We start from the raw sequence: 144,179 nt of genomic DNA on the forward strand, positions 1-144,179 counted from the left end.
TTCATTTGCTTGTTCTGTACTACTTCATTGTATGAACGTGTCACTATATAGCTATGCATTTTACTGTTCGTATGCACATGCTCTCTGGTCAACAAATGCCCCCTTCTCAGGCAACAGGACTAGGGAAAATTTGTTAGGGTATAAAACAGACATATGTATTTGATGTAATAATTTCTATTTTTCTTCCTTCATCTGCTCCCTCAAGTCAGGAGAATACTACTACTCCAATAGTTCCAGATTAATTTATAATATGTGGGAGTTTATTTTCTCTTATTTAGAATCAATATCTACTGAAAAAACGACAAGAGTCTTCTCTTTGAAAAACTTTTATTAGTCATTGATTGTTAGATGACACTGTGGTGGGATTCCACACATATCATGTAGTAAATAGCACTCCACAGAAATCTACACTGTACACACAGTAACAACTGCAACCATTTGACTTCCATGAGATCTAATATCATAATTATTACCTTCCAATTTAAAACAACCAACCCAAAATAATGATCATTTAAAACAAACTACAACAAAAGGATATAGGGCCATTACTGGGAGCCTACAACTAGACTCTGTAAGATCTGTTCATCTTTTCAAGGCCTTGTTCCTATAATTTGTGTGATCTGATACTTGTTTTTATCAGTCACAAGTGAGATAGTATTTATTCAGAAGGAATATACTATTTATCCTTTAGTGGATATAATACATATCTACTAAAATTTCTTGAGGTAATGGATTTTTAAAATTCCATTGTTTAAAAGAAAATCTGTTCATTTCCAGGCCCTTCCAGCAGGGCCTATTTGTTGGCAAGAAGATCCTTTTTCTTCTGTCAAATATTTATACATTTCCATATACAATCCATATCTTTGTCTTGTCTTCACACCTGGTTTATTTTAACCATTTGTCATACATTCATCATGAAAACTCGAAATATATGTGGCATATATGTATGTGATATAATGCATATATACAGATATCAGCAAAACCATTATTTTGAATAGCACAAAATAAAAGGCACAGACCTTGAAGAGCAAATAATATACAGAATGACTTGAAGTTGCTACAGCCTACTGTGAATGAATAATGTGTAAATTTGACAACTACTGATCTTTTTTTGGTATCTATAAGAAAATTAATAATAAAATATTGTCAAAGACAAGTTGTAGAGAAATGGTCACATTTCTGAAGTATCACAGTTATGTTTATTTTTAATGCTCTTTGTAAAGTTTTGCAGTTTTACCCTAGCTGAATTCGCCGATAAGCTCGTCACAGTTCTCAATTTATTCAACCTTCTTTTTTTGTGGTTTAAAAATGAAAATTAATTCTGTTAGCCTCAATATCTGGCATTTAATATTTATTTTCTTGCTTTAGCTTAAAAACAAGCAACATACTTGAGAAAAATACAGCTAATTTATTATACGAGAGACAGTATAGTAGAGTCAGTAGCAAATGCAGACTAGATACATCCATAAAGACAAATGATTAGCATGCTTTAAATAGAGGGATCAAAGAACACTAACAGAAAATTAATTTATGGCTCTTTTGATAAGAAATAAAGTCATGTGAAAAAATAAGGCACTAGTAACATACACAAATGTTACATCATCACACAAGCACCATATGGAAGGGTTGGGACAGGACAATAATTAGTGCTACTGGAGAGTGGAAACAAAGCTGATTGCCCTGGCTTTCTTCACTAATTCTTTCAATAATCAGTGTAGTAACACCATAGTGGTGAGAGCAGACAGTGCACAAGCCATGGACCCAACAGTATAAAAAACTCAGCTGGAAGTCGATTCTTTTTGATACCTTTCTTTTTCAACCTTTTAATTTTGGTAGAATTTATTTTTCTTTTCCAATTGCTTTTCAGGGGTGAACTAAAAGTATCAATGACATCTATTTTGCTATTTCTACCTGCCCATTTTCTTAAAATGTATTTGAAATGGCTTCTTCCATGTTCTTTATGAAGATCAAAGTTAGCAGCGAAAGGACTGAAATGCAGAAACAGTTAAAAACTTTTAAAAATAAAATATTTAACAAGGTTCATTTTCAACATGAAAAACATTATGGCATATTATTTGGAAAGGGGCAGGAAAGTGACAAGACCTGGAACAAATCAGTGGTGCAAACTACTCACCTTAGATGAGGAAATGAATCATCAACTGCTATTGCTATTGAGAGCAGAATTAAAATAGGATAATAGTCTCATATTTAAACAGAAGATGGTATATTCATCAGAACACTAATTTCTGAATATGCAATAGTCACGGATTCAAACCCCAACTATTCTTTTTAGCACTTTAACACTGAAAAAAAGAAAAAAAAAGAAGACGTGGATAATGTAATTGTCCTTCAGGTTTCCCAGACAAGAAAATGGTATATTTGCTGCATGAAAACATCTTACTAATTGTGCTTAAAAGAGAAGCCAAACAACTATTACTCACTCATGGTTTTTTAACAAATGGTGGATTAATGTAAGGGCATTTTTATTCCATTGGTTTTGTTTTGTTTTGAAACAAGATCTCAAAATGTAGCTCTGGTTGTCTTGGAACTCACTCTGTAGACTAGGCTAGCCTGGAATTCACAGAGATCTGCCTACTTTTGCTTCCCAAGTGCTGAGATTAAAGGCATGTACCACTATGCCCAGCCATGCTGCTGTTTGGCTGGATTTTTGTAAGACTCAAAAATGTACTACTTATTTGTATATTAACAATTTTTTTTCAAAAGAAAATTGCCAAATACTTTTCTGCCCTAGGGATTAAAAGTGACTTTATTAGAAGGTGGCAGACGTTTATCTGTGAGGACAGCGGTTGCACAAACAAGGGTTTAAATTAAAGTCCCTAACTGTATTGTGTCAAGGGAGGCCAAGGCTGGAGAGGGACATAGGACGACAGAGCAGACACACGCGGCAGGCTGCCTGGTGCATGTCAGACACACTCAATATGCCTTCTGCTTTTCACCACGGAACCGATTTTCAAAGGGTAAATGGAGAAGGAAACAAAATGAAACAAAACTACAGTAGACCTGGACCTTTCAAAGACATCACTGTCGATTGAGAAGGAGCTGGAAGCAAATCCAGCTGACTCCAGATCTAAGGGTTCTGGCTGGGACACCTGCCAAATGCCCTATCTTGCTTGGTACCTTGTAATTTTCATAAAAATCTGTAAAAGATTGTTTTTGTCTTGGCAAATCGTGTCTAAATATGCATGTGTACACAAACCGATTACTATTCTGAAATTCATATGGAAATAGTTTTCAAAACACAATCTACAGGAATTTAATTGTGATAAAAGTGATTAATAATAAATATTGGCTATCGAGGAGCTACCATTTCAACTTTAAAAAAATGAGCATAAGAGAAATGATTTGTAGTCAACTGATAAAAGTAATTATATCTAGAATTCTATGTAAAGAAACATAAAGCATGTTGACTTTCTATAAGATAAAAGCTAGATATGTGTATCAGATATTTAGACACTATTTATTCGAAACAATATACAAAGGAAGTGATGCTAATGTAAAACTGGCATTTTAAAGAATTTAACTAGAATTTTAAGACTTGGCCTTCCCTACTTGGCCATGAGGTGAATCCTTGACTTTGAACGGAAGCAATGACTACAGTACAGCCTGCCAGCTATGAGGACAATTTGAAATGACAGTATTTCTGCAGTTCCGGGAACAATTTAATACACAAGTGTTACTCTCTGAACATTTTGTTATATAGCAAAACTATATTAAATACCTTTTGAATGTAGCTTATTTGTAAATCCAACTGATTAAAATATTTGACTGTTTTCAAATAACAAGCAAATCCAGGTTATAAACAAAGTGATTGTTTTAGATAATCAAAATGCCCAATAATAATGACAGAACAGGAATTGATAGTTGCATCTTACATACAATTGCTACTATACTTCAATCTACCCCAAAGTTGAAGCTAAAGAATGCTTTTATTTAAAGATCAATAATCAAAGCTATAACTTATTTTGAATGAAGGATGAAGGACTGGAGTCAGGTGGTATGAATGTCTACATGCTTTTTGTCCATTGATAACCATGAATTTCTGAAGTTTGATTCTGGAGTTTTATTAACCTTCTGGTCCAATTGGCATTTCATTTGTTTCACTTACTTGGCAGAGAGCTAGGAAGAGTTCCTTGCCTCCTGTCAAGAATCAGGGAAAAATGTCCCAGGCACTCTGGATCCATTTTAGCTAATAAACAGTAAGGATAAATGGCACTTAATACTAGAGTTTGGTCACAAAGACTGTTCAGGAGAGAATTTCATTGCATTACAGTAAAAGAAGCTAATGGTTAAGAAAAATCCTTCACTTGGGCAAAATGAGAAGGGAAGGGGACTGTTGAAGTAAAAAGCAAGATAATCTGGGAAACTAAGGAAAAAAAATATGTGCATGTTATTGATATGTAAGTATTGCTGTACAAACAAGAAGAACAGAGCGATATCATGACTCAAAACTGAAAAACAAAAATATTTTCTCTGTTAATGAGTCTACGTAATCTAATAAATGAATGAAATGTCTTTAAGAGACACAAAATATTGATCCTCAAAAGGGCATTAGTAATATTTCATGTATTTTTCAAAACAATTTTTTTACACTTTAAGTTATTATTTCCAAAACAGTTACTTCTTTATTTAAAAGAAAATATATATTTTCTAATATGCATGATTACATGCTTGCACAACCGGCAATATGTATAAAGACGCAGAAGAGATGTGACATATCAAGGCTTCAGTTAATCTCTAAATAGACAATTACAAGAGTGCCTCTGCTCATTGGGTCTGGATAACATCAACGAAAGCTGCAGACTCCGAGTGATAGATGCACAGAGGTCCCATACGGCACTTGGCTTTGAAATGTGTCTTAACTGTACACTCAAAGGAAGTTACAGTGGCGCTAGTTCCACTGACTTACATTCACAGTCTTAAATACCCTTTCAAGTTTGGAATTCTTGTTTTATTTAGATAATACTGTTTCTATACAGGTATCTCAGTTTAACTGATATGATCATTAGAGAGACACACTTTAATATGTGATCCTGGATGTTACTGTCTACAATTGTAGAAACGTACATAATTTATAATCTGAAAAACAAAATGTGCTCCAGCTATTTTTATTTATTACTATTTCTAGTCACAAAAATTTTCTTTTATAGAATTCACAAACTATGGAAATACAACTAAAACTTTTAGTAAGAATTAATATTTTAAATTCAAGTAATATTATTATGTAGTGTAATTATTTGCTATGAGTTTTACATGTAGCAAAATTGCTGCAAATAACTTCCAGGATGACCAAAATATTAGGAATAGTTCTATATATTTACGAACGCTTTACATAAAATTCTAAGCTTCCGATGTCTCACAAAGTTAAAGAATTCAAACATATTTTCTGACATGATTTTATTCTCGCCACTGAAAAACACAAGTCACTTTTGTTTTATCACTTAATTATTTAAATGGTACTCACTGGAAAGTCCATCGATTTTAAGGCTAACAATTATAGCAGACAAAACAAAACAAGAGTTGAGACAGACTTCAACTGCTAACATGGAAGAACTCACATTAAGGCTTTGTGTGCAACTTGTTTATAAAACTAACATCTAAAGTGGCTCATGCCATGGATCTTCTTAGTTTTGTCCTTGTATGCCATCTTATGTTATTTGGGCAACTGACTTTTTTTTTTTTTTTTATAATCATGGCATCCGGAATCATAAAAATCTGATGTTAAAACAGTCTCATGTGTTTGGTAGGGGAGATGTGGCAGATGCTTTGAAATCTGAGAAAAGCCAGAAAGAAACACTGAGGCTCCACACACCAGGGTGAGCTTTCCCCTCCCCCTACCTCCTTCTACTCTTCTCTGAGGGCAAAATTAGTAGAGGTGTGAACAAAAATGTGGTCAGAACGAACAAGGACAGGCAGTAATTGCAGCAGAGCAGAATATTCTGCAGGAACACTGGGCCACATGTCTGGGCAGTGAAATTAAAAGACACCTCAAACAGGATCTTGGGACTCAAGCGACGGTGCCAGAGTTAGGCATTTCCCAAGAGGTGCCACTGAATCTTGATCCCACAGCAGAAAAAGATATCACATTGTTTGTTTGTGGTTTTTTTTTTTTTTTTTTTTTTTTGGATTTTTCGAGACAGGGTTTCTCCGTAGCATTTGGTTCCTGTCCTGGAACTGGCTCTTGTAAACCAGGTTGGCCTCGAACTCACAGAGATCCGCCTGCCTCTGACTCCCGAGTGCTGGGATTAAAGGCGTGCGCCACCACCGCCCAGCAAGATATCACATTGTAACATGTCTGCTGTTTAACTATTTTTGATTGTTTTCCTGTCTGTTTTTGTAGGTGACAGTAAGTGGTTAACCGCTGGGCCATAAATGTGGGAAGAGGATGTTGCTTGTGTCACAGGTTTGACTTCTTTCCTTTCCCTCCCACCTTTCATAAATGACACAAACATATGAGTGTTTTAGAAAATGGACATACACTATCTATTTGGCTTGAGGACTAAGTTAAAAGTAAGCAATTCAAGAACTGACTCATCTTCCACACTGCCAGCAACGGCTGATCACATCTGAGCTTCATTTGAAACAGATTAATTTTCCTCTTTTAAATTTTGGCAAGGTATTTGGCTAATCTATAAAAATCATCTTTCAAAAGATGATCTGCTTTAAAATTAGGTACTCTCTACACTGTTATTTCAAATGGCCTCAAATATATCATTTCTATGTCTTGTTGCCTGACTATGCATTAAAAATCTTTATTAAAAATATTTCGTAAAAATAAAATTCAAAATCTGATGGAAACGGTCATAGTAGGTGACAAATATACGGATGCATAAAATGCTTCGTCTGTAATAAATGAAAACTATCTTGTTTCCCATTCAACAGAAGACCAAGTCAATTAAAATGTAGCTCTTCCGTAGATTAGACAGTCATTTTCAAATGGATGTAAACACTTATGGCAAGGTATTTTTCTAATATTTAAAAACTTGAAAAAGAGTCACAGCAAAGGATATTATTCTTTTTGTAGAAAACTAACACACAAGAGTGGGATACATGCACACATACACACACACGTATTTGTACACTTGAAGGAAGCATGTGGAAGGACAGGTACCAGATCACTGATAGTAGGCGCCCCTAGAAAAACAAGGGGTAGATAAGCAGAGGAACGTGAACTTTACAATTCTATATGGTTTGATTTTCTTCAGGAACAGACATACATTTACAATGGTGACATAAAAGGACAAGCCATGGGTAAAAGACACAACACATACACTTCACTTTGTAAAGGAGTTTTTAGAATTCACCATGAGGGTCACCACTGCTCTACATTCAACGTTGGCACTGATATATAAATACTTTTTTTTTTTTTATCTTTTAACTCTTTTAAAGATTTCAAGACTTACTAAAATAGTCACAAATACTTTTAAGTTACTACCATGGAAAGGACACATATACTTGTGTGTGTGTTGTCTTTAAAAAGAGAAAAACTCATACATTTCTTCTCTAAATCTAAGCACTTACAAACGAGATGCCCGTGCAGTACAATGTGCAATCGCCTAACCTCTGATGAAGCAATCTTTCCTCATAACAAATACCACTTTGTAACTTACATATTGGAATTGTTTTCAAATCAGATAAAAATACCTGTAAAAGATAAATTATTTAAAGAATAGAATAAAAATCCCTGAGTAGGCCAAAGACAACAGGCACAATAACTCAAGAATATAGACAATCTTAGACCCGAATGTCTCTGTTCACCCAGGTGGTGTGTATGAACATGACATGTTTACATATGACATACAGATATACATAGATCATACACAGACAGCTTCATCCTACTCACACATGGTCAAACTGATGCCCAAGTCCAGGAAAGATGAATTTCTAAAAATTAAGCGCTTTTGGGGTTAGAAACATGTATTTGGGCTAGAAGCTCTCATTCTTTTTGCAAACCAAAAGCAGAGAGTGAACAATTGCCAGATGGACGGCTGAAGGCACGGAAGATGAAACCTGCAAAACCAAGTCACGTTCCTTACCTCACACCATAGTGTAGTGGCTATTCCAGAGCCACAAGCACTGCACACTCTTCTTGCCAGAGACTCACCACTTAGCAGGACGCCGTCCAGCTCCTGTCTATGGCTCAGAGGGAATACAAGCATGCTAGCTGATACGTGGACCATCCTTCACGGACATGAGTGTTTCAGTCAAACACAAGGATACAAAGTTCTTACACTCTAGCATCCAACACCATGAAATAGCTACGCAAACGTGTGTGTTATTATATAGTCTACTTCAAGTCAAACGTCGTTACATTTACGGTAAGTAGAATAATGTATGGTGAAATTCTAACTCGGAGGATTTAAGTGCCTGGAGACCCCAGGCTTTTTAATACCTCTCCTTCATTTTGATCAATGTTCTGATGAAAGCAAGGAAATAGACCTCTTTAATCAAACTCCATTTTCTTATTCTCAAAGATTCCTCATCTTCTTGAAAATACTTTCTTCATTTGTTTCCTTCTCCAAAAGCAGTATGTATTTTAGATGAAACTATGTACATAGAAAGCTGTTTTCAAGTTATCTCTCTGTAAGGAGATATCAACAATTTATGCATCTCAGTGGTAAACACAGGCAAAATTCTTCAAAACTAAGATTTATTTTAGTAAAAAAAAATTGGGGACAAATAAAAAGAGGAAAGAGGGAAGGAGTAAAGCATCAAGTAATTTTTTTTTAAAAACTTAGACCTTAAGCAGAATTACCTAGGATTATGAGGAGGTAATTGAATAATGAGCAGAATGGGGCTTAAAAATTTAAGCAGTTTTCTTTAAAGCAAAAAAAAAAAAAATTTTTTTTAAATTAAGTTATCCCAGGAGGGCTTTATTGACAGGATAAGGTATGCCCAAATCCAAGGAATCCAAAAGAGATCAAGTGTCAGAAACATGGGGACTTTCTAAAACCACCCATTCAGTGTTGTCAGTTTACAAAGTTTGGTACATCTTGGAGTGACATCGCACAAGTCTCTGTGTGTGACCATAGGAAGAGCAAGAAACAGACAGGGCTACCATGGAAATAACCTGTTGTTGACATTGGCTTTAATTCAGTACACTACCAAGTTAGGCCCACAAAAGGAACCATCATAGCTGAATGTTTCTCTGAACATACACATGGAAAGGGACAAGCACACGGTTATGGGGCCTGGTTTAATACGTGTTTATATACACACATTCACATCCTTACACATACGCACCAGTAACTCATGGTTCTTCTCATTAATTTAGTTTCATTAAGTCCCTTCTGGGTACCGGGGTTTTTTTTTTAAGCAAATACAGTATCCAAAGAACGAAAGAATGGTACCACTTGGGTCACTGATGACAACAGGTGCACTTGGTGATTTATCTTCTGCAAAGTGGCTTTGTTTGTTGAGACAGACAGGACTTCAAGCTATGCAAACCAAGTCTCACAGACAGCCTGGAGGGAAGCACAGGGTTCAGACAGTCCAAATCACACTCCTGTGAGGTGCCCTCAAAACACAACTGAGGATACCCTGTTCTCAAAATATCTTCTTTCAAGAACCACAAAGGTCAGAGTTACTATACAAATGTTTATAATTAACAAAAGTGACCATTTTTTAAAAAGCAGCAATTTGTTTAGAGAAAGGACAGGATACCATGTTGGGAGTGCACCGTAGCTAGAGGCACTGTGGCCTGCTGAGAACCACAGGAGACGAGATGGCAGAATTCCTCTAGGTGTTTTCAAGGATCTGATTCACAGATGGTGGACCATCCTGCACAGCTCCCCCTGGTACCGGCTGATGTCATGTGAAATCCTCTGCGGATTACCAGTGCATACCTGTCCGTGATCGCTTTCTCTGTTTTTTACAAAGGCAATATATAGGAAATACAAATAAACCTAGGGATTAAAAAGGATAAAGGTAATTAGGGAGGAAATGCTGAGGGGCGTATGTGTGTATGTGTGGGGAGGTATATGTGAAATTTCCCAATTTTACTCACATGCAAGCTATTTACAACAGACATTATTAAAATTTCACAAACATAAAAATGCTGTAGGATGTGTTTTTATAAGGCTTCGTTCTATCTCTGTAGTTCTCTGTCCCCTTTGTCACCCTCAGTCATAGCAGTTCCAATAAGAAACGGTATTTCCTAGCAAGCCGTCCAGCTTCATGCTGATGTCTTTATTGTCACAGTCAGTCCTATCATTTGCACTGTGATAGTCACATTTCATCGTTGGTCAGTGTAACATTTTATTCAAGAACATACATGTGGTTCCCGTTCTAACAACTTTGAGATCCTAATGAGATTTGATTTCCTCTGCTTGAGATAGTGACACCTGGTGTATAAAGTCCTGACTGACTATGATGGCTGGAATGTGAGACACTTCATAATTCTATCTGTTCCACACATTCATTACCTATAAAAAAAGTTTACCCGTGGAAAACCACTTAGTGCAGCAAAGGCATTCCACTTTATACAGGGAATAATGATCAAAATAGCTTTCATCCAGAACATTTAAGTTGAAATTTCTAAGGCATTGCTACCCAAAGTGTAGCCTTTGGGCTAGCAGCATCAGCAGCATCTGAGAGCCTTTTAGAAACATAAATCCAGGGGCCTAGTCACAACACTGTGTTAGAAACTGAGGGTAGGATCTAGCAATGTGTGTTTTCATCAGCTCTCCAGGCTAGTCTATGTCATGCTGAGTCAGAGAACTACTCCTTTAACACGCATGTTCATCTATTAAAGATTCTGACAAACACGTCCTGTTGGAAACATGTCCCTCCCACCTTACACACCCCATGCTGCATGGCCGTTTAAAGCAAGGCAGAAAAGAAACGATGCTCACTCACAGACTCACACAATTATACACACACTCATATTGCCTCCACTGCCGCAGGAGAAGTCTAATCTCAGATATGTTGTGTGTTTCTTACCGATTACAACTGCTATGGCCCCTAGTGCCAATCCCAAAACCAGGATGAGAGGCGCAATGAAGAGCTTTCCAGCTGGAAAACAAAACCAAAATAACTTAAAGAGTCTTGAATCTCATTTCCCAAGCATTTACAGTAATTCTTTAAAGAAGTGCATTAGCAATTAATGACACACGTAATCCATCATTGAAGTTTAAATACACAGTGCTACAAAGCCTTGGGCATATGCCAAATATCTACAAGTCATTTAGTCTTTACAACCAAAAAGATTACAATCCTTTATACTGGCACACTTTTCCTTTAGATTTCTTCTACCTTCAATGTTCAAAATGTTGAAAGCTTAAGGAAGGAGTAGCATAGTCCAGTACACAGAGGACAACCTATTGAGCTCACAGTGTTGGAGAGCTGATAGGGACCAGAGATGGTGTCTGCCCGGGGCCCATGTCTAAGAAAGATGCTTTGTTTACTTGTTGAGTAAAAGTGGAAATCCTAAGTCCATCTAATAAAGTGACCTCCAAATGGGATACCTCCAGACAAGTGCTAGAGAAAACAACCATTGAATAAAAGCCTTGTTGGAAGTCTCTCAAGTGAATCATTGTAACGAATTCTGAAAGGAAGCACTTGTAAGGAGGCTGGGTGCTGGGAGGGAGGCCACACTTGGCAGCACCAGTGGACTGCTCTTTGGATCTGTGATAATCACCACTATTGTCACATGTCACTGCAGTCCAGAAGGCACCAGTGGAATCCCTCTGACTTTGAAAGGCGCTGAGATGGACAAAACCAGCATGGTTACTTATGTCTTGTCACCAGGCTGCAACCTTTGAACATGTGATACAACTCTACAGACTAACTGGCACAACGAGTGTGAGAGGAACGGAAGACTGCAGTAGAACCGCAGAGCTACTGGAGACTCACACAGCAGCGCCTTCTACAACTCATGTGTAGTGAGCAATCAGTACATAAGAAAAGATCAACTGTCACTTGTCAGGAGTTTGGCAAGAAAAAAATTAACTTTTTAACTCATTGAAAATAGTTTTTGGAATTAGATGAATAGATATGGGAAAACACAATTTTAAATATCAAATTTAAGAATATGCTTTACTGGGGCTGGAGAGATGGCTCAGAGGTTAAGAGCACTGAATGCTCTTCCAGAGGTCCTGAGTTCAATTCCCAGCAACCATATGGTGGCTCACAGCCATCTATAATGAGATCTGGTGCCCTCTTCTGGCATGCAAGCATACATAGGAGGAATGTTGTATACATAATAAATAAATAAATTTAAAAAAAAAAAGAATATGCTTTACTGAATACCGTTTACGATCTAGTAAATTTATATATAAATCTTGTGCCAGTTTAACACAATGCCCAGTCTGGAGCTTTTCTTTCACTCTGTACCAGGGACAAAGCTAGTTAAGCAGTACTAAATGTCACTGGCCAACTGCCTGTCCACCCGCAGGGCTGTGTCAAAGACTGTAGAATTCAGTATCCAGGTTACTTTAAGAGACTGCTTTTGTTCCCCAAACCCCTACACACGGCTCAGTCTTTTTAGTCGTAATTCTTCTTAAAGTAACCAAGACATTTTCATCTTAGCAACAGAGCCGACTCGACTGTCAAGTAACAGCAATGCCTTTTCCCTCCCAAACATGGCTGAATCCAAGCAAGCAGGCTGCACCTGCCCTTTAGGAGGAATAACTTGACAGTGTAGGACACAGTTAAGTTTGCATGTTAGCTTGCCTTGACTGGAGTAAGCACACTTTCTCTTATTCCAGGGTCAATGACAATTGTCTTAAAAACATGATTTTCAATAGTCAAATAAATTCTTTCACATCCATAATTATATTTTGTTTAAATATTTTTAATTTAAAACGTTATCAATCTTATGTTATCACAGTAACCATTGATTATCTACCTAGATTTACTGGTTTGTTTTTTTATTCTTTTGAGATAGGGTCTTTGAAATAGTAGTTTTTATTGTACTTGAACTTTCAATCTCTATGCTGTAACCTCCTGAGATCAGGCTTTACTACGCAGTTTTACCTGCTGTTTGGAAATGTCCACATCACTATCCTATTAACTTCCTTCCCTTCCTCTTTCACTCCTTACCACGCCCTCTCCCGTTTTTCAAGACAGGGTTTCTCTGTGTAGTTCTGGCTATTCTAGACCTCACTCTGTAGACCAGGATGGCCTCAAACTCACAGAAATCCACCTGCCTCTGCCTCTTGAGCGCTGGGATTAAAGATGTGTGCCACTACCGCCCAGTGGTCTACCCATTCTTTTCAAACAAGGTCTGGTTATATAGATCAGGTTGGTCTTGAACTCATGGTCCTCCTGCTTCAGCTTCCAGAATGCTAGATTTTTCTGAGTGCATTATCATTCCACGAGAGTTTTATATTTTTTTTTTTAAAAAAAAACTGTTGTAAATTTTCAATGTATTTTGTAGGCTACAAAAGTTCAACACTGAATATGAATGACAATTGTATACTAATCAATAATTCAAAGTAACTCATTTTATAATATCATTTTTCTGATAGTGAATTTTTTTAAAAAATTTATTTATTATGTATACAATGTTCTGTCTGCATGTATGCCTGCCCACCAGAAGAGGGCACCAGATCTCATAGATGGTTGTGAGCCACCACGTGGTTGCTGGGAATTGAACTCAGGACCTCTGGAAAAGCAGCCAGTGCTCTTAACCTCTGAGCCATCTCTCCAGCCCCAGACAGTAAATATTTTTAATGTGAATTCTTTACTCCTATTTTCAGTTTCTTTCTGTCTGCTTAAAAAATAATTGAGACAGTCTTGCTACATAGCTCACACTGGTCTCTAATTCTCTATGTAGTCCAATCAGGCCTTGAACTCTTGGTCATCCTGCATCTATCCCCACTGAGCTGGGATTACAGGTGTGCATCACCATGCCTGTTACTGTTTCTTTCCTTTAAAAGAAATAGGAGGCTTTGGAACTGGAATTACAGACAGTTCTCGTTCAACCCAGGTCTGTGGGTGCTGTGAGCTGAGGCCAGAGCCTCTGAAGGAGCTGTTAACTGCTGAGTCATCTATCTCTTTTTTAATTTAAACTGAGTACTTTTGGAGACAACTTCATTGTTCTTGCTCATACTAATTGTTTGCTTTGAGGAGATAAGTTAAAGAATTATTTTTAAAAATTATATAATTTAAAACTTCAAATTCTGGAGGCCCACAGGATGGATCAGGTGGTAAAGGTGCTTACTGCTACCATAACAACCTGCATTTGATCCCTGCAACCCTCATGGTAGAAAGAGAAAACTAATATGCACAAGGCTCCGCATGCCTTGGCATATACACATGAATGGCAGTGAATACATATACAGAGTAAATAAATACATGCAATTAAAAATTTTGAAAAGCACTCAATGTACCACTCCTTGAATAATCTGCTGTTTCCCAGACGCTGCTCATCATCCTAAAGAGCTCTAGCTGCATGTGATCACAGCAATGGAGACCAAGTTTTACATCCTCAGCTGGATGGACAAGCAGGCACTTGCTATGCCTCTGGCCAAGGGCACTTAAAGGCGCTAATACAGACTGGGTGATAGACGTGAGGGCTGAGCTATAATCCATATCGTGTCATCAGTAATTGTGAGCTGCTGAGTAACCTATTTTCCTGTTTTAGTTGGTAAGAGGGGAGGACCCCTCCAATGGGGTGTGGTGTCTGGCTTGTGTCAAGCTGACAACTGTACTAACCATTGTAACCAATTAGAGATAGCTGTGTTTGGTGGCTGGAAAGTGTGTGGGAGGGAAACTTATTTTAAGCCAGCTGCTCCTTATAGTGTCAGATTTATCTTGGCTTAATTGAATGCACATGTGTGATGTGTGGTTGTATGCATCTGAATACAAGATAGGCAACACACACACACCAAACCAAAACAACCCAAGATGGTGCTGAAACAGGAAAAGAAAAGGGCCACAGAAGAGATTAGCTTTCTGTCTGGGGTCATTCTCTGTGTATACAGATTTGCAGACACTATACAACTCCCAACTTTGTAGTTTTCTCTCACGGGACAGCTCTTCCAAAGCCTGTCTACATTTCTTAGCTATCTTCAAAGTCCACAGAAGCAGCAAGCAAATCCTAGTTTCACAATTGTTAGTTTTCACCTAACAAGCAAATAAAGGGACAGAAAATACTGGACACTATTAAAACCAGTGACTCTGAAAAACTGTGTTTAATTAAAATTTAGTTGAGAACTAAATTTGTTGTTGTTGTTTTACAGTGATCATGCATGGTTCTAGGAAGTGGTGACGCTGGGTTCCACATACTCAAGTATACTTAAAAATGAAGAGTCTGCAGCTATTATAATGACCAACTTTTCTTGAATCAGCAATCACAACTCCAGAGAGTGAGGTGAGTTACATGGTGAAGCGCCTGAGGAGAGTCACAGATACTTCTCATGAACTAGGCAAAGGAGGTAGCCAAGAAAGAAAATGTTGAGATGCTTAAAAAGTGCTGGGTACACACGAGAAAGCCTGTCAGAGAAAGAACCGCTAAGAACCATGCAGTCGGAAGAGGAAGAAATCTCACAGTGGACACGTGGCTCAGGGGTCGGGAGCTAATGCAAGAAGTCAGATGAGGACAGAACTGTATAAACCACGGCAGGGCATGGGGCCAGCTTGATTTGATACGAACAACATTTCTGCTTCTATTTGCATTGTGCATGTGTGTGAGCACAGGGCTGTGTGTTTAATGAAGAGAGGGTTAAATTTGGGCTTATGGGAGCCTTCATACTCATGCCATTATCTGATTAGTTGTTGATTACTAACAACAAAGATACATGACAATATCATTTCTATAGGTATTATACAATGCTGTTATCGGGCTCTGGGATGTGTGTATACTTTTTCATCATTGTTCCCTGTTTTGGGCTGTATTGTGCTCATTTAATGAATCAATTGAGCATCCATGTGTTTTAAGACACCTGTTAATGTCCATATAAAAATAAATATGACATTCTCCTTGTCACCAATTGGCTCTTATTCAGTGTTTCAGAAGTGCTGGTCACGAAAGTTAACAAACTTTTCAATTTTGATCACAAAAGGAGTGATTCTCTTCCTAGCTTTTGGTAAAGGCCCTACTAAAATCCTTGGCACACAGCAAGCACTGAGAATTCTCAAGGCTGGGACACTTCTACCCCCGCTCCTTATGTCCTAAGGAAGATACCCAAGAGCAAGCGTGTGTGATACTACTCACCACAGACTGACCCTCGAACTAATCTTCTTAAATGAGGTCTCTCTGGGAGGTAGCGATATTTGCATCCAAATATACTGAGGTTTGATGTGTGGTCTCCAAAAAACCGGAGCTGGCGGTATCTCTCTCCACATCGATAACAGAAATTAGTGTTACACTGTGAACAAGTCATATGGTCACATCCTTCCGTTCTCTGGATATGGATCTGGATAAAAGGATAAAGAGAAGAAAATGGAATTAATGTCTTTAATAAGTAAAATGTCAAATATTACGGAACCACTTGGACCAAATGAAAAGTCTTCTGTGGCATTCCTGAAGTCTTGCTTTGGGACTTGTGTGCTGGTGACTATTTTAACATACTTAGTCATAGTTAACATATAACTTAGTCACAGTTAACACAAGAGTCAAACCTGCCAGGATTGTTGTTTGACTCATTAGGTAAGTCATGACCACGGCCTACAGCTTTCAGTATTTCACTTGCTACTCCTTTTCCTTAGGTACACAGAGTTAGTACGCAGTCAAGGACACATTATATTTCAGGGTCACTACTAAATCACCAGAGCTGTTGATTACTGCTACTGGCCGCCCGACCCTTCTACAGCTAGCTGCTTATCTCTTTCCATAGGCTGCTCCATAGCAGTGGACACAGGCTTTGTGCACTCATCATTATCTGAGGGCTTTAAGAACAAATGCAAACTGTGAATAAAACTGGGATAAAAGGCCTAAGAAACGGCTGTGCTAATAACTCAGCCCCCGGTCCAGGAACCCTCTTTTGGGGCCTATTTGCCAGTACTTATGGGATCATAGCAATGTGGCCTGCAGGTGGCACTAAGAAATAACTCAGACCAGGGGTGGGAATACAGTACACAGCCTTAGATTCAGCACATAGGGCCTCATAAACTGAGTATCGTGGACTATGCCTGTAAAGCCAGCCATAAGAGGACAGGGAGGCAGGAGAATCAGAAGTTCAAGGCCATTCTCCATCACGTGAAGAGATTCCAAGGATAACTTGAACTACGAGAGACCTTGTCTCAAAAACAAAACGAAGTAAAAAACCAAAACAATAACATGCGCCAAAATACTCCTGAACCATCTCTGATCTTTCAAGTTGTCAAGACACTAGGAGAAAGCATATTTGAAATCAACTGCTAATCACTCAACATCTACTGGCAGCTCTTGGCCTCTAAGCTGCACAGAAATGGAGGTTAACAGTTCATGCTTTTTCAGAGAACACAGTGATGGCAGGGGTGACCCACAAAAGGAGAAGACTGGATTTCTTTACAACTGCTGTGCTCCAAGCACAGTACAAAGACTGCTTCTCCTAAGTCTTCTATCTGTCCTGTGGGACCATCACTCTTACTTCTGACCTGACCTCTGAAAGGTATTTCGACTACAGAATGTTGGGGGCGTGGAGCCTAGCTAGAGGAGGTAGGTCACTAAGGCAAGGCCTTTGATGGTTACACTCCAAACATTGGTTCCCATCCACTCTCTGCTTGCTGGCATGAATAGCACTGGTGTGAATAATCTTGGCCTCCTGCTTCTGCTGCTGTGGATGAAGCCACTCTGCCATCCTTCCCAAATACGACAAACTGAACTTTACAAGCATGAATGGAAACAAATTATGAAAGTTTCTATCAGCTATTTTGATCCCATTGACGTTAAAAAGTGACAAATGCAATCATATAAAACACATTTTATTATTTTGTAACTCTAGAAACAAGCACATTGCAGCCTTATGTCAGCAGGAGGCATTCATAATGAACATTTGCTAATAAGAAACTTGGAATTCTGAACTCCTCACATCCAAGGTAATACTAAACCAACATGCTAAGTAAAGTCCTGGAGAAAGTATATTTACATGGTATAGTTTGATAACAATGTTATTTTTATTTTAAAAACATAAAACTTTAAGACAGAGATTAGTATTATATTTACAGAAATATATATACTGCTATAGCTCTCCTAAAAACAAACTAGCCACTCAGATGGCTATAATTTATCATGAAAACCCGGTTGTATGCTGTAAATACCACTGGTTAATAAAGAATCTGCTTTGGGCCTATAGCAGGGCAAAATACAGTCAGGCAGACACCATGTAGCTGCCATAGGAGAAAGATGCCTGCGCCACTGGTACTGGTAAACCACAAGCCTCGTCTCGTGGTAAAATATAAAATAATAGAAACAGGTTAATTTAAGATATAACAATACGCTTAAATGATTGGCCAAGCAAGGTTTTAATACAGTTTCTGTGTGGTTATTTTGGGTCTGGGAGGCTAGGAAATGAACAAGAAGCCTCTGCCAACAGTTAGTGTAACAATACTGGCTACCTGGGCAATCAACCAAATTCTCATTTACAACGTTGGAGCAACCAACTTTGGCTAAGGCCTAGAGTAACTGACAGACCATTTTCAGAGTAAGGAAAATTTTCAGAACTGTCTTACCCTGTCTTGGCAAGGTTTGACAGTCTTTTGTCAGTGGTCGAGGCATGGGCAGTTCTTTGCCCAAAGGTCTGTTTTGCCAAGAAGAAAACATGCTACAAATAGAGTGTCTTCAGTGCCCAACATTCTCTCAGGAATAGATGGGTACTGCCAGGAGCAATTGTGTCTCATATCAACAGAAACCTAAGTTATTTAAATGCCATGTTCTAAAATTCTTTGAAGTGGTTTAAGATTACCTACCTATACAAAATACAATTTCTATGTATTTAAAGAACTTGATTAGTCTAACTATAAGTGTGACAAACATGTATGACTATTGACCTATAATTCTTACTACCTTATTACCTATATAGCTTAAAGAGGAAGACCTCATATTAGAATATTAAACAATCTTTAAACAACTGTGCAGCAAATGAGGACAATGACCTCAAAATGTAAACAATGTATAGGTATATTGATCAGAGGTATAAATGTATAGTGCAATATGATAAATATATCCTAAAATTGTATCAATATACAAAATTTCTTATGCAGAGGTAAAAGCTGCATGTATACAATGAAAAAATAACTTTGCCTGGGTGTACAAATATTGTAAACAGAAATAGGAGCATATTCAATATAATAAATATAATTTGAATTTGTAGCAATATAAGAATCTATATCAATGTAAATTGTTTATAAATAATAGCCCACAAGTGTTCACTCTATTATTCACTATTATTATTAATGTGAATATGCACACACTAATCTAAATATTATCTCATCCAACCCCCCCCCCTTTTTCAAAGATCTCTGAGCCTACATAATTTCCACCTCAGCTCCCAACCCTATACTAGTTATAATCAGTCCCTAATTGATGTCCCTAAACCTGAGGATAAACTTTGTTGGGAGAGGGGATGTCATCTTCTAGAATTGCTTCCAGCTGTCATGGGGGTGATGTTTTTACTATGGAATCCTGCAAAAACTAAATGATGGTTAAGTTTCAAGATTACTGTCTGGTATAATTGCAAATAGTTTCTGAATATTCGGTAGGGTTTAAGTTCTTATTTGAAATTCTGGCCAAAACGTTGTCAGAAGGTGCACCATTTCAGCTAACCAAGTTGGAATCGTTTTGAGCAGCTGGTAGCCAAAACCAATCTTAAAGTAGTGCTTCAGCATCATGATGTCATATCAACCACGTGGAATCATTGTTGTGGGGCCCCATCTTCTTCCTGGAAATTTCAAAGATTACTGCAGGAAAGTTTATTGTTCATTATGGAAAACTTAAACATTATTCATATAGACATATATTCAATAAAAGTTATCAAAGAGACAAACATAGGTATGGAGAAAAGTAAAATTTTTCCTAAATTCTTTCTTCTTTCTGTCCTATGCCAGATGGCTCCTGACATGAGACAGAAACTCTGAATTTTTCCTTAAATAACATCTTGGATTTAGAGAAGGATAGCCACTGTCCGACTTCAAAGCCAGCTTTGATTTTTAAGTAGTGATATATTCATGTTCAGGTAATGAAATTTTACCCTGCAGATGACCTGTCCTCATAAGTCATATTTCTCTTTGCTTCGTGATCCTTTCTGGATACTTATCTCTTCTTCTTTAGGCATCTAAATGATCAGGGTCTCTTGATTTTTTGAAGATGAGTATTTTCCTGCAAAGACAAGAAGAGATCCCTGTCCCAACCCTTATGAGATTTCCTTGCCACGTGTATGATTGTCATATCTGTGGATGAACTGCCAATTCTTTTTATCAATAGGTTTCTCTTTTTCAAATAAAATCTTTGTTAATTTTGATGGTATCCATACCTTTTCATCTCCTGTGGAAACAAGAGCAAAACCCCTTCACCAACATAGCACATCTCCCTAGCTTCCATTGTGAAGTCAACACATCTTCGATTCAGAAGTTTTCTTTATTATCCAATGTCTTTTTGCTGCTGTTATTCCTTTCTCATTAGCATTTAGAAAATTGAAGGTTAATAAAGCATTATACTATATATTTTGGGCGTTATTTTCCATCCCTTTCAGTTTGTTTAACATATCTTTTATAGTTAGGTTTGCTCTTTCTATAACTGCCTGACCTGTAGGATTATTTAGTATACCTGTAATATGTTATATATTATAATAAGCAAAAAACTGTTTTATTTTCTTACAGACATATGATGAATGATTATGTCTTTATTTGTGCAGATATATCCATGATGGCCATAACTTTTAATAAACGTGTGATTACTGAATCAGCCTTTTCTGAACTCAAAGCAGTTGCCACTGAAAACCTGAATAAGTGTCAATAGTGTGGTATACACTTTTAATTTTCAAATTCTGCAAAATTGAACACATACATCTGCCAGATTTTATTCCTTTGAGTGCCCTTTGGGTTACTCCCTGCAGGTAGTGGTATTTGGCTAAAGAAAAAGCAAGTAGGGCATCTCTTTGTAACCTCCTTAGTTTGTTGCCATGAAAGAGAAAACTCTTTAAACCTTTGCTACTGACATGATGTTCTTTATGGAATTCTGAGGTATTCAGCACATTTCCAGTAAATAATCAATTTCTGCATTACCATGTGCTAAAAGACCGGGTAGACCCGTATGAGATTGGATGTGTGTTATGTATATGGGACAAAGCCTATTCCTGATTATATATTGAACCTGAATGAATAATGAAGTCAATTCTATATTATCTGGTATAAATTCAGTGGTTTCAATATGCAAACAACTCTTTTGCATATTGCAAATCTGTAACTCTATTGAGAGGCTCTTTAAAATCCCTTCATAACAAAAGAATAGCATATAATGGGCTTTGTTCTACCTTACTTAGATCTTTTGATTTGTAACCTGCGTTTCCTGACTTATTTGCATCAGTATAGAATGTATGGCTTCAGTTATTCGTGTGCCATGTACAATGCAGAGAAGGATCCAAGTAGTTCTCTTTTTAAGGTTAATTCTATTGCTTTGGGGATAACTGTATTAATCTCTCCTCCTAAAAAATTAGCACAAGTTCTTTGCCAATGTTCATTGTCTTTCCATAATTTTTTAATTTCATTAATAGTAAAAGGCACTATAATATATAGACTCTGCTGGGTCTATTCCTGCTAGTTGACCAAGTTTTAATTTTCCTTTTATAGTTAATCCAGAGACATTTTCACATAAGTTTTTAATTTTTTACTTGGTTTATGAGGTAAAAAGATCCATTCTAAATATCTTCCCTCTGCATTAAAATTCCTGTAGGAGAAATTCTGGAAGGCATATGATTAGAATGCAATTAAGATTTTTATTCAGCATATCCACATGTATCTCCTGTAATTTTTCTTCAACCACAGTTAACTCTTTCTCACTAATCATGACCCATGTTCCAGAAACATCCAGTTGTCTTTTACTTATTCTTTTGTCTAATAGACAATAACTTGTTTGCTGATAAAGATCTTACATGGCTCCTGCTAGAAAGGAGTGTATAATGTAAAGTACAGACAGATGTTAATCAATTGTACAAAAATATATCTCCTAAACTGTAAAAAATTCTATGAAGTCCCAGTCCAGCTGGCCTTGGAGAGCTCCCAATAGATCAGTTCCACTGTCACTGTGGGTGGGTGCACGCCTCGTGGTCCTGATTTCCTTGCTCATGTTCTCCCTCCTTCTGCTCTTCATTTGGACCTTAAGAGCTCAGACGGTTGATCCAAATTGGGTCTCTGTCTCTCTCTCGATCCATCGCCAGATGAAAGTTCCTGTGCCATTCTCCTTGGCCTCTCGTCAGCTCTCATTGTCCGCCACATTCCGAGAGTCCGGTTTTATCCCATGTTTTTTTCAGTAGCAGTCCAGCTGACCTTGGTGAGCTCCCAATAGATCGGCCCCACTGTCTCAGTGGTTGGATGCACCCCTCATGGTCCTGACTTCCTTGTTGAAACTGGACTCTCTGAACATGGCGGACAATGAAGGCTGATGAGAAGCCAAGGACAATGGCTCTAGGTTTCGATCCTAATACATGAACTGGCTTTGTGGGAGCTTAGCCTGTTTTGATGCTCACCTTCCTGGGCCTGGATGGAAGTGGGAGGACCTTGGTCTTCCTGTAGGGCAGGGAATTTGGACTGCTCTTCAGTAGCGAGAGGGAGGGGGAATGGACTGGGGGGAGGAGAAGAGGAGTGGGGTTAGGGGAGGGGAGAGGGGGGAGGGGGCAATGTGTGGGAGGAGGGGAGGGAAATGGGAAACGGGGAGCAGTTGGAAATTTTAATTAAAAAAGAATAAAAAAAAATATATAATAAAAAAAAAAAAAAATTCTATGAAGCATGGATGGGAAGAACACTTAATGGAGGAGCTTGATCTGGTGGAAAGGGTAGGAAGAGGTGCGTGTGTGAAGTGACATTTAATCTAAGAAATGGAAGGCAGGCAGCAGTTTACTAGCTAAGTGGAGTTCCAGGGATGTGCAGAGCTCATAGCACTGGCTCTCTGAATGCGTCGGCACAGCACTGCTATTCTGTATCTGGGAACGGGAATTATCTGCACCTCTCTGCTTAGGCATGAGGTAATGATGTCTGCATTGGTTCAGATCATGTACATATTTCTACTTATCTATTTATTCATGTATTTATTGTGTTTGTATTGTGTCTGCAGGGCGTACATTTCTGTAAATGAGCCCAAAGGGCAGATCTGTGTCCTCTTCTATTGTCTACCAGTTCCTTGGAGTCACGGTCTCTGCCTGATTCCACAGCTTTCATTTTCATGGCTAAGCTGGAAGCCAGCTAGCTTCAGCAATCTGTAAGTCGAGTGCTGGAGTGACAGAAGTGTGTGGTATTGTTGAGATGTGAACTCTGGGCCTTGGGATTGCAAGCAAATGTTGAGCTGCCTCTACAGCTTTCTGTATAACTTTTCATTATTTTTATTAAAGGGCTTGTACATTTCCTCAAACATGTTCTCAACAAGGACTTGAAAAAGACAAATGGGTGTTATCCACGATCACTCAATTGTCAAGTCCAATGAACTTGTTTTAAAATAGCTTTCTTCTTGTATCACCTGAGTCATTCCACCAGTTGATCAGTACCTCCTCCCTGACCTTCGATGTACTCTTCTTTCTTTCAATGACCTCTAGTTTCCATTCTCCTCTGATCTCTCTTAGGTTGCTACTTCTTCAACTAGACCTAACTGTATTCGTACTTCCAATACCTCGTACATTTTCTTTGGGTGACTTCCTCCACATAAAGCATTGGTTTTAACTTTCTTCCACTATAATAGTTTCTTTATCTTATCTGTGGGCCTGGCCTTTAACCTTTAGATCCACACAACTATTCATCAGTAATACACATAAGCCTTTTAGTCATTTTCAAGCCAAATAAGCAGAACTCAAGTCACCGTCATCTTGTGTGCTTTATTCTAGCAATAATAAGATAAAACTGTATCTTGTCTCCAATATACAACTCAGTTTATAGCATCCTCATCTGGCTAGGCACACAGCTAAATGTCTACTGGGCAGCTTGGTTAGCCTCTTCCAAACTTCCTGCATGGAACTAATCATCAAGGTCATAGTGATATAGCTCCCGCTAATCAGTCTGATCTTGTGTTCTCAGCCTTTTGACAACTATCCTAAGCTTATACCACCATCTCTTTATAACTATTTACACCTCCTTTCAAAATGCCAACAGCAATCTAAAATATAAACCTGATACCACTTAAGTCTTGCTCAAATCCATTTAATGGCTCCTAGATGAGACAATAAGATTAAGTTCCTTAATGTGGTATGCAAAGTCTGAGTACTTGTTCACTTCCCCAGCACCATCTTGCCACCACTTTCAGAGGTTTACACTAAAGGAACCATCAAGTGTTTGTGGCTCCCACAGGGAACATCTTCTGTCTCTGCACTGAGGTCACACTCTCTCTTGGAAACCCTTCACACAGTAAAAGTTTGATGGAGGAGGGTCATTTGTCTATCTGTTGCTTTCATTGGTTAATTAATAAAGAAAACTGCTTGGCCTGATAGGTCAGAACATAGGTAGGCGGGAAAGACAGAACAGAATGCTGGGAAGAAGGCAGTGAGGCAGACGCTATAGCTCTCCTCTCCAAGATGGATGCAGGTTAAGATCCTTCACAGTAAGCTACTACCTCGTGGTGCTACACACATTAATAGAAATGGGTTAATCAAGATAAGAGTTAGCCAATAAGAGGCTAGAGCTAATGGGCCAAGCAGTGTTTAAAAGAATACAGTTTCCATGTAATTATTTTGGGGCACAAGCTAGTCAGTCAGCCAGTAGCTGGATGGCAGGAATGCGGCCCGCAGCTCTATCTACAAAAGTTCTCAGCTACTTTGCTTATGTTCCCCCAGGAGGTGTCTTCTCACCATGAACCCGGCTACAACATTCTGTAAAATCCTATTAAAGTACAAGTCACCCCCTCCCTCCTTTCTTCTAACTTAGCCTTCCCTCTCTTCTCTCTCTTTTGTCTTGGTGCTGGAGATGGAGCCTGGGGCTCACACATGTTGAGTACATGCTATCTCACTGAACTACATGTTCCATTTTATTTTAAATTCTGAGTTCAAGTTGCCACAGAAACAGAAAGAAAGGCTTAAAACTAAGCTATCTGAGAGCTCTAGATCCTTTAGGAAAAATGGCTGCATCAGTATTCAAATAAAGGTTGGGCCTCTAGCATTGTATTCCCACAGCTCTGCCTAAATGGATCACGAGACTCCACCCTTTCCAGAAGTGCCAAAATCTATACGTGACTCTCAATAGGCCCTTTCATCCCCTTTTAGAGAGTTTAGAATTCTTGTTTTATTTGGCGGGAGATTTCTGGCTATCACAAATGAGATTGATGCTGCCTTGGGCTCTCCTGAAAGAACTAGACTCTTGGCATATAATTTTCAAATGCATTAAATATTCACAGAAATGAAATCTATTCATAATATCTTAACCATTTTATGTAGGAACACAAAGACATTTATATAGTTTTTGTATAGCATATTTTTTTTTAACTTACACTACCATTGTGCAAGTGAAGTGATGTGGGAGAATTGTCTGTATTCTGTCAATCATGTTATAAATAAATGCTGATTGGCCAGGCAGGAAATATAGGTGGGAAAACCAGACAGGAAGTAGAAATGATGTAATGAGAACAGGAGAATTCTGGGAAGGAGGAAGTTGATTCCTCCCACTCCTGCCTAGATCACCAAAGCAGCAGGATGTGATCCGCTCCACTGAAAAAGGTACTGAGCCACATGGCTAACATAGATCAGAAAAATGGATTAATCAAGATGTGAGAGTTAGCCAGTGAGAGGCTAGAGGTAATGGGCCAATCAACTTTATAACTTACAGAGATCTTTGTGTGATTTTCTTTGGGGCTAAACAGCAGGGGGTACCGGGCAGAACAGAAACCCCAAACAAGCAGGCCTGGCCCTTCATGTTACAGAATGGCGCCCACATGGATAACTTCATCCACAAAAAGCCTGAGAAAGCTTGGGAAAGACTAGAGTAAAGCATTTTGATTTTCAGCTGTAGCTAAAACATGATTATACATGCACACGTATGCATTACACACATAAACATGTTTAGACATATTCAAACACTTTTTTTGCCTTCATTTAAAACTATTAAATATAAAGGACAGATATTGATGTTTTAATTTTAAACTTCATTAAATATTAATATATGTATATACATCTACTTATAATTCCTTTTAATGTTGTAATAAATATTTACATACTAAAGGTGTAAGTTATTACATTAAAAATAGTGTCACTTATTTCTATTTTATAATTAGAGCAACCTAACAATTAAGAAATAAATACGCGGTATAACTGCATTATATATTTAATCTCCAAAGTGTAACCATGTGTTTTTGTTTAGTTTTTTTTTTTTTTTTTTTTTGTCATAAAAAAACAGTCCTGGTTGGGTATGATGGCACATGCCCATAATCTCAGCACTTGACAGGCTGCTGTGGGACGACTGTGAGTTAACTACATCAGGGGCTGGTATGCAGCAGACAATGTCAGCATCTGTCAGACAGTACTGCTATGATCATTAATGCGGTTACAGCATAAAAGAAGAAGAAAAGACTGCATATAAGAATTTATCATGATCCATTAGTATTTTGGCTTATTTGTGCATGCCTGTGTGTGCTACAAGGAATCAATGAGACAAAGGTTGGTTCTTCAAGAAAAGCAACAAGACAGACAAACCTTTATCCAACTTAACTGATGTAGGAGGGTCTTCTGTCAATGTGTTAATTTTATTGGTTAATAAAGAAACTGCCTTGGCCTTTGATAGGCCAGCCCTTAGGTGGGTGGAGTAGTACAGAACAGAATGCTAGGAAGAAGGGCAGTGAGGTCAGATGCCATAGAGCCAGCCACCAGGCCAGACATGCTGAATCTTTCCCGATAAGCCACCACTTCATGGTGCTACACAGATTATTAGAAATGGGTTAAGCAAGATGTGAGAATTAGCCAAGAAAAGGCTAGAGCTAATGGGCCAGGCAGTGTTTAAAAGAATACAATTTGTGTGTTGTTATTTTGGGTAAAGCTAGCCGGTGGCCGGGAGCCGGGCAGCGGGAAGCGGCCTGCAGCTCCTTCTACACTTAACCAAAAGGCAGAGAGAGAATATCCAAGTTAACAAACTACTGGCGAAAAGGGGAACATAACAACAGACACTGAGGAAATCCAGAGAATCATCAGGTCATACTTCAAAAACCTGTACTCCACAAAATTGAAAAATTTAAAGGAAATGAACAACTTTCTAGATAAGTACCACATATCAAAATTAAACAAGACCAAATAAACAAATTGAATAGACATATAACACCGATGGAAATAGAAACAGTCATCAAAAGCCTCCCAATCAAAAAAAGTTCAGGGCCAGATGATTTCAGGGCAAAATTCTGCCAGAATTCAAAGAAGAGCTAATACCAATACTCCTCAAATTATCCCACACAATCAAAACAAAAAGAACATTGCCAAACTCTTTCTACAAGGCTACAGTTACCCTGACACCCAAACCAAAAAAAGCCACAACTAAGATAGAGAATTATAGATCAATCTCCCTCATGAACTTCGATGCAAAGTTATTGGCAAACCAAATCCAAAAAATATCAGAAAAATCATCCACCATGACCAAGTTGGATTCATCCCAGAGAAGGAAGGATGGCTCAGCATATGAAAATCTGTCAATGTTTATATACCATATAAACAGACTGAAAGAAAAAACAACACATGATCATCTCATTAGATGCTGAAAAAGCCTTTGACAGAATTGAACACTTCTTCATTATAAAGGTCTTGGAGAGACCAGGGATATAAGAAACACACCTTAACATAATAAAGGCAATATACAGTAAGCCAACAGCCAACATTAAACTAAATGGAGAAAAATGCAAAGTGATCCCACTGAAATCAGTAATAAGACAATACTGTTCCCTCTCTTCATGTCTATTCAATATAGTACTCAAAGTTCTAGCTAGAGTAATAAGACAACAAAAGGAAATTAAGGGGGTGCAAGTAGGAGAAGAAGTCAAACTTTCTCTATTTGCTGATAGTATACATAAGCGACTCCAAAAATTTTACCAGGGAACTCCTAAAACTCATAAGCATCTTTAGTATGTAGATACAATATTAACTTAAAAAAATCAGTAAGCTTTCTTATATACAAACGGTAAATGAGGTGAAAAAGAAATCAGAGAAACATCACCATTTATAATAGCCACAAATCACATAAAGTATTTTGAGGTAACTCTAATCAAAAAAGTGAAAGACCTATTTGACTCTGTGAACTCCTGTTTGTATTTGGTGTACATAAATTCATGAATGTATTCACATATATACATAAAAATAAATTAATCAAAAAGAGGCAATAATATTCATCAAATTGGCTAAACAAAATCCATCTTAATAAGGTGTTCTTATAGTTTCATAAAAATAACTCAATATCTGGAATTGTTTTTCTGTGTTTACTTCAATACAAAATAATTGCACTTATGAGTAAACATTGTGATCATAAATGATAGTAAAGAGCTTTAAACACTATTTTTAATACCTGTCAAATTCAATTATACTTTTTCTTATATTTTATTTATTTGTGTATGGCTATGTGTGTATGTATGCCATGTCTACATACATGCCATAGCACATTTACAGAGGCTGGACCACAATATGTGGGAGTCGGATTTTTCCTTCTACCATGTGTGTTTTAGACACTGAACTCAGGTTGTCAGTTTTGGCAGCCAGTTCATTTACTCACTGAGCCATCTTGCTGGCCCCAAAATTCAATTATAAATACTAATTTTCATTTGCTTACATAAGTCAGATTTTCTTATAGTACCATGTCATGTATAAAACTGCGCTTTCCTCATGAGGCAAAGGCATCTCACTGTGGAGAAGAGCCACTGGTAAATGAAGGAGAGGAAAGAGCTGTTTAGTTAAAATGCTAGTGCACACAAGGGTGACCACATGCTAATGCTGCCTGAATGATGCATTTTACTTAGGCACAACCATTTGAAACTCACCAGTTTTATTATAGAATTTTTCTAGCAACTTAAAACAAGATTGGAGACCCCAAGAAAGACCCTACTAAATATTATGATTTAACATTTGCTTAATAAGAATTACAAATTAATTGATAGGGCAGAATTATTAAATAAATAAAATTGAGCCAAGATGTTTGGAGAGAAAAGTGGGAGAGAAATCATTGTAAATATCTAATTCATAATAAACACTAAACAAATTATGGTTGGATTAAACTGAAAAGTTAAAATATTGATACATCAAAAAGTTCAAGGTAAGGAAGAAAACAGACATATTAAATTTTTACATCAAACTTCTGGATAGTAAGTGATGCTTTAAGCTTAGAAGCAAATGTGTCTGGAAAACAGTGAAACAGTAAACTAAACCAAACAGCAGCAGAAGGACATTTAAACAGAGATGACACCGTTAACAGAAATGTCAGAAAACAATTTAGTAACATCGGAGACATTTGAGTGGTTAAATAGAAAAACTAATGACATGAAATAGTCACGATACTACCCTTAAAACCTTTGTAAAAGTAATTTAAGAAGGGCACAGGCTTCAGAAAAACAGGGATATATTAACAGCGAATGTGGTAGTACTGTGGGATGCTGGGTCAGTGCTTTCCTGCTCTTCCCAAATTTCTATCAAGTCTTATGCACTTATAAACAAATATTTAAGGATACATAGTATACATAGTATAACTACGATTAATACTATGAAATTAACTTAAAACACAATGCAAAATATAAATAAGTTTGGTCAAAACAAAATTCCAATGTATTTTGTTACAAATATTTATAGTATTTACATGCAAATAAATTGACAATTGTGCACTTGGAAGCATTGTGTGTGGAAATCTTCAAAAATTTTGGAAACCTCAATCTTCCTTTTTCGTATCTGTAAATTTTCATGCATGATTTGTGAAAAGAGGTCTTAGCATGCAAAATATTAACTCACTGAATCTGCCTTCTCAGTTTCTTTGCAGGGGAAAGAGTAAGTTACTTCAAAGACAGAAAAAGATCAGAAAATGTAGAGCTTTAAAGTCATGCCTGAAAGAAAATGAATTCATGCAATTCAAACAAGCCATAACATATGACTTACATTTTATGGAAGTGGACTGCACCTGCAAATGATTGCTCCAATGCAGTCATGTGGACGGTTCTATGGCTCTTTCTTTTGGGCTACTCATAGGGTAACTCTTTTGAAAGACTCTTTACCTTCTACCTGCTACCCTAAATGGGCTGCCAGCACTTACACTTTCTCTTAGCTATTTATCTGTATTTGTAGAAACTACTGAAGCTGTTAGGACCCTCCATAAACACACTGGCTGCTTTTTCTTTCAACTTTCATTTAATGTTAGGTTAAGACACTGATGTCATAAAAGCGGGATTTTTCTGAATTGCTTATGTTCATCCAGAAATCCCCCACTACATAATATTGCATGGCCACTCATCCAGGGCATAGTTTTAGAACCAGACTAAATGGAAATTGTTTTTACAGCCATTTAGAGAGATGTGAAGTGTACTCTTCAGGACAGTGTTCTGAAGTTACAGTACTCTTCAGGACAGTAGAAAGAGTTAATAACACTCCTTAACTCTTGCTGGCCTGGATTGGGTTTGAAACTGAGAAGTAGCTCAGAATGAAGTGGCAGGTGGGAGAAAGGCCAAGTGCCTCATCATTTGCTTGCTCTACAGTGGGGCACAGACTACTGTGCACAGAGCAATCGGTGCAGCACAGAGGTAAAACTGCTCTGTTCTCCAGAACAGGGAAAAGTACGAATACCTTAACAAATCACCAAGGAGCACTTCCAAGAATTAAGTCAAGCTGACCTGTAGGTACAGCTACTGAGGAGATTGAGGCATGAGGATCTCTTGAGGCCAGGAGTTCCAGGCCAGCCTGAATACCACAGAAAGAAATTTTCTCACAACCTTCTTCTGGTCACTGAGAATTCAGCACCAATTTCGCACTATACTATTTACTTTCTTTATGCAGAAAATAAAATATGAATTTAGTACAGCAAAACATGACATTCTCACTAATACATAAACTTATAAAACACTTTTACTATAATTTGGGTTGACCATTACTAATTTTAAATTTTTTTCTAATAATTTAAACTTCATTTATCTAGTTCTAGGTCTCAAGGAAGCAACTGTAAAATTATTCTTTTTTTTTTTTTTTCGAGACAGGGTTTCTCGGTGGTTTTGGAGCCTGTCCTGGAACTAGCTCTTGTAGACCAGGCTGGACTCGAACCCACAGAGATCCGCCTGCCTCTGCCTCCTGAGTGCTGGGATTAAAGGTGTGTGCTACCACCGCCCGGCCCGTAAAATTATTCTTGAAAAAAAAAATTGGGCCCAATATAGTTGTCCAAAGTAAATTTGTTCAAATATATAAGCCAGACATGGCAGAAGTACAAACACTTACACACACACACACACAACTTTCTAAAGTAAACCTCAAAATAAAAATGTTAGATTCCAACAGATGTGAATCACGTAGCATAAAGTCTATTTTCAAATTAGAAAGATTTGCTGACCTCTCTAGAGGACAATCTTTCTTGATTACTGCAGAGCTGGTTTTCAACATCTAGGTCCCAGCTCAAAGGCATGCTAACTCTTGAAGGCATGAATGATTGTCAAGAAAAAATGGAAAAACAGGACTCAGAAATCACCAATTCCTGACATTTGTACTAGCTTTGTCCTTGCCAGATTTACAAAAAAGACAAAGAGGTCAACATAAAGTTAATGACAGGCATGTAAAGCAGTGACAGGCACAGCAGCAGGAGAAGCGCAGAGGACCAGGGTTCTCAGTCTGCACCCGGTACAGGGACTGCAGGTATGTCAGCAAGTGAAATAAACTTTTCTATTGTCTTCATAACGGCATCTACATGTGCATGCATTTTACCATAAAAGCGAAAAATAAGGGTCTCTGTGTTTTAGACCAATATTTGTTAGTAGCTTTCGTAAAATGCTAATGACAGTAACAGACATTATGTGCACACACATGTTCAGTTTGACATATAATATCATTAGTCTTGAAAAACGAAACAGCAAAGCCTTCTTTGTACCTGAGTAGGCAATTGTGAATACGCTACACTTTCATACCGTCAGTGTTGCTCAGCTACATGCAGGGTCAATTTCTTTTACTTTTCTGCTAAGGGTTATCTTACCTTGCACTTTGGACACTTCTGGGCATTTCTCTGCCCGTGCTCAATTTCGCTGGCCCAGTGACGCAATAACTTGTCTCCTTTTTTGTACTCCTTGCAGTTAACACCTTCATGCCAAGGAGCGTGGCACTTAAAACACCAGATGAATTGGCAAGTGGGACACTGGATCTGTGCAAGAAAAACAGCATTAGGCTATTATATTTTCTGTTGCTGTGATAAACACCATGACCAAAAAGGAAGGAGCCTGGGGAGGAAAGGAGTTACTTGGCTCACATAATCCAACCACAGTCCACCATAAAGGGAAATAAGGCCAAGGACTCAAGTAAGGAATCTGGCAGCAGACTTGACGCAGAGGCCACGTAGGAACACTGTTTACTGGCTTGCTTCTCATGGCTTGCTCAGCCTGCTCGCCTATACAGCCCAGGACCACCTGCCCAGGAGTAACACTGCCCACAGGAGGCTGGGCCCACTCACATCAATTCAAGACAACACTCTACAGTAAATCTGATGAGCAATTTTCTCTCCTGAGGTTCCTTCTCCACAGAAGACCTAAACCTGTGTCAAGATGACCAAAAAATTAACCAGCATAGTGTCTAAAAGGATAAGAATGTCAATGGTTTAGGAAACTAACTAAGGTTATTATTTGAAATACTTTCTCCAAGAACAAACAAGACCAGACCTCAGGAAAATATGAGTCTCTGAAAGAGAAGAGAACTGCTTAGCCAAGGACGGTGTGCTGTCTAGAGACTACTCAGGCATTCATAAACAAGTGGGACGTTTGAAAATCAATTTAGTTTTATGAAAATCCCCCATGTTGAAGCACAGAGTAAATCTCGACGGTGCTAAATCCAAACACTTTGACTGCTGTCGGTTCAGGCATCCCTTGAGCCAGCTTTCCAGTTCTTTGGTAAGAAAAACCATTTTCTTACCAAAGGCTAGCTTAACTTTACAATGCCTCCTCAAAGGGCAAGCGCACCTTCAATGCCACACTGCTGAATCAATATTCACCACTGAGGATCCTGTAAGAAAGGTATCAAGGTGTCGATCCCGCTGTTGATACCTAAGAAGCCACCAGAAAGGAGCCTTCTTTGTGACTATGAATTTATGGGATGCAGGCACTGAAATTGTCTAATGTGCGGGATATCTGTTTCGCCTTCCTTTGTTGTGAATGGCAGTGAAATGTTACGTTTACAGATAGTAGTGACCATTCAAGCCTTAAAGGTATATAGTCACAAATACATGGTCCCACATCCACGTGATTAAAATGAACTGAAATAAAATTCCTCACCACGAATGATCTTCTAAGATCTCTCCTACTCTTTGTGCTTCTGCACATTGCATCACAGCAGTCAGACTGAATTTACAGACATCCTGAAGAATAGGAACTGGACCTAATACTGTAGTTAACACTGCCACTTAGACCGTTGGCTACTGATGCTTTTCTGATAGTGAGGCTCCACTGGTACATTTACTAAGAAGCAGTTACAATCACGACTCTTTCTGACTCTAAGTCAGAAGACTCTAGTTCTCACTCTTGTCAAGAATTAAAAACACAGGCATGCTGGCGCACACATTCAGTTTGGACACTTGGGAAGAAGACTGGAGGCTACTGTGAACTATAGAGAGACTGGGTCTCAAAAAAGGAAAGCAGGGATAAGTAATATTCTTTCTATGCAAGTATGAAGTGATACAATTTTGATTTCAACTTTATATAAAAATTTTAGTTGTTATAACAAAATTCTTTAATTTCAAAATTCTATTTAAATGGGAACAATGTGTCTTATTTTTCTTATTATCAAAATAATGCTACAAAATACATATGGTTTTCGTAAGTGTATATTACAGATGATGACAGATATTAAGTAACCAACCCAAAGTAACATAGGTATTAAGAAGGTACTTGAGGTTGAGCTCCTAGAGTTCAGTTGAAGAGAGGGAGGAGGGATCATATGAGGTAGTCAGGATCATGATGGGAAAACTCACAGACAGTGCCCCCGAGCTGGTGGGAGATCACGGATTCTGGACTGACAGCTGGAGAGTCTGCATGGACTAGGACCTCTGAATGTGGGTGAAGGTTGTGTGACTTAGTCTGTTTGTGGGGCCTCTAGCAGTGGGACCAGGACTTATCTTGCATTCGTGAACTGGCTCTTTGGAGCCTATTCTCTTTGGAGGGATACCTTGGTCAGCTTTGATGCATGGGGCAGAGGCCTGCTCCTTCAACTTGGTATGCCAGAATTTGTTGACTCCCCAAGTGAGGCTTTGCCCCTCAAAGGAGTAGATGTCAGGTGGCACGGGGGGGGGGGGTGAAGGGGATGGAAGAAGGAGGGAGGAACTGGGGTTGGGATGTAAAATGAAAAAAAAAAATTTAAATTAACAAAATGAAGAAAGAAGAAGGAGGAGGATGATTTAAGGTGGTACTTGAACCTAAATTCCTGAATCAAAACACTTGATCACACTCAGTAGTGTTCCTTCCTTGATATGTGAAAACTTAAAACGATGCACTCAAAGGTCATGGTGGTTAAACTACTCAACTAGCCACTATTCTACAGGGTTCCCAATCCACTAATATAAAGAGGGAGACCCTTGGCTTGTGGGGGGAAGGTTATTACTATTCAGCATATATATGTACATATATATAAATATAGCATTTGCCTTTTCGGTATATTAAAATTAAAATTGCCCTTTTAAAATAATAAAAGGGAGTTCGCTAGATTGGCTTACAAATTATGGGCTAGATATACCAACAATAAGTGTCTATACACTCACATTATTTTGTCTTGTCTTGTTTTTTTTTTGTTTGTTTGCTTTCGAGACAGGGTTTCTCTGTAGCTTTTGGAGCCTGTCCTGTAGACCAGGCTGGCCTCGAACTTTGTTTTTTTAAAGAACGGGTTTCATGTAGTCAAGTTAGCTTCCAACTTACTATGTAGCAAAGGATGCTCTTTATCCCTTGATCCTTCCACCACCTCCATCTCTCAAAGTGTTGGAATTACCTTTGCTTCACTGGACTAAGTAAGTCATTTTTAAAGTAAAAATAAAGAGATGATATGGGTAAGCTTCAGAAATAAAGCAAGAGAAGCTATTTTTTTTTTCTCTTAGGTCATTCAACAATGCAGAATAGACTATAAACATATATACAACATTATAAATGGGGCCTTTCCCATTTATAATGGGAACTTCCATCACTCATCTTGCAGGTGTCAGAAAGCTTGAGCACTTAACTTAGTTGGCTCCTATTAGACTTGTGAATACTGAAAAATTGTAAGGCCCATTATGAAATAAATAAAAAAAGCCTGCAGATCTGAGTTCATTCCACAGAACTCACATTTAACAAAAGTCAGGCATGGAGGCTGTTCAAGTTTGTAACACAATGAAGGAGCCTGGTAGCTGGTGTGTGAACCAGAGAATGTGGTACTTGTCAAAAATAAGTTCTACTACTAATTCTCATCAACACAGATGTACAGACAAACTGAGATGGCCATTATAAAGCAAGATTTGAAGTAACTCACTAAACTGCTTACCATACTTTGGACTAAAATAATAAACAATAAAAGCAACTTTGGTACTCAGAGAGTATACCCAAATTGTCACAGTACCAGTTTTTGTCTGAAGATGCCACACCTTCCTTATTCATTATGACCTTAACCATGTTCAAAATTGGCCTTCTGCAAACATAGGTATCAACACTGTTGTCTTCCTCCATTCCCAGGTCAGTTACTGCCCTCAGGAAATGCTAGTACACAACCACAGGGCTGCCACACAGAGAGTCTGCCTTCTGAATAAACCAGTCTGCAGGCAGGAGACCATACTCCCTGCTTCCCACTTGGACTGAACTGTATGTGAAATGTGGCACCTGGTCTCCAGCTGGGGGCAGTGTTGGGGAAGGCTGTGGAACCTTTAGGAGCCAAGCCTTACAGGAGGGAAGTGGGTCACTGGGGCAATTGCTGAAGCCTTAGATCCCTGCCCCACTTCCTGTCTACTCTTCTGCTTTCTGACTCATGATACCATGTGGCCAGCTGCCCCCCTCTTCCTACCACACGCTCCCTAGCAGAATGGATGGCATCTTCCTGAATTGTAGACCCAAACGACTCACGTTCACTGCTTCTTGCTGGATATTTTGTCACAACGAGAAAGGCCACTTAGACACTATTCAAAGTTAAGTTGGAGAACAGCAGTAGCAGTAGCAGCAGCAGCAGCAGCAGCAGCTGGGAGCTTGTTGGCAACACAGGACTCATGAAAACCCATACACAAGGAATTAAGAGTTTACCTCTTTACCACATTGTCTTCAGATGGTTTGTAACCTACGCCTTCCAACTCCCTGTCTTTGACCACAGATTCTTCCAAATACACGTACACGTAGCTACCAGTTGACACAGCTGCCAAGCTGCCAAAGAAGTAGCAGATGAAAACACTAAGCAATAGAGGAGAGGGTGCCTGAACTGGCCTTGCCCTGTAGTCAGACTGATGACTATTTTAAATGTCACCACAGAACTTTCATCCAACAACTGATGGAAACAGAGGCAGAGACCTGCAGTGGAGCACTGAGCTGAGCTCCCAAGTCCAGCTGAAAAGTGGGAGGAGTGAGAATATGAGCAGAGAGGTCAAGACCATGATAGGGACATCCACTGAAACAGCTTATCTGAGCTATGGGAGCTCGCCAACTCCAGCTGGACAGAAAAGGAACCAGCATAGGTCCAAACTAGTCCCTCTGAATGTGGGTGACAGTTATATGGCTGGGGCAGACTGTGGGGCCACTAGCAGTGGCCCCAGGATTTATTCCTGCTGTTTATTCCTGCTGTTTGTACTGGCTTTTTGAAACCCATTCTCTTTGGATGGATACCTTGCTCAAGTCTAGATATAGTATAGTAGGGAGGGTCTTGGACCTTCCCCAAAGCAATGTGCCTTACCTGCTCTGAGGAGTGGATGAAGAGTGGTGGGGTAGGTGGAGGGAATGGGAGGAGGGGAGGGAGTGGGAACTGGGACTGATGTAAAATGAAAAAAAGTAATAGTTTTCTGTTTTTTAAAAAATAAAATAAAAAAGACTGACAAAAAATAGCTGATGTTTTGGTTTGGCAGCAGAAGCTACCCACTCTTCAGTGATGAGAAGCAAAAATCTGTCTTCTCTCCTCAGATGCAAAATGGGGATACACATAAATTCAGCCTTTACCTTGGAGGTAAAGACAAGAGCAGGTATAGCTCTCTGGAGAAGAGAACTGGTACGGACTTGTATTCTTATGTTACCAGAAGTGTCTGGTTCTCCCTGAGGCCTGCTTTATTCCTTCTCACTTCTGAGAGGAAGGGTGGGTAGAACGGGGCATACTTTGCAAACCTCATTGCGATGGGCTGAGAAAGATCACCTATCTGCTGTGGGACAATTCTATATTCTGTCAATTATGTTTTAAATAAATGCTGATGGGCCAGTGGCCAGGCAGGAAGTACAGGCAGGACAATGAGAACAGGAGAATTCTGGGAAGAGGGAAGCTCCCTCTGCAGTCCTGTCCAGACACTGAAGAAGGAAGATGTGACCTGCCCCACTGAAAAAGGTACCGAGCCATGTGGCTAACATATACTAGAATAATGGGCTAATATAAGTTATAAGAGTTAATAAGAAGCCTGAGCTAATGGGCCAATCAGTTTATGATTAATGTAGACCTCTGTGTGATTTCTTTGGGACTTGACTGCAGGAACCGGGCAGGACAGAAACCCTGACAACAAAAGGGTCTAATTAACACTGTCTGTTGGCATATCTTTAAAAGGCTCCTATCTTCAAAATGTCTTCCCTATACTTCCCAGCTGGATTTAGTACCTTTACCAGAAAATTTATGTTATGTATGCAGACATACAAGCTCTCCCAGAGTCTACAAATTCACTGAGGGCAAAGACTTCATCTGTCTCGTTCTTCCTGTATTCTCTAAACTGCTAAGTAGAAGAGTCAGTCATTCAGTTCTCTGAATTACTGTAGTCGGCATGGTACGACCACATCATCAGGTGATATTTACTATTTTGTCTTCATGACACTTTACTGGTCATCACGACTGAGGTGCAAATTCTTCTGCATGAAGGAAGACACAGACGAGAACCTTACGGCACATCTGACACTAAAGCACATTGGTTTTCGCCGGCACCATTGTCATCCTAACTCCTGGGTGGTAAGACTCAAACTCGGCTGCCTGCAAATTCACCATGCTAAGTAAACTCAAGACAATAAAGCCAAAACAAAGAAAACTGTAGGTAATTTTCACTCAATTTCCATATCCTATGCAAAGTTTTCCACTATTGCTCTTTCTCTTATTTTGAGACAGGGTTTCTCACTGAACTTGGAGCTCACCAATAGAACCAATGCCCAGCCCTGTCATTTAAAAAAAAAAAAAATCACAACATCATTACCTATTATGCTCAACGTGAGACAACATCCATGCATAACTGAAGCATTGTGACGACAAGAGCTCCCCCAGTTTTCTAAGAGGAATTTCCCTTATTAGAATATCAGGTTAAACAGATTTGCAATAATGAAACACAGTAATTCATTCATTCATAACAGAGATTTATACAGCACCTGACTGGCAGGTAATGACCATACTGTGTTTTGTTTTTCACACAGAAAAGAATGAAAATATCTTGTCTATAAGGAACTTATTAGGAGTACACAGACACAAAGCCAGGCAGCTATAAGATCGCGTAGTAACTGCCAGCCAGGGTAGAAGTTTGAACAAATCATTGTTCTAAGAAAGATGTTTCAGGGAAGGCTGGAAGGTAAATTCTCAGAGGGACTGTGGTCTTGCACCAAGACAGAATGTTGCTATAACATGTGGTAAGACCCTCTGTCAGGCAGAGACTACGGGAGTACTTGAGACGGCCCTGAGAGCACACAGAGAAACAAGGTACTCTAACAACATGAACTGAGACAGCACTTCAGCCAGCTCACCCTGAGCCGTGCTCACTTATCCACTAAACAGTCTATAAATCCCGACAACCCTGGGATATGCACCAAGATGTATAATCGTTCAGATACCTCTTACATGAATCATCTAATAAAGAATCTAACCAATATAATAAATTATCAGAATATGAGTGATAAGTGTTTTTTTCTTTAAGAACGGAAAATCCTTTTCTTTCTCTCTCTTCATTTATTTGTTTTGTAGAGAAGGAATGTGAAAGTGTGCGGGTGTTACAGAGAGGAGTAAAAGAACGTGCTATGCAGCTCCAAACACCTCCGAGAGGCACTATTTGATCCTTTTTACCATCCAGTCCTATAGCCAGAGTAGCAGCAGTAGCCAGACAGTCTCATGGTAGCCTTGCACAAGCCTATTCGTCAAGATTTCACTGTCTACTGGGGGCCCTTCTAGAAGTACTGGAACCCACAGGCTTCATGAGGCAAGGTCCCTTAACAGAGCCTGAATGTGGCCAAATGAGCCTTGCCTGCTGGTCAGCCAGCAGGGATGAAACCAGGCTAAAAAGAAAAGAGAAAGTCCACAAGACTGGGAACCAAAAGGACAGAAAACGTGAAGAGTCATGCAGGGCAGGAATAGGTGTATCCAGATATGAAGCTTCCAAAGATGTGACCCTACCAACTTCCCATACTACCAACTTTGTGGCTATTTTTACACATTTCATATGCAGTCATTATACAATAAATTCACCTCCAAACTTTAAAAAAGATTTTCACACTGGAGGCATGTTTTCCTCAGGCAGTGTGTCAGAAGCTGCAGAAGAGGACTGCTTTCAAAGAGATCCTCACCTGAGATCACCATTACATACTAGCCCACCTGGAAATTACTATAGACTGTCCCTCAAGGCCTAGAGTGTGTGAGTCTATTACAGCTTCTCTAGGGACCCACTTTTTCACTGATGTAAAAAGGGAAGGAACTGGGAAATTCTTCCTTGATCTTCCTCATCCCCAGGTCATTGTGGCACCTCCCTGGGTTTGGACAGATGAGGGAGAGTGAGAAAAGGCAGGTGTACCGAGGATGAAAGAGAAGAATACAGAATCCCAACTCTTCTTGTCCCTGGACATTTTCTGACGGCTGCTCACCAGCACCAGACTTGGCTCACTTCTACCATCTCCTGGCTGGTCAACACCAGAAATGATTCTTTGTTGTCTTTTGTTCTAAGGACTCAAGAAACAAAGTGATAAAGAAAAACAAACACCACTGCAAGGTCAATTTATGTTAACTACAGGTCAACATAATAATTATTATTTAGGGAATTGTTGGGGTAGATGTAAGGATAAAACATCAGTTGAATTTCAATAATTGGCTGTTAGAATTTGAAGGCAAGAAAAAAACTCTAAAAATATTATGGATATTTTATGAAATCAAGTAAGAAAAAAGCAGGCATCTTTGGCAAGGCACCCCATAAACAAACAAAGAAAGAAATGTATTCATAAAATCTAGGCTTGCACCATAGCTGAACATTCATAAACGCTTCAAGCCTAACATATGCAATACACCCTTTGTTTAGCTGGCTTCTTTAAATCTGGCTGGACGACTTCATTTTTATCTCTCTTGTGCAACGACATCTGAGGAACTACATTTGTTTTCTGTCGGCCGCTGACATGGATGATGATGCATCACTCCCATGAGAAATAGAGTGTGTTAGGAGCTAACCTGACTGTTGACTGGCAGCCCACTTCTCATTTGTAACCAGTCAGCTTGAAGTGATGGGGGCGGGTGTTGGGAGCAGGGGAGGGCATAGAAAGAAGAGCAAAGCATACTAATTTCACATTCATGGGGAAGGCTAAAGCAGTTTGTACATATAGAAAGAAATTCTCCTCTCTTTTTTGTCAGAAGGAAGGTTAAGTACATTTTGCAGCACCTACCGACTCCATAGCTTTCTGAAAGCACTAAAGAAACTACTTTGCCACACATAGAAACAGCATAATTGTAAGCTTTATAGAATATGATTACCCAGAGGGCTGCGATCATTCCAGAAGGTGCGAAAGCTGTAAGGCCGTTTCTCCAGGACATCTGTGTGGCTTTCCTTCTACCTGAAGTGAGTCACAGCAGCCTTGCGCAATCATCACAGTTCTGCCTAACACTTGCGAGCAGGAAAGGGCTGTTATTAGTTTTGCCTTCAGGAATCACAGAGGCGCTTTGGACAGGCTCGCTGTGTTGATATGTATACCGTTCAACTCTGAGTCAGAATGAAAAGGTGGCTCATTCTTAGTCTACACTTGGAAGGAGAGGGGACCTTAAAATCGAAGGACCTCAGTAAACGACAAGAAGCTACTATGTCTGACCCTCGGCCTTTTCTTTCTTCTTCTTCTTCTTCTTCTTCTTCTTCTTCTTCTTCTTCTTCTTCTTCTTCTTCTCCTTCTCCTTCTCCTTCTCCTTCTCCTTCTCCTCCTCCTCCTCCTCCTCCTCCTCCTCCTCCTCCTCCTCCTCCTCCTCCTCCTCCTCCTCCTCTTCTTCTTCTTCGTCTCCTCCTCCTCCTCCTCCTCCTCCTCCTCCTCCTCCTCCTCCTCCTCTTCTTCTTCTTCGTCTTCTCCTCCTCCTCCTCCTCCTCCTCCTCCTCCTCCTCCTCTTCTTCAAGTTTAGTTACTGTGATGGCTATTCTTGGTCGTCGACCTAACTACATCTGAAATTAATTAAAACCCAAGTGACTGGGTACAGCTGTAAGGGATTTTTCTTAATTAAATCATTTTAAGTGGGAAGACACACCTTTAATCTGGGCCACATCTTCTGGTGGCAGCTTATATAAATGTCATGGACAAAGAAAGCTCTTTGCTCTTTACCTGCTTGCCCTCACACCCAATTCACTGATATTAGAGTCTACTTCTTTGGGATTCTGGCTTATACTGATGAGCAGCTGAGACTTTCACCCTAGTAGGCTGAACAATTGCTGGATTCTTGGACTTTCTGTTGGGAGACAGCTACTGTGGGACTAGCTGGGCCATAATCTGCAAGCCACTCTAATAAATCTATTATCTATCTATCCATATCTGTCCATATAGACAAATAGATCTTATTCATCTCTCCCATCTCTCTACATATATACACTGATGGACAGATGACCTAGGCGATGGACAGCTATCTATCTGTAAGCCACCGTAATATATCTATCATCTATCAATATCTTTCTATATAGACAGAGATCTTATCCATCTCTCCCCCTTACACATATTGACTGATAGATGACACAGATGATAGACAGCTATCTATCAGTTCTGTTCCTCTAGAGTCTAGAGAACCCTCAATAAAGTTACAAATCTCTTCCCCAACCTCCTAATACTGATGACCTGTATAAATCACTTCTGACCCATTATTCATGGGCATCTCTCTGATGTTCCAAAGGGTCTTTGCACTTTGTACCATCAACATATTTCTAACTTAAGTGGTCTTCTATGGCCTAACAACCTCCCCTGTTTCTCTTTTTCAGACAGTCAATGTCATCCCTCCTCTGTTCCCACATCCATTTCCTGCCCTATCACTGACTCCATTGCTATTCTTTTTGACTCTGTGCCCTTTCTAAATACTCAGAGCTGTTGACTTTGCTCCCCCAGCCTAACAATAATGACCATTGAGGTTTCTGGTTTATGCTGAACATGTACTATGTGTTAGTCATGTTAGGCCTTTACATGAGTGATTTCATTCAATTCTCATCACCCTCTTAGGGCACAAATGCTATTACTACCCCGAGCTAGAGATGTGTAAACTACACTCGTGGTATTGGAGAAAGTGTGACTAGCTGAGAATATAATTCAAGCTTAAAGCCAGTGTTCTGACCTACTTTGGTAAACTCAACATTTAAAGGCTAAATATTCTTACTCTTTCAACTCTCCCAGCACTTTCCACCTGCGGCAGAGCATATTTATTATTATTTACATATCGATCCTTTGTTAGTTCCCTTAGCAAGTAGATTTCATAAGCATACTCTCAAGGTCATACGGCTGCTTATCAGCAGAGAATGAAGTCAGCCTGGATCAGCCTCCTAGAGACCAGGCTCTAACCAAACAACTACACAAATGTACCATAAAATCCTAAACGATAATCTCTATGGAGAAGAACTTCAGGAGTGGGTGATGCATTTGTCTCTAGGTGTCATGGGAGTACATATAAGCCACATTGATTTTCTCAGTGTGAACCTGTTTGCAACTTGATAGGCATTAAGTGTGACATCAAGACATTACAGGGACTATTTAGGCTAGAAATTGTATTTTCAATCAGAAATTGAAGTTAGTGTTATAGAAAAGGAATTGTACAAATTTTTAACATTATAGCATGATTACAAATAAGAAATGATGTAAGAATTTTGAAGGAAAAAAGTAAAACTGATTTGACAAGGTTGTCTCAGTGTAAGTTTCTCAACTCAAGAAGGCACTTATTCAATTTTATATGAATACGATGGTGTTGGGAACACAGCACACTTTACTCAAATTATACAAACTGTTAACTGGGGGCCTGGAAGGACAAATGAGCACCCAGACTTCTGATTACTGGTGCTATCTTCTACCTGTCCTGTTGCCGTCTGTTTAATTCAAATATTTAACAAATGGTCTTTACAAAAAACAAACAACTAAAACAAAACAAAACAAAAAAACCCTATCCAAATGAAAGGCTCAGATATGGCATTTTCAAGCTTAGCTTCATGTGAGAAACATTCATTCAGCTAGAAAATGACTGTGATATTTTAAATCAATTTTTAACCTGCTACCTTAAATGCTTCTGACCTGATAGCCAAAACCATAATAAATGCTCAAGAGTGACATCTTCGAATAAGATACTGCAACACAATGATTCAAAAACAGTACTACTGAAATAAACACAATAAAGGACCTGTTGATAGGTTAAAAAAAAAATCAGCCTAAGAATCTAAGTAATATCATAAAGATATTAAATTACACAGAGACATAATGTATTAGTCGTTAACTTATGTCATAGTTTAATTGAGTACTTCACTACATCAAATGGGAAATGAATTTGGTTATTGAGATACATGACTAAAATACATCAAAATGAAAGAAAAAAAAGTCCATTTGCTCACCTCACGCATCAAGACCTCAGTGCCATTTACAACGCTATCCTGCAAACATATGTTCCCTGGGTTTGCTGGAATGACTATGTCAATGCCCTCATAGCCTCAGTATGGAGATAATTTTGAGCATGCAAATCAGGTGGTGCTGATGAGAGATGCTATGTGACTATTACACTAAAGCAGTAAGAAGCACAGCTTCAGGAATTACTAGACTCATGCCTCAAACTATGGACAGCATGGAACTGAGAGATTCTATGTCTCTGGGCTGTTGTGATTTTTCTCCTCTAAAAGAAAAACCAGGGGCAACAAACCTGGCCATACCCACATTCAGTGGGAGCCTGGCTGCTGTTGAAATCTGCATAACAGCTCTACTTTCAGTAGTGCTGCAGTTTGGATCTGCTGAGCTTTGGGCTGCTACCTACAATGCTGCTGGTTGATAGGAACCCTTTAGGGGGCGGGGTTTAGGAGATGAAGTTAGGTCACTGTGGGTATGTCCCTAAAGATTAAGACCCAGCTCATCCCTCCTCTTCTGCCACTCTACATGCTCCTGCTACTCACCACAGGTTCAACACAATGAGGATAACCCGTCATGGACCGAAGCCAGAAGGCAATCTTTGTCCTTGTGAACTGAGTATCTACGGCATTTTTCACAGTGACATAAAGTCGGCTAACACATACTTACTTGGCTTTCCATCCTTTCTCAATCTCTAAAGATTTAAAGTACTTCATTCTGAGCAACATTTGTTCCCTACTAAATGTCTACTCTCCTCAAAGCAACTTTTCTTCTGGTCCATTTGTCCCTTGTTCCTTTGCTTAACTACAGCAGCTGACAGATACTGGCAGCTGCCTATTATCCAAATATCTTTTCTTTACTCAAACCAAACATAGCTAAACATATATGCAAGGTGATAAACTATGCTTATCCTAACACAGTTTTGATGAAACAAGACATAATATTTTATTCTTACAGTAATTGTACCTCAAATTATAGCACTTGTTGCCCATTTAGTAATGACATTATAGTTTAAATTACTCAAATTATTTTCACTTTGATTCAACTATGCATTCATGTTGAGTATCACAAATTCCAAAACAGTATATCAATTTATACATATATCTAATTTTAAAAATTATTTAGGAAAAAAATTAAATATTCTAAGTTAGGGAAAGACAAGTCTTTCTAAAACTAAACATTCCTTGATAACATTAATAGAAATGTAACTGAAGTAGCTCCTCCTAAGAATAAAAAGCATGGAATAAAAATAGTCTATTAAGATCCAGCCTCTCTGTAGAGCATTGTCTCAGTTACACAGTGTTATAATCTCAAGATGGCAGGCCTTAACAAAAGGGTTTTTTTTTTTTTTCTGACAGTTATGCTTTAAAGAAACCAGAGTGCCCAACAAAACCACAAATAAAATTCTCTAGCGATGAGAGCTGAGTAGCCCCAAAGGCCAATTAGTCATGAAGAGACTTTGACTAACCACACAGGACTCTAGCTCCCCACCGTCACAGTGGAGAGGAGGAAAATACTCGCTAAACCACAGTCTCCTTGAGGCTACAGGATGAATAATGGAGAGGCCACTGCTTCCAAAACACAACACACTGGCAGGAACTGTCCCTAAACAGAGAGGCTAGGATGGTGAAAAGGGCACTACTGCAGCAGCCTCCACTGAAAATTTCCACTCTGCTGCAGGTCAGCCTCCTAAGGAGGTGTGACACATTGCAAGATGTTTGTTCTGGGCAGGGGTGATGTACTCTTGTGTCTCAGCAGCTCTCTAGGCTGCATCCTACCTCTCAGCCTACAGTTCCTATCCTTGGTCTTGCCCTCTGCAGCAGTCTCTGAATGCTGCCAGTCTGATTTCTCTCTGATGCCTACAAGATTAAATTCCAGCTTGTGAACACACGGTACAAGACTCAGCTTGACCTGCACTTACCCATCTTCTCAGCTGCCTCTCCCTTCTTTCCCCACCTATTTCCAAATCACCCAGCCTCAGCCTCTGGGCCTAAGCACTGACTCATGCTTTCTCTGAAATGCTTTCCCCTGTGTCAGCCAGAACAATCCTTCTCCATGAAGCATTCTTACCATCCTAGCTAGCATTACCCAAGCACTGCACTTACATATGCGTGTTACATATGTCCCTCCTGCAACAGATTGTATCTGAAGCACCGCCCCTCAGATGTCTGCATGGTAAATAAAGGCTTCTTCCCAGGGTGGGACTAGTGAGAACAGTTCGAGCTTTAGCAGGCAAGGCCTAATGGCAAGTTTTGGATCACTGGGGCTATGCCTTTGAAGGGGACCCTGGAACGCCAACCCCCACTCTCTACCCCCGCCTCTTTTGCTGTACAACCACAAGATGAGTAAGTAGTCCTGCTCAGCTGGCTCTCCTACGTAGGCCCAAAATGACCACGCTAAATTCCCTGGACAAAAATGTCTCAAACAGACAGCACAAACCTTTCCCTCTATGAGTTGATCATCACAGGAATTGGTTACAGTAACAGAAAACTGGCCAACACACCTTTATGAGACTGATTTGAGGCAGGGAGGGTCCCATTTGTCACCTAATACAAGTGAATGCCAAGCACACAGCGACATTCTGTTTTTTGGTAAACAGTAAATGAATAATGTTTTATACAAGTTTTGCTCATGATGGAGAAAGGCCGGGGAAATGAAATTGAGACCACTGAAAAAGTCAAGCTCATTATTTAAAAATAAGGGAGAGAGGAGCGCTAGCATTTACTAGCACTTGGTAACAGTGATGACTGTCACTCTAAAGCTTAGCCTTCCATTGGGTTATTCAAAGGATTTTCAACATAATAGAGTCAAAGAGAAAACTTCGGCTAAATCCTTCAGAGTGATCTCTCAGCATTAGTCTTCCCAGACTACAGACTAGAATCCCAGGCTACGTCTGCTTACCTCGGGCTCTAGATAAGGGGGATAGGAGAAGAAACCCCAGGCCACGCACGCCCAGGCCACACACGCCCACCAGCAGTCGGCCCATCAGGCCTGCTCCCATCCTGTGACTATTAACCCACCGCTCTGGAGAGCGTGCTTACTTTATATCTGCTTTCTGATCTGGAAGGTGTGGGGATATGTCCTTTTTTCTTAAAGGTTGTGAAGTGTTTGCACTGAGGACATGGCTTGGTGCTGGAGTCAATTCGGCCAAGTTCCAAGAAGTACTTATACTTGATGGAGTCTTCATGGGTCAAGTTGTAGACGACAGTAGTTTCCTCCAAGAATTCGAAACACTCCGTGATTGGGCATTTGATTTCTACTTGGCCAAGCTGTACCTAAGGGAAAGGACAGAAGGAGAAGGAAAAGCCCACTGGTTACTAAGGTTCTCTGTTGCTTGCTTTTGCATACAGCGCTAATTATCTTATGCTTTCGAGAAAAAGTTATCAGCCATTTTTCCAGATCACATAACGAATGCTAGTCATTTTGAAACCTACATTGAGTACCAAAATCTAATCGTGATCTGTAGGATGCTTACATACGCTCTGATAATTATGTTTGTGAACTTATTTGATGATCCACAGGTTCATTAAGGAAGCAAATGACCATTCTACTTTTTTGGAAACTGCAGGGTGAGAGAGCACGCCAGCTCTCAGTCACCATATGAGTCAGCATTCTGGGACCCGCCAACCAAAGGCACTGCAAAGATTTCAACCTTAGTACATACACTGCTTTAGCACTCTGCTGTGGGAGCATCTTTAGAAAGCGAAATTTTATGAAGTTTTTATGTTTAGTAGCTACCAGTTTATAAAAATAATGACCCAAAGTTAATGTTTTCTTGGGTACTTCCCTGACAAGCACATAAACAGCTCTGATGTTATCACAACCTTAGAAGTAAGAAAAGAAAAACAAGAAAAGCCTGGGTTGCGGAGATGGCTCAGCAGGTATAGGCGCTTGCCAACTCAACCTAATGACATGAGTTCAACCCCCAGACCCACACAACAGAAGAGGACCAACTTCCAAAAGTTGTCCTCTGACTCCCTATGCACACTCTGGCAAAAGCTAGCCCCCTTCCCTACACATACATCAAATGAATAAATATAAAACATGTAAAAATACATTGATGGTATTATGTCATTCTAAGTACAATGGCAAAATGTGGTTGTAACTATGAGCACACTTATCAACAAATAAATATTATGAAGATATTTTTTAAAAAACTTGCTTGTTGACACATTTTATACAACTTTAATGTAAAATTTGAGGGTAATTTATACTTTATAATTTATACTTTAACACAGCAGTTAAGAGCACTCTGCCTGCTCTTCCAAAGGTCCTGAGTTCAATTCCCAGCAACCACATGATGTAATGAGATCTGGTGCCCTCTTGAGGAAGAGGCCTGGTCAGTCATCCTCATCAACTTAGACCATGAAACCCAATATAGACAAGTTCGGCAGAACTGCAAATACGGGCTCCTATGCATGCTTCAGCATTGCCAGGACATACGTTTCCTTCAAATTTCAATAGACTGGTAAGGGAATTATTAACGCCAGCCAGACTCTTGCACGTTATTGTCAGGCTAGCTCATGCCTTTTCCTGGCATTACCATGTCCTTCCCAGCTTCTTCCGCCTCTGACTTCTTACCTACTTTCTCTCAAGTTTGTATGTGATGCACAGCAAAGTCGAAAGGGGGTGTGAGTTTAAGACATTTATTTTTAGTTGTTCCTTTCTGCCGTGCTTTTTTTCTTCTCCAGACCATGTGGCTTTCTCCCATTCGTGCCCTAGTCTTCCTGCCTTCTTTTCCCTTGTGTGTGAGTGGCTGTGTCAAAGTAGCGGCATGTCAAAGTCAGAGAGTTGTAATTGTTTGTCATGCGAGTTTCCAGTGCCACCCTCTGTCACACCGTGGGGCTGGGGGCAAAAGAGAGTCTAGTGCTGTGGCTAGAGTCACCCTTCACTACTTTGGAAACCTTCCCAGTTCCTCTTTATTCAAGCTTTACTTTCTTCATCTCTTAAAGATGAGTTGTGTTGGAATTTTCTGTTTCAGCCATCTTCTGTCATATTTATTGTGAGCGGCATCTAGTTCCCATTCCAAATGCCAACAGTAACGTTCTTCTCTCCCGCTCTAGCTCAGTGGTCTTCTGGATAAACTAATATCGTACTGTCTCTGGAGTAAACCAGACGTTCAGACGTCTCCATTTATTGCCCAGGTTGGCCTCCAATTGCAGTCTTCCCTGCTCAGCCACCTGAGTGCTAGGTGTGCCTCTACATTCCGCTTCCCGTCTATGTTTTATAACAGATTACTTTAAGCTACACTTCATGCAAGAAGTCCTCATAAGCTTTTCATAGAGACAAAAATACCCGCGGAACAATAAGAGTTTGGGTTTATGAAGACTGCAACAGGTATTTTAAAATGATAAGATGTTCCTTCTTTTAATATCCTGTATTTATCTGTGAAGCTCTGCTGAGAATGGGGCCCTGACTTCAGTGCACCCAGACAGGTGCCTACCAGGAATGAGGCAGGCACAGTCGGGACCAGGGTGATGATGACAGTGTCAGCCTGACAGGGTGCTGCACAACGCCACCAGAAGATGGGCGTGGCTTGGTCTCTTCAGACCTGGGAACCGCAGACTAAGCTTCTTTGACCGAGTGAAGCCAGGTGAGAGCCTAAGATTCTTGGGACTTAGTCAGTAAGAACAAAGCAGCTCCCAGGAGCCAAAAGAACCAACAGGGTGGAAGGCCTGGCGCAAATGTGGAGATCTCTAGCGCAGGGGTGCTGTGTTCTATTCACCTCTATTGTACTGACCTACACAGCAAACATTAAAGTGAACTTAAGATTATACCCTTAAAAGGGGGTGGAAAAATAAGATTGGATCCCAAAATAATGAGTACACAAGAGGCTGTAAACATGAACTTGGGTCAGACCACAACGGCAGAGCATTAGTATATCTGAGGACCTTGGACTTTTTTCCCAATAAAAACAAATACTTAGTTCTTAGTACATTATTGGGGGGCAGCCCACTTTTGTGTTTAAGATCCCAGGCTACAGAATGCTCCCAGCTTGATGCTTGAATTTGACTTTTTTCTCTTTTTGTATTTTGTATTTTAACCATATAAGTGGTAGTGATGTGTTGTAATAGGAGCGGAGGCAGGGCTGCATCCCGCCAGCCGGCTAGCTTTACCCGAAATAATTACACGGAAACTGTATTCTTTTAATCACTGCCTGGCCCATTAGTTCCAGCCTCTTATTGGCTAGCTCCTACATATTGATCTAACCCATTTCTAATATTCTGTGCACCGCGAGCTGGCTTACCAGGAAAGATCTTAACATGCGTCTGTCTGGAGTGGGAGAATCATGGTGACTCACTGACTCGGCTTCTTTCTCCCAGCATTCTGTTGTTTACTCCGCCTATCTAAATTCTAGATCTAGGTCAAGCAGTTTCTTTATTAATTAACCAATGAAAACAACAGATAAAAAGATGACCCTCCTCCATCAGTGACGGATGCAGCACTTTTACAGCTAACAGGAACAGTCAGGTCTTATGGCAATGCCATACAGTTTGGAGAGTAGAACCATCCCAGGCATCCCAAGGACGAGGCTATCTGGTTTCTCTTGGAGTAGAGGGTGTTTATTACCTGACCACACTGGGATGCTGTCCAACATCCAGCCAGGCACCTGCTCTTCTATTTCAATGATTCTTGGCTTTTTCTGCAAAGCTATTCCATTTCCATGGATACCTTATTTCCTGTAGTTTTCATAGTCTCTATTTTTTCTCCAAGTTCTCAAATCCTTACCCCACAACACTGAGTCACTGACCTCATGCAGTATTTTATTGATCACAGGGAGACATGGTGCACCTATGATCCAATCGCCCACTAGCAATTTCATCAGTCTCTCTCCATCTGGCCCTCTCTTCTGGTTTCCTTTGGTATAAAACATAATTAACTTCTAGAACAACTGCACAAAAGATCCTGGAAAAATCTTTTGAGAGTTGAAGTTTCCTGGCCTACTCTAGACCTACAACATTCAGAATTTGAATTATATTCAGGAAGCCAGTAATTGGCAGTTGGAACAATGACTCAAGCCTTTCAATTACTCATGCTTCCTCCTAAGAACAACACCCCCTTCTCATGCACAGTGTGACCAATGACCTATCTGACTCTTGGCATGTGTATCGTTTTCAGAGTGGTTTTCTCAAAAGATTATTAGACAATCATCTTGACAAGTAAGCAATGTGTACTCATTTCTTTATCCAGCAATATACATTCTATTAATTAAAGGGGGAAAAACTCCTTTAACACCAAGAAAGTAAAAATTGTTGTTAAGCATTAAGTCTTGCTGGGTGGTACATGGCATAAGAGCATCTGTTGGATTGCAGCAAACTGTGGGCTTCATAGGGTAGACAACCTGACAGACTCCGAGAGAGACAGAAGGGGATGGCTATGTTGGCCTTGTTGGAGGAAAAAAAAATGCAGATTACAGTATTTGCCATGATGAAGAAGGGCAGCTTTTCTTTTGTGATACAGAGAAACTTTCCACAAACAAAAAAACCAAGGACCGTGGCTCCCAGACAGGAGGAACCTGATGTTCCTATGTTACAGAACACAGGCCAGCGGATAAAGTTTGCCAGACTAAGACAGAAATCAGGCTGGAATCTTAGGTGGGATATGATCATATAGGCCTTGTTGATCATATTAAGAATTCTAAATAGTAAATTCAATATGAATCATTTCCAGATTAGAAAAGAAGGAGTAATTTGTCACATTAAAAACAATCAGCTAGGTGGTGGTGCCGCACGCCTTTAATCCCAGCACTTTGGGAGGCAGAGTCAGGTGGATTTCTATGAATTTGAGGCCAGCATGATCTACAAAACAAGTTCCAGGATAGCTAGGACTATTACACAGAGAAATCCTGTCTCAAAAAAAAAAAAAAATCAAAACAAGCAAAGAAACAAACAAAAACCAAACATTCAAGGTCTTCTTAAAGAATGTACCATACAGAAGTCAAAATGCAAGCTTAGGCAATAACAGCCCTCAGCTGAAGCCTGGTTCTACCAGATGTCCATTGAGCAGGCAGCTGGTGACTGAATTTGGGTAACTAAGGGACAGCCAGTATGAATTACGGAAGTGAGACCAATGGGGTCTTTTTTAAATTGATAAAAATTATCTGTGTTTATGCTACACATGATGCTTTAAAATACAGATACACTGTAGACTGGCTACATCTGGTTCCAATATTTATTACGTTGGAGTGGGAACATTTAAATCCTATTTTCTTATCAACCTTCAAGCTTATCATTATTAATCATAGGCACCATACTGGACAATAGTTCCCTTGAATGTAGTCCTTCTAATTGAAATTTTGTATCCTTTGACCAACATTTGCCAAATAGCCCATATATCTTTCTTTTATTTAATTTTTAAATTCTTTTTTATTAAATCCTTCTCATTTTAATTGTTTGGATAGGAATGTGAAATACATTTTTACCCATTCCCTTTTTACCCTCCTCCCTCCCCCACTCTCGATGCTCCCAATTTACTTAGGAGATCTTTTTTCCCCTTGCTAGGCAGATCTATGTATGTCTCTCTTAGGGTCCACTTTGTTACCTAGATTCTCTGGGGTTGTGGCCTGTAGATTGGTTATCCTTTGCTTTATGTCTATCATCTACATATGAATGAGTACATATTATATTTGTCTTTCTGGGTCTAGGTTACCTCACCCAGGGTGGTTTTTACTAGTTCTATCCATTTGCCTGCAAATTTCAAGATGTCATTGTTTTTTACTGCTGAGTAGTACTCTAATGTGTAAATGTGCCACACTTTCTTTATCCATTCTTCAGTTGAGGGGCATCTACATTGTTTCCAGTTTCTGGCTATTACCAATAATGTTGCTATGAACAGAGATGAACAAACGTTCTTTGTGGTGTGAGTGTGCATCCTTTGGATATACATCCAAGAGTAGTACTTCTGGGTCTTGAGGTAGACTGACTCCTAATTTTCTGAGAAAACGCCATACTGCTTTCGAAAGTGTCTGTACAAGTTTGCACTTCCACCAGCAATGAAGGAGTGTTCGTTCACCTTTTCCCACATCCTCTCCAGCATAAGCTGTCATTAGGGTTTTTGATCTTAGCCATTCTGACAGGTGTGAGATGGTATCTCAGAGTTGTTTTGATTTGCATTTTTCTGATGGCAAAGGATGTTGAACATTTCCTTTAGTGTCTTTTGACCATTTGAGATTCCTCTGTTTAGATCTGTACTCCATTATTTGGTCTTTTGATGTCAATTTTCTTGAGTTCTTTGTATAATTTGGAGATCAATCCTCTGTCAGATGTGGGATTGGTCTTTTCCCATTCCATAGGCTGCTGTTTTCTTTTGTTGATCCTGTTCTTTGCTTTACAGTAGCTTCCCAGTTTCAGGAGATCCTATAATTGTTGCTGTCAGTGTCTGTGCTACTGGTGTTATATGTAGGAAGTGGTCTCCTGTGCCCATGCATTCAAGGCTACTTCCCATTTTCTCTTCTATGAGGGTCAGTGTGATTGGTTTTATGTTGAGGTCTTTGATACATTTGAACTTGAGTTTTGTGCATGGCAATAGGTATGGATCTATTTGCATTTCTCTACATGTCGAGATCCAGTTATGCCAGCACCACTTGTTAAAGATGCTTTCTTTTTTCCACTTTATAGTTTTAGTTTCTTTGTCAAAAAGCAAGTCTTCATAGGTGTGTGAATTTATATCAGGGTCTTCGATTCAATTCCATTGGTCCACCTGTCTTTTTTGTGCCGATACCAAGCTGTTTTCATGCCAAGCTTCATATACATGTTTTCATACCAAGCTCTACAGTAGAGCTTGAGGATATATATATATAATCTTTCCCACCGCTGCCACAAGCCAGCTCTGAATAACTGGAGCTATTTTAGCTTCTCTGAGTTCATCCTTTTCAGGTTCTAAATAAACTAAGATCATCTCGCATTTTTCTTTCCGTGTCTGCCTACTTCACTCAACATGTTACTCAAAATTTGTAATACTGCCACAAATGACAGGATTTCCTCTTTTTATAAACTAAAAAAATACTCTAATGTTTGGGTATGCACATTTATAAATATGACAATATAAAGCAGTGGTTCTCAAATCCTTTGGCAAACCTCTATCTTAAAAAAAACTTAAATTATGATTCATAACAGTAGTAAAATTACAGTTATGAAGTAGAAATGAAAATAATTTTATGGTTGGGGTCACCACAGCATGAACTGGATTAAAGGGTTACAGAATTAGGAAATTTGAGAGCCCCTTATATGAAGCTTATTGTCTTCATCTACTAATAGATACTTAGGTTGATTCTACATCTTAGCTCTTGTGAACAATGATGCAATAAGCATGGAAGTGGAGACATCTCTTTTACATTTATTTTGTGCGTATATATATTTAATTATTTTGCATATATGTATGAACAAAATATATGGACATATAGTTTGTGATAAGTGACTTCGTGAAGGTTAATTTGAGGGGAGCCATCCTTTCACTGTACAAAATGGCTGTGTAACTTATTTTATTTATTTTAAAATTAACTTTAGGGATCAGCACATGCAGCACATGTGGAGGTCAGAGGGCACTGTACAGGAGTCACTTCTCTCTCTCTGCCACATGGCTCCTGGGATTCAACTCAGATGTTCAAGCCTTCCAGCAAGCACTCTTACCCACTGAACATCCCACCAGCCTGGCGACAGAAACTTACATTCTCATCACTAGCACCCAAGAGCTCCCTTTCCCCCACATTCTCTTTTCTCCAGCATTTATCCTTTTTACATTTTGTAGTACTATTTTTATAGTGGTAGGAACAAAAATATCAGGCATATAAAGTAGATTAATTAGTGAAAACATCCCTCACGGCCTTGACAACATCAGTTAGTGCTGGCAGTCTTGGGTTTGATGGTACCACTTCATAAAATCTATCCAATGTTTTATAAAACTTTCATTAGGAATAATTACAAACATATGATGAAAATGGTAGATAGGCATGATGAATCCTCAGGGATTCATTCTCCCACTGAAACAGTTGTCAACTAATGACCAACCCTGTTTCTTTGACGATTTGATTCATTTAGTTCTTGCATCTTACTTTGAAGCAAATTATCGAATACCACGCTGTTTCTTTCATAAACATTTTCATATGTCTCCAAGAATTAAGAAGTTCCTTTGCAACTATAACCATGATTCCAACGTTTTCCCACATGTCTATTAAATACCAAATCAATGTTTTCAAAATGTCAGCTAACTTCTGTTTACAGTACATTAAAGTTCTGAATATACATAAACTTATTTTGCATTTTTGTTGTGCTCAATGCTAAAACCACTACTTACATCACTGAAAAATATGCTCTCTGTTTCTCCCGAACAAGTTCATTCTTGTAAGAAAAAAAAATTACTTAACTGTAAAACAATCTCAAAGGTGTCAGCAGGAAGCGTCATTATCCACTTAACACCTGAGCTAGACGGCTAATTTGCCACATGAGAGAACTCAAAAGTAATTTAGTGGCTAAGGTGAGAGGCGCCTCTGCAGTGGTGGATTAATTAATTAAAGTCTCCAAAGAAAAGGACAGAAAAAAGTACAATCTAGAGCCTCAAACTCAACTTGTCAAATGTTTAGTTTGATTTGGACCTTGGTTTTAAGTGTTAGACATGTGACTTTACAGGGTGTTTTACAGCCTTTTGCTCACTTGATACTGAAGGAGCTCGTATAATCGCTGTCCTGAGAAATCAAGAAGAGCAACAGGACACCTTCAGCAACAACTGCATGCATTGGTGCTGAGCACCACTGGGCCAGTGGTTTCCTGGCTCACTGCTTTCCAGCATCTGTAACCACAGGAAGGTAGATATTTGCTCTACTGGGGGACATGCTTTGGGGGTGGGAGCATATGTGTACACGTGTGTGGATGAGAATGCCTGTGTGAGGAGGCCAAAGATTAGGGACAGACGGGTGTTTTCACTCATTGATTTCTTTATGGACTGAGGCAGGGTCTCCTGCTGAACCCAAAGCTTGCTAGTTTGGTGTTCCAACATGGCACTGTGATCCCCTGTCTCTCCCTCCTGAGTGCCTGGAATACCTGCCGGGTTCCTATGGGAGTGCTGGGAATTAAAACTCCTGTCCTCATTCGTGTGCGAGTACTTATCTACTGAGCCATCTAAACCCGTTTCCCCCACACACACTTAGCAGGTTCCACAGTATCCTGTGATGGTAACTAAGAGTTTTTTCTTTTCATAATGAGAGAAATCATCAAGACAGAGTTCTCTCAGGTACAAGCAGGATCAGTGCAAAGAAAATCATATTTAGGGACCTGAAACAAAAACACCACACACACTACTATTACTACTACTATTAATAAAATTCAACTGTAGAAGGAGCTGCGGGCTGCTTCCCGCCTCCCAGCTCCCGACCACCAGCTAGCTTTATACCCGAAATAACAACACACAAATTGTATTCTTTTAAACACTGCTTGGTCCATTATATCTAGCCTCTTGGCTAACTCTCACATCTTGACTAATTCATTTATAATAATCTGTGTAGCACCACGAAGTGGTAGGTTACCGGAAAGGATTCTAGTGTACGTCCATCTTGGGTTGGAGCTTCATCGCATCTGACACAGAGAGGAGAGGCATAGCGATTGCCTCACTTCCTCCCAGCATTCTGTTCTGTCTATTCCACCTACCTAATTTTCTGACCTATCAGACCAAGCAGTTTTCTTTATTGATTAACCAATGAAACAAAAGATTAACAAATGACCTTCCCACATCATTCAACCAAATAAAAAAAGGCATATCACCAAATGGAAAAACTTCAGCCAAGTTTGAAAAAAGGGAAATTCACTAAGCATCCAAGGATAAAATAACATTAATAGTACACGGTAATTTTTGGAGAAAAGGGGAAAGAACGAGGAGAGAAGGAGATCATTGCAGTGACTGGTTTATGAAGTTAGCATAATCCTGAAAACCAAACCTGCAAATGAAGTTGCAAAAAAAAACCCCAATATTCAGCAATCTCTTCTATAAACGTTGATGCAAAAACCCTGACAAAGTATTAGCAAAGTAAACAGATCAATGCATGAGAGATAGCATGATAAGGTTGACTATATTTCAAAAATGCAAGACTGTCAGTTGAAGTAATTCATATGTGAATAGTACAAAGGAGCCTTTTTGGCTCTCTGAGCAGCACCATGATGTTTGTGAAGAACAAGTGACTGACAAAAATTGGTTGATGAGAGAGTCTACTCTGTGTGCTATACCATTGGTGAATAAAGAAATTGCTTTGGCCTGTTGATAGAGCAGATTAAAGCTAGGTGGGGAAGAGTAACTGAATGCTGGGAGAAAGAAGGCGGAGTCAGTGAGAAGCCAATGTATCCCTGTCAGAGACAGATGCCAGAACTTTACCCAGTAAGCAACAGCCACGTGGCAATACACAGATTAATGGAGATGGGATAATTTAAGAAATGAGTTAGCCAGAAATACGCTTAAGCTATTGGCCAAACAATATTGTAAATAATATGGTTTCTGTGTGATTATTTCAGGGCTGAACAGCCAGGAACAAACAAGTGGCCCTCCTACAATCACTGGTAAAGGGGAGCCAAGCACAAATTGGTTCAGCCATTTTCTAGTATCTGTCAGGTATAAAACCTCTAGATAGTTCAGTATTAGAAATGGTAGGAAACCAATGATCACAGACTCAAGAAACCAGAACCGTATCCCATGCATTGGGGGCTGTGTATGAAGTGAGGCGAGCTTAGCTGATCTGCAGGTCAATGAGGTTGACTTTGGAGCTTTGACCTAACTATTGACCATGCTTGAGGCAAGACTGATTAATTTCCATGGAAAGGATCTTACCTGGAACAAAATGTATTCTACGGTCAAAAAGTGGAGTTGGTCAGTAAACATCCTACAGACCACTCTTAAACATTACAGGCTGTTGTCATTGCTTTGGGACAGGAACATGACCAGTCTTACCCAGCTGTGAACCCTGGAAACTATTTTCAAATAATGAATAGCCTGACAAGATAGGCCCACTAATGCAACAGTGGCAGGAATGTTAGGTAATTAATCAGCCACTTTCTGATTGCGTTTAAGGCCCATTACATTAAGGTGAAATCATGTCTAGTATCACTAACTGTGCCAAAAACCTAAATGTGGTTATGGCATTGGCCCTTGGGAAGAACCTAATATTATTATTCTTCCAAATGGACACAGACCATGCATTTCTCAACCCTAATTAGAAAAGTGTCTTTTTGCAGTAGATGGAGGTTAATATAGACACCTACAAGTGGTCACCATGCAGAGCTTAAGAGACAATGGAGTGCTCTTAACTGGGACATCTATATCACACCCCTCCTCTCAAGGCTCAAGCATCGCCTCAGAAAAAGGGTTAGTGAGAATTTAAGAAGCAGAGGTAGTAACTGTTGGCAGTGAAATAATAGTTGCAGGCCATGACGGAGCCACTGCACATCTGAACTCATAGCAGCTGTGACTACATCCAAAAGACTTGTGTAAGACAAAGCTAGCCAAAACTACAGCACGGACGGGGAGAGCTCACTAAGTTACACCAATAACTAAGGACCTATCGGCAACTGATGACTTTTGCTGTGGTGCAGAGTCAGTTTCGTCGGGTCAAAGATGAGACCGCCTGAGAGGCTATGTTACAGTAGACAGTCCTACACCCTGGCACACAAAGGAACTCGGTAGGCTTTTAAAACAAGCATATGAAATTAGGAAGGAAAATGGTTGTGGGGAGAGGGATGGAATTGTAGAGGGTCATCCATATATGACTCTCTCAAACAACAACATAAGGGCAGACTGTTATTACAGATTATGGTAATGTTAAGCCTATTAACAGCTATTTGATTCCTCTCTTCACCATTTGTTTTGCAAAACACAACAACCAGTGGGCAAAATCTCCTAACCTCAGCACTAACACATCTGCCATACCCGGAAGATGATAACAGAAATCATGATCCAAGAATACACACAGATGTCTAAAAAGAACTGGTTAATACACTGATTCTGGCCAGCACTGGAGGAAACATGGGGCAGCTTGCCAGTCCATATACTTCTTCAGGGTGCTTTCCTTAGGAAAGCAGACATGCTGAAGAAGGTTAGGTTTGAACTGGGAAAGTTCCTGCAGCTTCATGGTGAAGGCAAGAGATCTGGACCAACTGCTGGTGGGGAAATGAGACAGGTGCTAACAAACATGAAGCAGCAGTCTGTTGAAAAGTTTTAAAAAATGATTGTCATTATTATATGTAACATATAAAAATTTAAATAATATATTATAAATATTTATATTATTATATTAAAATTTGTATATGTTATATATAATACAATAGTATAATAATGACAAATTTTTTAAAACCTACTTTTGAAAAATAAATTTAAAACACATAAAGGAGAAAAAAACATTTGATTGGCACACACGGGAAAACATATTTGATTCACTCAACATCCATTCAAGAGAAAATCTTAGCAAACTAGGGTTACATGGACATTTCCTTAATGTGATGAGGAATAGCTACAAGGAAACCCAGAGCAAACATCACAATGGTGAAATTTTCTTCTTGAAGTTAGGCATGGGGCAAATTATAGCCAATGCCACTGACTAGAACTCATGACCAAAGTAAGATAACAAAAAGAGGAAATGAGAGCGAAACCATTGGAAATGAAGAACTCAAATACCTCATGACTTGCAGATTTCATGACCATACATGCAGAAAATTTAAGTTCTAACAGAAAAACACCTAGAATTAAATGGGAATCTAAAAAGAGAAGCATCCTGCATGGCTTGGTCCTGGAAACTTGACCTAACAGGAGTTGACGAAAGGAAAAAATGACAGACACATAACATGTACAGAAAAGCTGGGGCCTGATGGAGATGCACCACCAATAGCAGCAACAGCAACCAGAAATTCAGCATGTTTATTTTCTGCATCGGGACCAGAGGAAGGTTTACTGTACACAGCTGAACACGGTTTGCGCAGGGCCACTGTCTTGGGCCGAAATCATCTGGAAGGAGGAAGCTGTGGTTGAGTTTCTGCACAGGCTGTCAACATTCACACTTGGACCAGAGGAAGGCTTTGTTGTTCCTCAGAGCCTCACCAAAGGCAGGCTTTGCAGTTCCCATGGGTATGAGGCACTAGGGTTATTGACATAGCTGTGCTCATGTCAACAAAACACATTCACTCAAGATTTCTCCCACTCCTTACACACACATTCATTTAAGACTCCCTCCGCTCCACATAAACAAGTATGCTGAATAGTTCAGTAATACAAATGTCGTGTACTTCTAGACTGGTTGTGAGAAATTAAAAATAATGCTCAAGAGCCAATGATATTTTAGATGATATAAATATTTCCAACAGAAATAAAAGTAGCAAAATACCTCCTCGCAGAAACATGTGAAGTATTTTGGAGTTAGAAAAGCAGTAAATGAATGGAAGGACATGCTGCATTCTTGAACTGGAAGATTCAACACTGTCAGATGTACAATCAACCCATAAGGAGTTCCAAATTCAAGTTCAGTGAAATTTATAGCAGTTTTCCTTTTTTATTTTGCAAGAAAAGTGGGCTCAAAAGTATAATTTGAAAACATATGTGTATAATCATGACACTTTCTCCTGTTTGTGCTCCCCAAAGTCCCTATATTGACATTTAATTATCAGCATAAATATCAGGACATAAGGTCTTTGGAAGGTGATTACGTCATGAAGTGAGAATAGTTCCCATACGAAACAGGTCCCAGAGATCTGCTTCTCTCCTTCCATGTTGAGAGGACACACTGCAAACAAGCTGTTTAGGAGGCGCACACAGGCAGTCTCGGGGCTCAATTTCAGAAGCCCCAATTCATGCTCCCTTTGGGCCTTCAGCGAGTGGTACAATGGTGCATGTGGCAGTAATGAGTGAGAGAAGTAATGAACAAAGGAAGGGAACATCCTCATATCTCCTTCAAGTACATGTCAACAGTGACCTACCTTTCTTTCTTCAGCCCCCACCTCCTAAAGGAACCTCCACTTTCCTATCGTGCCACAGTATAGCACCAGGATGCGAACCAGCCTCCCACACGTAAAGCCTTGAGCAGCTTTCACTGTCTAAAGCGCCCCAGCGTGTGGCATTTGGCTATAAAGGCATGAATGGACTAAGTAAACACTCCATCTAGAAAAACACAGCAGTAAAACTTGCTCTACAAGATTTTGAACTAATCAGAGTGCTGCAGGAGTTGCAACAGAGTGAGGCTGGCCTAAGGACGGTGATGGCAACATGGACCAGAGGGGACGGAGCACAGAACAAAAACCACCCTACAGGGAAGCTAGACGTATTGACACCACACAGCAGGGCAGCAGTCAGCGTTTTCAGTAACTCATCAGGATCCCCTGTAAACATTCACCAAAATTAGTCTCTGACACACGCTTTTCATGAAGTGAGTTATAGTTACATACATGAAAAGTTTTTTTTAAAAAGGGATACTTCTAAAGATGACCATGAACACTTTTGGAACTGAAAGGTTTCTGACATGTAACATGAAGACATTCATTATAAAAATGGGTCAGTTTTAAACTACACTCACCAATGGGAGAATGGAATCTCAAATTACGAGATGCTATTCACAAAAGAGAAATGACAAGTGTTACATATCCCGAAAATACAAGTTATAGAAAAATACAGACTACCAACCCAGTAAAAAATGGTCAAAGGATGTAGAAGGATTTCAGAAAAGATGATGCCCATGTGATCAATGAGGACATCAAAGTGTGCTCAGCTTAAGTTCTCAGAAAAGAGAGAGACACAGGGCAGGTGCTTGAGAATCAACAAATCTTTCAAAGCACTTGAAAATTGGATAGATGGCCTATGAGGGGAAGGGGTGGTTTAGTGGTAAAGAACTCGCCAGGCAAGCACATGGACTAGCCTTTGAATTCACCTGAGCAGTGGCACACATTGGGAACGCCAGTGCTCCTAGGCTCAGATAGGAGGCAGAAGGGAGAATCTCTGGAAGTTCATGGGCCAGGCAGCCTACTACACTCGCAAGGAAATGAGAGATTTGATCTCAAATAAGACAGAAGTTGAAGACCATCTCTGACTGTCCTCTGACACACTACGACAGCATATACTGACACAACACTCACACAATACAGCATGTACGCACTGGGGGAGGGGAATATTAAATAATTAAAGCAACTGGAGAATTAATGGGCTATTGGATTTTACAAAACCAGTAACCATCCTCCTGTATTATTTAAGTGCTTCCCCTTCACTCTCGGAATTTTGATAATCATTTACTTAAGTAAATTTAAACATTGAAGCTCATATGTTGTAAGGCTGTAAATCCTCATGGTTCTTGAACTATGAAGTGCAAGCAAACAAGTCTGCTTCCATTCATTCTCCCATTGCCTTCTAGAAGCTTGAAAGGACAAGGACGAGTGAGAAATGCAAAGATCCTCCCCAAACACAAATGTTAGGGAACAACACCAACAACAGTAATAATGTTCATCTTCCTCTCTTTACCAGGCAACACATCCTGGAGCTGTTTTTATATTGACATGAGTAGGTTTTCCTCCTAACTCCCTGAGAAATGCAAAGATCCTCCCCAAACACAAATGTTAGGGAACAACACCAACAACAGTAATAACGTTCATCTTCCTCTCTTGACCAGGCAACACATACTGGAGCTGTTTTTATATTGACATGAGTAGGTTTTCCTCCTAACTCCCTGCACTGCAACCAATTAAACTGTCCATATGGATGTTTATATTATTCTTAGTGCTTTGCTGTATTAAACAATGCTGGAATGCATACTATTTTACATATATTATTCAACTGTACACAATTACTTAAGTAGATAAATGCCCTAGGTGATAATTATTGGGTCTAAAGGAAATGCTTGCATTTAATAGATAGTTCTCCACTGGACAGCTGCAGCGAGAAGGTGTGGCAGCTCACACCTGGAACTCCAGTCCCCTGGAGGCACAGAAAGGAGGACCATTAAATCAGAGGCCAGCCACAGCAACACAATAAGACTGTATCTCAAAACAAACAAGATGGCAAAAGAAGAGAACACTTCATGACTAATTACAAAATAAAGTTTTGCCTAATAGATATGTAGAATGCTTAAGTTCAGGAATTTATAGGGCAATGCTTTTTCTTTAGTTATTGCAAAGAATCATAACTGTAATGCAATTTCCCTCTTTGCGAAGCACACTGGGATGTGATATGTGATACTAAGCAAGTTTTAGTAGTCAACAACGTATCCTGGTTCTCTGACAAGCTAGCTTCCTTCTTCTCATCAATGCCTAGATCATTACCGGAAAGGGCTTTTAAAATACAAATTAATGAGCAGGCATTTGGGCTTCAGGAAAACTGAGGTGTCACATATGTATTACTGTCCAATTTTTATAATTATGTATTTAGGAGAATTTAAATACTTACATTCCTTTGTTTTAAGGATGCCGTACCACCATCAGAACTGAAATCATCGGCGTCCATTGCATGTTCAGAGCATCCTTCTGTTTTATGGCTATTTCATTGCATGCATGTACATAACTTACCCACTCATCTACCAATGGACATTTGGGCTGTTTCCACATCATAGCTACAACCAAGGGGCTGGCAATGGACTACAATGGGAAGGCAACACAATGACTACATTTCCTTTGGGAAATATACACTAGTGGGGTCCCTGGGTTGCAGGATAGCTCTACTCTGTTTCCTAGAACAGCTGGGCTAACATCATCACCAATAGTGGTGATTTCTTTTTCCAAAGTGTTATTTCTTAAGATACAGTTCTGATCACCACATTTCATTAAATTAAAATATCTAATACTCTTACATTCAAATAAAATGAAAATCTCTCATTATGTAAACTCATAGGAAACAAAGCCCTAACTTGCTCCTAATTTGGCCACTTTAGAGGCTCCCTATTTCCCCCATCACAGGTCATGTCTCAATCATATTTGCTTTCCTCTGAACTGTTACACATGCCAGGGCACATTTTACATCATTCAGGACATATTTGATGAACATTTCTCATATAAATTCTTCAGATCTTAGTAAAGATATGAAATCCTACTGAATGACTTTTTTTTATTTTCATAAAACTGCATCTGGTGATCTTAAACAGTATGGCAAATGTTGTTTGTTCAAATAATTTTATTTACTCTATGTTAGAATAATTGCTTGTATGTCCTGTTATCTTATAAACTCCCTAAGGATAGGAACTATGTCTTGCTTATTCCTCTACCTCCTACACCCTACTGATTACCTAACAGAGTAGGTACCTATAACAGCATGTGTTGAAATTAAAAAAGAGGTTAATACAGCTTGCACAAGGCTTTTTATGTAATGATCAGGTAGGTATCATTAGTGATAAGATATAAGTGAGACAATGACCCTGTTATGGAATAAACAATGTATTCTGGACTATTTTAACGAGGGGGAGGAGGCATGCAAAATGGCCTCTGAATTCAGTGGTTATGAGGATAAAATGACCAGGCCTAAATACCAGGGCAGACTCATTCCGGCTGGAAGGCCGACTTTGTAAGAGATCACCCAGACTCCTGGCTTGCTATGGTCTCAGACAACAGTGCTGACAACAGGAGGAGGGATGTAAGCAAGGGAGATTCTGTCTGCCCATTCTTCACAGTCCAGCTTCCTGCAAATGTTCCTAGGCAGCTTAGAAGAAAAGGCAACCTTATGGTTTGGATATTAAGTGTCCCCAAAGAGTCTCAGATATAAAAGGCTTACTCTCTGATACAAGTGTTCATGAGTACTGTGTCTTCATCAATGTATTACTCCACTGATTCATTTAAAATCTCAATAGAAAATATTCAGGAAGTCAGGGCATGCTTGCAGGGTGTGTCCTGGAAAGGTGGACCTTGTACTTGGCCCCATCCTGCCAATTCTCCCAGCTTCCTGGAAACTATACAGTCAAACAACTTTCCATCACAATATCCACACATCTCATAGCCCAGAAACAACAGATCCAGCCAACCAGAGAATTCCCTGAAACTATGAGCCAAGAAGAACTCCACTGAGGTTTTCTCAGGTGTTTGTCTTAGGACCAAAAGCTAAATAACACAAACATTGTTGCTGCCATTTATTAATATGTTAGTTACCAAATTTTCACTGGCCGAGTAAGTTACTAAGTTGTTTAATTTTTATTAAGCGTAAGAGAACTCTACAAATAATTGTTAAATAATCTCATTATTTCAAAAGAGAATCTAAAATATCTAATTTTGCCCCCTAAACCAAGAGGCTATAATTTGGGTCTCACTGGGTAGAAGTATCAGGAAAACGGAATGTAATATTGGGTCAAAGTGTGGGATTACTGTAAGACTCTTAAGACATCCGTCAAACTGACTTGCAAAAGCTGTATTTATTTACTCGGTAGCTGTAGCCACTGTTCTTCCCTTTTCTCTGATGAAGCCATCCTGGGGGTTTGGAAAGCACCGGGAAATATCTGTGATAGCTTTGGCCACTGGATGGTCTTATTTACTGAAGGATATAATACCTGATTTTCCTATATATTGCTGGTATAGGGAAAATGAGATGACCTATATCTGCATAACTGATAAAGATTTCATAAAAGAGATATGGAAAATGGAAATGTAGAAAAATCAGGCTTTGGTTTATCATCTAAATATTACCATTTTAAGTTTTTTATTTCCTTGAAAATGTTCTCTCTATAAATATATATCCTATCAATAGACTATTTCTATATCATATTTAGACTATATGTGACTCAGTTTAGTATCTTACCTTTCCATACCCAGATACTGTGAGTGCTTTTCATGTTATTATTGTCTGTGATCAGTATCCGGCATCCAGGAAGCAGAGAACATTTCTGAACATTCTGTAACCCCTGAGTGAGAAGCCATAGTCAACCTCCATGTGGAGACTACATCCAGCTTAACACGCTTCATGAATGTGGGATGAAAACCTCAGTGCAAAAAGTGCTCTGTATTGAGGTTATTTGCTTAGACTAGACTCCCAGAATGGAAGTTACTAGGTCAAAGGGAATGATTATTCTAATAGTCCTAAAACATATTGCCAAACTTTGCCAGGGTTGTATTAATACTATATGATATCAACCATTTTACTACCGTTTTCTCTATGGAAGATGATCACCTTAAAAAAAGAAAAATAGGCGCACGCGTGTGCGCACACACACACACACACACACCACACTCCTCATAATCTTTTTTTTTTTTTTTTTTTTTGATTTTTCTCTGTGCTTTTGGAGCCTGTCTTGGAACTAGCTCTTGTAGACCAGGCTGGTCTCGAACCCCCAGAGATCCGCCTGCCTCTGCCTCCCGAGTGCTGGGATTAAAGGCGTGCGCCACCACCGCCCGCCTCATAATCTTTTCAATTTGGCAAGCAAAATAGCAATTTCATAGTGTTAATATATGTGTCTGTTGCTTACTGTAAGCTTTAATATATGTCAGTGCATTTTCCCCCTTTCTGTGGTTTCTAGCCAGGTACTGGCCTATCCCAGACTGTTCCTGCTCCCACACTATGCAGTATTCATGGAGATTATCTAATATTCTATGTGAAGCATGAATGGTTTCCAGCAAGCCCAGTCAAAGGGGAGCCTTTATCCAGAATCCAGTCCTGAGCAGATGTTTACTCGGCAGCCTAGCTGCAGTAATTAGCATCAGAAAGCAGAGCAATTTAAAAAATATACAATCAGATCTCAGGTCCATGAATCATGGTTCTGTAAAGGACCCCAACCATCTGGATGTTGAGTCCAGGCCTTTAGTTTGAGAAGGAGGCATATGACAGTACAGAAAGGCAAGGGCACTCTCAGCATAACGTCTGTGGGCTTTCAAACCACTCCCGTGCTCTCCCTAAAAGGTACTGATAAAAGTCTGGAGCTCTCTTTACAGGATTCTCCTTCTCACAGGCACATGCCGCGTTTTTTCTTTAAAATCTCAGTATCCGACATAGAACCGGGACCCGTCCCACACACAACCAGACATAAATTAAAACAGAATAATCAAAATCTTGTCAGACATGTCCACAAGTCAGAGACAGAGGATAAACATCTCTGTCCTGTTGTAGGGCACAAGTCACTCACTCCAGCCCCCTGCACCAGAGAAGCCATAAAGCAGGAGAGCAGGTGGGAACCTCGGGACATGGGAGGCTCTGACCCACATCTGCTGTGCCTCCCTCCACAAAGCCGGCCACCCAGAAGGCAAGCTGCTACTTTAATCTCATACGCAAAACTGGCAACATATGACTTCTGTAGACATAATTTTAGCACATTTTTTCATTTTCTCAAGAAACAGATGGTCACAGGTGATTTTTTAGAGGGAAAGTGCTTTTCACTTACATGGTCTCAAAATGATGTCATCCGTTATTTTCAAAACATTTCTCAGAGCTAACCCACATTTAGGAAAATACAATGTTGTCTTCTGCTCCAATCTCCCTTGCTTAAAAATTTAAAAATGCCAAATTCCTTTATTGCAAAAAATTAAGATATCTTCTTTTAAAAAACAAATATGCAAGACTATAATCTATCCAACAAATAATTTATTTCTAGTTTTCTATTTTGAAACATTTCATGTGTTTCACACACTGTTTTGAACCGGGTTTAGTCATTTGAAAACATTTATTTAGTCACAATGCAACCATGTGATGAGAAAACAGCACAGATATGGTATTTTTACCTAATATAAATGCCATATTCACATTTCCTCAACTTCCCCTCCAATGTTCTTTACAGCTGGTTTTTCAACATGAGTCAACATCGACCAAGGACCACAGAGTCCGTTCAGCTGTCCTAGTAGATCAGCTGTTTCAGCCCTTCATCTTAAGAAGCTACTGCCACTAAAATGTGAGAAATTCAGGTCAGTTATTTTGAAGACTGTCTCACAAAGCAAATGTGTAAATTACATCATCCTAAGAAAACCCAGGTGAACCTTTTCCCAAACACAGCGTCAGGAGGCACACAGTTCCAGCTTCCACTGATGCTGATGGTTTGCTTAGTGACAGTCTTATCTGCTGGAGCCCTCCATGGGGGTACTGCCTCTTCCTTTTGAGACTAACACAGAATATATATGCTGGTACTTAGACATGGAACTGTATTCCATCCCAAAGCGTCCCCAAGAAAGTTTCACGTGGTGGCTTTCCCATTTGTTGGTGATGTTCCCTGAATCAGATGCTGCACTAGGGGTTGCAAAATGCTTTCTCTAGTCTTTATATTCCTTTTACATCTATTATCTGGAATTCTTTGGAGTAAAACAGTACTGTCCATGCTCTTTTTTATTTCTTTCCTTTTTTAAAATAACATTGTATACTCAGCATTTCCTTTGAAAATTACCATGTTACAATCCATTACCATCTCTCCAACTGTCCCAAGTTTGGCCAGTGGAGACCTATTACATCAGCATCTTCTGGCAGGTCTGCATTAGTCTTGGATAACTCCTTGTCCTGGAGCTGGAATCAGCTGATTCTCCAGAGCTCTGCTTCTCTGAGTGCAGAGTTAATCCTGCTCTGGGCTTTAGAGATGCACTGTTTCCAAGCATCACCTCCTCCAGACCCTGCATCCCCTGTCCATCCCTTCCTTATTCTAAATAGGATTGCACATTAACGCCTCCAGTTCTATTCTCATTCTGGGTCTGTGGCTCTTTTCTGCATTGGGACAACTGGTGCTAACATTTTTTTCCCTCTACCCAGAGCATATTTCCGAGTAACCGTCACAGCAAGGTGCCTGTAACTATTCCGAGTTAATTCTTCAGTTTGATGGCAATCAATCCGCTAAACAATTAAGTTCCTTTGTTCATTTTTCATTCTAGTTTTAGGCTTGCTTTTTCCTCCTTCTTTTCTCTCTTTTTGTCTTTCTTGAGACAGGTTTTCTCTGTGTACCAGTCCTGGCTGCCCTAGAACTCACTCTGTAGCCCAGGCTGGCCTCGATCTGCCCACCTCTGCCTCCCTACTGCTGGCATTAAAGGTGTGCGCCACCATGGCTTAGTTTAGGCTTGCTTTTTAACATTTTCTTTTTTTATTTAATTTTGATTTTGGAAAGTAAAACAATGTTATTCAAGAATCAAAATCTCGTGGAAAATCCACGAGAATTTCCATGTAGGAGGGCAGAGGAGTTCGACTTGGAGACGGCTGCGGCACACCAGCTGCCCTCTCCAGGTCTTCCCTCTCTGGCTAGTTCACTGTTCCGAACATGTTTCTTTTTGACAGAAATAAACAAGATTTTATTTTTATTTTACTATGTTGCCCCAAAGCATTCTAAATCTACTTGAGTTAGGAAAATTCAACATAAAAACTTGACTGGCAAATAAAGGGCAGACCCCTAGTGACAGAAAAGATAGAGAAAACGCGTACGAGACTATTCCGTGTTCTGAAGGTCTTCACAGCAACGATGTAAGGGGCGTTCTGAGACAGATTTTGACAGGCAAATCAATCATGCACTAAATTCAAAAGCCACAATTATCTTAAGCTTCGCATTTCCAGTTGCGTATCGCAGTAAAAACATACTTTTTAAAAAACTAACTAAATGGGTTTTTAGTCAAGAACGCAAGTAGCAGACATGATGAACATCTGTAATTGTGCCACACACAGGACAACAGAGCAGTCATTACAACAGGATATGCCAGAATCAGAAAAATGCACTTCTGAAGTCAATGTGAGATATTCAGTGATGTCAGTAAGCCAAAAACTCAATTGGATATAGTGACTACACAAGGTAATGGTCTTCTGAAAGAAAACTTAAAGTGGAAATTTCTACAAAACAGTGATATATATATGTACACACACACACACACCGGAATACTGGGGATTGAACCAGGAGCTCTGTGCATGCTAGGCAAATGCTGCCCCATAGAGATACACCATCAGCCCTCTTTCTACTTCCTATTTTGAGGCATGGTCTAATTAAGTTACCCAGGCCAGCCTTGAACTCACAACAATCCTCCAGCCCCAGACCCCAATGGATTACAAGCTGGTATTGCAGGGTATTTGATCGTGCCATGTGAAAGTCACTTTCTGATTAGTTTCATAAAAAGCTGAATGGCCAACAGGTAGGCAGAGTCGGTTAGGAGGACTTCTGGGCAGAGAGAGAGAGAGACTCAGGAAGGATTAATCTAGTTGCTCAGGAGATGCAGCAAGACACTGAGAAAGTTGGGCCTACAGAATGGAGGAAAGGTAAAAAGCCATGTGGCAGAACATAGATAAATGGAAACAGGTTAATTTAAGTTATAAAGTTGGTTGAGAACACGCCAAAGCTAAAGGTCAAGCTTTCATAATTAATAACAAGTATCCATGCTGTTATTTGTGAGCTGGAGGTCCAAAGAAAGTCCAAGAAAAAAAGACAGGCTACAAGCTGGTATGCCTGGCCTAGTGCACACGTTCTGAAGCCTTGGCCAGGACCAGCACAGACAGGTGCCAGATCTGCTCTTTCCTCCTGGTTCCTTTATCGTTGAAGAAGATATTCAGAGATGGATCATCAAACCCGTAGTTAAGATTAAGTAGTAAAAAGTGAATCGCAATCACTGGCAAATCCGCCTTTTTGCTGGGAAATCAGCACCTGTCACGTTACCAGGTTTTGCTGCCTTGGGCTGTCCACTTTCTCCAAAGAATCTATTTACCTGGCGCTGCTGCTTGTGGGATTCGTGGCCAGAAGCTGCTGGGGAATGGGCACAGTTATGTGTACCTTCCATGTGTTCCTATTCTCAGTCCAGTGCTTCTACCACATCCACAGCATCAAGCCCACTGGTTGAGACTGCAGTCATTACCCTGGAAGGAGAGGAACTGTCTATCTGTTCAAGGTTGGCGAGCAGAGGCTGCGCAATCCTTGTCTTTATTCAGATTTGTAACGAATCCTACTACTTTCACAGCCATAACTTACCACATCTTCTAAATATTCAAATACCATCCACCCCAGTGGTCCTCAAACTTCCTAATGCTGAGGCCCTTTAATACAGTTCCTTATGTTGTGGTGACCCCCAACCACAAAATTAATGTCATCGCTACTTCATAATTATAATTTTGCTACTTTATATTACTATGAATCACAATGCACATATCTGTATTTTCTGATAGTCTTAGGTGACCCCTGTGAAAGTGTCCTTTGACATCCAAAGGGGTCTCAACCCACGGGTTAAGAACCATTGATGCACACCAAGGATTTTCTGAGATTCACTGGTACAGACTAACATGTTTCCTCCTGGTATTTCTTCCATAATCACCTAACCTCCAACGATCTCTCTTTTAAAAGTCAGTATGGATCTGGTCCCCTGTGGTCTTCCCCACTGTTCTCACTGTTCTAGTGAGCTAAAACTCAAGTTTTGTGAATGCTAATATGTTCGGAAAGTTCTTACAAAAACAAACAAATATGACGTTTTCAGCGAAAATTACTGTGCTGAAGGACACCTGTCCCTGAAATGACACAATGAGTTCATTCTGTGGCATAAAAACGAGATATGAGTTAAGTCAATTTTAAAAGAAAAGATTCTAAATAATTTATATTTCCTTAACTCTTAGGTCTCTGGATTTATAGCAAGTCATGTGACTTGATAAAAATAAAAGTTAATTTTAACTTTTCCCAATGTGATGCAGGAGGATTAACTAGAAATTATTAATACTATCTGCCACTGCTATACAAACCTAAGCATACATGGTTCTACACTATAGTCTGTGCTAATGCCAATGGGGCCCCACACTATGTCTCTATATGAACACAAAACCTTAATTAAATTGTTCCATGCTGTTTTCTCACAAGCTCTGAGTCAATATTACAAACCACCAGTGCTTGTCCTCAGGACAATTCTAATTCAACAAGTTACGCTGTTACAGGGGTAAGCAAAGTAATTTAAATGCTTCAAAAAATCTGGCTAATGAAATATACAGTAACCTCTTATGTAAACTGAATAAGATATGTACGTGGTAGCCTCTTGTATGAAGTGATCAGCTGCTTTCCAACCTCACTGCTGTGTAACTAACTATATGTCCTATCTCAATGTCTCACCACTGAATGAGTTAATTCATTATAATGCCGTGCTTGTGCCACAACAACCACTGAACACAATTTGAATAGAAGGATTAAAGGGATTGTTGCCCACACTAAAGGAAGTTACAATTCAGTGACTTCCCAGTAAAAACTCAGTGTTGTTTGACTATACACAATTAAGGATTCAATCTCCATTTTAAACATGGGGTTACATTCCCTTGGGCTTAAAAGCCTATACAACAAATAATCCTAGTACCAACAGAGATAGTAACATAGGCACCATTTGTAGTAACAGTACTTGAAAAGAAATTATTTTACCCGTGAAGCAAGTTATCTGTTTTGGGCATTCATGTGATACTTTATTTGTATGCCTAACTTATTCCACAAAAGAACCTTAAAACGTGTTGTCATTGAGAGGCCCCACTGTGAACAGAAGTAGGTGAACAACCTGCAGGTTCATCAAAGGACCTTAATTACACAACCTTACAGGGCAACTCCATTAATCTCCAACTTAACTGGAGACTTTCTAGTTGTGAGGGCAAATGGAAAACAATACACAGTGTATAAACATGAATATAGTATTGCCATAATGCGGTCATTAGCGCAGTGTAGCATATAGCTGTTTCTGTCCAACTAAAAAACTATGAATTCAAGGAGCAAGAAAAATGAAATTCTCAGAAAGTTACATGATTCTCCATATATTATATATTTATTAAATGTCAAAGTTCTGCATTATGTTTCACTTTATACAAAATTCTATTAGTTTATTATCTTATTGGTAGACTTAGAGGCTGTTTCCAAATGTTATCTCATTTTTAAAGGTAATATGGAAAGAATATCCCAAATCTCTATGCAGGCTGTGTATCTGTGTCTGAAAGAGAGAGCAAGGAGAGAATGAGAAAGGAAGAGAGACAGTGACAGAGAATCTGCATCTCTGAAGGAAAGAAGCAGCTTTGCATTTGATCAGGTCAACCAAGCACCTGACTGAGCCCCCAACAATACTATGACCAAGTACGCAGGAGATGGCCTTGGCATGAATTAACATTCATTTTCAACTTAAAAACTGATTTCTCTTTATTATGAAAATGGCTTCTTCAGAAAGTTGCACGCCAAATACATGAATGAGTCACTGGAAGAACGAAGTTTTTGGTAATGAAAAGTTTAGCTTTGATGTGTGATGTTCAACAGCTTCTGACTGTAATTGGCTAAAAGATCTTGTCATCCCCAGAGAATGAGTCTTCTGTCCTATTAGATTTAATCAGCACAGAAATGGATTCATACCCCATTTCCTGAATCAGAAAGATAGACATACTGCTTGACTGAATGGGGTACCAAATGATTAATCATTATATAAAATAATGAGGAAGCTGTAGTTTACATCAACTATCATTCAATTTTCTCTTTTATATATAATTTCCATATCTGTAGGTACCACACAGAGTTGCTTCAAGGATTAGTGAGCAGGGCACTTAGAGCACAATATGAAAAAGCAATACTACCTAATAATTGTCACTGCTATCCGCATTACTCAAAACTTCTCCCTGCCTACTCTACACAGATATATTTTGATAAAGGTAAAGAAAAGTTTTCTGTCAATTCTGGATCACTGATTTTAATTAGGACCAACTACTGAACCCAGATCCATGAGGAAAAAAAAGAACAAAGGGTGATACCTGGAGCTGTCCAGGAAGGCAGTGTCCTCTGCAGCTGTGTTCACACTAAACAAACAGAAAAGTCAAGTCTGACCTAAAACAAATGCTTTTGCCAACAGTGATGAACTGATAGTGACGTTTGTACACACAGCCAAGAAGACAACATATATAGGATTCATGATAACACATTTCACAAATTAATTCATAAGAACCTTTTATTTATAATACTGTTATATTTAATTTACTTGGTAAATATTATTCAGTAGCTAAATAGTGATCAAGTGGGGATTTGATGCTAGGTCTAAATCTATGACTCACTTCCTGGTTAACTCAGTCATGTAACACAGTGAATCATTAGAACATGGTGAATAAATATGGATTATTTTTCTATGTTTCTTTTGAAGGGCTTGGATGTTTTTCTTACTATCAGACATGTGAATAAGAACTACAAAATGGCTAAATCTGCATTTCAAAAACAACTAAAGCTCTCATCTTGTAAATCTATAAATTCGTCTACAATCATGCTTAAAAGCAGAGCATGGACATGGACCACCCCCACGTACACCTCAGCACCCACCTGTGTCTTCTTTAATCTGTCTGTATCCTGTTTCATGTTTAAATAAACTATATAATTTTGGTTAACTAGCATAGCTCTAGAACAATAAAAATTTGTGGCATACATAAATGTTCAATCAACATATGGTGACTCAATAAAAAAATAAATAAAATACCTAGTATTTCAAATATTTTAATACTTTTCACAAACCTTTAAGAAAAATGTAGTAGTTTTTAGTAAATATGATATTCTGTATTAAAAACCCTATTCATTAAAAAGATGTACTGTAGAAAAACATTTTATTCTAGTACTGAAAGAATACTTTCAATTTAAAGGCTACAATTATCAAACATAATGTTCATGAATGATGTGGGATTCCCTTTTGTATGCTGTGAATATCATTGGTGAATAAAGAAACTGCCCAGGTCTGTATATAGGGTAGAACTTAGGTAGGCAGGGAAAACTAAACTGAATGCCGGGAGAAAGAAGGGCGGAGTCAGGGAGAAGCCATGTGGGTCCCGCTAAAGACAGACACTGCCAGAACTTTAGCCGGTAAGCCACAGCCATGTGGTGATACACTGATTAACAGAAATAGGTTAAATAAATATGTAAGAGTTAGCCAATAAAAAGCTAGAGCTAATGGGCCAATCTGAGTTTTAAATAATATAGTTTCTGTGTGATTATTTTGGGGCTGAGCAGCCAGGAAACAACAAGCGGCCCTCCTTAGAGCAATGAATAAATATTTCAAAAATGATTATAGATTTGCCAATAAAATTAAAAGCAAATTAAGCGAAATCTTACATATTTTATTCCAACATTGGTGGATAATCATGTTATAAAAACGAAATTAAATTTATTTCAACAAGCTGTCTTCTACCATAGTATGCTATGGCACCAATGGAAAAGAGGAACAAATTCAAAAGAATTTGGAACAAAGCAAATTTCTGTAAGGCACAAAACTAATGCTCTCTTGGAATATGTATTATACCCTAGTTGTAAATCCCCCTTTATCAAAAGGACTTGAATAAAATGACAGTAATTATAAAAATGTTTTACACAGAATCCCAAAGGCATTATAAAAATTACTGGACCATTAACCATAATGGCTACAGGCAGCACTAATGTAACTGATATAAAACTACAGCAGAAATGATGGAGTACATTAAAATGTCACATTCACTTCAGTCTGCTCGTATTTGTCAATAAATGCTAATTTTCAATACTCTTCCTAAGTTCTATTCAGCAAAGTACTCAACTCAAAACTCATTCTGTCAAGCCAACCAAGAGAGCCGCTTGGCAATACTTTCCATTGTATTATATATGCTATATTTTAAATACTTTGAAAATTTAAACTGCCATGATGCTTTATTCCGTCATAATTTCTTGCTACTTTCTCCTAAGTGTATTTTTTTCTTTCAAATGAATAGATATCAAATCACTTCTGACTACCTTTTTTGATTACACTATTCAATCAAATTCAATACATACTCAGTGCCTCCTTAAAAAGTGCCTTGAGATATCCAAACGGTATTTGGCCAACCTCCTGATATAACCTCTTGAATTCACACTAAGGTGCTTATGAAGGCAAAGAAGTAGCGAAGAACTCAGAACCCAAAGGGAGACACTAGTTAATCTAGCCAAAAGAGATTGTTGTTGTGCACGGTGGCTCACTTCTGTAGTCCCAGAATTTGGGAGGCTTAAAAGAACAAGATCACTGTGAATTCAAGAACAGACTAGACTAAAAGACTCCATCTTAAAAATCAAAAGAGAAAACAAAAAACCCTCACACAGAACCACTAATGAAAAGTGTACAAAGAAAAGGAATAGGGAAAGGAAAAAAAATAAATTGCAATGGAAAGAACAAGTAGACTGAAACATCATTAAAGAAACAATACATTATTGTTTCTAGTCCACATTTTTAAGAGTCTGGAAAGATTGCTCAGTGGTTAAGGCCCTCTGCTCTTGCAGAGAACCTGAAGAGCCTAGAGCCTGACACCTGTGCCCCAGTTCCCCGGGATTCAAGGCCTTTTCCTGGTCTCTGCAGGCACAGACTTACATACAAATGAAAACACCTTGTTTTTAAAAGTCGTTTGCTAAAACTAAAGATGACTTTTTCAGAGCTCAACAATTCTTTGTTCTCCTTAAGGAAATGTGATTAATGATGCATTTACAGCCACGTTGGCACATATTTGAGACAAGCAGAGAGATTTCTGAGTTTATTTGTTAAAAACTACTGGCAAGAGTGAAATAGGAAACCAAGAAACTCAAAATCCTGAAGGAAGATGAATAAAAGCCAGGGCACTCAAATTAGACCATGGTAGGTCTAAAAACCAGTTATTACGGCTCAGAAAGTGATGGCTTAACCTGCACTAAAAGTAGAATGTGGGAGTGCTCATTGCTCTGCATGGCTCTGGGTAACAGCCCAGTTACCCTCAGCATTTTCTCTGTCCTGGGCCTTCTACTGTCCCTGGAAATTCAAATTTGTCTAGAGTTATTCCTAAACAAAACTTTAAAATAAAAGAACAACCATCTTTTGTGTTCTGCTTCCTTAACACGCTCTCGTTTCTGAAATTCTTTGTTCCCTCTAGCATGCCACCTTCAAAATTGCTGCCCTGTAAAGTGACTTAACAAATCTAAAGACGCTGGGCTAATTAATGTGTCAGTCACCCCCTCAAATGGCCTCCTGAGTAATGGCTTAATTTCACCTCTTGTCTATTTGGGAGCACATGTGAAGTGAAACCATGAGACACTGAATCTTTCAAGCCACGCAGACACGGAGGGCTGTAATCTGGAGCCAGGACTTCTCCATAAGTGCCAACTCTCTGGCCTGCTATGCACAGGCCCAGCAACCCCAAAGGGGCTAAGGCACTTCAACCTCAGAGGCCCTGTGAAGGGGCAGGTTCCTCCCCGGGAGGACTGTGAAGTAATGAGATGTTTAGGAACAAAGAAGTAAGGGGCCTTCCTGTGAATTCTGTCACTAGAATTAAGTAGCCTGAATCTAAGAAGCAATATATACTAAACCAAACCAGTTACACTGCATGTCTCAAATTATCAAGGTTCACTAATCTTATACCCAACACATTTTATTGATTATACATGACTGATGTACTTCTGATCAAATTTCCTAGAATGTGAATGAAAAAATTTATATCCCCAAGTCACACATTAGGAGCTAAAAGTATCCATGTAATTTTTCTTGACATCTTAGGAAGCAGTTTTCATCACATGAATAGAAATAATTGGAAAGACAGAGAAATTTTCAGAGTCAGCATTCCCACAAACTGCTCACTTTGGAGACAATTATAATAATGAAGATAATTTTTTCTCAGTATAACTTTTTGAGATTTGGCTTTTGCTTTACATGTGTGGGTGTTTTGCCCACATGTACCTCTGTGCACCGTGGGCATGCAGTGCCCACACAGGCCAGAAAGGTGGACTGGAGTTAGTCAGTTGTTGGCAGCTATGTAGGTAGTAAGCAAACTCAAATTCTTAATTGCTAAGCCATCTCTCTAAAGTTATAACATTTTTCCCTTCCTTCCTTCCTTTTAGATTTGTTGGACTTTTTTAAAGATGGTTAGACAGTTTCACTGTGTAGCTGAAGCTAGTCTTGATCGCGCTATTTCTCGACCTCAGTCTGCAGAATGCTGTAATTGCAGGCACACATTAGCACAGTGAGGAAGATGAACTGTGATGGTTAAGGTTTTGTCAACTTAGGAAAGGATAGATATGAGAAGAGGAAGGAAAAAAGACTTCCACAAGACTGGCCTGTAGGAGAGTCTGTGGGGTATTTTCTTGCTTACCAATTGCTGTGGGAGAGCCCAGCCCACAGTGGGCGGTGCCGTGACAGAGCCTGCTTTCCACCAGGTACCATTATGATGATAAGGGACTGAATCTGAACTGTAAGTGCACCAATCGAATGCTTTTCCTTTATAAAAGTTGCAATGGTCATGGAGTCTCTTCACAGCAATAGAAACCCTAACTAAGACAGATGGCAAATCATTGTGTCTGGCAGTCCTATCTGAGAAGTAACCATTTCTGGTCACAGTAAACACAGCCTCTACTAATTGATAACTCCCTCCTTACTGCTTTGAAACAAATACATTACAAACAGCTTAAGAAAATTCTGATTTCTATCCTGAGTGCAGAGGACAAAGCTGGTACCTGGATGTGGCCAATAACTGGCATCTCCTCCTTGTCTGGGAAAGCTGACCCTGCTGTTCTGAAAATCTGTCTGACCCTAGGATCTAGAAAAGGATGCAGAGCTCTCGTCATGACATTAATAACATGGGTGGAAGAGGACTAGGAGGAAGCCAAAACCTCCTAAAACTGGTCAAAAACAACTGGAGCCACATAGGAATCTAAACTGTTTTAAGGAGTCTAAGATATTACCACACGGGTAAGATTTACCTCAAGCAAAACTGCAAGAGGTAGCTTGTGCAGTTTCCCAGTCTTACACGGACACAGAATGTGGTTTCTCAGCAGAGTTTGGATCCACAGAACTGGGTATGATGTCACAGGCCTGTAGCCCCAGCAACGAGCAAGCAGACAGGCAGATCTCAGGGGCTTGCTGGCTAGTCAGCTGAGCCAATCAGTGAGCTGAAGGTCAGCAAGTGACCCTATTTAAAAAAAAAAAATAAGATAGTGACTGATCATGTCTACCCTATGTAGACATCTAGTCTCTAAATATGCACACATATGATCACCTAATACACAACACACATAGAGACACAAAAACTCTGGTATCCATGTTTTTCAGGACTGCATTAATAAAAGAGTGGAGGAGAGAGGGAATAGAGAAGAGGGAAAGCAAGCCATCAGCTAATCACCATGAAAGGAGAGTAACAGCTGCTGTGCCTCAAAGAACTGTTGGCACCAAGACACACTTTACTTTGGATATAACTTCCTAGCAAATACCCCTCCTCCCACCTCCCGCTTTCTCCCCTTTCTCTTATTCTGCTAACAGGAAGAGTCAGTATCAACTGATAGAAAACGAGTTCTTCTTCTTGGAAAACAAAAAGAAAAGAAAAAAGTTCTCCAAAAGTTCCAGTTCTTCAAACAGCTGTTCCAGAAACAGCTTGACGAGAAGTATTTGAAGAAATCTAAGGACTCCTAAGACATCGGTAAATGTGCCTCTCCTTGAAAGGGGAGATGAGACACAGTCTCACTAGAGTGACCAGGAAGGCCTGGGACCTCCTATGTAGCCAAGAGTGGTATCAAATCTGTGCTTCCCCTTGCTCTGCCTCCCAATACAGATGTGTACCACCAAGGCAGGACATTTTATTTTTCTCTTACAGTGCCTGGGATCTTGCAACCCCATGTACTCACAAATGCAGGCAAGCACTCTACGGCTATGCCACTGTGTCTTCCATATAATCCACCTTCATTGCTTTTGGGAACTGGCTCATGAATGCGGATGAGAAAGGAAACTACACAACAGGTCTGATATTCCTACTCTGAACCTCAGTCTAGATCCTGGCAAGAGACCCATGAATACGAAGGTAGGAAAACACAGCACAAGGTCAAAGAACAAATCCTTTATATTCACAGCTATATTGCCACATGTACTCAGGGAAGCGGATTCTGTCTAGATCTAACTAGTGATATAAAACTGAATGCCATAAGATATAAAAACATATAACAGGGTATCACTTTCAAACCGCTGAATAAATGGCAACACTCCATGCTAACATCAGGATAGAGAATAATGCTCACATATTGCTGGTTTTAGGACAAGTAATTTGGAAACTTTAGTTCAATACAGTAAATTGAACTTATAGGAAAAAAATCTCCTAAGTAAGTCATATGCACATTATGGTACCAAATAAAATGAAACAAAACAAATATTTCTGCTACCTAATTAATCAATTCAGCTTGGAACTAATGAAAGAAATGTCCAGGATCAGAAGTGGGGAGGGGTTAGAGACAGACACAACCACAGTTGGAGAAAGGAAGTCCTGTTGGAGACACAGAGGTAGGACTGATCCCCTTACAAGAATGCAGAACAAGCTGATTCTGGCTCATGGTTTCAGAAATTTTAATTCACAGTTGGTTAGCCCTGTTGCTTTGGGCATTGGTGTTACAATAGATCACCAGCTGAACTGATTTCCAATGGCCTAATTACCTCATGGCCACCAGGAAGCAGAGAGAAAGAGAGACTGTCATTCAAGGTCATATAATTAATTTCTACCTACTAGGCCAGCCTCTTTTAGGCCCCACCACCTCCTAACAATGCCACAGGAAGGAGATTAAGGCTATAATGTACTGGCTTTTGGATCTCACGATCCAAACTCCAGCGCCCAATGAAAGCAAAAGGTCATCGTCTCAGTGCTGAATGAGCATTAAAAGTCACTACAAGAGGCCATGCTGCAGGCCTCCAAGGGGCTGATGGGAGCACCACTCGGAACCAGTGCTTCAGGCCTCCAATGGGGTTTGATGAGAGTGTCACTCAGTACAAGTGCTAGAACCCCAGAGCAAAGACATGACCAGGTCAGACGAAGTAATTAATACTCATTGTCTCTATCCATATGGTTCTATAAGCCAGAGAATATGAGACATCTAGAGAAAACAGAAATGTTGTCATCTAGCAAACAAGACAACTGTAAAAAGGAGAAGGGAACGTTCACATACAAACCTATGCCCACATGTACCAAAAACACTACCATAGGACACCAGCACTTTTCAAGCACTGGGAACAAAAGAGACTTGAAAATATGTAGGACATAAAGGTTCAAACAATGAGAACAAAAGAAACTATTAGCAAAGAAAAGAAACTTCATGAAAAAAATAAAGTAAAATAAAACAAATTTCTTGATAAAAAGAGAATCATTGAAATAATTCAGTTGACAAACTGATTTATAGTCAGGCAAGAATTGAAGACAATTTAGTGAATTGAAATATTGGTTTCAGAAGACTATCTAGAACTCTATACTAAATCTTGACTAGAAATATATAAAATAAGCTAGTCATGATAATACACACTTTCAAACACAGTACTTGGGGACAGAGGCAGCCGGTTCTCTAAGTTCAAGGCCAGCCTTACCTACAAATTGAGTTTCAGGAGAGGCAAGGCTATACACAAAAACCCTGTCTCAACTCCCCACCCCCCAAATATATATAAAGTGAACATATATACAATAGTTACACTTATTATTTTAAAAAAACAAAATATTGACAAAACTACATGTGTAGAGATGTTCTTTTTGAGTCAATTTTAATGCTAAAATTTAAAACCAAAAATAATTGTAATAATTCAGAGTATTAGGCTGTTCCATATGCATTGGGTGGATCAGTATGCTTTGATTCAAATTAAAAACAAAGTTTGTTATGCCAGGCAGTAGGGGTGCATGCCTTTAATCCCAGCACTCAGGAGGCAGAGGCAGGCGGATCGCTATGAGTTCGAGGCCAGCCTTGTCTACAAGAGCGAGTTTTAGGACAGGTTCCAACACTACAAAGAAACCCTGTCTAAAAAAGAAAAAGAAAAAAGAAAAAAGAAAGGAAGGAAGAAAGAATGAGAAAAGAAAAAAGTATGTGAAACAATCAGAAGATGAAATGTAAAATCAAAGCAAATGGGAAAAAGCATGCTAAAATTTTCTGTTCAATAAATTTAACTACATACCATGCTATTGAAAAAATAACTATTGGTAAAATAACGACAGGAGAGACTGCTAGAAAGGTGGGGCTATTTTTTTTTTATCCTGCCTGTAAATTTGCAGCTAAGAACTGAAAATTATTAATTACCTGTTGTGGAGGTTTGGATGAGAATGGCCCCCATAGGCTCATATATTTGATTCTAGGTCATCAGGGAGTGGCACTACTTGAGAAGGAATAGAAAGTGTGGCCTTGTTGGAGTAGGTATGACTTTGGGGGTGGGCTTTGACGTTTCTAAAGCCCAAGTGTCCTTCTCATCCTGTTGCCTGCGGATACAGATGTAGAGCCATCAGCTACTTCTCCAGCAATGTGTCTGCCTGGTTGCCACCATGCTTTCCTGCCATGATAACAATGGACTAAACCTATGAAACTGTAAGCAAGCCCGAAGTAAATGTTTTCCTTTATAGCCAAGTGGTGGTAGCACACACCTTTAATCCCAGCACTCTGGAGGCAGAGGCAGGTGGATCTGTGAGTTTGAGGCCAGCCTGGTCTACAAGAGTGAGTTCCAGGACAACCAGAGCTACACAGAGAAACTCTATCTTGAAAAAACAAAACAAAACAAACAAAAAGCTGCTGTGGTCACGGTGTCTTTTCACAGCATAAAACACTGAGCAAGACACGTGAATCAGGTAACTCTTTCAAAGGGATGTCCTCAACCCTTTCTATTTTTAATTTTTATGTGGATAAATGTTTTCATGCAAGTATAGACATACTTGCACCACTTGTACGCCTACTGTCTAAGGAGGCCAGAAGAGGGCATTGATCCCCTGGAACTAGAGTTATAGACAGTTGTGAGATGCCACGTGGGTGCTGCAACTCAAACCCAGGTCCTCTGCAAGAGTAATCAGTGTTCTTAACCACTGAGTCATCTCTCCAGCCCTATTTCCCATAGTTCTTAATTATGACTGAATATTGCATATTCCACAGGAAACAAGTAATCTATATACTTAAACACCCCATACTGTATCATTTCTGCAAACAGAGTTACCATGTGCTTTCATATTTAGTAACACGGTAGATAAATTTCTAGTATTTTATCAAGAACTTTAAAAATTAAAAAGTTTTGCCGGGCGGTGGTGGCGCACGCCTTTAATCCCAGCACTTGGGAGGCAGAGGCAGGCGGATCTCTGTGAGTTCGAGACCAGCCTGGTCTACAAGAGCTAGTTCCAGGACAGGCTCCAAAACCACAGAGAAACCCTGTCTCAAAAAACCAAAAAAAAAAAAAATTAAAAAGTTTTAAATAGCCTTTCAAAAACTCAGACTTAAAAAATTATTGCAAAAGACCGTCCAAGGATCTTCAGAGCTGCTCCTCCTAAGGAAGCTTAGGCGATGAGCGCTGGATGGCCCAAAGCCCAACCCAGATAAATCTGCCTTTACTGTGGCTTTCCAGCTGACAGCAAGTTTATTCTGTTGTCTGAAAAAAACAGAATCTCTTTCTGCTTTCTCATCACCATGAAGTCGTTTCACCTTGAACCCGCATGTTACGCAAGACATGTCTGTCTTTAAACTGCAGAGTCAACATGTTCACATGGAGGCTTTTTATCGCATACTCTGATGTCCCAATATGCTGATAGCAGCATCAGATGATCTCCTGCATGGCCTGAGGAAGCCCCATGGCGGAGAGTGAGTTCACAGTATCTACTGCTTCTGCTGTGGTTATAAATCCCGTACAAGGACTTTTAGAAAGCAGCTTCCTATGACCTTAGGACATATTCGCAAACTTTAAATGAAGACTTTGTTTGGCAGTAGAGAAGGGTAGCTAGCTTTCTAAGAAACAGGAAGAATTCACATGAGTCCTGGACCTTGGTGTTTGTATATATCTATCCATTCATAATTTTGTTTCTCTCTTCCCACAAAGCTTTGCTAAGTTTAAAAAGTCCAGACCTCCAGAGAGCAGCTGAGAGTCTTGCCTTCTAAGAATGACATCATGACTTTGCATGCTTCTGAGCTTGCCCTTAAGGACTCAAGGCCACCGTCCTTAGTGCCTTGGATTTGGCACTCCCATGGCTAGGACTTCTCTACTCTGGTTAGCTCACTTCAGTTTCCATGCTGGCCTCTCTTAAGGATAAGATTCTGAGGGCAGGACAACTGGCCTGGCTGTAAATTGGCAGGAATGGCTGAAGGGGAAGGGCACAAGTAGGCTCCTAGACTCAGGCCTGGGGGGAAGAAGCAAGTGTCTGACAGCATTTCTGCAACAGCCCCAGGGCTCCATGTGACCTGTAGTAGACTGCTGCCCACATAAAGACACAAAAGAGGAAAGTGGCATGCTCCAGAGGGTGACTAACACTTTCTGACAGGATTCGGTTTTCCAAATCACATCTAAGAATAGTAACCTTGACTACTGATTTGGGTGGGTGGGGGTAACCTTATCTCATCGTATAAGAAAAGATCAAACTCAGAAAGCTAGCTTAAAAGCATGCATTTGAAGTACAATTGTTTTCAGGCTTTGACATTATTCAGCTGGTGGACAGTGGAGATCATAAATAAATGTTGACGTCAACTACTTTTGATTTCCATCACAGGCTTTTCCTACCTTACCTGAATCTAAAATTCTCTTCCAGAAACCATATGCCTCACCACATAAGTGGAACTGCACGGTTCGAGCTGCAATAACAGACACATGCAAATGCAAATATACTTGTCTTTTTTTTTGATGAAGATATCTTTATTTTCTAACGTTTAATATTTAATGTGTGTGTCTGTGTATGTGAATGTATGTGTGTGGTGTGTATATGTATGTGTGTGGTGGTGTGTCTGTGTGTGTAATACAGTAGTGTGCACTGATAGAGTACGACCTGAATGGTTGGTTTTTTTCTTCCTCTATACAGATCCTGGCACTGAACTTTACGGAAAGTGCTTTTACCTATTGAACCATTTTGCTGGCTTTACTTTTTAAAAATAACAATCATCTATATTATGAAGATCTGAGCATACATTCTAGAGTGAATAGATCAAGCTAATAACATATCCATCACCTCATCTGCTTATGTTTATTTGGTAGAATATTTTCAGTGTAAGTGATTTTGAAATATTTGACACATTGTCACACGGTGTGCAGTAAATCTCTATTCGTTTCGTATCTAGCATTTGTGTGTATGTGCTCATGACATGGAGCCCTCATGAACCCAGGAATCGGTTCTCTCATGCAGGGTCCCAGGGACGGAACTTGGTTCATAAGCACATTGCTTTGAGCTCAGGAAGGAGCAGTTTAACTCCTCAGCACCCAGGCAGGCTCCCTACCCCTCAGTGCCAGGCCTGAAAGAAAGGCCTTTAACCATCTACCAGCTGGAGAAAGGCACCCTGTGAGGACAGTCACAGTGGGGGCTATTAGTTTCTCCAGCGGTCTCTCTTCAATGCAGACCATCCATAGAAGCTTGGAGTTCATAAAAATTTCTAACTAAATCTTATTTCACACTGAGAATCTAACAGCAGCTCAAATCTACATGCAGAAAGGATTCTGGTGTTTGCCCCACCTCTCCCCACTTGGATGGAAACAGTAACTCTAGAGGCCTGCTCAGAACTTTCTCATCCCTGTCGGGATAACTGATGGGGCCACTCTTGCTTATGCTTCAGCGAATGGGCATTTTTTCACTTATCACTGCTTTGAATCATATCACTCAGCATTAAAAAAAATCATTTTGTTTCTCTCTCTCAGCACAAATCACACATAACCCATGCAGTGGGGCACTGAGTACTGCATCACAAATCACACATAACCCATGCAGTGGGGCACTGAGTACTGCATCACAAATCACACATAACCCATGCAGTGGGGCACTGAGTACTGCATCACAAATCACACATAACCCATGCAGTGGGGCACTGAGTACTCCATCACAACATAGTCCTTTTGCACACAGGAGACATCCTATCCTTGACGCAACATTGGGAACTTAGAAAACAAGGCGGAGTGTATGAAATTTGAACAGACAATGACTCCTGATTTCAACAATTATGATTCAAAATCAACTCTGTAATTTAAGAGAATGCACATCTAAGAATCATGAAAGGAATCAATGATTTTAATTTATTCCTATTGTCATATTTTAATTACTAGTTGACAAAACATATTATTACATCCTATCAGCCATGTTGCAGAATAGTAATAGCCGACAGTATTAGCATAGGATTCTTAATCCTATGCTAATCACTAGAGCCTTTAATACAGCATTTTCTGATGTAACCAAACAAACCGGAAAGCCAAATTCTCTTTAGACACTAAAGATACTTAGTAGCAAGGTTGAATAGGAAGGAGAATATGTTGTAAGGAACAGCGGGCCGCTTCCCGCCCACCCAGCTAGCTTTACACCTGAAATAATTACACGGAAACTGTATTCTTTTGAACACTGCCTGGCCCATTAGTTCAGCCTCTTATTGGCTAGCTCTTACATATTGATCTAACCCATTTCTAATATTCTGTGTAGCACCACGAGACACAGAAAAGAAAACAGATGACAAAGACATATGAAAAGCCCCCTCCTTCATATCTGCAATCTCAACACATAGGTGGCTGCAGCCAGCTTGGTCTATATGGTGAGAAACTTCCTAGCAGGCCCCTGGAGACTGAGTCCCTGTCTAAACATAATAATAATAATAATAATAATAATAATAATAATAATAATAATACTAGTAGTAGTAGTAGTAGTAGTAGTAGTAAACTGAAAAGAGGGGAACCTAAGATGACAAGAACGCTGACACAGACCTGCACAGCTCTAACAGCACCAACCCCTTAGGATGCTTTTGCCTCCTTTTGTTTCCTTGTGGGAAAAATCTTTAAATCAGCAGCTGGAGAATATTTAATCAATAAAAAAACTGACAATTTAAAAATTAATATTCTGCAAAATGCCAAATCAATAAGTAAGAAATGATCTCTGAGTTGATTAGAAAGTTGAAACTGCCCGCCAAGGTCACTTTTAAATGTTTTCATTTTATGTGATGGGAAGATATTTCTCTTACATCATACTGCTAATGAATATGAGTATTTTGAAAACTAATTTATGGAATAAAATATAAAAGAAAGGATGAAAGGTGCTAGAGATGAGCATGCTACTCTTGCAGTCTAGGGATTTAAGCTTATTCTATTTTATAAAAACATTTTTGCCAGAATAATTCATTCAGGACTAGTCATTCCATTAACGCTGCGGAACTATAACTACAATTCAAGCTAGAACATGAAGAACTTCCTTAGGATACAGGCATGCAAATACTCATGTATCTCAAGATTAAATATGTTTCATTGTGTCTATTTTTCCAGTATACAATCAAATCTTAAAGGCAAAATGTATTCCTAGAATACTTAATAACAGGACCAAACCTTCCTTAGAAATCCTTGAAATAGATATATAAGGATGAAGTATCGATATTTTTTTAAGTTTTCTTTACATAATTTTATATTCATATAAAAAGAAAAATAAGTCGCAACTGCCATCAGATTAACTATATACCCTTGCATTTATGCATTATTTAATCGATTATGATGTATTACATATGTGCCTTTTATTTTTAAGAAGACTCCTATATATATGGTAGGTCCAGATTTTTGTTTTTAGCTAATTTTAATTTACACTTAATTGTATGATGTGGGGAGGGACGTGAATATGGAGGCCAGCTCTCCATATTTATAGCCATCTCTCCAGCTCCAATTTTCAAAACAAATCTTCTTTTTAGGGGACTAGTTTACAGTCTCTTACATTACAACACTAACTTAACGACACAGTAATGGCAATCTGGGGAGATAGCTCAGAGGTTAAGAGTAAATGCAGGGTTTTGTGGTTCTAACTGCTGATCAACCAAGAGGAAGAGAGATCTCAATGTAAACTGTATATATTGAACAATGAAGCTCAGCACTGAAACCAAGGTTTCTCAATGCTTGGAGGAAATAAGGCCTGGGAGAAGGGAGTCATCATTTGACCAGCCGCCACAGTCAGTACAACAGCATCTGCACTGACTGTTTAAAAAGGTGCCAGAGTAGGGAGGGAAATCATAATTGCTCTACTGAATCAATTAAATTGAAGGTGTCACTAGTTTGATATGAGATACTGTGCTTTCCGTATTTGTTCCAGTTTCATTGCTGCACACTGTTAGGAGGGCCAAGCAGAGACTGTGTGGAGAGTACCAGTGGGTGTTCTGTGTCTACTGTTATGGCAATGCCAAGCTCTGTACATTTCCCAGTGTTAAGTAGCACTGCTGCAACCCTGCTTTCAAAGCAGTGTTCATCCTTCATTTGATGATACCCTATGGGGCTCAACCCCATCTTCAAGATTAGGCAAATATGGCACAGGTCAGTCACCTGGCCACAACTGCAGGCTATGAATCTATACAGAGTAAGACCATAATAAACAGAAAAGTGAATTTGAGCTATAATTTTAAAGCTTAAAAAAAGGATAAACATGACTATTTGTTTTCTTCTTTTAAATCTTTAAAGAAAGTTACTTATTTTTATTTATTTGTGTGTGTGTGTGTGTGTGAGAGAGAGAGAGAGAGAGAGAGAGAGAGAGAGAGAGAGAGAGAAAGAAAGAAAGAAAGAAAGAAAGAAAGAAAGAAAGAAAGAAAGAAAGAAAGAAAGAGAGAGAGACTGTCTGAGCTTGGGGGCCCCACATGTGTGCTTTATGCCTGGTGCTCACAGAAGCCAGAGGGCATCAGAGTTAGATGCCCTAGAACTGGAGTTACTGGTAGTTATGAGTCACCTGATGTGGATGCCCTGAACCAAATCAGGGTCCTCTGCAGGAACAGGAGCACTATTAACCACTGAGCCATCTCATTCTTCAGTCCCTCTATTTTAATATAAAAAGAGGCAGGTGACAGATGCAAACCAGTACAGAAAATCACAATCAACAAAAATGCAGAGTTATGAAGCGCAGTCCCAAATGATAAATCTGCAACCCAACTCCAGCGCCTAAGGCCTGGGAGCCATTTTGAAAGAGAGGGCAGAACCAGGGAATTTGCTGTGAGACACTCTCCGGGAAATGTCAGAAGCTACACTCAAAAATCTCACCAACAGGGATGCCTTAACATGTGCTGAGCATGGATGGCATGGACACATATGCTAACGTGTGCAGGGAAAGTTCATGTGGCTTCAACTCTAGACAAAGAACTCAGGCAACCAAGGAATGGTGAGATCTGGAGAACAGTCTTCCCCAAGGCAAACCACAACAGCTGGTTATCCAATACCAAACGGTCAGCCCTGAAAACATATACAAGCAACATTATGCAGACTGAGTAGGTTGTATTTATGAATTTAGGAATACACACACACACACACACACTATTAATGAAAATAGAAGCATGGCGGTGGTGGCGCATGCCTTTAATCCCAGCACTCGGGAGGCAGAGGCAGGCGGATCTCTGTGAGGTCGAGGCCAGCCTGGTCTACAAGAGCTAGTTCCAGGACAGGAACCAAAAGCTACGGAGAAACCCTGTCTCAAAAAAAAAAAAAAAAAAGAAAAAAGAAAAGAGAGCCCATGAATTCAAAAAAGAGCAAGGAGGGGTATATAAGAGGGTTTGGGGGAAGGAAGGAGATGTATCCATACTTTAATCTCAAAAAAAAAAAAAAAAAAAAAACTGTAAGTGTGAGAGAAAGGGGAAGAGATACACTTAGAGGCATTCACACAGCAGTAGGTATATCCAAGCTGAGAGGATGCCTGCTGGCTGTCGGGCAAGGGAGAAATGAATTCCTGCCAGCTGCAAGTGCCAAGTTCCTTGGCCACCTGCGGTTAGCCACTGATGTCACAAGCAGGCTAAAAGTGGAATGATGTTGCCACAAGAGGAAATTTAGAATAAAGTATCCCAAGACCAACCCCTCTAAGATCTCAACTAAGAGACTTAGAACCAGCGCTGACAAGTGCCGGCAGGCTTGGCTCATTCTCTTCACAATAGTTATGCTTTTTCATTATACATTTCTTAGTCAATCAAGGTCACCTTGGGGATGAAACTTTGCTTGACATCAAATACTGCCGTGAGGCAAGGGCAGATTCTAGGCTGTACGTAAAGATAGTTCCCTTTTCTGAAAGGGCGGAGGAGGACGTGGGTCTGATTTTGGAGTTTCCTGAGTGTTCGAATATTTGTCAAATATTTGCCCAGACTTTAAAGGTCGAGCACCCAATCAAAAATCTGAAACAGTCCAGAAACCATTTCAGCATCATAAGCCAGCCAGCACTCAAATGATCTTAACTTTGGAGCACTTTCACTCCGATGCTTTCCACCTATAGGAGGCGAGAAGTAGCACTAGCGTGGCCCTGAAGGAGTCTATTCAAAAAGGACCTCATCCAGTTTACATGCCATGTGCTTCTGACCAAAACCAGGACAGGGATTTCTTGTCCATTGTAAGTTCCTAATTTTATAGTCTTTAAAAAATTTGCTGCCAAATTTCTATAAAATTACGAGGAAAGCAAAATCAATGAGTACAGAAGCAGAGTGAAGATCTAGGTAAACTTGTCTGTTTCAGGAGCATTTAAAAAGAGAGACAGCTGAATAGGTCATGTACTTACTCCACAGCAGTTTGTGCTTCGACAGTGTAAAATGGGAGAGCGGAGCTGGGGGAGATGGCGCACGCAAGGCACAGAGAAAACAAGTCATGGAAAGGGAGACCCGGGACAGCAGTCGGGAAGCACGCAGTGGACGGGGAAGCTGTGAGAGTTAATGTTTACAGAAATGACAAGGGCTGGACCGAGCTTCTGAGGACGCTGAAACGAAAAGTCTAGAGGAAATGTTTTCCTAAACGTTCTGATGAAGTGATGCTGATGTCTGGGGAAAGGAGCCCGCTAAAGTGCCGAGTCAGGTACGGTAGCCACGTAAGAGCAGCAGAAAAAATGGAATCAATGAGGTCAGGAGATTCCACCAGGGAAGAAAGGGAAAGTAAAAAGATATATTAATTGAATTAATTAAATAGATTAATTAATTAATTGAGGAGAGTAGATCAGGAAATGCCAGTGATGGAGAGAGGGCGATAAGGCCAAGAAGGAAAAGCTTTTTGAAGGGGAGGAGGGACTAGTGTGGAGGGCCGGTCAGCAGGCTGAACAGCTGACCCGAGGACTAATGTCAAGGCTCTCACACAGACGTCCTCCCAGGACCCAGCAATGTGCTCATTTACGCTCCTGTTGTTACAGAAACATTTTAGCTGCACTCGGCCAGGACCCTAGTCTCTTTCCCCTCTGTTCTCCCTCCGTGCCTGTGTCTGTTGTCATCACGGCCCTAATGACATGGCCTTTCCTCAGGTTTACCTAAGGAGACTCTAAGTTGAGAACACGTTAACTTCAAATATGGAGGATGATTCTGTATGACTTCCAGTTACTGGGGGTATACAGTTAAGTAACTGGTCGAATACTGAGATGGGAACAACTCCCAGGAATATCTTACTGGGGCAGCACTGACTTGGCTGTGTTTGTTAAAAGTACACGAACACTGAGAGATAAACAAGGTATGAGACATAGAGCCATAAATTCATGTGTAGAAAACCCTTCCCCTGTCATCAAGCACAAAGCAATAAACAGTGTACCCTGTGTTTGGTCAGAACCAACGTTTTCTTGTTAGTCTAACAGTTAAAAAGAAATCACACCAAAAAAGAACATAAAACTCCCTTCTGTAAGCAATGGCTGAGAAAACAAAGCAAACCAGAATCTACAGCCATTCCCATTTGTGGAATGGAAACCTGTGCAGATGCTACATACAAGTCTTCATGAGAGTGTGTATATCTTATGAATATCTTATGAATCTCGACTGTTGACACTGAAGCTACTTTAACTCAAGGGCAGTGTGGACTGTTACAACCTGCTTTTTGAGACTAGCTTACACTTTGCTCTGGGAAGCAGGGTACTCTCAGCACTCCGAGTCCTGGGTGCAGGGAAGTCTAGCACCACGGAAACAAACACAGAAACAAACCAACCAAAAGACATGGAATGTTCAACTGAAAATGGAAAAGAAAACCATCAACTGGGAGGAGATTTTTGAGCACATTATAATAACAAAGGATTAATATTTTAGATACAACTGAACTCTTAAGTCGAGACAAATGACTCAAGCCATGACAAAATAAAACAAAGAAAACATAAATAACCTGTTATCTGCAAAAGCAAAAGGCAAGTTCAACCTCACTGTAAACCAGGGAAATACCTATATGAACCATGGTTCTTTTTCAAACACAGCACACTGGCCAAACTGAATACGATACGCAGATTACTACAGAGGTAACGTCAAAGCTGGAACTTTCACCGGCTATGTGAGCAAACATCATTTGGCACAATCTCTTTGGAAACACTTGGGCAATCCCAGCCAAATTAAAGACGCACGGGTTTGTAAAGCAGCTGTACCTTCCCTAGGTAAAATTCCCTGTCTGTAAAAGCAACACCAAACGAGAAAAATGGCCCAAATGTTTGACATTAGAATACATATGTCTAGGTGTGCATGCGACTGAGGCATGCGCATGTTTAGTGGCCGCTAGCAAGTGTCTCCCTCAGTCATTCACCTTACTTCTTAAGACAGGGTCTCTCACTGAACCGGAACTTGCCCATTTGGCCAAACTCCTTGCCATGGAAGGAAAGCTCTCACTCAGGGTTACTTTTCCCAAAACCCTTGCTTCTACGGAATCAATTTGAAGCCCTGATGGAGCTGCGAGCCATGCTGGCCTTTCACTACTCAGCCTGAGCCAGCTGTTTTCTCAACACTTTCTTTGCCTGGCTCACTCCTAAACTCCCCTCAGCTGTTACCTGAGGCGTTGAGGTCACAGCATCCTCCTGATAGCCCTCCTGTTCTACACTGCCCCAGCAGCCATTCCCAACCATAAGGCAGCACCTGCTGCACCCGAGACAAGCGTTCTGTGTAGGTCTCTGGCTGCCAAGCACAGAACTCTCTGATCTAAAGCATGAGAAGTTCATCACCACAATGCAGTTTTAACTTCCCTGGGCTTCCCTTCTCTAGATACCCATTTGTTCTCTTCCTGTAACTGCACAGTTGACCCCCTGCCCCTGCTATTCTCACTATTCCCTCTCGTTATACTCTCACTCTCCCACTGCCCCCTCCACGCTAGGCGCTGTTCTCTCACAGACAGCCCTGGCAATGTCCAGTCTGAAGGCCATGTCCAGTCTGAAGGCCATGTCCAGTCTGATGGCCATGTCAGTTTGTTTCCTTTCTCTCTGCTCTGGATATTTTCTCTGTGGCTTACAATAAGAAACGGAACCATACCAGGAGTGCTCCTATCTGCATGTGCTTTATTGCCCCGCCCCACACATACAAGGGCTATGTTAACCATGTTGACAAGAGTTCCAGAGCACTCACATGGGAAACACTACTTTGCAGTTTGCTTCGCCAGGGTTTTAGACTATGGTCTGCATAGCATCGAGGAATCCAACGGTGCAAGGCAGGAGAGTCCAATATCACTGTCTCTAATGACGGAAACGTTCTGTGCCTGTGCTGACAAATACTGTTGTCACTGTTCACAAGAGCAATTACAATGTCGCTGTTGAGATTGAAAAGCCATAATAATGATTTATTTTAATGTATAGATAAACAGCACCAAGTATCTATTAATAGATACGGGGGCTATACTATAAAATCCCAGCCAGGCACAGTGCTGGAGGCCTGTAGGCTCGGCTACCCAGGAAGCTGGGGGTGGGAGAATCAACTGAATTCACGCTTTGGAAACTTGTCTAGGCCATAACCCTAAGCCATAACCAAAACTCCATCTCAAAAACGGAATAGTTCAGGGTATAATGTTTGTCTAGCATTTGTGAGGCCCTGGAGTATGAACCAACTTTAATATCTCTCTCTCTCTCTCTCTCTCTCTCTCTCTCTCTCTCTCTCTCTCTCTCTCTCTCTCTCCTCTCTCTCCATAAGGTGTTGGCAACAAATGCCTTTAATCCCAGATCTCTGTGAGTTTGAAGCCAGCCTGGTCTATAGATCATGCCTGTCTCAAAAATATCAAAGGGGGAAAAAAATCACAAACACACAGACAGACAGACACACACACATGCACACACACACACACACACACAGATACACACACTCTTCTACCTGGCACGCATAGAGTTCAAGGCCAGCTTGAGCTTCAGAAAGCCTGTCTCAAAACCAAAACCAAAAATTTGAAAGAATAAGAGAAATAAAACTGCTTTATAAAACTGTATTCGCAAAAACATTTAAAACTAATTCTCAGGGTTGGAAAGGCGACTTGGAAGACTGGCTGTTCTTGTAGAGGACCCAGATTCAAGTCCCAGCATTCAGACAGTGGCCCAGTTCCAGGACTCCTCTTCTTGCTTCTGCAGGCTCCAGGCATGAATGTGGTATACAGACATACATTCAGTCAAAACACCTATCCAAAGAACTAGTAGTAGCAGTAGTAGCAATAATAATGATGATAATAATAGCAACAGTGATAATGACGACTGAAGTAGAAGTTCTCTTTGGAGTACCTACTAATGTAGCCTTCATTCAGACTTCACCAATGAAGAAGAGACCAAAGTGTCCCTCCAGCCTATGGTCTTACAATGAAAGAAAGATAATAAGAATAAAATTGCATACTGTTTGAAGATAATAATGCTATAGGAAAATAGAACAAATTAAGAATGTGAGTCTGAAGATGAGGACTGGTGGCCCTCCACATACGTGCTAAGAGGAGATTGCCAGGAGAAGACAGTAATTAAGCAATGGCTATGAACAGACAGGACCAGGGCACATCAGGAGAGCAAGACTGAAGAACGCAGTAAGAGCAGAGTCCAAGGGAGCTGGTCCTCAAGGACAATGTGAGGGGAGAAGCGATATGGAGCCACAGAAACGGAAAAAAAAAATGATATGCAGGGCCATGTAGGCCACTAGGAATCCTTGGCCTTTATTCTGATTAGCTGATATAAAAGAGGAACATGAAATTTAGGTTTTGAGCCGTTCCTCTGGCTTTAACTCTTAAGGCCACTCTACAAGAGCACTATGGCAGAAACAGGGAGAAGAACATGGCTTTTCATGGTTAGTTCCTGGTGAGATATGATGGTGGCTTGGTTCACAGTGTCAGCAGCCAGGAAACTAAGAACTGCTTTATTTTGTTTATATGCTAATGGTGGGATAAACAATAGTAAATGAAATCCAGGAGTGTGTTTTAAGACAGAGAAAAGTCAGTTCTAAGTTTCTTATCCAAGCACCTTACATATGTTGCAGCCATAAATAAGATCCTAAACACTATGGGTAAAACAGGTTTAGAAAGAAATATGAATTTGAGTCTTTGACTTATACAGTATATATAAGATATCCAAGAGTCATGTATATTATACAGATGGGCAAACAATACACAGACACCAGTTACAGTATCAATGACGCATTGAATATTTAGCCTAAACCAATCAGGTCATAGGAGCTGTGAGTCAGAGACCCCTACAACCTGACAGCATTCTGAAGGGCTTCCACCATCCATCTACAACTCTTTTTTCAATGACTTTTTAAAGATTTGTGTGTATGTGTGTGTTGGGCATGTGTGTCTGTGAGTATAAGTCAGACGTGTGTAGGTGTCCAGGAAAGCCAAGAGAGGGTGCTGGATTCTCTGAAGCCGAAGTTTTAGGAGGTTGTGAGCACCAGGCCTGGGTCATTGTATCCAAACTCAGGGCTTCTAGAAGAGAAGTCATTTTTGTTTGTTACTTTGGTTTTGTTGTTGTTGTTTTTGGTTTCCTTGTGTGACCTCCCTACTGTCCTGGAACTCATTCCAGGACTCTAGGCTGGTCTGGAACTCAGAGATCCATTTGCCTCTGCCTCCTGAGTGCTGGGATTAAAGATGTGCACCACCACCACTGGGATCAGGAACTGTTCTTAACGGTCATTCCTCTAGCCCCTATTATAACACTTTATTATTATAAGTTCTATGCACCAAAAGAAGAAAGAAGATAGACTTCAAGCCCCATGCCTGAAGGCTGGTGCAGTGAAGTATGGACAAGACAGTAAAGTACTGTTTATTTTGCAATGACACTACAACTAGAGAACCTCAGGAAGAACTCCCAAATTATGGATATCCACATGAGCTAGTGGCCTGACATAGCATTTCGTACGATCTGTGTAAAAAGATGTTCAATAGTGAAAATGTACAAAATCTCAATACAGGACAACATAACAATATTAACAAAATCAGCAGTGATAACTTTAGACTCTCATCAAGCAAATTTGTTTTTTATATCAGTAGATAAGCATTATAAATTTTAAATATCTTGGTAGTTTCACAACTACTATTTTAGTTTGTCATTTAAAATAGGTGCAAATTGATTATTTTTCTCTACTTCTTAAAGTACCTGCATAACAGAAAGTGTTAACCTACCCTTGATATATGATGAAGAATGGACAAATGTTAGAGAACTATTTTGAATAGGTAAACTATTGCAGACATAATTGGTTTAATTTTTAAAATTATTTTTAAAATCTACTTTGAGATTGTGAAGAGGTGACTTAAAAGTACTTGCTATTCTTGCAGAAGAAGCGGGGTTCAATTCCCAGCATCCACATGGCAGCTCATGACCACCTATTAAGTATAGCTCCAGAGGATCCAAAGTCCTGTTTTCATATCTGTAAGCACCAGACACACGTGACACACTTAATGCACACAGGCAAGACATTCATACACATAAAATACAATGAGTCTACTTTACAATGATCAGTGCAATTACTAACATGGAGTTAAGCTATGCAATTGTGAAAATACATAGCATGGAGGGGTAAGGGGCCAAAGACAGACCAACAGAGGGAATCACAACAGGAGAGCACATTTCACGTCAGTGCATGACACTATCACAAGAGCAGGTCTGTTGTCTGGCAGTTCTTGTCCTCCCTCCAGTATAAAACTGCAGCTTTCTCAGCACAGAGGGAAAGGTCAGCGTGACACTAACCCAGGTTACAGAAGAGGGCAAAGCATTGGCAGGAACAGTGGTCGCTGGCTTTGCACATCAAAACAGTTAGAAGTGGGAGTCCCCTCTGTGTGTTGCTTGTATTGGTTAATGAATAAAAAAAACTGCCTTGGCCTGATAGGGCAGAACTTAGGTAGGTGGAGAAGACAGAACTAAATTCTGAGAGAAAGAAAGCAGAGTCAGAGAGACGCCATGGAGCTGCCAAAAACAGACACTGGAAATTTTACCTGGTAAGCCACTGCCACGTGGCGATACACAAATTACTAGAAATGGGTTAAAGTAATGTAAGAGTTAGCCAATGAGAAGTTAGAGCTAATGGGCCAAGCAGTGATTTAATGAATACAATTTCTGTGTGGTTATTTCGGGGCTAAGTTAGCCAGGCAGACGGAACAAACAAGAGGGCCCTCCCTACAACAGAAATTCAAGAATCCTGTCAACCCAGAAGAAAAGGGGAATAACAGGAGTGTGATGTGATTTGTACTCCCTTAATGAAGATGATAATTTCTACTTTTGTGACTGACCCAGAATTTACTTTAAAGTATAGAGGAAATGAAGGCAGAAAACAATAATGTAAAACAGGATAAACAATGAAAATGCCACAATGAAACCCATTGCTTTGTATGCTAAATTAAAAAATTAAAAGCATGACGAGTAATTATGACCTGTCGTGTATAGTTCAGCCACCCTGAGAAGGGGAGTTTAAATCCAGCCACCTCTGCTGTGACATGTTGTTGTTAAATACTGTGTCATACATCATCAGGGTGATGACCACAGAAACTAACTAGGGCTAGACAAATCTCAAAGACTGCACTGCTCATGCATTGGACTTTACAAGGATGCCTCTAAGTATTTACAATTAATTTAGAAAACACCAAAGTATGCGTCTAAGTCTGCTTAAGCTGCTGTATCAAAATACCCCACAGCTGTTAATTTATCAACAAAGGGCACATCTCTTCAGTTTTGGAGTAGGGGTGAACAAAGGGCAAGGTGCCAGGAGACCAGTGAGGTTCTGTCCTTCACAGCCACGTGCATTTTCTCCATGGTCTCAAACACTAGGCTTAAGTCTCATCCATGAGGTCTGAGCCCTCATGACAATTCTAACGTCACTCACTGTGATAGTTAGCTTTATCTCTCAAGATGACAGTTTCTAGAACAACCTAAGAGTATCAATAAGGGATGTGTCTGAGTGGGACCAGCTTGATTATTAATGGATGTGGGAAGACTCAGGCTGGTCTGGGTGCTTAAGTGTGTAATTGTCAAGAAAGTGAGCTGAGCAGTATGTGTGTGTGTGCACTCATGCTCCTCCTGCTCTGGACACGGATGGGACCACATGCATCAAGTTCCTCCCTGACTTCTCTACAGAAATGGACTGTAACCCGACCTAAAATAAACACCCTTCCCCTAGGTTGGCTTTTGTTGGTGTATTTTTATCACAACAACAGAAATGGATGTGGGGCGCTCGCCCCACTTCATCTTATCGCACAGGCTCTTGGTTATCATCTCGTATCACCATCATAAAATGAGTGAGCACAGCACAACAAACACAGTAAGGTGTGCCGAGAAACTGCTCTTACTACAGTGTGCCATTATCTTCAGTTGTTCCAACTACTCACCAAGCTCCCAGTCTTATTCATCTTACTGGGCCTAATCTATTAACTATTATATGTATGACGTATCTCTAGGAAACACTTAACATGGTACAGAGAGTGTTCAGCACTATCCAGCATGGGCCCCGACTGGGGTGTTTAGACTATATCTCCCACAGAGGAGGGACTATCTAACAAATGTTTCAATAAAAGACATTTTACAACAATAGTCATTTCTGTTTTTATTGACTTCCCAAAGCTGCTAACTCAAGAAACGTGACTAAGCCGGTCAGTGGTGGCGCACGCCTTTAATCCCAGCACTGGGGAGGCAAAGACAGGAGGATCTCTGTGGGTTCAAGGACAGTCTGGTCTACAAGAGCTAGTTCCAGGATAGACTCCAAAACTACAGAGAAACCCAGTCTCAAAAAACAAAAAAACAAGAATAACAAAAACAAAAAAAGGAACTGACTCCTCTTTACGATCCTTCAACCTGATCAAAGCAGCATGTGACATGAATTCATGTCCCCTACTGAGGAACTTAATAAACTGCTTTCACATATCAGTGTCATCAATATTTGACTTTTTCATATCGAACTGAACAATGGTATGTTTACATATTACACAGACACAAAGAGCTGTTCCAAATTAAATTTGTGAAAATAGCTGTATTACTAAAAGGAGTCTACTGATTCCATGCACTCCTCATCAAAATTCTGACGACGATCTTCACAAAATATAGAAGGAAAAGAGATCTTCAATCAATAGTCAAAACAATCCAAAGCACAAAGAGCAATGCTGGGCATCACAAGGCTTAATTTCAAAAACATTAACTGCAGGGGAAAAAAAAACAACCAAAAAAAAAAAAAAACAAAAAAAAAAAACCCCTCCATAGGTCATTAAATCATTGGAACAGAACAGAAAACTCAGAAGCAAATTTGCCCCACAATAGCCACCAAGGTTTCTACAAAGATCCAAACACATTCACTGGAGAAAAACAGGCCTCTTCAAGTAATGATAATGGTAAACACTGGCTCTCCATGTGTAGAAGACTAGAACTAAATCCCTGTTTCTCACTTGTACAAAATCAGCTCAAAATAGAGCAAGGAGATTCACTAAGACCTGGAACCCTGAAGCCCATAGAGGGAAGCGTGGGGGAGACGTTTCAGTTACAGGCAGGTGATGATTTAAATGATCAGGTTGAAAGGATCTACAGTCGGCCAGTAAGGGAGCCTCTGGGCATGCCTATAAGGGTTATCTTTATTATATTAACTCATGTGGGGAAAGAGTCACCTTTACTATGCACGGCATTATCCTGTGGCTGAAGTTCTGGACTGAATGAAGGACAGCTGAATACTCGGTCCACTCCCCTTGCTTCCTGAGCACAGGTGCAGCCTGACAGCTGCCTCAAGCTCGGCAGCCATCGTCCCCTGACCACTGTGAGCCAAAGGAAACCCTTTCTCCCCTAGGCTGCCTCAGTCAGAGTGTGGTCATACCAACAAAATAAGTAACTGACACAACACGTTAGCAAGGACTTTATCCAAAGGGGTCTAGCATCTGACAAAAGACCTGGCAGGAAATTATCAAGTTCATAAGCAAGGTAATGGCAAGCGTGACATCAGGCATACAGACCAGGAGAAAACGACACCCCACTTCAAATAAGTGGGTAAGTAAAAGTGCCTCACACTTCTCAATAAATAAGGGACAAACGAGCAATAAGTAAATGAGAACGATTCAAACATCCTGGCCATCACAGAAATGCAGGTTAAAACTACACTGCTTCCACCATATCCAAAAGCAAATGCTGGCGACGGTGTGCAGGAAGAAACTGGATACTGCAGGGAAGCACATAAATAACGCAGCCACTATAGTCACCACAGGAAAGTTTCCTCCCAAATACTAGAAACAGAGCTATCATATGATTCAGATACACCTCTCCTAGAAATATATCCCAAGGACCTTAAGACGGCATCTTCAGAAGTAATTGCATAGCTGTTTTTTATAGCACAATTACATAGCTAAATTATAGAAGCAGCTTAACTTATGGAGCCAACAGATGACTGGATAAAAAAATGTGTTTATATAAACATATACATTCATTCATATATATGACATCAAAGTGTAAGTAAGCACACTCGAAGAAGGTGAAGGATGACTACAGGGAGACAAATATAGCCAAAGCACATGATACAGTTAAATAAAAATGTGTTTATGAAATTCATCGTTGTGTGTGTGCCAAAATATGCCCTTCAAAAGGGTAAAAGGGCTGGAGAAATGGTGCAGTGGTTAAAACCGCAAGCTAAGGGAGAAAAACTTCAATAGTTAAGGGGGTCTGTTGCTCTTGTAGAGGACCCAGGTTCAATTCTCAACACCAACATGGGCAGCTCACAATCGTCTCTAACTAATTCCAGGGGATCTTACACTCTCTTCTGGTCTCTGTGGGCAGTGAGCACATTTGTGGTGCACATACATAAATGCATGCAAAACACTCATACACATAAAATTAATAAATCTAGAAAATAATTGTTATAACTCAAATTCAGTTCCAAGCACGGAGTGGAATGGCTCACACCTGCCCATAACTCCTGCTCCAGGGCATCTGATGACCCTTCTAGCCTCTGTGAGCACCCATACCTGCGTAGATATCTCTCTTTCTCTCTTTCACTCTCTCTTTCACTCTCTCTCTCTCTCTCTCTCTCTCTCTGTCTCCACGTCTCTCTCGCACGTACGTACAAACAACACACACACGCACACACATACACACGCATGAGCACACATGAATACAAAGAAATCCATTATTTATTTATTTATTTATTTTTGGTTTTTCGAGACAGGGTTTCTCTTGGTTTTGGAGCCTATCCTGGAACTAGCTCTTGTAGACCAGGCTGGTCTCGAACTCACAGAGATCCGCCTGCCTCTGCCTCCCGAGTGCTAGGATTAAAGGCGTGCGCCACCACCGCCCGGCTGAAATCCATTTTTTAAAAGCAAGATGATATTACTTACTGCTCACGTGCACTGTGTGCAGTACGTGGCATGGAACGTGCCTGTGCCGGGAAGAAAGGACACCATTCGGGAAAACAAAGCAGGACAAAGTAAGACAAAAACAGTCCAAATTCCTGTAAGGAGCTGCAGTGTTTCGTTAACACAGATACAGTGAAACTATTAATGTTTCCAAGACTATTTTATAACCATTTAAATTACTGAAGTACTCCTGGACACTAGCCGGTACCTGTAATTGATCATGATATCTATCTACTCTGGAAAGATTCCATGTTTAGTGCACACTATTCATTAAATTGCTTTTCTTCTAGTGGAGAGTCACACACAGTACCTGAACAACTGATGGTGAAACATATGGACACCTTTATATTTGTCTAAAATGCCTGCAAAACATTCTAGGGCACAGAACTAGGAGAAAGGTAAAATGCTGAGGTTGTTATCATACATTGAAAAACATGACACTGACATTAACCTCAACTGAAATGTTGCTGCTTGTATAATAAACGTAGACTGTATCAGAGGAAATCCCCAGGCACCGAGTGAAATAAATCAATGTATGGAGGGAGGGGCAGCTCGGTTACTCAGCACACACCCAACAGAGCAAACCTTTGTTTAAGCAGCCACTTTATCACCATATGCTCACTGAAAACAAAGGCTGGGACAGCCACATCAAAATAGCACAGCCTGTGTCTGTTGAAGCCGTGACCCCACAGCCTGTGCCACTGAAGACGAGGAAGTGCAGTTACGAACAGAAGCCTGTTACAAAACCAAGACTTAGACAGCTGAAGGAATAGGAGTGATTAAACACAGTTAACAACAGAAGCAAAGCGCAGTTACTAACCAACTCAGCAAAGTAAGAATTACCATGCATAAATAGAATTACCAGCACCTTAAAGTATCCCCTGCTGCTGCAGCCTTTGCTATCTATGTGGGGAGGGGGGAGCCCTTGCCTGTGTCACATGATGATGAAGGCTAACTGCTGAACACCAAATTAAGGAGAGAATTCTTATCCAGAAAGAAGGAAGAAAGGAAGGAAGGAAGGAAGGAAGGAAGGAAGGAAGGAAGGAAGGAAGGAAGGAAGGAAGGAAGAAAAGAAAGAATTTTAAAAAGGAAACAGCAAATGGTTAACTTCTCTTCTAAAAAGGAACTGGTTTGACAGTCAGTAAAATAACTACAGACATGGGTATCTATATTTTAGGGCAATGACTTTTTACACAGTGTTTCCAAACCACTCAAAATCAAGCAAACAAACAGAAATCCACCCCAGACAGGTGAAATCTGGACAGAGAATCAAATTAAGGAGACATTTGCTACGCTGCCTGGGAGATAAGCCTGCAGCTGGTGCACAGGCTTTCACAACCTGGGCCCTCTCAACAGTGGCTGCAGGCACAGGCAGGGTCTGCTTCTCCAGCAGGGTCTGGCCCTCCAGCGGTGCACCCCAACACCTTTGAAAGACAAAGGGCTAGGAGGGGGTAGGGCAGAGACAAGCCACCTGCAGCACCTGCATGACAGCCAACTGTCTCTTAGCCACCTCCTTGCTGCTATTCTCCTTAAACACAGGTTCCTGCCCACACAAAAGGGAGCATCTTTCTAAAACATTAATGAGCCCTATACAACCATGCCAACGGTTCAATGATTTTTCATCACACTTGGATAAAGTATCGATTCCACAGAGGAGCTCTAGAATCTGGCCCACAGTGGCCTCTGTGCCCCCTCCATAGCCTCCCATTGCCTGAGCTGCTGCAGCCACGCAGCCTCCTTCAGATCCTGAAGGCCAAGCCTGGTCGGCTCCACTCTCGGGGAGGTCTCTGTTTTTCTTCTGTAGCTGTGACATGGACTGATCCAGTCCCCTCTCCAATCATGGTCCCCTGCACATCCTCTCTTTTTGCAAAAGTGTGTTTTGATTGTGTGTGTGTTCACTTACTCTAGCTCACAACTGTCCAGTCCTTCACCTCATCCTACCACCTCCTACGGCAACAGCCACTTTCCAGATACTAGCCAAGTTCTAACTTTGACTACTTACAAAAACACAGCTTTCTCTTCCTAGATCCACTGTCTTTAACAGGTAATGTACAATTTAGTCTCATGTATTACACCCTAATCTTCAGCTGGAGAAATTATTTCTCACCTGTTGATTTTCTGAGACGACTGATCATAAACTTCTGTGTAAAGAGCCATCTGCCTCAAAATAGTGAGTGTGTGCGCCCATATCTGTGTGCTCTGAAAGTGTTTTAACAGAATAAGAACACTTGAGTCTCTGCTTTCATTGTCCCTCTTCTGTCTACTCTGCACTGGAGGATGGTCTCTCAGCACTTGGCTCTAACGAAGGAAAAGAAAGCTTTGGACAGTGAGATTCCAGCCCTGGAACTCTTGGCTGCCTGTTTGACCTGCAATTTGTTCATCCAGAAAAGGTGACAAGATTAATTATTCCCCCACCGTGCCAGAGCTCTGGTCTTATGATCAGCATCAGGCTGGTCCTTCCCTGACTGTGCAGGGTTAAGGACGTGGCCATAGATCAGCAAGTTGCTAACCAGCCTGTGAGAAGACTGCCCACTTGACCTTGGCCTCCTTAGCTATTGCACTGAACAAACCAACAGGGCTTTGCCAACCCATCTAGATTGTAACAAACCAAGACGATACTGAGATGGAACAATTCACAGTTCCAGGGATTTGGTTTTGTTTGTTTGTTTGTTTTTATTTACATCTTATGGTTAATGAATTAATTAACCATATAAAAGCAAGGCTATAGAGCTGCCTTCTTTATTTTTGCAAACTGGGTCAGTTGTTGGTGATTCTGGGTTTCTGAAGTCTGCATTCTGTTCATTTTGACACTCTGACAATGACTATCTGAGATAGTATCTAAAATTGAGGACAGATTAAAAACATTGCATTGTTCCTATGCTTTTGCTAAATCATTACACTCACTCTTGCCTCTCATTTATAGGTTATTGGAAAGTTGCTACTGCTAAATGCCTATATTGCCTGACCATAACCAACCATTCTTGTAATTAAACTTACAGTACTACACTTGTAAATCTTTCAACAGTCAGATTAAAATCTCTGAAAATCTTCATTTAGATGACACAGACACAAGCAAAGCTAAGGAAAACATCATTATCCTTTCCTCCTAAGCATTCCCTCTTACTAAGAGTGCCTCACAAAGTAACATTAGAACTCAGGACAACACAAAAGGAAACGTTAGAATTATTTGTTTTGTTTAATTCAAACTACACTTGAAACAAAAACTTAGCTGGAAAAAGAGTACATTTGGATTTTTCAAAATTAGTCAATATTCTTTCTGTGATACAAGTAACTTTGAAAATTGACAGGCAGACAGACACTACACACACACACTCACATACACTCACACATAATTCTAACATAAATATATCAACACTGTATTACTTTCTTAAATTTTAGAAACCTATCATTAGGCATTTTTCAGAAACAGTCTTGAGAAGAAAAAGTTCAGCACATAGGGAGAAGAAGCCGCTTAAAGGCATCGGTACTTAAGTTGGACTAAATGAGGACACTTGGGATCGTCCCTATCATTTCCCATCCACCGCATCTTTGGCCAAGGAATGAAACTGGCCTTTCTTGCCAAGGTCACATATTTAAGCAAAGAGCAAAGGACAATACAGCTACTTCAAAGTCACTTCTAAATTTTCCAGATAGCTGTCCTTAGATAGATACGAACTAATTAAATTCCAAGCACTAGGAAAAACAGTTTATAATCAACTGTCTCATTTCCCTGCTGTTTCTATTGTTCGGCAACTAGGAGAAGGGGCTGTGGCGACTGTACTTGCCACACACAACCCAGAGCTAGTCAGCCTCCCAGACGCTGAGAATGGCCAATGACCACGTGAGGAAACACTGCAAGAGTGAACACCACAAAAGGGAAGTGATTTGCCAGGTAGCCTATAATTAGCTTTCAAGTTTTACAGTAGAGAATAGTATTGAGGCAAATAGATTAGGAAGACTTTAAAAGGGATTAGTCATTCACGGGAATGACTAATCCCTGAATTACGTTACCTGAGCCAGGAGAAAAAGCCCACATCACACAAGTATATAACCCTTCTACCATAGATAACTTTATTATATACCGCCCCCCATCCAGTACAGGTGCCCTCTATTACAGATCCCTCCAGTACAGGTCCCCTCTATTACAGATCCCTCCAGTACAGGTGCCCTCTATTATAGATCCCCTCCAGTACAGGTCCCCTCTATTATAGATCCCCTCCAGTACAGGTGCCCTCTATTACAGATCCCTCCAGTACAGGTCCCCTCTATTATAGATCCCCTCCAGTACAGGTCCCCTCTATTATAGATCCCCTCCAGTACAGGTCCCCTCTATTATAGATCCCTTCCAGTACAGGTCCCCTCTATTACAGATCCCCTCCAGTACAGGTCCCCTCTATTATAGATCCCCTCCAGTACAGGTCCCCTCTATTACAGATCCCTCCAGTACAGGTCCCCTCTATTATAGATCCCTCCCCTCCAGTACATAGGTGCTCTCTATTATTGATCCCCTCTTCTTCAAGCACAGAGAAAGAACTTCTGAGTACAACAGACTTGCTTCTGGAAATGCCGTTACCTGTTAAAGAAGACACTTAGCAAACAAACAAACAAACAAAAAAATCATTCATACAAACTAGACTACCATAAACAACAAACCCCAACAGTGGGCTAATGAGGATTAACTAGGAGGAGTAATTCTAAAGTATCCTTAATTTATAATGTCATTCACATAGAATATACCTATACAATAAAAAAAAATCTGTTATATTTTTCAAGGGAGATTTTTAACTACCACTGTGACTAAAATTCTGATATCATAGAAAGGAAGCTGTACTAGAAAGAATGCTTATGTAATACTAATCAGAATAATTAAAAGTTGACCCCAATATATTTCAGTTACAATAATATCTGAGATAATTCTGAGAAGGAACAGTTTTCATATGAGCCCTTATAAAATTATTAAAACACAATGCATAAGAATACAACATTAAATTGTATTAACCAATAGAATGACATATTGGAACTATGTGAAAGACAGATAAAACATGAGCATTAAGAACAAAGTAAAACACTCTAAAATAGTTTCACTACCTAAATTATCACTGTTTCTGCAATTTAGCTGAAATTGTGAGGTCGTTATTAAAATATGTCTCCAAAGTCCTTCGACAAAACCTTAAAAAGAGTAGGGTGGCCAAGTGGTGGTGGCACACGCCTCAAATCCCAGCTCTGGGGAGGGAGAGGCAGCTGGATCTTTGTGAGTTTGAGGACAGACTGGTCAACAGAGAGAATCCTGGGAAAGCCAGGGCTACACAGAGAAACCCTGTCTCAAAAAACCGAAAAAGAATAGGGATGAGGGCCCCTTCCCATTGAGTCTGGGTGGGCTTGTGTTTGCTTTGCCCAGATGCTGCTGCTAACAGACTTGCAAATGACGGTGGAAGGATTAGGTAACATCCACCTGGCTGGATGCTGGCTCTAGGGAAAGCAGGCTCTAAAGCAGAGCCCAAAGACATGCAGGCGCGTTGGTAGACAGCCACAGCTGAGCTCCCTGGCAACAGCTGCAAGCTGAGTGAGTGTGACATCTGACTAGAACCACATGAGAAACTCCAGGCGTGAACTGGCCATCAGAGCAGCTCCCAAATTCCTAACCCACCGTGTCATGGTCAAAATAAAACGGTCATCTTAAGCCCCTAGGTTCTGGAAGAATTTGTTAAGCAGGAGGCATGGTAACCAAAGTGAGGGCTGGAACTGAAGAAGAAACTCTTCAGTATTGGGGAGATGATTTAAGACAGACTCTAGCTAGTCATGGTATTTACATTCAAATTTAAATATATTACAGAACAGTATGTCAAAGTTCAGATTCACATCATTGACTTTTCAACCAAATCTAAACATACCTCATTTTCCTATCATTCCCTTTGGTTTTAATAAACATTAACTGAACACCTACTCTATCTTGGGTGCCAAACGAAGGTGATGGTTGTGAAAGTAACGAAGACACTATGGGTGGTATCACAATAAGACAGAATCAAACGCCAATCATCCTACAAGCTAGTAAACACAAAAGGTCCAAGGACATGCTGACACAGTCAAAAGGACTAGAGCACCGACAACAAGCAAGAGTCAATGCAGACTTGGCAGAGACCAGAAGGCTGAGGGGACTTTACCACAGAAAGGACATTAAGCCTTGAGAGAAGAGAGCTTGGTCAGAGAGGGCTGAAAACCTTAAGGCATGACACATCCTCCTGGCAGTGCTGGGAACTGGGATATCTATGTGAGGTGAGGGAAGGAAAGTTCTGCAGGTTTTCACACAAGAGGACGAAATACTGAAATTGTCATTTCAAAGGGTTGATGTGGCTCTTAGCTTTGCATCACTGTGGCAAAATACCTGAGATTATCAATAACAAACAAAACACAAACAGAGGGATGGTGGCACACGCCTGTAACTGCAGCACTTGGGAGGCAGAGGCAGGCAGGTATCTGTGAGTTCGAGGCCAGACCACTCTACAAGTGAGTTTCAGGACGGCGAGGGCTCCACAGAGAAACTGTCTCAAAAAAACAAAACAAAACAAAACAAAAAAAAAAAAAGAAAGGGAAAGAAAGAAAGAAAGAAAGAAAGAAAGAAAGGAAGGAAGGAAGGAAGGAAGGAAGGAAGGAAGAAAGAAAGAAAGAAAGAAAGAAAGAAAGAAAGAAAGAAAGAAAGAAAGAAAGAAAGAAAGAAAGACAGACAGACGAGAAACAAAACACTTGTCTCAGTTGCAAGGCTGTACTTCCTGGTCACCTGGCACTGTTCCATTGGGCCTGTAACAGCACAGTACCTCTCGGTGCGAATGCGTAACTGTTACCAAGCTCATGGCTCCAGAAAGTAGAAGACAGAGGGAGGGCCAGGGTCCCCATATCGCCTCACCATGTCCATAAGTCCTGACTTCTTACACTAGCTCCTATCATCTAAGAATTTTACCACTTCACAGTAGTGTCACAAGCAGAAGAAGAAGGGCTCGACGTCTGGCTCCTTAGGAAGACATTCAGTATTCAAACTATAGCATTAACTAGTACAGTATTTTATATACTGACAACACCATCCTAAATGTATTAAATATAAATAGAATAAGCAAGCCCACTTTATATGCAATACTTCTGTGCCTATAACACAAAAGGAAATGATTTTGTATATACGTATGGTGTATGTGTGTGTGTCCCATGTGTGCATGTTTGTGTGGGGGTGAGTGGGCGGGAGGAAGATCTCGGCTCCACTTCACCAATGCTGGTTTTACTTCATATCGTCATGCCTAGCTTTCTACCTGGTTACTGGGGATCCTAACTCAGGCCCTCATGCTTGTGCAGCAAGCACTTTATAGATACCCCAGAAATCCCTAGACAAAATAGCACTGAGTTCTTACTACGAGGAAGGCAGCTCTCCAGAGGGGAAATATTCGTATCCCACAGAACCAAATTCTCCCGATTAAAGAAAGAAAAGAAACGTAGTTACAGTTTAAGAAAGTGGGAGCTTTCTAAAAGCTGTTTTATCTGCATACTGTTTTATAGTTTAATGGAAACACAGAGCAGAAAAGAGGCAATTTAGATACAATAGAGTAAGTAGAATCCTACAGGAATCCTACATTGTTTTATACCCACAAATAAAAAAGTAGAATAGAAAAAGAATGCTTAATCCATATATAGGGGGCGAGGAACAAACGTCATAGAATATCTAACTGTGACTAGAAGAATGAGAGTGTATGAAAGAAGCAGAGATGTGGACCAGCAAGGGAAGAACAAGGGCTCTCCTGAGACAGAATTTCATGTTACTAAAAGAAAAACCTCAGGCATGTCATAGGTCTTTAAAGATCAACGTTTGCCAGGTGCTGGTGGTGGGAGGCAGAGGCAGGTGGATCTCTGTGAGTTTGAGGCCAGCCTTGTCTGCAGAATCAATTCCAGGACAGCTAGGACTGTCTGGAAAAAAATTTATAGGACTGTCTCGAAAAAAATTTTGTTTTTAAAAAAAGGATCAAAAAGTTTAACATGGCTATAGGCTTGAGGCTACTTGACAACAAAGCTTGGGAAACACAGGACTCCAAGTCAGTTCGCTCAGGGACATGTACACTCAAAGTTCACATTCTACTCTACAAGCAAGAGGCCACCACTGCACAACTAAAAACAAGAGAGCCAAAAATGGCCAAGCATTCTAAAAACCCTCTGGCTTCAGTGTTGGAAAAAGAGATTGGAGACAAGATTGAAGCACAGGAATCAAGTCACCAGAGTCCAGGAGGGAGGCGCTCAAGAGATGGCTCCACAGTTAAGGCTGCTTCCTGCTTTTCCAGAGGAACCAAGTCAGATTTCCAGGACCCGGGTAGGCTCACAATGACCTGTCACACCAGTTCCAGGGAATCCAGGGCCCTTTCCTATCCCCACAGTCAGCTGCATATATGTGACATACATTCACAGACACACACACACACACACAGATAAAAGTAAAATGTTACAATCCAGGAGGGAAAAGGTGGAGGCAGGAGCAAAGGAAATGGGAGCAGAAATGAAGAAAGGTATAGCAGAAAGAAACCAAAAAAGCCTTAGGATGCGGGACCAAAAGAACGGCACGTGGGGGTAAAAGAACTCAGGCATGGCCTGAGTGTTTGAACTGGGTGTGACTGATGGAACCAGGAATCCCTACAGTAGAAAATAAGCTCTGGGAAGGAAAAGAACAGAAACAGAAATCCATTTTGAAAATTTAAGATGAACTGTCTACAGGTAGGCATGGGTAGGGCGTCCTGCTAGAACTGGTCAAGAAAGCCTTGCAGTCAAAAGATAGGAAGAAAAATGGGCTCAGATGAGTATTCCGAGATAAAAACATATGGAGGCCACCTGAACCCCAGGAGTAAATGAAAAGGAGTAAATGTTAGCAAACACTAGAGTTGGGGGGTGCTGTCAAGGAAAGACTCAAAGTCAAGAGGGAAGCAGGACCACGTGCCACTAAAACTGAGCAGCAAATCAAAGCACTGCTTCTCGGGAGTGTCCCTTGGTTACATTAGAGTGGGAGCCTTCCCTGCTAAATCCCACCAGAAGCTCCCACTTCTTTTCCTTCTTCAGCCGGGAGGATTTGATTCTGTGCAATATAAACATTTTCCCTCTGGAATGCTGCCTTCCTCATATAAGCGGCTTCTTACTTCCACTCAGCTCCTACGATATGTTCTCCACACAGACATTAAGTGTTTCCAAGGGGATGGTCATACCTGACAATCCTCGCTCCTTACACCACCCAGCCCACTTGGAGGAAATGCAAATTTGTTACAGTCTTATGCCCAGTCCGCCCAGCTTCCCTGTGACCTCAGTTACCAGCACCTTTTTGATAAGATAACAAATGTAAAGACAATAAAAAACGCTGCAGCCTCCAGAGCCAGACCAATCAAAATTTAAATCCCACTTCCAACATTTAATAGCTCAGTGACTTACTCTAACCCTTTGGGGGGTTCAAATGACTCTTTCTCAGAAGTCACATATCAGATATCTTGCATACCAAATATTTACATTACAATTCACAACAGTAGCAAAATTACTACTTTTTGTTGTTATGAAACAACAACAAAAATAACTTTATGATTGGGGTCACCACACCATTAGGAGCTGTATTAAAGGGTTGCAGCATTAGGAACCACTATTTACTGTCTACAAATTGAAATGAAGTGAGTTTTTTTTGTTCACTTGGACCTACTATAATCTGAAGGCCAAGTGCACAACTGCCAATGAAAACAGATCCATTCAGCCACCTCCCTGCTGGGAAAGGGGATGGTCATTTTCAGTTATCATCCTGCTGACACTCAAACCCATGAGATGGAAGACTATTCCTTCCCACTTATTTTAGACTTGTGTGTGTGTGCGCGCACACGTGCTTGGGACGGTGTTATACACACATGGACTTGCTTGTATATGTGAATGCATGGAAACTAGAAAACTCTATCAAGTCCCTTCCACCTTTTTTTTTTTTTAAAACGGGCTCTCTGTCAATAAACCAGAGACGACCTGCCTATCTCTGCCTCCCCAGCAGTGTGTGCACAGAGCCCAGCTTTTACGTAGGTGCCTGGGCTCCAAACTCAGGTACTCATGCAGCCCTGGTCCACCTCCACTGCCCTCCTTTCCTTTTAAAGGTGTGGTTACTAACTTCTGGGAGGCATCACATGTCTGTTCTCTTCTTGACGGGTTGGCTTCTCCCTCCCATGCTCTTTGCTGGTTCTTTCATACGACCCACGCTGCATATGTGTGCACATTGCTATGACCAGAATTGGTCCCCAACCCTCCTTCTCTATCTGTTCTCCCCAAGTGACCTCATCCAGGTTTCATACATTAACACTCCAATTCATATCTTCTACTCAGATCTCGTTTCCGATGTCAGATGCTAACTACCTGTAAAATGTCCTTCCTACATATCTCAACAGCATTTTACACTGAGCCTTCCGAACTCTTCATTCTCTCCAACCCTAGTCCTCCTCCTCTGTTACTCATTTTACTGAATGGAAAACCCAGTTTTCTAACTGTCTGGACTCAAATCTTGAATCATCCTTAATTCACTTACTCTCACACCATATCTAAACAGCAAATCCTGTAAATTCTGCCATCTGCATCATTGCAATATTCAAAATTCAAACAGTTCAAACCATACACCTCTATCACTTCAGTATAAACTATACATTTTCTGCTTGGAATAATGCCTTTGTCTTCACACTGATCTTTTGATGGGGGAGAGTCTTCTGTTTTGTGTTAATTTCATTGGTTAAATAAAGAAACTGCCTTGGCCCTTTAATAGGACAGAAAATTAGGTAGGTGGAGTAGACAGAACAGAATGCTGGGAGAAAGAAGCCAAGTCAGGCAGTCACCATGATTCTCTCACTCCAGACAGACACAGGTTAAGATCTTTCCTGGTAAGCCAGCTCGTGGTGCTACACAGATTAGAAATGGGTTAGATCAAAATGTAAGAGCTAGCCAATAAGACGCTGGAACTAACGGGCCAGGCAGTGTTTAAAAGAATACAGTTTCTGTGTAATTATTTCGTTTAAAGCTAGCCGTGTGGGCGGCCAGGTGCCAGGAACGTAGCCTGCCGCCCATATCACAACAATCTTTTGACTTCTCAATCTTCACAGCACATTCTGCGTGGACACTACAACTCCCTTCAGAAGGACAGTCGTAGCTGGCTACTCTCTGTGCAGCACCCTTGTAGTTTCCCATCATACTCAGAGGAAAGGTAAACTCCCTAGGACCTTAAATCCCTGTCTTCTGTCCTCTTGCCACACCCACTGTACCTGCCGCGTACCAACCACGAGAGTTTCCTGGCCATCCCCACATACCCCAGCAGTCTCTGCCACTGGAACTCGACTGCCGTTTTATTAGATGTGCATATGGTCTGTTCCATTGCTGGCCTGTGAAGGTCTTAACTGAGAAGATAGTTTGGAAAAGATACCATCTCTAACAAAACACCCCAAATGACGAACCTAGTAACAATCCCCTCTTCTGCATTTTCCAATGTTCCTTTGCCTTTTTTTTTTCTCCACAGCTCTCATTTCCTCTAATATATTAAATGATAGATGTATATCTTCTTCATAGCCTACCATATAAACTTCACAAAGCCGGGGACTTCACTGCCTTCTTTCCTTGTTGAACACAGACAACAGTACCTATAACACAGAGGGTGCTAACAGAGAAATCAAATGATAAACTATGAATGAGAATGATTAGAATAAAGACACAGTTCAAGCGCAATTATCCCACAAGGGATAGTGTAAATAGGATGGCTGAAAGCTACCGAAAACAGTAAATACAGGAGACTACATTCCTAGGGACAGTGAATTAACTAACAGTCTAGGAAGGAACCTAATGTAAGAAATTTCATTTTAGTTTGGTATATAAAATACTAACAAAATGAATGTGAACAAGATAAACACTTTCTTCGGCCGTCGGGTTTGTGAGTGAGGCTCGGCCATGAGATAAGCATATTCCACACAGCATTCCATCAGCAGCAGGGAAAGAAAAAACACTTTCTTAAACTCAGCGAAACTGTCATGAATGAACCAAAACAAAGTTAGCCAAAATCATTTTTTCCCTAAAGTTAATGCAGTGCTTACAGATATTCTATTTCCAACAGCTGCAATGCATTCTAAAACATACATGTGCATGTGTGTATACATATATAAATATACAGGTAAACATTAACAAGTATGTACAAATTTATTATTTTTAATTAAACATAGTAAGAGAAAAAATAATACATTTAATAAAAGCTTAGCTGGTTCCTGGCATGGTCTTAAAAGAAGCTCCCAGAGAATAAGAAAAAGGGAAAAGGTTCATATCTAACTGCTTTACAAAGAGCTTTTATCAATAAAACTGGAAACAAAAAAATACTTCCAGCAAGGCTGTTAAATGGTTTCTTGAGAGCACTTACTATGCCTATAGAGTATCTCCTGGTACAGGTCTAATGCAAAAACACAACAATAGTTAGCAAACGGTAATTATAAGAACTACTGCCAGCTGCCTGTCTCTACTGCCCATGGCAAACTCTTAATAAAACACTGAGAACTCAAAATGTATCCCAATGCTTTTGGTCAATCACTCCTAGACTACGGAGTGTTAACGTCTAAACGTTGAGCTCCATCCACTCAGGAAGGAAAACAAAATCACATGTAAAGGTGTCAGTAGATACGGAGGGTCAGCAGTGCTGGCAGTGTTACTCCAGATCTTTCACCCGTGGAGCTCGGGGTAGGACACTCTACAGAGCCTCTCTTCTAGCCAGCTGGAAGGCACGGGAAAGCCTCGCCACAGGAGGACCAGGGTCTGCCGGCTCCAGAGCTCAGTATGGGAGATTGCCCTGCAGAAATTAAGCGCCTTCAAAAAGTCAAAGAAAAATGGATGCAACTGCTAAACAGAAATAGGGTGGGGAGAGAAGAGGAAAACAGGACACAAGTCAGGAAGTGTGCAAAAACGAACGTTAGCACACCCCCTAAATATACACCGAGAGTGCACATGCACACATGCACGGACGCATACACTGAAGTCTGCAGAGCTCATGCTCGCATCATTCCTCACACTGTCAAGATGACCACTTTTGGCCTGGGAGCATCTGTAAATCTACCCACATGAAGACAATGATGGTCAAACTCCATGTTCGATAACCTAAGAATATTAAGACTTAAAGGAAAAGAACTAAGTTCTACTCCTTTACCCATGAAAACTAGGTGACTTAGATTTTCTAAGGGAGCATTTGCCTTCTGGCCGCTAGGTCACTGGCCCTAAGGTGACTACAGTAGCAGTCATTTTAGGACATTACCCTGTAGCAGTTGTTCTTCTCACAATGTGTAGAAGAAATGTGTTTCTTGCTGCTATTAATACCCATGGGACAGGTGTACACACTCCAAGTCATGTGCATCTGCCAATCTCCTGCACTTTTGAGCAGTGTGCTAAAGGCCACAACAGCTGCTGCCTTTAGCTAGTCTGTTAGTAGGCTCAGTTCTCCCTTTGTGTGATCCAAAGCACTAACTAAATGTTGCTATTTCATATTTACAAGACATTTTTCTATTTGTGGATGGTTTCTGCAGGCTCATCTTTCTTCCAAGGAGAGTGCGGCAAAGGCCGAACAAGCTGAGACACTTAGAAGAACCTGGGAATCTGGGAGACATTGCAGGCATCCTGGGAACTATGTGCCAGCCGTGTTTGTCACTGGGAATTTCACTTCTGAAACTGTATGTACGAAACACGCATACACCTAGGCAGTGTAAGCCAGGTTAACGTCCACTCTCTTTGTCTCAGAGTACCATAACCTTAGTGCCCTGTGCAGCGACTGGTGTTCGGATTTACAGGTCTCCTCTTCACCATGGTAACCAGAAAGTGTGTAGTAACTACTGCACCATAAAGTCACCCCACAAAGAAAACTTCCTACCCAATCACGACACAGAGACACAGAGATACTGTCACTGTCTAACTGCTGAGGCCTGTACTGAAACACTGCTAATACAGACTCATTCCCCCCCCCCCGTCCTCCCCCCTCGGCCACATCTTCAATCCCTGAAAGTCTCTTCCCTGCTCCAAGTCTAAAAGCGTGTCCATCTCCCAAATTCCTGTCTTCTGTGAAAGAATGCAGCCACTCCTTTCAGAAGAGTTCACTCAACCAGGCAGGAGTCCAGCTCACAATTAATATGCATTTTTAATGCTTGTATAAAATGTTTAATACTGATTGCCTTACATTCTTAAATGATGTTAAATAATGCACCAAGCAGATGGCACAAACTCAAATGTGAAAATGTTACTAACAGGTCTTTAAACACACGTCGGTCCCCCACCCTCCATCAAAAGGTTCTAAGCAGCCTGGAAGTCAAGACTTGCCACGTTTGCTTAGGTCGAATCTTATCATGCTGGGCGGTGGTGGCACACGCCTTTGATCCCAGCACTTGGGAGGCAGAGGCAGGTGGATCTCTGTGAGTCCAGAATATTCTACAGAACAAATTCCAGGGTAGCCATACACTATACAAAGAAAGCCTGTCTCAAAAAAATAACAGAATAAATTAAAATAAAAAGAAATCTTATCAGATGAGAAAGAGAAAGCATGCAACATCTCCTCTGCCTAACTTTCCTGTTGCTGTTTTGTTTTTGGTATTGGGGATCAAACCTAAAGCCACACAGAAGCTAAGTAAGCACTCCACCAGTGAGTTACAACTCAAGCACCCCCCCCACACACACACACAAATACACACCTTTTTAAAAATCTGGAGACAGGGTCTAAGTTGCCCATGCTGGCTTTGAACTCACAAAGTTATCCTTCCAAGTCTTGATCTTGTGCTGTTTGCCTCAATCTCCCAAGCAGCTGGGATTACAGATCCGTACTATCAGATCTGGCTGCAATGCCATTTTGCCCCAGCAACCACAGTTAGACTTGGTGTCACTCAGGCACTGGTGGATTCACCACAGATCACTGTCTATGGTTGAATGTTACCAATGGGAAGACTCAGGCACAGAAGACCATGAAATAAAGACCTCTGAATATAAAGATAGCCGCATCTTAAAATTCAGGATCACCTCAGCAATATTACAACCACAATCCTGCATTTTACTCAATGGAAAAAGACTTAAGTTTGCATAAGCTGAAAGTTTGCTTAAACTCTTTTCGATCTAAAAGCCAACACAGCCAATTTTATTATCTGCTTTAAGTCTTTCTCTTAAATGTAAAAAATGCACAGAGTAAGCCGGGCAGTGCAGGCACGCAACTTAAATCCCAGTGCTCTGGAGGCAGAGGCTGGAGGGTCTCTTGAGTTCAAGGCCAGTCTTATCTACAATGGGAGTGCCAGGGCGGCCAGAGAAGTCACACAGAGAAATCCTGTCTTTAACCACGCCCTACACTCCAAAAAATGCTGAGTGAAATTAGGTACCCAGGCTTTCTAGGGTGACCTCAGGTTCTTTACAAATTCAGTAACTACTGAGCAAATATCAGTTATATACTAATAGGCATATACAATATCAGTTATATCAGTTATATACAAAGTCATATGGAAACTCCTGTCTTTACAGAAGTTCACTATTTAGATACAAGAAAGTGTATTAATGCTATTGTAGAAAAACTAAAGCCCAGGAAGAGACACAGGGAATGTGGGATATGGCTCAACATTTAAAAGGTAGTCACAGAGACTGGGGAGATGGCTCAGTAGAAACCAGCTTGCTGCACAAGTCTGAGGACCCGAGTTCGAATGCCTAGCATCCACATAAACATCCACACATACAGGCTTGGAGATGCATGCCTGTAACCCCAATACCAGAGAGCAGAGACAGGTGGACTCCAGGAGCTCAGCCAGATGGCCTATGAAAAACAGCAAGCTTCGGGTTCAGTAAAAGACAGTCTCCAAAAGAAGACAGTGATGGAGTGGGACACCCAATGTCCTACTCTGGCAAGTGCACAGACATGCAAAACCATGCATACACGTGTGCACATGAACACACACAAAGACACTTAGCAAAGACCACAAAGGATGGTGTGTGAACATGGACCCAAAGGAGCAGGTGGTAGGGAGAGCAAGTAAAGGAACCGGCTAGACACGGGGATCAAGTACACAGGCCTGAGATAGAAGCATGCCGGGCAGTCTAGACTTAATTTGTGCTGTGATTATTTGAAATAATACCGATGTCCTGCTGTAGAAAGTCCTGCCAGGTGCTTTGGGGGGTGAGGGACACGGATGTCACAAAGATGGCAGACACAGTTCAGATACTGCTGTCACTTCAGGGCTTTGGCTGGTACGTGCTGAAAGAACTACTCCCTTCTCCTCTCTTCTCATTGCCACTCAAAACACCAACTTCCTAAAACTAACTTCTGCTGACAGAAAGAAAAGAAAACTGCTTTGGCAGAAATACCCAGGGTATGAAAATCAACCTGCTAGGCAGCATAACCCACCAGGAGAACCAACCCTTGAACTTCACAACCAGCTGGTGGTTTTGCACTTAGTAGGTAAGGGTTAGAGCTGGGCACAGTAGGACCACAAAGTTAATCTCAGAACTAAGAAGGTGGAGGCCGTGGGCTCATAGTTCAAGGCCCACCTGGGGTACTTAGCCAGTTCAAGGCCAGACTGAGCTACACAGAAAGACCCTGCCTATAAATAAATAAAAACAAATAACGAATGAACAAATAAATGTGACTTGGTATTATTGTTTACATCTCACTAGATGCCACTGTGTACTATTTTTTGGAGACATTTGCTCTCACCATGAGTTCGCTGGAGCAAGGCCCATATTTTGGGAATGTCCGAGTCCCACCCGGAGGCTCTGCACAGGGATGGCAGCACTATCGCTACAAGGGTGATGTCATAGAAACGACCACAAACAAGCAACCTCATTCCTTCGGGTCTCAATCTCCACTGGTGGAAAAAATCCTAAAAACAGACACCACGATCTCTCCTGGGGCGTTTGGATAATCTCAGCAGTTTGGGCCAAACTCCTGTTTGTGTAACATTCCAGTCTGTCTAAGTCGTTCTTTGCATTACACACTCTCATACTGGCCACAAAATACACAGGAACCACACTGTTTGGAGCCCTGCTCAATCCACTTCAGCCAGTACGTGCAACACCATCATCGGAAAACTACCCCATCCAGACTACAAATCGACATCCAGTCTGGAAAGACAAGCAGGCAGGAGGGGAACAATTTCAGGGCAGGGGAGATATGGAGACGAATTTTAAAAACATCTGCGCAGGGGCCTGGAGGATGAGAGAAAGCGTCATACCAGCATTGGCACCTGAACTGACAAGGTTTTGAAAGATGAAGAGGCCTAGTACAATCAGACACGGGATCAAAGGGCATTAGGGATTGTGCAAAACACTGGCAGAAACGCCGCCGCAGACTGAAAACCATGAAGGAGGGCTGCTATGTTTCTCAAGCTTTCCAAGAAAAAAAAAAAAAAAACCAACAAGCTCTCCGGAGAGGGGTGGAGGGAAAGTTCCCCGGCTGCCTGTTGGGTGAAATTCTCTTCTTGCTCTCTCTTTGCTTTGTTTGGCTCTTTCTGTTTTGTTTCTCTCTTGAGAAAATAAAAGCACTGTGGTGGTGGCTTAAAATTTCGGTAGAGAAATGTACTTTAACCTTAGCGTGGAAACTGACAAGTGGACAAGAGCTGATATTTTCAATTTACCTTTCGATAGGCAAAGGGAACGCAGGAATCACGCAGCCCTGCCTTACTAATTCCAACCCTTCTCTTCACCAGCTCCACAAATATTTATTTTATGCTCTCTGTCTGTTAGTTTCTGGGATGCCAGGCCAGTGAGGCAGTCTTTCTGCTCTCCTCGGAGCAAGCTCTTGCATGCAGTCTACAGAAGAAATAATCAGAGGGCAATCCGCCTCATTCCTCCCGCAGCCGCCAACCCAAACCTGAAGCTCAGGGCAAAATTAACCAGCCAGTAAACCAGTATGGGTAAAAACACACTTAATAACAAGCTAAGACGGTAGTAATTGTTAGAGGCCCTGGGTAAGCGGGCCTCGGTCACCTCTTCCCTTGGAGGGAGCTTAGAGAACCTCTTCACCATACCTATGGCATGGTGAATGGGCTGAAAGTGGGCAGAGAGCAATGGGAGTTACCTGGGCGCTCAGGTAGATTTTGAGGCACTCCTCGCACACCGCCTTCTTGCAGCAGGGCAGGGGCTTGATGGGCTTGTCTTCCAGGCACACCCGGCACATCAGCACCATGAGGGGCGCGTAGGGGTCCCCTACCCCGCCCAGGCCCGAGTAGGGTGGAGCTCCTAATAGGCCAGGCACGGAGAAGGGCTCCGGAGCCAGGTAGAACTCCAGCTCGATGCTGCCGCCGTCGGGGGAGAGGGGGTCAGCCGGGAGCGACAACGGAGAACTGGGGAAGGAGGGCGGCGGGCTGGCGGGAATCGGCCCCGGCGGTGCTCGAGGTGGGGACTCTGGCGGCGACAATGACTCGGCGGTGGGGGCCTCGGGCAGGTCGCTCTCCACGCAGTACACGGAGCAGAAGACTTGCGGCTTGGCGGGGGGCGGGTGTCGCTGGGCAAGCACGTCCAGGAGCAGCCCGTCGGGGGGCTGCTGACCCGGGGTCGCCTCCCGTGGCCCCGCTCCCTCCGCCTCGCGCTCCAGCTGCAGTTCCAAACTCTGGGGGTCGAGGGGCCCGGTGAGTGGCAGTCCCGCGGGCTGCCCCGCCGTGGCCCGATTGCTCGCAGGCTCCCGGGCGCTCGCGTCCACGCAGTCCGGGTCTCTTCCGCAGCCGCCGCTGCTCGCCTCCGAGGAGGATGAGGTGGCGGCGGCAGCGCGCGGCCCGGGAGCCCCGGCGCGGTCCCCTCGCGGCCTGGGGGACTCGGGCTGGCCCGCTGAGCCCCCGGCAGGGACCCGCGCCTCCCAGGGCCCACCGCCGCCGCTCACCGTGCTCTGCTCCTCGCCCATCGCCGCCCGCGGCCCGCGCTGCCGCCGCCCATCCAGCCGCCGGGACCCCCAGCCGGCGCCGGGCAGCGCGGGCAGCGGCTCGCCTCCACTCGCGGCTGCGCTTCTGCTTCCGGGTCCCTCCTCCGGGGCCGGGACGCCCCAAGCTCCCTCCGGGGAGCCCGTGCTCCCGGGCCGCAGCGCGCGGGCAACCGGCTCCTCCTCCTCTTCGTCGTCGTCGTCGTCCTCTGGCGCGGCAGGGCACCGCCTCGGGGACGCCGAGGGCCTCAGGCTGCGAGGGCCCGGCCCGCATGCAGGTCGGGGCGGTGCCGCGGTCCCGCGAGCCCCAGGAGGGGCGGAGGAGTCCTGGGGGGGAGAGGCGACCGTCAGTCCCGCGCCATCCCTGTCCCCGCGGTGGGGCGCGCGGCCGGCGAGCCGAGGGTCGCGAGGCCTGTGGCGTCACCGAGAGGTGGCCGAGCCGTAGGCAGCGGCTGGTGCCCCCGGGGGAGAGGCGGGAGCTGGCGACCTCCCTCCCCTCGTGCTTCACCTAGGGCTGTGTTCCCTCCCCCTCACCCCACCCCTTTGGCGCACACCTCCCCACACGTACACACGCGCGCGGGCACCCGCGCACACACTCGCACGCACAACCGAGTGAGTGTGAGCCAAGCTGAGATGCGCTCGCACGCCGAAGAGTTCACACTTGGCCCCAGCCAAACCCCTTAAGCGCCCGCAGGCGCCCCTTAGGGCTGTGCTCTAAGTAGAAGTTCCTTCAAAACTGCTGGGAACTGGGCCCCGGACCGAGAAAACCCTGGGATGTTGCACCCCAGAAGCAGTGGCAGGGATTCCTCACGCTATTGTGTTTTCTGCCTAGTTCCCTGTTTTCTGCCTAGTGCGACCGGATCTTTAAAAACTACAAATAATCCAAAAAGCACTTGTCGCCTACTCTTCCAAATAACTAATCCGAGATTTATCCCTTTTCCTCCCCCTTAGTGTTCTCTCCGGAGATTGTTTTTGCGGGGTGTGGGGGGGTGGAGTGAGGGGGAGTTGTTTGTTTGTTCCTTAACCCTTTTAAGTGGGTAGCCTGACCTAATTAATCAACTGGATCATTGTTAGGAATCAGGGAGATTAACATAACCATATTCATACCCAAAACTGTTTCCAAGACAACAATTATATTTGAGCCAGAACTTAATTATGTGTTGCCCTATCTTTATTTCACAGGAAGTATTAGTCACCCAAACACTGGTGCGTTTTGATTTTTTAAAGCCAATGAAAACATTTTTGGGAAGCCAACCCCTTCCCCCCCCCCTTTTTTTTAACTTGGAAGGAAATTCAATTTACACATTCTTGTCAAAGAAAGAAACTGTGAAGTGTGTAGTTCTTTTTCGATCTTGAAGATGTTATTGAGTTGCTCTAAAATATTTTCCAAGGCAGACACAAATGCTACAAGGTGATTTAAGAATTCAGTACTGGCCAAGCAGTGGACCAAAGCCCATACATTTCTATCAGGTGCAGCCCACCTCAGGTATACCTGGGCAAGTTGAGCTGCTTCTCTTCAAGAATAAAGAATTCTTTTTGTTTTTTGTTGTTTGGTTTGTTTGTTTATTAGGTTGGTTTTTCAAGATAGGGTGTCTTTGTATAGCCCTGGATGTCCTGGGACTCGCTCTGTACACGAAGCTGGCCTTGAACTCCCAGAGATCCCCCTGCCTCTGTTTCCCAAATGCTGGGATTCAAGACATGTGCCATCACCGACAGGCTGAAGAATTCTTTTGAAGATGAAGTGGTACTCAAGTGACCTGGGGAGAGATAGCTCAGTAAAGCAAGGAGACCTCACGTCAGTTCTCAGTACCCACCTCAAAAGTAAAAAGCCAGTGGTGAAGCCCAGACAGGCCAATACTACTGGAACTCTTGAAGATTGACCATCTTCATTGGCACACCAAGTCTTCTTCCTGCAGGCTGCTTCTGGCATTTCTGATACCCATGTCCTTCCTCCAGGTAAATCCATACTGGCTTGACTCCTGGGCCTGGAACCCCTTGAGTTGGTCTGAGACCCAGAGGGCCCCAACAGTATAAAAACAAGACCCCCTACAATGTTGTAGCATATTTGTACACTGTTTAAAGATGTGTATACTGTGATCAGTATAATAAAGAGCTGGATGGCCAATAGCTAGGCAGGAAGAGGTTAGGCGGGAGTCCTGGGGACAGAGAACTCTCTCTGGGAAGAAGAAAGGTAGAGTCACTAGCCAGACTTGGAGGAAGCAGAATGGACAGTCCAGAGATGAAATAATGCCATGTGGCAGAACATGATTAATATAAATGGGTTAATTTAAGTTATAAGAGCTAGTGGGACAAGCCTAAGCTAATGGCCAAGATTTCATAATTAATAATAAGTCTGTTTCATTTGGGGGCTAGAGATCCAAACACAGTCTTTTGTTTTGTTTTTCGAGACAGGGTTTCTCTGTAGCTTTGGAGCCTGTCCTGGAACTAGCTCTTGTAGACTAGGCTGGCCTTGAACTCACAGAGACCCGCCTGCCTCTGCCTCCCGAGTGCTGGGATTAAAGGCGTGCACCACCACCGCTCTGCCCCAAACATAGTCTTACAAGAAAGTTTGACATTGTGCCCAGCATTGGCTTGTAAATATACACATAGGGCCTGAGAAAACTGAAGGAAGAAAAAGTTCTGAATGTGGAGTCAGATGTGGCTTCCTGATGGTCTAGGTCTTGGACTCTGTCTCGGTGCTTCCTACATACAGAGGCTATAATAGTGGGTTGTTTTTTTTTAATCCCCCTCAATTTCTTCTAAATTCATAAAGTGCCAGTGATAATTGTACAGATAAAATTTCTTCTTTTTTTAAAAAGATTGATAGAAAATATGGTTACTATATGGAGGGAATTCCACAGACATACCATGAAGTTAATATTGTCCCAGCTCAGTCCATTTGCAGACAAATTGTATTGTGGCTGTTAACTGCAACAAAAATGTCATTAGTTTCTCCCTGTACCACTTTCAACTTTCAGCATGCCCTAACCTGAACTGAGCAGCTCCCACAAGCCTCTGCCTTTAATATCTGAACTCTGGCTCAGAATTCAAGGTCTATGGTGGCGCACGCCTTTAATCCCAGCACTCGGGGCGGGGGGGGGGGGGGGGGGGGGGGGGGGCAGAGGCAGGCGGATCTCTGTGACCAGCCTGGTCTACAAGAGCTAGTTCCAGGACAGGCTCCAAAACCAAAGAGAAACCCTGTCTCAAAAAAAAAAAACAAAAAAAAAACCCAAACAAACAAAAAAAAAGAATTCAAGGTCTGATGCAGAGCCTTATGACTGCTGTTGTCAGTGGTTTTTATTTGTCATTACTAAATGTTTTCTGTTGCACCTTTCTTTTTTGTTGTTTTTTTTTTTGTTTTTTAAATTTATTTATTTATTATGCATACAATATTCTGTCTGTGTGCAGGCCTGAAGAGGGCACCAGACCTCATTACAGATGGTTGTGAGCCTCCATGTGGTTGCTGGGAATTGAACTCAGGACCTTTGGAAGAGCAGGCAATGCTCTTAACCACTGAGCCATCTTATCCTGGCCTTTAAATATGGCTTTTTTGGAGCTCTCCTGAAAACTTTTAGTCATATATTAGACTATTTAAAAACTTAAAATTAGCTAATTGGAAAAAATAAAAGATGTGATAACTTAAAAACTAAATCACTTTAGTTGTGTATATAAAAGCTAAAATAAGATTCTTCGGAACTGTTGTGGAAAGATATTGTAACCATTAGTGGATTAGTCCAATAGTGGATTTGTCTGCCCACAGAACAGTCCCTTAATTATTGAAAGAGGCTTGAGGAAACCAGTTATTTAACTGAACTTTGGTTCCTGAAGCAGCCAAAGGAGTGGGATGTCTTTCTAATCCACTTCTCAGCCACATGGTGGACCCGGGTCCTGCTCGCCTGTTTTTCTGCTTTTCCTCTGTGGAAGAAGAGACTTTGGAATTATGAAGAAAAAGGAAATTGAGTGCTTAAGAGAAATACAAAGGGCTCTATCTTCTTCTTCTTTTTTTTTTTTTTTTTTTTTTTTTTTTTTTTTTTTGGTTTTTCAAGACAGGGTTTCTCTGTGGTTTTGGAGCCTGTCCTGGAACTCCCTTTGTAGACCAGGCTGGCCTCGAACTCACAGAGATCCGCCTGCCTCTGCCTCCCGAGTGCTGGGATTAAAGGCGTGTGCCACCACCGCCGGCAGGGCTCTATCTTCTTTTTCACCTAAACACCTTAAGAAAACTCCAGCCGGGCAGTGGTGGCACTTGCCTTTATTTCCAGCACTCAGGAAACAGAGGTAGTTTGTTCTCTCAGAATTCAAGGTCAGCCTGGTCTACAAAGGGAGTTCCAGGACAACCAGGGCTACAGGGAGAAACCCTATCTGGAAAAATGAAGAAGAAAAAGATGAAGAGGAGGAGGCAAAGAAGAAGGAAAAGAAAAAGAGAGAAAAGAAAATTCCAAAGAGGAAAATTTATAAAAAAGTTAACAAGAAAAGCAAACATTGCCATCTCTACAAAAATGGGAAGTAACACGATGCATGCCCAAACTCTTGGAAAACAGAAGGTACGAAGAGGGAGAAAGAGAGCAGGGAAGGGGGGGTGGGAAGAGAGAGTAAGGATAGGGTGGGAGGAGGAAGAAGCTGATTACCAGTTATCACAACCCCAAATAACCACTTGAATAACTTTAACACACTGGGATGCATAGTTCTTTTATATGCATTTTTGTTTATAAACTATAAATGGGCAGGGTTACAGAGATGCCTTGGTAGCTAAGAGCACTGGCTGCTCTTGCTGAGGACCTGGGTTCGATTTCCAGCAGCCACCTGATAGGTCATAAATGACTGCTGTAACTTCAATTTCAGGGTGTCAACACCCTCTTCTGGAATCGCAGGGCACCAGATATACATTTGATGCACATTTATACATACAAGCAAAACACCCATTCATAAAATAATTAAATAAATAAGTATTTAATTAAAAATAATATACATATGAACTTGTAGGGTTTGGTTTTTTGTTTTTTTTTTATTTTGGTTTCTGTGCCTTTATTATGTAATAATCTGTCCTATACAAATTTGCATTGCTGTACTTGTAAGTTGTTATGATCTGTGACCATTTAATATCATTCTGTGTATACTCTGTGTCATATGTATTACACTGTATCAAAATAGCTAATTTATAATCTCAGTAAATATATCATGTTTGTAATATTAATATCTTACTAACATTTAGTGTAACTTTTATTTGCATTTTTACTGTAATTATGCCATAAACTCCTAAGAATAAAATTGCTACTGAAAACACTAGATATATTTTAAAGGCTTTTAGCACACATTATCAAAAATATTTGACATGGACTTATACTCTGAGTGACCTGGTGGGTATAAGATAATCTCCTTCTCCAAATGGTCTAAGGATTGTTTACTATTTTTCATCACAAATTAAATTCAGGGACATGCTTTTTAAATTAGAAAAGAGAAAGAAATCCTTCACTGTCAAGTCCCCTCCAGCGATAAATCATTAAATCTTCATGATGTGGTTTTCTGTCCCTGAGGTTAGGGTCCTGACAGTGTCTTAGTCACTGTTCTATGGAAGAGACACCATGACCACAGCAACTCATATGAAAGAAAGTGAGCTTGTGTACAGTTTCAGAGGCTTTGTCCATTATCATCGCATCAGAGAATTATGGTGGCAGACAGGCAGGTATGGTGCTGGAGAAGTAGCTGAGAAAGGGGAAAGGGAGGGAGGGAGGTGGTGGCAGGCAGGCAGGTATGGTGCTGGAGAAGTAGCTGAGAAAGAGGGGAAAGGGAGGGAGGGAGGAAGGAAGGAGGGGGCTGGCATGGGCTTTTGAAACCTCAATGCTCAACCCCACTTAATACCCCTTCCCCTGGTGAGTGTCACACTTCCTCTAACAAGGCCACACCCCCAGCCCCCTAATCCTTCTAATCTTTCTCAGTTAGTGCCACTCCCTGATGACTGAGCATTCAAGTTAAGATTTATTTATTGATTTATTTTTGTTTATGTGAGTGCTGTCTGCATGTACAACTCTATGCAGGAAGAGGACATCAATCCCACCATAGATGGGTGTCAGCTACCATGTAGTTGCTGGGAATTGAACTCAGGACCTCTCGAAGAGCAGCCAGTACTCTTAATTGCTGAGTCACCCTTACTCAAACCATCAAAGACTGTATCCCTTCCTCAACTTTCCTGAGTTTTCTCTTTACCTAACTATTCATAGTAGTATTCTGATCAGCTAAACTCGTCAGTTAAGATTTTTCAGTTCATGCTGACAATTCTGTTTCTGCATTTATAATGTATACAATGGGGAAACATTTTTTTTCTTAAGGAAGAATGGAACAGTTTCATCCATAAGAACAAAAAAAAATGGGCTAGGCATTAAAGATACCTGTTTACATGCATGTCATATGAAGGCAAACAGGCCTGCTTCTTTGACTATGATTCAGCAGATATGTCTGCTAGATCCTGTTATACAACTCTGGGAAACTAAGTTTACTAATTTGTTCAATGAAGAAAATAATCCTCTTTCCAATTTTTTCTTTATTATTGACATTGTTCCATGTATGAAATATACCAAACTGTCTGAAGTAGGTTTTATCTAAATACGGAACCCTGGTACCCAACCTGCTGCATTTGTTTAGAAAGAAGCCATGGCAGAAAGTCTATAGTGACTTAAGCATCATGTGAAATTGCAGTCTCCAAATTGTATAACAAGAGACCCTGAAGAACTATAATAAACTTGCAGGAGCATGATGTAGCATTGAAAATTCTTAAAGAAATTGCTATATAATCTCTTGGGCACCATACAGGCTACTACTGTTGTTTGGTCGTAATTATTATTAGAAATATCTTTTGTCTTCAAGGATACCATGGAAAGTAACCTAGGTGCCAGCACATTCTAATCAAGCCTAGTAAGTCTTGAGTAGTTGGCCATATGGTTCGCCATGTTCTAGCCACGTTGTTATATATCATTTCTGAAAGATCGGAGCATGGTCTCTGCCAGTCCCTCCGGCAGAGGACAATAGGTGACTCTGCCTGAACCCATCTGCTCTATTTGTCTTTACTACAGATGCTTTTTATCCATATTTTCTCCTCATTGTGATAAATCATGGCTGACAGCAGGCTGCGTTGCCAAGTTCTGTGTCCATCTAGAGAATTCTTTATCTCAAGGATTCTCTTGGAAACCTCCTGAATTACAATCCTTTGAAAAGCAGAAATTCATTGGTCCTTTTAGGTTTTCATTTACTTTTTTTTTTGTTCCAAGTAGAAAGGGGTTCCTGGGAAGATAGGGCACCTGCCAATTCAAGATAAAGACAGTGAAATATGAAGGGCCGCTGTTCTTGTCACAATGGAAAGGTCATTTTCTCAGGTGGTCTAGGAAAGAAGCTCCTTCATTTCTGGTTTAATGGCTACTTGAAATTAGTGATGATCCTTTGTTTGACAAAAATTTAGCAAGAGAATTAAATGGTTCTGGAAGTTTTTAAGCCAACAGCTTAAGCCATCCAGCTAAATTTATTTTAAATTTATGCCAAATAATTTTTATCTATTTATCTCTTAACACACTGCTACCAAGTTGGAATGGGAAAAACCCAGCTGCCTTTGGGGGATGTTAAATGCCACAAGCTGTTTCTCAAATACTGTGGCATCAATATAGCTCAAAATATTTTCTCAAATACTTTTATTTAAATTTCTCAATATGTAAGTATCAAAAACAGCTTTTTGTTCACACATTCATGACTCATTTACATTTTCTGGTATTTATATGACTCTGATGCAGCTCCAGTGAACTTTAGGGGAATCACTTAGGTTCTGTGATCCTGTGGTATAACTGCCAAGGTAAGTAGGTTTGTCTCCAACCCAGTCGTGTTTTCTATTAGTTATCCATTTGCTTGGACTCCGTAGGCCTCAGTTTTCACTTCTGCAAAATGGGCAAATCTAACTGAATTGCTCTAGAGTTCATCTCATTACGAGAATCATAACTTCCTATTCAATCAACTTGCTCATATGTCTTTTGTGCATAGTGTCTTGATGCATAGATAGGGCTCATACTTGGTGATGATAACTGAGTCAGAGTCCTGAAGAATCTTACAATTAAGAAGAAAAAGCTACAAAGGCGATGAAGACATCAGGTTCTGTGGGTGTGAACATTGAACTATATACTCAGTCCTGTGGGAATGTCAGTTCTTAGTGACTTCTATCATGGCAAATTGTATGGTGTTAGAGAAGGTGGAAAGGCAGCAAATCATTAAGACTGCATTAAGGAGCCCACAGTGACAGCACATAAGATGACTCCAGTGGCAGCTAGCAGTAGCTCTAGGTACCGATCATGTTTGTTTGCAAAGCATGCAAATGACGTAAAAGTATCTACAGCATAACACAAAATCTAATTGTTCTAAATAAAGCCCAGAGTCAGATGCAACCAGCCACTAGAGAAACCTTTCACTTCTACCAAATTCTCCGACCAAATGGGGTGATCCTGTCCTCAGACTGCCTCCTCAGATTGTGTCCTCAGACTCCAATTGTCTCCACCAAAACTCAGACTGCACTGAGTTCTCGTCTCCTCCCGCCTTATATTCCTCTCTCTTCCCAGCCATATCCCTTCCTGTCTCCACCTCTCTTGTGCTGGGATTAAAGGCATAGGACTCCCAAGTAATGACATTAAAAGTGTGAACACCATTGATATAGATATGAATAATTTACATTGGTATAAATCTTGATTTATTAATATAAATTTAAGGTCAATCTTGTTATATATATATATACTTCTGATTTTGATTAAAGTGTTGTGATTGTGTAGCTCATTTAAAAATATAATGTATAATTAAGAAATATAGGTTAATAGATAATCATCTATAATAGTCAAGTTTGTAGTCATGTTAGATTTTCTAGATGTGCATAGATATATTTCAGATAGGCATTCTTCATATCTTTCAAAGACTACAGAATATGGCATTTAAAATGTTTTTAATAACTTAGGGCTTTTTATGACAATAAGACACATCTACTTCTGGCAGCACCAGCTACTTCAAGAAAGATAGGCATCAAAGAGGCTCCTTATGGAGTTTGATAGCAAGAAACTGCTCTTGCCTGGACTGTTGCGTAAACTGGGCACAAAGAACCCGCAGAGAGAGGACTACTACACTTGCCTAAAGGTGAGATGATCCTTCGGGGTTCCTGATTTATGAAAGAGTCTGTGGGACATTCTATAGGATACAAAAGAAAGTGACTGAACTGTTTTTAAAATTTCCTGCTTCGTGGAAAAGTCTGCTGGATACTATGGGCCTGTAGGCTGAAGATGGATGCACCAACGGTACAGAAGAACTTTGGGTGACTGTCCAGGCAACGAGATGTCTCTGTCATTTCTAGAGTTTTAGAAGCTGCTCACAATGAATTTCCTGTTTACTTCGGTAATATTATATCCTTCTAGAGTCTTTGATGGAGTTGAAGAATAGATAGTTATAGTGTTTCTTAGCTATGATAAAAGATAAAATATATATAAATATTGTAACTGTAATTCTTGCTTGATAACTGTTCTGTTATATGTAATTTTACTAAGTTAAAGTTAAAGCCTTTCTTTTTGTTTAAACAGAAAAGGGGAAATGGTATAGGAGGTCCTTCTGTATTTATGTTGCTTTCATTGGTTATTAAAGAAACTGCGTTGGCCTAGTTGATAGGGCGGAACTCAAGTAGGCAGGGAAGACAGAACTGAATTCTGGGAGGAAGAAGGCAGTGTGGCAGATGCCATGATTCTCCTGCCCGAGATAGACAGATGCTGGTTAGACTCATGCTGGAAAGCCACAGTCAAGTGGCGATACTCATTAATGGAAATGGGTTAAATCAAGATGAGTGAGTTGGCCAAGAAGAGGCTAGATATAATGGGCCAGGCAGTAATTTAATTAATATAATTTCTGTGTGATTATTTTGAATATAAGCTAGCCGGGCAGGACAGAACAAGGGGCTGAGCTCCTTACTACACACACCATCACCTGGCCTCTAGTGGCTTAGCTCTGCATTCTGATCTTCGAGCAAGCTCTATTTGTTAAAAAACAAACAAAATATTACTGCACCAGAGACTTTGGGCAGGATAGTTGTGTTGACTGTTCTAGATCCCATTTCTTCTAGTGTCTACCCTGTGTTTTTCTGGATATTGGCCTACAATATCACAGGTCAGAAACTTCCCTAGCCCTCTTTCTTTCAGTTTATCCAAGGGAAATGACTGAAAAGTGATGAAAGTGCTGGGGGTATTTAGGTTTCTAGTTCCTAACCTGACAGGTCAGTATGTGCTATCTATGTCTTCTGGCAAAGGCCAAGCTACCAACTCTGTATCTAAAACACCTTCCCAAGGCTCTCACAGTAGTAACCAAGGTAAGTGCTGCAGTAAACAAAAGGCCTCAAAGTTCTAGAAATCTGTGGTTCTGAGATTACGAGTCTAGAATCATGATTGGTTGAAACCCAACCCAAGTATTGGAGGTTATATTTCCTTCTCTCTTCTCTCCTTTGGTGATGTTAATGATCTTTGACATTCTTTATTGTGACCATTTGAATAAGAATGTCCCGAATAGACTCATATATTTGAATCCTTGGTCATCAGAGAGTGGCACTACTTGGGAGGATTAAGAGCTGTAGCCTTCTTGGAGGAAGTATGTCGTTAGGGGCAGGCTTTGAAGTTTCAAGAGTCTAAGCCAGGTCCAGTATCTTCTTCCTGCTGCCTGAAAATCCAGATGGAGAACTCTTGGCTCCTTCTCCAGCACCATGTCTGCCTGCATGATGCCATGCTTCTCATCATGATGATGGACTAAACCTCGGAAAGTGTAAACCAGCCCCAACTAAATGCTTTTCTTTTCTTTCTTTCTTTTTTTTTTTTTTAAATTTAGTAAAGACTTAAATGCTTTTCTTTATAAGAATCTCAGTGGTCATGTTGTCTCTTTCCAGAACACCGACTAAGCACTTGCCTTGTGGATGGTTTACTCCCATCTCTGTCTTTGGCATCATATAGCCATCTGTCTATCAGTGTCTTTTTCCCTCGTCTCATAAGGATGGTAGTTAGTTTGGATTAAGATCCTACCTTACTGCAGTATGGCTTTATCTGAACTAATTTCATGTGCATCCACCCCACCTCAATAAGAGAACAGTCTGAAGTGTTTGGACTGTACAGATCTTCTAGAGTAACACAGCTTACTTTACATCAAGAGAAAACCACTCTCTATGATTTCTAATCCCACGGTACTGAATTATCTCTTACTCAAGACCTGCCTCTGTCCAGTCTTTGTAATTGATGCCATTAATAAATTCTCTGAAATGTATTCTTTATATCTTCTGTATTCTTAAGAGACTATGACGATGTAGCCTTGATTACTTTTGGAGGGATTTGGGTTTAATTTCGAAGGTCTTTTGTTGTAGAATGCTTTTAACCAGAGAATCACGATCCAGTCTGGGTTTAAGAAAACTACTTACGTTGGCAACTTCAAATATGTGTTAGAGAATGGAGTCTCAGAGGGCAGTGAAGAAAGGACTTCTTCCGTCTGTGTTAAGTCATGATGGAATAGGAAATGGGAAAGGATACCAATGGTCAAAGGCTTCCTGTGTCCCAGGGTGTGATCCAAAGTCTTCTCGCCTTTTATGTGGTAGACATTTTCCCCACCACCCTTTGGCCCACTCTTCCTTAATACTGCACATACCTTAATCCACTTCTTGCTCTTTCTCAAATATCCCATCATGCTCTACCTTCAGTTCTTTAATCTGTGTCTTGTGCACTAACACTAGCTTCTATCCCCGTGATGGTACATCTTCATTGTAGGCATGGCAGGATTTGGACTCTGATGGAGCTGTTTCTAAAGAAGGAAGACCTACACTAAATGTGGGTGGCACTGTTCCATACTCTGGGGTTCAGAGCTGGAATACAGGAAAGAACCTCTGCCCTTCATGCTGTATTGGTGAACTATAGTCTTAAACTATGAACGAAAGTAAGCTCTCCCTTCCTGACATTGCTTTGGTCAGGTATATTTTTTCACAGCAGTGGGAAACATAACTAATAAACCCGCAGACCAACTTTCTTCAGGTTTCTGTGCAAAAGACTGTTTGCTAGAAACGCCTTCCTAAGCCATTCCAGATCAACCCCCATCACCACTCTCTCCGCTTCATCCCAGGCCTCTCTTTTTTTATTTGATTCCCCAAGGATACACCCACCTGAGTTAATACATTATTATTCTTCTGTTAGTTATGTATTTTGTAATATATTTATAATTCCATGAGAAAAGTACTCTTCTGTCTGTAGTTGATGGAAATTCACCTAGCACAATAAATATTTATTAACTGATAGTCACCATTCAAAGTAGAATCTATAACAAATGGTAATAGTATAATATTGTTATGAGTAACAGAAAAAGAGTAGGAAAAATTAAGTAATTAGCCTCAGACTTGTTCCACGCCCACTTAGGAAATCCTGATTTCATACAAGTAATTTTTTATGCCTTTCTTATAAAGCTGTCAAGAAGATTTGCTAAAAGGGATTAGTTTGTTTTGAATTTTACATTTTGAATGGTAGTTTTCAATATATTTTTTTAAATTCCAATGGATGTAAGTCATAGGCATTAGCAATTCCTGTGAGATTGCCTGTAGGCTATGTGATGGAGAAACACACTCCTAAGATTGTCTTTCTGATTAGTAAATTGGTATCTTCTACTGACAGATTGCACTAATGTCTGAATGACAGGGGCTGTGGCTACAGAGTGCTCAGTTTCTTCTTTTACCTAATACTTATTTGCGTTCATCTTAATCTTCCTGTACTTCCTCAGTTGACTCAGTGCTCAATGGTTAAGTTACAGTCTTGGCCAATGCTTGTAATGTGATTAAATAGCACGCTCTGTGATGCACATTGTTATCTAACCATCTGCTTCCAATTCTAGACATGACTAAGAGATATTATGAAACTGCAAAGTCACAGTGCTTTCTACACCTAAGTACCGGGCCAGTATGGTGGTGCCACCATTGCTGTACTGGCTGTGTGTGACCTGCACCAGCATAGAGGGTTGTGACAAACTCCCAATCTCCGATTGTTGGAAGGAGTCGTGAATACACAAGACTCTTAGTCCCTTCTTCACAAGCTATGCTGTGCTATTTTAAAAATACTTCCTTTCCATTTAAAGGGTTAATGGATTAAATTAGGATAAATTCTGATGTCAGCAATGTCAGTGAATTTGAATTAAACAGAACTTGATTTTTGAGGAAGGTAGCTTGTGTATGTCTCCTAAAAATATCATGATCAATAAAACATCTGAAAATTTAGGTTTAATCTTTTTAGGATTTTATTTTTATGTTTAAGTGTGTGTGTGTGTGTGTGTGTGTGTGTGTGTGTGTGAGAGAGAGAGAGAGAGAGAGAGAGAGAGAGAGAGAGAGAGAGAGAGAGAGAGAGAGAGAGAGAGAGAGAGAGGTCACAAATTCCCTGGAACTACAGTTACGGGCTTTTTTGAGTTCTCTGATATGGGTACTGGAAACCAAACTTGGGTCCTCTGTAAGGGTCACTTGTTCCAGCCCTTGATTCTTCTTTTAGTTTTCTTTTGTTTTTTTGTCCACTCAAAAGCCCCAGTGAAGACTCCCAGGGTGTGGTCATTCACTGTTAAACTAACCAACCAAAATCAGTTGAAAAACTATGACATAAAAGTGAAAGCTAGGAACTCAGAGGGAAGTTCATTCGCTGATAACCTGGATGTCTAGATCTAGTCATGGTAAGGCAACAAAGCTTTTCCCTGGCTGGTGGTGATTAAAATGGAGGGTCTCAATATATCCCCTCCAACCCGAGACTAACCAGATTTGTTTGCTAAAGCCTGGCTTTAGAAACATTGGAAAATGAGCCAGATTGTGGCGAAACATACCTTAGTCCCAGCAATCAGAGGTAGAGGCAGACAGATCTCTGTGGGTTTGAGGCCAGCCTGGTGGTCTACAGAGTGAGTTCCAGGAGAGCCAGGACTACACAGAGAAACCCTGTCTTGAAAATTAAAAAAAAAAAAAAATTAAAAATTAAAAAAAAAAGAAAAAAAATTGCAAAATGCTCTGTATACTGAATTTTCTTCTCCCAATCTTGCTCATGGAATTAGGACAGGGGCTATACATACTATACAGAAAATAGACTTTCTTATCATATTCATCTGATAAGACCTAGAATTTGCCTACATCATTCCCCCACCAAATCTTGATTTGGCTATGCTCAATACCCCAGACCTTTGTGCAGCCCTCTGAATGACAAATGAGTCATTTTCTCTATTATTATAATAGCTCACCCTTCTCCAGTGACTTTCAGCATGTTTTCACGTGCATCATGTTGTCTGATTTTCAGCCTCACTATGCAGTAAGAATGTTGAATGCAGAAAGAGTAAACTAGAACCCCCTATCTGTTTTCATACAGCCTTTCACATTGAGAATGGTTTTATACACTCTAAAGAATTATTTTAAAAGGGAACAACAACAAAAAAGAATGAAAAAGAAAATGCCTACCAAATCTGAAATATTTACTATCATTTACTTCACAAAGTTGCCCTTAGTTTGCATTGAGAATATCCTCTTTGTTAGAAGATAAGTGACGTGAGAACCCACAAAAGTCTATTAAACAATTTATTAAGGGATGAAATGGATGCATAAACTCACAAATACAGGACAAAGTAGATACCTCCGCTGACCTAAGGGCGATGAGGACCAACTGCAAGGCTTGCTCTGGCTCCCACCACCCAAGAGAGTCTGCGAAACCCTTCTTCATTTTATTGGGTCTTATTTCCAGAGTCAACCATGTCTATGGCAAGTCACCCCAAAAGTCATTGGCTAAACAAACAGAGCTCTCACAACAGATAAACAAACAGTATGTAACTACACATGGGACAGTGAGGTAGCTCAGCAGGTTAAGGCACTTTCTGCCAATCTTGACAACTTGAATTTGAACTCCCCTTTCCCACTGTGGAAAGGGAAAACTGACTCCCTCAAGTTGTTCTCTGACCTCCGCATACACACAAATAATATTGAAATAAAATGTAAAGGCATGGTGGTTCACACCTTTAATACAGCACTCTGGAGGCAGAGGCAGGCGGGTCTTCGTGAGTTTGAGGCACAATTGGTCTACAAAGCAAGTTCATGACATCCAGAACTGTTACACAGAGAAAACCTGTCTTGAAAAATCAAAAAAGAAAGAAAGAGAGATGATGGAGGAAGGTCATTGGTTAAATAATAAAGAAACTGCTTGGCCCTCATAGATTAGAACATAGGTGGGTGGAGTAAACAGAACAGAATGCTGGGAGGAAGAAGAAGTGAGCTCAGATGCAGGGCAGCTCCTCTGAGAGACAGACACCATGCTCTCCTCTCCAGAGCAGACGCGATGAAGCTCCAACCCAGGATGGACGTAGGCTAGAATCTTCCCAGTAAGTGCACCTTGGGGTGCTACACACATGAATAGAAATGGGCCAAGCAGTGTTTAAATGAATACAATTTGTGTATTGTTATTTCGGGTAAAGCTAGCTGGGCAGCAGGGAGCCGGGTTGTGGGAACACAGCCCGCAGCTCCCATTACAGAGAGAGAAAGGAAAAGAAATAAAATGTAGGAAAACTTGTTAAAAGCTACAGATGAATGAAAAAGTAAAAGCCATTGATTTTAAACCTGTCTTAAAATAATAAGAATAAAATAGAAGATATCCCCCAAAGACTAGAAAGTCTTTCTTTTGGTGTTCCTTAATTCTGACATTATGAGCAATTAATAGTAAGGATAAGAAGTGGGAAAATGACAGTATTTGTGAGATATGTACTTTAATATGAGATTGGTTTTAAAAAGTATTATTTATTTAATTAATTAATTGTATACTGTATATGGGGGTACATTCCATAGCATGTGTATGGAATGGAGAGGGCATCTCAAGGGAGTTGGTTCTCCCCTTTCACCATATAGGTCCCACAGACAGAACTCAGGCCTTTGAACTTAGGAGCAAACGCTTTTACCCACTGAGCCATCTTGCTGATGCTAGGTATGCCTGTTACGCCAAGTCACACTCTCCAATGTGCTTTTCTATACAGATAATGGAAAATTTTGTGTTTCTCAATCTGTATCATGATTGGGATTGCCCTTCTAAAATATTACACATAACCCTTCTTAATTTTCAATAGTTCATAAAATTATAAAGTATCACCGAATTCAATAGAAATGTAGAATAAGTAACAGGTTGTGATGTAGTAGAACAGTGGTTCTCAACCTTAATGCTACGACCTTTTAATAAAATTCATCATGCTGTGGTGACACCCCGACCATAAAATTATTTCATTGCTACTATATAACTGTCATTTTGCAACTATTATGAATTGTAATGTGAATAAATACCTGATATGAGACCCACAAATGGGTCACCACCGGCAGGTTCCAAACTATTGTTGTACAGACCCAAACCTTGTGGATATATTCCAAGTAGCTCTAGACAAGGAACAGTAGGGAACATCATCTCTTTCTGAAACCTAGTTAACATTCCAGAAGCTTGAAAAACCAGAAGACAGAGGTTCAGATAGTCTTGACTACTAGAAAGTGAAGAGGGAACCCAGAGAAAACACTAGAAAGTCAAACTATACATCCTATGTGTTAATTCTACCAAAATCTTTGGCTGGCCCTAAGATACATGTGTATTAACAAGTTGTGAGTAACCCAAATAATAACACAATGAAATTGAACTGCACCCTGCCACAGAGAAACAGCTTCTGAAGCTTGAATCATGTCAAAAGTAAATTGGTTGAAAACGAAGACCTTTTATTTTTTTGAGAAGTACAAAGAATTGAGAGTTTCTACAACACACTGTTTTTTTTCAATTCGCAGGATTTAATCCAAATGTACTTGATATAATCAAAAAGGAAAAGGCAACCCATTTTTAGAAGACAAAATAATGCACAGACAGCATCTACATTATAGCCCATGCCTTTGCAGAAGACATTACTCAGAACCAGCAATAAAATGTTCTTGATGGACTTTTGAATTTTCAGCAAAAACGTAGACACCATAAAAGAAAACTGAGGGAGAATTCTAATGGAAAAAATACAGGGTGTCATACTTTAAAAGTCACTACGTGGGCATAACAGCAAAAGAGAGATGACAGAGAGTCAATAAATCTTGAAGGTGGGTAAATACTGATCATTTAACCTGAAAGAGAGCAAAACATTAAATGTATACTCCTCATTTGCTGAAAGAACAGCAAAATATCGGACTTGCACATTGCCCAGTTAGCCTTAACTGTCAGCTGGGCACAGCCTAGACTTGTGAATAGGAACCTAAGTTGAGGAGCTGCCCTGCTGGTATTGACCTGTGGTATACCTGTGAGTCGTTTTCTTGACTGCAGATGGATGTGGGGCTGCCTATCCTACTGTGTGCAGTGCCACCCCTGGAAGGTGGTCCTGGGTTACTTAAGAAACCTTATTGAGTATGCATAGGGAGGAGCAAGCCAATAAATAGCATTCTTCCTTGACCTCTGCTTCAGTTCCTCCTGCTCTGGCTTCCCTGGATAGCCCACTGTAACCTACAATCTGAAATAAACCTCTTTTTCCCCCAAGTTGTTTTGGTTCAGAATGTTTTATCACAGCACAGAAAATCAGTCTACAACTGGAATCTCAGAATGGAAAGTGAGTGATTGTGACTTTTTAAAAGTACTTTAGCTGGACAGTGGTGGGGTATGACTTGAATCCCAGCACTCAGGAGGCAGAGGCAGGTGGATCTCTGTGAGTTCAATGCCAGCCTGGTCTGCAAGAGCTAGTTCTAGGACAGGTTCCAAAGCTACAGTACAACCCTGTCTCAAAAAACAAACAAAAAAACAAACAAAAAATAAGAAGAAAAGAAAAGAAAAAGCATACTTTAAGGAAATAATACTTAAAACTTCGCTAATTTAATGACCGAATGTTTCAGTAAGCCACATGTACAGTCAACACAGGGAAAGGCCTCTGCTGGTTGTGTTCAAGTTGCTGAAAATTCAATATAAGATAGTGTTTGTGAAGCCTGGCAGTGGTGGCACACGTCTTTAATAGCAGCACTCGGGAGTCAGAGGCAGGCGGATCTCTAGGAGTTCGAGGCCAGCCTGGTCTACAAGAGCTAGTTCCGGGACAGGCACCAAAGCTACAGAGAAACCCTGTCTTGAAAAACCACACACACACACACACACACACACACACACACACACACACAAAAGATAGTGTTTATGAGGCAGAGGAAAATAACATTGTGTAGGAAAACACTGCTTCAATTGTTTGCTGACACGTTAAACTCTGAGGCCAAAAAGATACTGCGACATCTTCAAGCTGTCAAGACAGGAAAAAAATCAATTCAGAGTTGCTTGACAAATAAAAATATCCCTGTAGAATAGAGAAGAAATAAAGACATTTCAGGGGAAAGTAGGAAAGCAATGTGAAGACAGATCTTTGGGATGGAGCAATATAGTATCAGCCTTATCCTAGCTAGTGAGGGAATAAAGAAGATTAAAAGTATGAACTGGAGTATGGAGATGGCTTAGCCACCGAAGGCTTGCAGTGCCAGCATAAAGACTAGGATTCCTAGCACCCACATAAGAAGCTTGGTATAGTGACATACTCCTATATATCTTAGCACTGGGGACATGGAGACTGGAGGGTCCCTGCTGCTGGCCACCTAGTCTTGCTGTGAACCCTAGTTTCAGTGAAAGATTCTGCTTTTTAAAAATAATGTGGAGAGCCGGGCGGTGGTGGCACACGCCTTTAATCCCAGCACTCGGGAGGCTGAGGCAGGCGGATCTCTGTGAGTTCAAGGCCAGCCTGGTCTACAAGAGCTAGTTCCAGGACAGGTTCCAAAGCCACAGAGAAACCCCGTCTCGAAAATACAAAAATAATAATAATAATAATAATAATAATGTGGAGAGCATTAGAGGAGTAGCCAGGAACCAACCTCTCGTGTTCACATATGTGCACATGCACACAAACATACACAAATGGAGCATACCACATACACATATGCATGGGCACACACCAATTAAATATGGATGCTTTCAGTCTAAAATATTTTTTCATTTTCAATGTCTTTAAAGAAACATCTGCCACATTAATTTTTGGGTAACTTTTTTTTTTGTTCTTTTCAAACTTTTTGTTTGTTTGTTTGTTTTTCAAGACAGGGTTTCTTTGTGTAACAACAGTTCTGGCTGTTCCGAAATTCCCTTTGTAGACCAGCCTGACCTTGAACTCACAGAGATCTGCCTGCTTCTGCCTCTCAAGAGCTGGGATTAAAGGCCACCATTAGCCTCTTTTCATACTTTTAAAATGTCTTAACTCACAAAGCAGGAGAACCCACCTCCACCATATGTTTAGCACTGTATTGGAGGTCCTGGCTGGTACAGAAAGAAAAGTGTGATGCAAGAGGAAAAGAAGGAAATGGTCTTCTTTTCATTCTCAGAAGATGTAACCGTTTACTAAAAATAAAATTCTACAAAATCTACATCTAATCTATACTTTAGAAGTATTGGGTGTGTTTGTTGATTTTTATACATTAGCAACATTAAGAAATGAAATTAAAATCCAATAGATCGTAAATGATACACACATAGCAGTCCATTTAACAAAAGATGTCAATGACTTCCATGTGTGATATTAGAAAACGTTGTAGAGAAATTAAAGTGAATACAGAGATATACTAAGTTTGTGAATGTGAAGACATATTAAGACGCCATTTTTATCCAGTAAATCTATGAATTCAACAAAGTTTCAATCGTAAGCCCATAGTCCTCTCAATGAGGATCTGAACTCTGTTCCCAGCACCCACATTTGGCAGCTCTCATTATCCTGTAACTACAGCTCCAGGAGATGGGACACCTTCTTCTGGATTTTACAGATGCACATGCACGCACACACACACACACAATTAAAAATAAAATAAGTAACTTTTAAAAAAGAAGTCTAAGAACTACAACATTAAGCATTAAGAGTTGATGGTAGTATTTATGACCTCATAATTTTAATCCTAGTTAGTTACCCATGTAACTAACAAAACAAAATGAACTCACCGCAAAAACAAATGAACTAGAAAGACTACCACTGTGGTTATAGGAATTTTGGCCCTAGTAGCTCCAACCAGAAGTGGAACAGAGTATATTTTTAAATGTGTAGTTTATTTATACAGTGCAACATTATGTCAGTAGATGTAGGAATAGCTTGGGAGATAGGTATAAACATCATCATGTGCTAATGAAGAAATTCAGGTGGTGGCTAAATGAGAGTTTACTATATTCTTTTTAATTTTTCTGTTTGAAATTTTTAATAATTTTTTGGGGGGTACAGGGAAGTTCCATACTGGAAGGTATGTTTTGGAGGTGATTAAAACTGTTGATTGTATTTGAAATTCTTACAGAATTTATTCAAAGGTATTTTTAGAAAGTTTTTATCCCATGCCTTTACACAGATTGAAGAAAAATACCAATTTTATCTTATTCTATAGAATCTTCTGTTCTGTTTTGTTTTGTTGGTTATCTGTTTGTTTGTTTTTCAATAGAAGGTTTATCTGTGTATCCTTGACTGTCCTGGAACGCATTCCGCAGCCCAGACTGACCTCCAACACAGAGATCCACCTGAATTTGTCTCCCAAGTACTGGGATTAAAGGCATACATCACCACTGCCTGGTTTATTCCATAGAATCTTAAAGGTAATTTCAAATAAAAGTTTTAAATCATCAGTAATTTACAGGTAAAAGCAAAACAGACATACAAACTAGGCCTAATTTTTCTGTTTACAAATTCTAACTTAACTGGTGTGAAAATTTTAAATATAGCCCTGGAGGAAAGGCAGGCGGTCAGTTTCTCAAGAGAAGAGAAACTGCAGGGCCCCTGAAGGACATTGTCTGTTCCGTTTTGCTCTATTTGAAATGAAAATACATTATGCTTCTTACAAATATAAAGTGGAAACAATTACGTGTGTGTGTGTGTGTGTGCGTGCGTGCAGGTTCACATGGAGGTTAGAAATAGGCATTAGGTGTCTTCCTCAAGTACTCTTCATCCTGTTCTTGGAGTCAGGGTCTAGTTGAACCTGGGGCTTACCAATTCAGTTAGACTGGTTGACAAGGGAGTTTTGAGGTTCCCAACCTGCCTTACCAGCATTGGGAATTCAGACACTGATCTTCAGGTCCCATTTTTTTATGTGAGTGATGGGGACCCAAACTAGGATCTTCATACACACACAGCCTATACCCACGGAGACATCTCTCAGTCCTCCCGTGTAAACTTTATGGCAATTTTGAAAATGTATTTTTCCATCTCTATCCCCAAACTGTCATATATTTAGCCTTGATCTACAAGACAATAAGTAATCTACTAAACAGATGAAACAAGTTTATGACACGTATCCTTTGTGTCAGCAGCCATAACATATAAGACAGATGGTCTTTCTTATGATGTATTTTCAAAAAAATATTTTAAACTGGAAATTCTAACATTCACTATGGTAGTCTGACTTAAAGTATATTTTCTTCTCCAAATACCTATTTTCTAATGAACTTCTGTAATTGCACTACGGAGTTTATCAGTGCTCATCAATTGCACCATGTTTTTTAATTTTAGGAAAAGCTGAGATTTTTCTCTGTTTCCTGTGTTTTCTGATGTGATTTGAATCTATCCTGGGGTTATTATACCAATATTCTCACACTGTCTACTCTTCCAGTTAACACTGCAGGTATTCACCAGCTCGAAATTATTTGTTTGCTCATCCTTCTTCATCAAAGCATAATTTCTTTCAAGGCAAAGAAACCACTCTTATGTATGCAGGATAGGATCAGTCATACAGCTATAAGAGAAGAAATATTTACAATATAAATATTTTTACTCATTTCAAACTTTTTTAAAAAATATTTACTAGCCAGGAAGTGGTGGTACACTCCATTAATCCCAGCACTTGGGAGGCAGAGGCAGGTGGATCTCTGAATTGGAGGCCAGCATGATTTGCACAGTGAGTTCCAAGATAACCAGGGTTACACAGAGAAGCTGTGTCTCAAAAAGCAAACAAACAAAAATTTGTATTTTTTACTTTATGTGTATGAGTGTTTATCTGCATGTATGTGAGTGAACTGTGTATGTGTATGACTGGTGCCCCTGGAGCTACAAGAGGGCACATGATGCCCTGGAACTGGAGTTACAGGTGGTTGGGGGTCATCCTGTGGGTGCTATGACTCTGTGATCATATTGAGACCTAACATATTTTGATATCTTGGAAAAGAAAGTTTAACTATAATAAAATTAATGACAGTGCTAATAAAAATGAAACTGTTATGTTTCCTCTTGAAATATATAGCAAACTAAACAATCTTTATTTATTTATTTTTTTAAAATTTGTTTATTGTGTATATAGTGTTCTGAGCACCAGGTCTCATTGTAGATGGGTGTGAGCCATCATGTGGTTGCTGGGAATTGAACTCAGGAGCTCCGGAACAGCAGTCAGCTCTCTTAACCTCTGAGCCATCTCTTCAGCAACAATTTTTATTTTTAAAAAGTTTCCACAATATCAGGTTCTTTAATCTTTTTCTATTTTCCATACAAAGTTGTGATAATATGAGATATATTTTCTCTTAATTACCAAACAATTAAAATTCAGGGCATAATTAATAGAACCTTTTAAGTAAGTGCCAAATAAAAATTTCTCAAGTTAGTTTGTTTCTTAATCGTGTTAAATTGTTAAAGATCCAAATTTCACCGTTTACCTGAAAGAATAGTTGAAGCAATAACCGTGAACACTATGAAAGTAGGAGCAAGAGTGTCCATGGATGCCATGACAGCAGACAACTGCTCATTTGCTCTGTTTGGGCCCACAAGAGCCAATTGCTTCTCTGTGTACTAATTTTGTCCTCTTCTTATAAAGAGACTTCAATTTTTGGTTGCTTGCAGTATTGAATATTTTAGCACATGCTTATTCACTATTTTTAGTTCTGCTTTAATTGCCTAAGCATAAACTTTGGCCATTTTCCTACTTATCATCGTATGTATATTAAAGACACTAACCTAGTGTCTATTATTGACACATTAATTTGCCTTGTAAACAAGAAATGTTTGGGTAGCTGTCATTTTTCTGTTACTTAGACTTTTTCCTTATGAACACCCATGATTTTATTGGTGCAGCAAATTAGATCTAAGCCTATATGTCAGCAGCCATAGGAAATATGTCCATGGTATCATTGGTATTTCTAATAAGCTATCATTTTCAAAGTTTCCCTGCAATAACATAGGGCAGTTAGAGTAAAGCATAATTGATGTGGAATGTCCCTCTGTATTCTGTGAATATGTTTTATTACCATTGGTTAATAAAGAAGCTGATTTGGTCAATAGCTAGACAGAATAGAGCCTGGCAGAAAATCCAAGCAGAGATATAGAGAGAAAAAGGAAGATGCCTGATGTGATATTCTCCTCTGAATGCTGTGCATACCATTGGTTAATAAAGAATCTGCTTTGGGCCTATTGCAGTGCAGAATAGGACAAGGCAGGAATTCTAAGCAGATAGAGTAGGAGAGGTAGACTCGAAGGGATGCCATGTAGCTGCCAGAAGGGACAGATATGCCCAGGAACTTTACTGGTAAATCACAAACCTCTTGATAAAATATAAAATAAAATAAAATGGGTTAATTCAAGATGTAAGTGCTAGCTAGAAATATGCTTAAGCTATTGGCCAAACAGTATTGTAATTAATAGTGTTTTGTGTGATTATTTTGGATCTGGGAAGCTGGGAAATGAACAAGCAGCCTCTGGCTGCAGAATTGTACCCAACGTGAGGCACAAACCCATAACCCAGAGTCTTATGCTTTACCAACCAAGTTTAACAGCC

General features: G+C 40.5%; 1 protein-coding gene across 1 annotated transcript; it reads right to left on the reverse strand.

Moving 5' to 3' along the window:
- Positions 1-367: 367 nt before the first annotated feature.
- Rnf217 (ring finger protein 217) lies at positions 368-120,489 on the reverse strand. The gene is made up of 6 exons (XM_057758524.1): positions 119,534-120,489; positions 47,266-47,499; positions 32,245-32,409; positions 16,178-16,379; positions 10,960-11,031; positions 368-9,923 (listed from the first exon to the last, which is right to left on the reverse strand). Exons 1-6 carry the CDS (start codon positions 120,350-120,352, stop codon positions 9,850-9,852), a joined length of 1,566 nt encoding a protein of 521 aa, XP_057614507.1. The 5' UTR covers positions 120,353-120,489; the 3' UTR covers positions 368-9,849.
- Positions 120,490-144,179: the final 23,690 nt, after the last annotated feature.

Source organism: Chionomys nivalis, chromosome 2 (assembly GCF_950005125.1).
Source record: "Chionomys nivalis chromosome 2, mChiNiv1.1, whole genome shotgun sequence".
NCBI classification, from domain to species: domain Eukaryota; kingdom Metazoa; phylum Chordata; class Mammalia; order Rodentia; family Cricetidae; genus Chionomys; species Chionomys nivalis.

Excerpts from the sequence above, each read along its gene's own strand:
- Rnf217 (XM_057758524.1), bottom strand. The coding sequence starts at position 120,352 with ATGGGCGAGGAGCAGAGCACGGTGAGCGGCGGCGGTGGGCCCTGGGAG. Across the intron at positions 47,500-119,533 it reads AAATCTACCTGAGCGCCCAG|GTACAGCTTGGCCAAGTAGA; the intron begins GTAACTCCCATT and ends CCTTTCCCTTAG. Across the intron at positions 16,380-32,244 it reads AGAAGTGTCCAAAGTGCAAG|ATCCATATCCAGAGAACGGA; the intron begins GTAAGATAACCC and ends CCTTTTATCCAG.